This window comes from Carlito syrichta, unplaced genomic scaffold, assembly GCF_000164805.1.
Source record: "Carlito syrichta isolate Samal-C Ts95f unplaced genomic scaffold, Tarsius_syrichta-2.0.1 Scaffold78750, whole genome shotgun sequence".
Lineage (NCBI taxonomy): Eukaryota > Metazoa > Chordata > Mammalia > Primates > Tarsiidae > Carlito > Carlito syrichta.
This window is the reverse complement of record NW_007022846.1, coordinates 269,424-373,583: the sequence shown is the minus strand read 5'-3', so window position 1 is coordinate 373,583 and position 104,160 is coordinate 269,424. Positions and strand designations below refer to the sequence as shown.

At 43.3% G+C, this 104,160-nt stretch overlaps 1 protein-coding gene and 2 pseudogenes across 2 annotated transcripts; all 3 read left to right on the top strand.

Moving 5' to 3' along the window:
* Positions 1-25,266: 25,266 nt before the first annotated feature.
* Positions 25,267-89,725, top strand: IL23R (interleukin 23 receptor). Its single transcript, XM_008054442.1, has 10 exons — positions 25,267-25,336; positions 29,394-29,690; positions 37,555-37,678; positions 47,357-47,517; positions 50,173-50,318; positions 59,408-59,564; positions 79,134-79,223; positions 82,586-82,688; positions 85,726-85,816; positions 89,078-89,725. Exons 1-10 carry the CDS (start codon positions 25,267-25,269, stop codon positions 89,723-89,725), a joined length of 1,887 nt encoding a protein of 628 aa, XP_008052633.1.
* LOC110595326 lies at positions 76,130-76,643 on the top strand (annotated as a pseudogene). The gene has a single exon (XR_002481752.1). The product of XR_002481752.1 is annotated as a ribonuclease P protein subunit p14 pseudogene (transcript).
* LOC103256604 lies at positions 76,747-77,567 on the top strand (annotated as a pseudogene).
* Positions 89,726-104,160: the final 14,435 nt, after the last annotated feature.

Here is a 104,160-nt window from a genome sequence, read left to right as displayed (position 1 = left end):
GCACTCCAGTCTGGGCAACAGAGTGAGACTCCAACTCAAAAAAAAAAAAAAAAAGTTTTTAAAAAGTACACAAAACTAAAGATTAAAAACATAATTTGATGAGTTTAAAAACAAAGGATAAACCAGGAGTTATGGCCCATGCCTATAATCTCAGCACTTTGGGAGGCTGATGCAGAAGGATTGCTTGAGGCCAGGAGTTCGAGACCAGCCTGAGAAACATGATGAGACCTCATCTCTACCAAAAATTTAAAAATTTGCTGGGTATGGTGGTATGCCCCTGAAGTTCCAGCTACTCAGAAGACTGAGACAGTAGGATCACCTGAGCCCAGCAGGTCGAGGCTGCAGTGGCTGTGAGCATGCCACTACACTCTAGCCTGGGCGACAGAGTGAGACTCCAAATCAAAAAAACCAAAACAAAACAAAAAAACTGAGGTGAACATGGAATTCCTGCTTAAATTCACTTAGTGTTGGGCATCATTCTTTTTAAAAAAACGTTTCTAGAATGGAGATAGAAACCAAGCTAAATGTGAGTCTCAAATATAGAGTATATTTGCTTTATTAAAAATATTTTGCAAGTAGTTCTGTTACTTTTAGGAAAAGTTTTAAGAAATCTGTCTTCTTACTTTATTCAAAAATTCTCTAAAATGAAAAGAAAAAATATTATTATTGTAGTCTGAGTAGACCAATGACAGACCAGGCAAAGCCGAGCATATCGGTAGAGGCAGGTATACCTATGCCCATTTCACAGATGAGCTAACTGATGCTCAAAGAGATTAAATGGCTTGACAACTTTCTTAGAAAGTGAGAAGTTAATTCTTTTTCATTTCAGAGCCCAGGCTCTTTTCGTGCACTCTCACAGCATGACAAAATCAAAGGCTGCCTGCGCCTCACAGGGAAAACTTAGGACTATGTCCTGTCTTTGACTCAGTTCAAGTTTTACTGGTGGCTAAAGGAAGAACAATCTTTGGATTGTTTGAAAATGAGTAGCATGGCTCTAAAGGGATAGGGCTGGGGAGCATTTTGCGTTAAAAGTAAAATTAGGGCTCGGTGGCTCAAACCTGTAATCCTAGCACTTGGGGGGCCGAGGCGAGAGGATCGGCTGAGCCCAGGGATTTGAGACCAGCCTGAGCAACTTGGCAAGACCTCTTCTCTACAATAAATAAAAAAGTTAGCCGGGCATGGCAGTGTGCGCCTGTAGTTCCAGCTACTTGGAAGGCTGAGACAGAAGGATTGCCTGAACCCAGCAGGTCAAGGCTGTGATGGCCGTGAGTATTCCACTGCACTCTAGTCTGAGCGATGGAGTGAGACTCTGACTCCAAAAAAAAAAAAAGTAAAATTACAGGTGAATTGACAGTAAAAGTGTAAAGAGCATGACAAAAGGTATCCCTGCCTTATTTGGGTTCTCCCAAAAGCAGACCAAGCAAACATTTTTGGTGTGAGTTTATTTGGGAGATGATCCCAGGAAATGTGACAGAGTGAAGCAAGAAGAGATAAAAAAAAAAGTCAAGGCATTCATGCACAGGTCACTGCTGTGGGAAACTAGGGCTCAGTTTCTCCCGGTATCATCTGAGAGTTGAGGGACTGGTGCAGGACTCAAGGCCGAATCGTTCCTTTGATGGGTGAGGAGACTGGGACATCGATCCACCAACTCCCAGCTCTTGTGAATCAACATTTATTTCCGGGACATTTTGTCTCTGGCACTTCCAGCCTGTTATACACTCACAACATCAAAAACGATCTCCAGGTGAAGAGACACAGGTGCTTGAGGAAAGATGCCACTGCACGTAAAAGAATGGTCTGTGAAGCTTCGGTGACCTTGAGAATGGACTGAGGAGACATTAGCAGGGCATCGGCAGAATCCCCGGGATCAATAGTAAATAATTGTACGTGTGTGTGTGAGTGTGTAACTTGAGTAGAATAAAAGGCAGCTTCAGAAGATAAGTAGTTCAAAAAGAGGAAAATGCAGAGAAAATCTGATATTCTTTTACTTTTACAGGCCCTTCTACCACTTGGTGGCAGTATACCAAAGTCTAGGTGGTTGAAACTAAGAAATAAATAAATAAAATAAAAACAATGACTTGAAGGATGTCCCATATCTCATAATAGCGGCACCAACATGCCCAAGCTGTGTTCCTTTCCATTGGTGGTGAAGCTGCTGTTACTATATTGTGGGTTTTCAGAATAGTTCTTTCTCCAACACGTGGCTTCTCCCCCAACCCCTGCCCATGGTGACGCCTATTATGGAGTCATGAAATTACTATCACAGAGAAGTGAATTAATAGTCAAACCACTTCCTTGCTTTTTACATCTCTTTACTTTTTGCCACTACGAGGGCCTGATTTGTCTTTTTTTTTTTTTGAATTGGGGTCTCACTGTCGCCCAGGTTGGAGCGCAGTGGCACGCTCACAGCCACCCCAGTGTCGACCTGCCGGGCTCTGGTGATCCTTCTGCCTCGGCCTCCCAAGTAGCCGGAACTACAGGTATGCACTACCACACCCAGCTAATTTTTGATTTTATTGTAGAGACGAGGTCTCGCCAAGTTGCCCAGGCTGGTCTCGAACCTGCGGGCTCAGGCAATCCACTCGCCTCGGCCTCCTGAAGTGCTGGGATGACAGGCCGAGCCACCGAGCCTGGCCTGATTTGTCTCTTTTATGTTGGCATTACCTATAGAAACAGAAAGTTGGGTTTTTTTGGTAAAAGAATTGTTTTCCTAACTGAAATGCTGGCAAAAAATAATTATAAATGCTGTATTCACTTCTTGTATTATACTCACATTTCTTCTTAAGCTACTTGGAATGATTTATTTTAAAACCTATGAACTAAATTTAAAGCTCACATCAAATACAATTATTATCTTCGAACTGAGTGCAAAATTAGATGTCGATAAGCTGTTACTAATTCTAGAATGACCGATACCCTGTAGAAGTCCCCTTCTAGTTCCTTTGCTTCCCCCGCGTGATTTGGTTGCAACCACGTGGGCTCTTCTTTTTCTTCTCACTTCTTAAATGTTTGGTGTTCTTCAGGGTTCTGTCTTCCAATCTCTATTCTCCCTCACCCTCTTCACTTTCCCTAGGCAGCCTCACCCACACCCACAGCTGACGTCTTTGCCTTCTGATGGATGATGCCCTGATCTATGTTCCCAGCCCCAACCTCCCTTTGATGCTCTGGCCACCCAGCAAGCCTCTCCGCCGGAGAACCCACAGACCCTGCAAATTCAGCGTGGCTACATGTTGATTTATATTCCTTCCCAAACTCGCTCCATCTCACTCACTCTACTTTTCACCTAGGTACTGAGAATGAAATGTAGAATCATTTTGATATGAATGATAAGTAAAATATTAATTGAATGCCTACCCTACCCGGCCACTAAACATTTTGTGTATATTAACTGATTTTAATTCTCAGGAGAAGTCCATGAGGTAAGGACTATTGTTACAGATAATACCGTTTTACAAATGAGGAAACAGAGACTTGCCTATAGCTACGTGGCTAACAAGTAGAACTAAGATTTAAATACAGGCAGTATGTTTTCAGGGTCCATAGTTAATCCATATTGCTAATGATAACAGCCCCAAATACCCAAATGTTTCAAACATTTTTTTTTCACTTTTCTTGCAGTTAGGTTGGAACCATCTACCTAGTTCTGGCAATAAAATGGGAATGGAAGTGAGGTATGTTTCTTAAAGCACTTAAGAAATCGTGTTCCTGGCTGGGCATGGTGACTCACACCTATAATCTCAACTTTGAGAGGCCCAGGTAGGAGGATCACTTGAGGCCAGGAGTTCTAGACCAGCCTGGGCAATATAGCAAGGCCCTGTCTTTACGAAGAAAATTAGCTGGGCATGGTGGCACACGTGCCTGTTGTCCTAGCCACTCTGCGGGCTGAGGTGGAAGGATCCCTTGAGTCCGGGAGGTTGAGGCTGCAGTGAGCTATGATTGCACAACTGCACTCCAGTCTGGGTGACAAAGTGAGACCCTGTCTCTTAACAAAATAAATAAATAAATAAGTAAATAAATAAATAAATAGTAATGGCATTCCTCTTAAACTCTTCCCCCCCTCAACTGTGGCCACCCTAGAGGCCACGAATTCCAGATGGCATAGCGATAAAATGGAGGAGACTGTATCAGTAAGGAAAAAACCTTTGTGTTGAGCTTAGGAGAGCCCAGGGTTTGTTGTTATCACAGCATAGCCTAACAGGGTTTGTTGTTATCACAGCATAGCCTAACCTATCCTGACCAGAAGAAGCACTGTGCCAAAAAAAGTCCACCCTCTCCTTCACTCTCTATAGCTAGTCAGTTACCAGCCCCTTCCCCTAATTCTTCTTCCTCTCTGTCCTTTCCACAGTACCTTAGTCTAGGCCTTTGTCATTTCTCTAACTGGGACCACTATCAAAACATTCTAAATAAGACCAGGTATGGTGGCTCACACCTGTCATCCCAGCACTTTGGGAGGCGGGGGCAAGAGAATGGCCTGAGCCCGGGGGTTCGAGACCAGGCTAGGCAACTTGGTGAGATCTCATCTCCACAATAAGTCAAAAAATTAGCCAGTGTGGTGATGCATGCCTGTAGTTCCAACCACTTGGAATATTGAGGTGGAAGCATTGCCTGAGCCCAGCAGGCTGAGGCAGTGTTGGCTGTGAGCATGCCACTGCACTCTAGCCTGGGAGTCAGAGCGAGACTCCAACTCAGAAAAACAACCTTCTTAGTAATTGAACTTAACCTACATCCTCAGCCACCTCCAGTCCATACAAGACAGTGAGCTAGAGCAATCCTTCTTTTTTTTTTTTTTTTTTTTCGAGTTGGAGTCTCACTCTGTCGCCCAGACTGGAGTACAGTGGTCGCTCCTGGCCACCGCAACCTCGACCTGCTGGGCTCCCGCGATCCTTCCGCCTCAGCCTTCCAAGTAGCTGGAACTACAGGCGCGTGCTACCATGCCTGGCGAATTTTTTGATTTATTGTAGAGATGAGGTCTCAAGTTGCCCAGGCAGGTCTCGAACCTGTGGGCTCAAGCAATCTACTCACTTCAGCCTCCCGAGGTGCGGAATTACAGGCTGAGCCACCGAGCTCGGCTAGAGCAATGCTTCTGAAACCATATTATATGAATGTCCTGTTCTTAATTAAAATTGCTCAATGGCTTCCCACTCCCCACCAGATAACATCTAAACTCTTCACATGGTTTGCAAGACCCTTCACAAGCGTGATAACCCCCACTTCCCTGGCGGCTTTCCCCAACCCTCTGTTCATCCCATTCGGGTCCCTACATGCACCTCATTCTGCATTCTACCATGCTGCTCTTCTACCAGTGCTTCTCCCTACCTGAGAAGTCTGGGAAGTGTGCTTACGCATCTTTTGAAATTCAACCTACCTGCTGCCTTTTAGGAGAAAACCTTCCCAACACCAATATCCATTCCTCTTCTCTGTGCTCCCGCACCTGCCCGCTTGTCTTCTGGCCCTCATACCACTGCATTGCAGTTGTTTGTTCCCATGTCTGTATTCATTTCACTGACCATGTCATATTCACTTCAACATTTTCACAACCACGCAGTATTTGGCACACAATTGATAACTAAATATTTATTGAATGAACTAAGGAATGCATGAATGAGTGAAACTATAATGTGTTTCCGAGATGGCTTTAAGATAGTCACAAAATCTTATTCTCTGGCTGTGGGAGCTAGTTCCAAAGATGGCCCCAACAAACTGCTCCCAGTATTCATGTCCTTGAATAAACCATTCCCACCTTGAATGGGCTGGCCCTGTGACTGATTTTAATCCATAGAATGTGACAGAGGTGACACTGTGTAATGTCTAGGTTAGGCTTGAGATATCTGCAGCTTCCAATTTCTCTGCTTGGGATACTCCCTTTTGGAAACCAGCCAACATGCTGTGAGCAGCCCAGGCCACAGAGAAGCCCCGGGGAGAAAACATGAGGCCCTTTGGTCAACAGACTTCCCAGACGCCAGTCAGCAGAAACTGCCGGTGTTCCCAGGCCATCCTGGATATTACAGTCACAGGTGACTGCAGCCCTCATCCATATCAAGCAGGACAAAGAGCTCCTGGGCTGAGCCCAGCTGACCCCCTCCCTCCTGCACTGGCTCCACATGATTGTGTCTCCTGTGCACGCACTAGGAAACACACCTGCTCATGTCTGTGTTTATGCTATTGGCACCTGATGGTGCAGGTGCAGGTGTCTCTGCTGGGACGTGGTCTTGGGTCACAACAGAAGCTGTTGTCATGAATGCGGCTGACCTCTTGCATGTCCTGTTCCATGGAGATCGCTGTGGACCAGTCTTTTCTATCTACTCACATTTCTTTTTCTTTCTTTTTGTTTTTTAGTGGAAGTCTCACTCCGTCGCCCAGGCTGGGGTGCAGTGGCACGCTCACGGCCACCGCAGCGTCAACCTGCTGGGCTCCGGCTATCCTTCTGCCTCAGCCTTCCAAGGAGCCGGAACAACAGGCGCGCGCTACCACACCTGTCTAATTTTTTAGTTATTGTAGAGATGAGGTCTCACCAAGTTGCCTGGGCTGGTCTCAAACCCACGGACTCGGGCAATCTACTCGCCTTGGCCTCCCAAAGTGCTGGGATGACAGGCTGAACCACCAAGCCCAGTCTACTCACATTTCTATTGCACCTCTTTCACTCTAGGGTTCAGGCATGAGCCCATGATACCAGGCCAACAAGTGATCTGAGTGATAAACAGAAATAGTGCTACGGCCACGGTCATCTCTCTTCTTTGATCCTGGCCCACTATCTTTTTTTTCTTTCTATAGTAATTTTATTATTATTATTTTGTATTATAAAGATGTGGGGTACAATTCAGGGTTAGGTATACAGACATTGATTATGCAGGTGCCCTTGTTGATGAGGTGTGCCCCTCCCTCCCCTGGCAGTTTCCCTCCACCGCCAATTCCACTCCCCTCCCCTGACAGTTTCCCATTACTGCCAAATGCTTTCTTATAGAATTAAAATTATTCAACTTTAACGCATCCTGTGCCACGGCATTCCCTTCCCTTGGGTTGAAGCTTTTGCAAGGAGACTCTGGGGTCCTTCACATACACAGATCTTAGGATACAAACCCCACTGCAACTTCAGACATGACCAGAAAAGAAACGAAGATGTTCAATGTGCCCAGACTCCAGTGCCTCTAAGACCAGAGACATTTGTCAGTGGAGAATACCTTCCCCTCCCATCTTCATCTGCTAACAGCAAGCCCTCTCCTTGGGGAAATTGTCTTGCTACCTTTGCAGGTGAATGTGGTTGGATTATTGATTATGGTCCATCTCTCCGCCCAGGTTCACAGGGACGGGAACACGATCTTGCTCCGGTCAACCAGAGTACCTCATCTCTCTAACAAAAGGGATTGTTCTCAAGTGCCCTGAGACAGGGCATTCTGAGTCCGTCTCTGAGACTGCTTTCAAGAAAGGGCTTCTTTCTTGAGGTGAAGGATGAGAAAGTTGTAATCCTGGGCCTACATGGGGAAAACACTCGGAGGAGACAAGAAGTGGGAAGCATCAAGCAGACAAGAGGTGGATGGTGAGAGAGAGAGAGTCCCGCTCGTGCCAAGTCTGAAGTTTGTCCCCAGAGATCCCGTCAATTCCATAACAGACCCTGTTTTTCTTCTATTAATTCTCATGTTTTACTTAGTGAGTTTGAAGTGGATTTCTGTCAGCTACAGTAAAAAACCTTCTGACTACTGCAAATACAAGCATACTAACATATCTTTTTCTTATTTTTAAGTTGTCTGCAAGTCACATATTCATAATGGGAAAATGACAAAATAAAAGATTTGAAATTATAGTGTATTAAAGTTATGGAATAAGAAATCGCTGTGCTATATATATAACTTATGGTTACTGTGGCCTAATGATGTTAACACATTGTTCAAAAAAAGGAAATTAGATTTTTAGAGTTTTAAAAAATGAGAAAATTTATTAAAAATATATGCTTTGTTGGGATAAGATGACAATTTTGAAAGTTGTCTCAGCCTTACTGTTTTCTCTTACAACTCCAAGTAGAAATTTTAGATTTTTTTCAAAATGAACACATCTATAATTTTGCCATCCACTAAAAAATTATGTTATACTATAAAGTAGTGAAATTCTCTGAGAATTCCTCACTACTAAATAATTACAGAATACTCTTGCACTCTGAATTTTAATGAAGCTTTCTATTGGTTTTTAGAGTGAAACACAAACAAAGATTTAGCTCTAACATATTGACTCAATTTTTTATTTGACAACTGATGAGTACTCACTCAAGAAGGAAATCTCTGCAAAATATCAAGATTCTTATAACCAAGGCTGCAGCAAGGACCGTGTAGGAAATGGGTAAACTAGAAGGATGTCTAAAAAGACAAATTAGTTAAATATATCATCTGAGATTTATTCTGTCAAATGAGAAAGTAGTCATTTGACATCCAAATTTGTACTATAAATCGTCATTTTACAACATGCTTACTCATGCAAACACTTTGATTTTCCAATGACATGAAGAAAATGAGGCACATGGAAAAGATATTCGGAAAGAGAAATTCAGTTAGCTATTGACTATAAAGTTAACATCTCTCCTGAGCTAAAATAATCGAATCACACCTGCACACCGTGGATGTGAAAGCTGTGTTAACTCTGCAGTGTCCCAGCTACTGGGCTCAGACAAAATTAACAATAAACCGTACGAGCTCCACTATCGATTGAAACATGAAATGGAAACTCTGGCAGCCAGATTACCAGAAGATTCTCCCAAGAACGGTTGACAACACAAAAAAACGGCTTTTTTTTTTTTAATAGACTTTTGGTCTGATCTCAAGTATAGTGCTAAAGACTTCATCCAATGTTTTACTTTTCTTTTTTCTATGTAAACTTGTGCTCCATTTTATTTGAGAATCTTTCCATTATTTAATGGTGTTAGATTTTTAGTGAGGAAAAGAGAGTAAAGTATTGAACTCAGTGTAGGAATTTTGCCATCCCTCATTTGTTATCCCCATAACCAAGAAACAAACACTTGTGTGACAAACTCTGTGATGTACATCTCATGTTATTCTCCCCAAAACTTTCTTTGGTGTCTATTATCACACACATTTTAAAGAGAAGAAAACTGATGGTAAAAAGAGGCTGATGAGTTGTCTAAGGTCATTCACCTAGTAAATGGCCAAGCTAGCATTTACCCTCAGTTTTCCTTGGCTGTAAAAAAGTCCTCTTTTCCACTGTTCCATGCTTGCTTCACAAATTAAAAAAAAAAATGGAACATGTAAGCTGTGACCTACTCTTAAAAGAAGCAATTATGGGAACAGTGGCTCACACCTGTAGTTCTCGCACTTTGGGAAGCAGAGAAGAAAGAGTCACTTGACGCCAGGAGTTCAAGACCAGCTGGGCAACATAGTGAGACCTGGTCTCTTAAAAAAAAAAAAAAAAAAGCAATTAGAAAAAATGATACTAATTGGAATCCTGAAGAACATATTTTTTTTTCAAGAGGTAGAACTCTACCTCTTGAACTAGCTCCGTCATCCGGGCTGGAGCATTCACTACAGCCTCAAATCCTGGGCTTAAGCCTCCCGATTGGCTGGGACTAGAGGCAGGAGCCACTGTAGCCCTCAAACACACTTTTTTTGAAACATAACCAAGAGAGTTAATGGGAAGAATGGTATCGTTTCAGGTTAATAATAGCTTTTATTGCTTCTTTAAGATGATAGCTATGAAATTCCTGTTTTGGTGCTGGTCACATTGTAAGGGCTAACTAGCTCTCATCCAGTCGCCCTCTAGTATGTTGGGATTGATGAAATCTACCAACTACTTCATTTTACTGTGTCTGTTCGGTGGACGCCAACTGTCTTGACTGCCCAACAACCCTTCTTCTGAGAAGCGTTTCTCACCATCACCCTCTGGGGTGGACAAAGTGAGCTGGCGCCAACCTCCCCTTTCCCTGCTTGCCACTCTGATGATGGCTTCGCTGTAAGCAGAAAGTATTTCTCTGTCTCTTAACATAGTGTCTGGCCTTGTGACTTGCTTTGACCCACGATGCGTGGCATGAGTGGCAGTGTTAGGACGGCTCTGCGCTAAACTTCAGAGGCTTCCCATGCTCCCTGGCATTTTGGACTCAGGAGGAGTGTGGCCAGGGTGTGCAATATAGCCACGCTAGTCACCACTGCCTGAGGACGGCAGCCCTGTCAACCGGCAGATCCGGGAACATCGGTGACAGTTGCGTTCAACCACTGTGAGCTTGGGGCACTTTGTTATAGATGTTGTAACGTAATCTCTAACTTACTGATATGCCTCCCACCCAAGGGCTCCCACTGGACTTTCAAGGTTCTTCTTTATCTTTTATTTATTTTTTGAGTTGGAATCTCTTTTTTTTTATTTTTTTATTTTTTTTATTTCTTGTTTAAGGTTAGATAGACCTTGAGTTGGAATCTCACTCCATCACCCAGGCTGGAGTGCCGGAACACACTCAGGGCCACCCCAACATCGACCTGCTGGGCTCTGGCGATCCCTCAGCCTCAGCCTTCCAAGTAGCCGGAACTACAGGTGTGTGCTATCATGTCCGGCTAATTTTTAACCTATTGTAGAGACGAGATCTCACTATGTTGCCCAGGTGGGTCTCAAACCCGTGGGCTCAGGTCATCCACTCGCCTCGGCCTCCCAAAGTGCTGGGATGACAGGCTGAGCCACTGAGCCCGACCAAGGTTCTTCTTACAGTCATCATTAGTCCAGTGGTAGACTGGACTACTGAGAGCTCTTCTTTTTTTTGAGTTGGAGTCTCATTGTCGCCCAGACTAGAGTGCAGCACGCTCCTGGCCACCGCAGCCTCCACCTGCTGGGCTCCGGCGATCCTTCCGCCTCAGCCTTCCAAGTAGCTGGAACTACAGGCGCGCACTACCACACCCGGTTAATTTTTTGATTTATTGTAGAAATGAGGTCTCGCCTGCCCAGACGGGTCTCGAACCTGCGGGCTCAGGCAATCCCCTCACCTCAGCCTCCCAAAGGCGCGGGATTACAGACTGAGCCACCGAACCCGGCTGAGAGCTCTTCTTAATATTTTGCTCCTGGAGGGAGAACAACAGACACTTTTTCTAGAGGCCAAAAAAAAAGTTTCAAGCATGACACCGACCTGTTGACCACCCAGTGGGGAAGCCCATCTGCCGCAGGAAAGTGCAAATCGGGAGCAGGAGGGCGACACCGGGGGACACTTCAGGGTCCCTGGCTGCGGCCCTCTGCCTGCTTGCTCTCTTGGATTCCTCGAACCAACACATTCTCCCTTTTTCGGCTAAGCAGTTTTGGTAGGGTTGGGATCCTTAGACCGAGCGAGTACTGACACACACATACACATCTTCTTTTCTTTTTCTTTTTTGATTTGCTGGCTCACTCTGTCACCGAGGCTGGAGTACAATGGCACGCTCACGACCACCCCAGCATCAACTGCTGGGATCTGGCAATCTTTCCATCTCAGCCTTCCAAGTAGCTGGAACTACAGGCGCGCACTACCATGTCCGGCTAATTTTTGATTTTTTATTGTAGAGACAAGGTCTCGCCAAGTTGCCCGGGCTGGTCTCGAAACTGCGGACTCAGGCCATCCACTCGCCTCGGCCTCCCAAAGTGCTGGGATGACAGGCTGAGCCACCAAGCCCAGCCCTTTTCTTTTTCTTACTGTAATAAAAACTGAATGTGACATGACCTTTGCCATTGTAACCATTTTTAAGCAAGCAGTATGCAATGTTAACCACATGCACACTTTGCCACAGACCTCTAGGACTGCAAACTGTTTCGTCCTGCAAAACTAAAGCATCACACCTAGGGGACAGCTTCTGTTGTCCTCTTCTCACCTGCCCCAGCAGGCAGGATCCTACTTCCTGTTTCTAAGATTCTATCGTAGATCTTCATATATGTGGAATCAGGCAGTATTTGTCTCCTTGTGACTGGCTTATTTCACAGTGGAATGTCTTCAAGGAGCACCCATGTGGTTGTCTATGATAGGACTCCCTTTGTATAAGGCTGATTCCATATCCACCACATTTTATTCATCTATTTATCTGTAGATGGACATTTAGGTTACTTTCACATTTAGGTTGCTACTGTGAATAATGCTGCAATAAACACGGGTATGCAGATATACACTTATTTTCTTAATGACTTCAAACGAACTATTCTTTATTATTATTATTATTTGAGTCGGGGTCTCACTCTGTTGGCCAGGCTGGAGTGCAGGGGCACAATCATGGCTTACTGCAGCTTTGACCTCCTGGGTTCAGGCAATCCCTCCATCTCAGTCTCCCATAGCTGGGACTATAGGTGGGCACCACCGTGCCTGGCTAATTTTTAAATTTTTTTGTAGAGATGAGGCCTCATTGTATTGCCCAGGCAGGTCTCGAACTCCTGGGATCAAGCAATCCTTCTGCCTTGGCCTCACAAAGTGCTGGGATTATAGGCATGAGCCACTGTGCCTGGCCCAAACTAACAATTATTTATGTAACCTTTGCTTCTCCATTTTGGGAGGAAACAATGAAAGAAGTATGAGTGACAATAACAGTGGTTTGGAGCATGGACACCCAACAGTGAAGTCACAAGAAGAGTCACTCGAGGCCAGGAGTTCGAGACCAGCCTGGGCAACATAGTGAGACCTGGTCTCTTAAAAAAAAAAAAAAAGCAACTATAAAAAGTGATACTAACTGGAATCCTGAAGAACACATTTTATTTTTTTTCAAGAGGTGGAGTTTAGCTCTGTCACCCGGACTGGAGCATTCACTACAGCCTCACATCCTGGGCTTAAGCCTCCCAATTGGCTGGGACTAGAGGCAGGAGCCACTGCAGCCCTCAAAGGCACTTTCTTTGAAACATAACCAAGAGAGTTAATGGGAAGAATGGTATTGTTTCGGATTAATAATAGCTTTTCCGCCTCTGCCCATACCTAATCTTCTACCTATCGAAGTTCCTTCCTACCCATACCACAATTCAAAGATGACCTTAAATGCCATGTCTCCAGTGGAGAATCACTTTATTTATTTATTTTTTTAAGACTAGAGATGGAATCTCGCTATGTTGTCCAGACTGGTCTTGAACTCCTGGCCTTAAGCAATCCTCTTGCATTGGCCTACCAAAGTGCTAGGATTACAGAAACTGTGCCCTGATGAGAATCACTTTCTTTGGCTTGAACCTCCATGACACATCTCTGCTTCTCTGTGGTTCTCATCATATTTTACTTGTCCTATTTCCCCTTTTTTCTGTTGTAATCTTTTTGAAGACTAGGACAGTGTCTTATTCACATTTATATGTCCCAAAGGACCCGATCAAATATCTTACATGTAATAGACACTGAACAAATTTTGCTTTTGGAACTGAACTGGTCCCCTGACAAACTTCTGAGTTAGAACTAGACCCCCTGTTTTGTCTGAGCAAGCCCATATTTACTCTAAGCTGCCGACTTTATGCTACAGGTCAATTTGTCAGCCATTGCCCTTCATTTGACTGAAATTAAGTCCCTAAATTGAAATTGAATGAATGACTCAGTAAACTGGTGTTTTAAAGGTCAAGATATCTGGTTGCCAAAGAACCAACAGGTTGAAGCTGGTCATCCTTTAGGTTAGGGTCTATTTTAGCCTTAAGCTACAGTTTTGCAAAATATACAGTTAACTACTTTCCCAATCATAATAAATTAGTTTTCAGGTGACTTTCTCAAGGATAGGTAACAGAACATTGTCCCTGGTTTATTCTTCCTGATGCCTTTACCTAAGAGTGTTCCGGACTCAGTCTTGGAATATTTTTCCTTTTCGATCTCTAGTCTATGGCTACTTTTGTGGGAATCTCATCCACGCTGTAAATGCCATCTATCTGCAGATGGCACTCACATTTCGATATCTGGCTTGTGTCTGCCCTCTGAATTCCAGATTCATATGGAATCTGTTCGACATCTCTACCTGGACAATAGGTATTTCAAACTTAGCATGTCCCAAATCCAGTTCCTCATTCCCTTCCCCACTGCCCTGCAAAATATGTTTTCTCTTAAAGTTTTACCCGCCTCACTTTCTAGTGACTTGGGCCAGAGTCTGCAGGCCGAAATCATTGCTGGCTTAAAAGCCTCTGACGCCTCCCATCTCAGTCATGAGGAGAGCCAGAGACCTGGGGATCCTGGCACCGTCGCCCTCCACCTCCAGGCAGGTCCTCTCTCACCCTCATTGCCTTCTGAGTCTGTCTCCTCCAGTTCTCCTCTCCGCTAAGCTGCTCCTCCCACACTGACTTCCCTACTGGTCCTCTAGTGCAGCCTGGAGCCACTTTTTCTCCCCTTCCCCCTCCCACAGTCTGCCTGAAACACTCTTGTCCAAATTAACTCTATGACCTAACTTCACTTAGACCTTGGCTCAAATGTTCTGTTCCAGAGTGAGCTCCTCTAAGCATACCAGGCTTGCTATATTTTGCTTCCTTATTTTACTTTTTTTTTTTTTTTGAGTTGGAGTCTCACTTTGTCACCCAGGCTGGAGTGCAGTGGCACGCTCCCGGCCACTGCAGCCTCGACCTGCTGGACTTACGCCATCCTTCTGCCTCAGCCTTCCAAGTAGCTGGAACTACAGGCGCATGCCATCTCGTCCAACTAATTTTTGTGATTTTTTTGTGGAGCCGAGGTCTCACCAGGTTGCCCAGGCTGGTGTCGAATCCCCGGGCTCAGGCAATCCTCTCATCTCGGCCTCCCAAAGTGCTAGGATGACAGGCTGAGCCACCACGCCTGACCCTTATTTTGCTTTGTGTCTGTCTCCTCAAACTAGCATGAAAGCTCCATGGGGACCAGACTTTTGTCTGTTTTGTTTACTCCTGTATCCCCAGTGCTAGAATAATTACTAGAACACAGTACACATGCAATAATAATTTAATGAATATTCAATATCTCTTGAACGAATGAATGTTCTAAAAATAAGTACATAAGGTCAGAACAAATATGTCCAGACCAAAATGATAAAGCATAATTCTCTTACTGGGTGTGGTGTTTTGTGCCTATAGTCCCAGCTACTTGGGAAGCCAAGGGGAGGATCTTTTGAAGCCAGGAGTTCAAGGCTGTGGCGGGTCATGACCGTCCCTGTATACAGCACTCCAGCCTGGGCAATATATTCTTTAAAAAGCATAATTGTCCTTTCACGCGATTCATACCTCTCAGGGCATGTTTTTTATAAAAAGGCAAAATTGATTCCATGGTATATTTTACATAGTTAATAAAGAACACTCTCAGTTATTTTGAAAGATGTCTATAGGTAGCATGGCAGAAAAAGTATGCCAAGGTAAAACCAAAAAAAAAAAAGGTGTTTTGTCTCTCCAAACATGTAGTTTGTGACAAGGGATAGTCTCAACCAGCTTTCTCAGGGCAGTGTGTGCACCTCTGGTGGTAAGTGAGTGATTTTAGATGGTGCAAATAACCCCTCTAATTGAATAATTACGTGTTGGGGAAGGTAAAACGAGCACATCACAGCTGTGATTTTCTGGATGTGATGCTTCAGCATGAGCTAAAGCAGGTCGCACTGTGGTGACCCGGACGCTGCGTGATTCAGGACAGGACACAGGCCTGCCCGCGGCTGTCGTAAACCTCTAGGGACTGAATCTTCTCCTGCAACTGTTCATGAGAGTGTTTACCTTGGACGATGCTGGTCCCTGGTGTGTTCTGACATGCTGAATTTTCAAGCTCATTCCTGCAGGCTTTCCCACATCCATTGAAATGTGGCTTTGAGAAGCTGGCAGTTGTTGAGTCCTGAAGTGTAGAAATGACTGTCCTGGAAGCATCATCTAGTCACAGGTGCATGCACCAGCCAGAGCACCTGGGCCCATGCTTGGAGGCTGAAGAGAAACGCTTAAAGGACGCCTTTCAATTTGTCGAGTGGATCAACCAAAGCCCTTTACATTTTCATTCAGGTTTTAACTCAGCCTTGCAAGATGAGCAGAGGCAGCAAAAACCACTTAAGATGGTTGGCTTGCTTGCGGATGGGTCCTTACTCTTCCCTCTGAGTAAATGGAATGAACGCTAGATCTTTCTGGAGGAAATCTTCAGTCTTCAGAACTGTGTGCATGCATAGATTCGCAGATTAGACTGTCTTACTGATGACATTAAAAATTTTTTTTTGAGTCAGAGTCTCACCCTGCCACTCAGACTGGAATGCAGTGGCACGCTCATGGCGACCACAGTCTTGACCTGCTGGACTGAGGCCATCCTTCCACCTCAGCTTCCCGAGTAGCTGGAACTACAGGTGTGCACCATCATGGCTGGCTAATTTTTAAACAAATTTTTAGAGACGAGGTCTCACCATGTTGCCTAGGCTGATCCTGAACTCCTGGGCTCAGAGACTCCTCTCGCCTTGGCCTCCCAAAGTTCTGGGATTACAGGCGTGAGCCACCATGCCAGGCTACCACTGTTAATTTGCACAACCTAAAATCACTCTTATGCTACAATGCAAGCTTACATCATGTATCAAGGCCAAGTGAATGAGAGGTCTGCAAAATAGACTGATGGGTGTGTGCCTTGATCATGCTGGTTTCCCTCCCTCCCTCCTTCCCTCTCTTCTTCCCTCTTTTCTTTTCTCTTCTCTTCTTTTCTTTCGGAGACAGGACCTGACTCTACTGCCCAGGTTGAAGTGCAGTGACTAGATCATAGTTCACTGCAGCCTTGCAGTTCTGGGCTCAAGTGATTCTCCCACCTCATTCTCCTAAGTGGCTGGAACTACAGACACCTGCCACCATTCCTGGTTAGTTGAGCTCTATCCTTTATCTGAACAATTCTCTAAAAATATTTTGTACACTGTGGGAGACTTCATAAGTATTTTTTGCCACAGATTGGCAGCAGTGAGTGGATAAATAAAACCTTCTGTCTAACAACAGGGCAAGACCGTGTCTCTATAAAAAATAAAAATATTAGCCACGCTTGGTGGTGTGTGCCTGTATTATCAGCTTCTCAGAAGGTTGAGGCTGCTGAATTGCTTGAGCCCAGGAGGTCGAGGCTGCGATGAGCTGTCTTTGTGCCACAGCACTCCATCGGGGCAACAGAGTGAGGCCCCGACTCAAAAAACGAAAAACCGTATTTACCTTGTTACCTTCTATTGTTTCTATCAATTTTACAAATTTTCCATGAAAGCCAAAAATGATAATAACAAATAACAATATGTCATTAATAATAGTAATGATCATTATTGTATTTCTGAAATGACCCTCGTTCCTTTGAGTAGCTGAAGTCTCTAGGTCGATTTTGAAGGGGTCAGAAGAGGGAAGGGGAGGTTAGCGGGATAAAAACTTTCTCTCCCCTTCTACTTATAGTTTAATGTCTATCCATAATTTCCTGCAACAGGCTCATATGCTAGAATTGACTAGGACGGGGTCTCCCATGCATATCTCTTAAAGTTTTCCTTGTCTTTAATGCGTTCAGTATTTTAAAAATATTTTTAAAGTATCACATATAATAACCTCATCCTAAAAATGGGAAGTTATGGAAAAGCAAAAGGAAGAAAAAATAATCGTAATTCCATACTCCAAGGAAACCACTATGGATATTTTGTTGCATCTTTTCTGCATGTAGCTTTGGTTTAACTTGCAGAGTTGAGCTCTAGAACAGTGGTCTTCCAAATGTTTTTCTTGAGTATTCTTTTAAGAAGTTTAAAAAATGACCTACTTCCTTGCATGTTTTAAATTAACATCTAAACTATTAAACAAAACTCTAAATAAATATACTTTCTTTTAAGTTCATACTTACAAATAATCGAGCATTTCAAAGATGAAAGAAGTGAGAATAGGTTGTAATAGAAACAGTTTTGCCATGATATGATTTGATAAAATTGCCTTTTACTACCTTATTCAACAAAGTACAGCACATCTGAAATACATCAAGTAAAATTTTACACATGCTCTTCATCCGGTGTGTCTAGAAAAAATAAGGCAGTCCATCAAAAATTCCATTTACATTTAAGAAGATAACCCTGGGTTTCTCATATTGCTTCTGAGATCCTAGATTCAGAATATTCCAAAATGGGTCCAAATATTCCTAAGAGTATCCCAATATGGGCCGAAATACAAGTATTTTAGAAAGTCACTTATATGTGTTTACACACACACACACACACACACACACACACACAGAGAGAGAGAGAGAGAGAGAGAGAGAGAGAGAGAGAGAGAGAGAGAGAGAGAGAGCAGGGAAAAACTTGAAGCCTTGTGTGTTTAAAGTACCTCTATTAAATATCCAAGAAGATCTTCTTAAAACAAGCGTTCCCATTTATCCATTTATTTGGTACTCTGGAGAGCTATTTATACCTAGGGAAATGTACTATATGAGGTTTGAGATGGAGGGCTTCTATTCTCTATGAATCTAGAGCAAGCCTCTGATGAACACAGGCTCAGGAAAATCAAATTTAGAAAAGGGCACATATGGCTGGGCATGGTGTTTCACACCTATAATCCCAGTACTTTGGGAGACCTAGTTGGGAGAATCGCTTGAGGCCAGGAGTTTGAGACCAGTCTGGGCAACACAGTGAGACCCTGTCTCTACAAAAAATATAAAAATTAGCTGGGCATGGTGGCACTTGCCTGTAGTCCCAGCTACCTGGGAGGCTGAGACGGAAAGGCCCCCTGAGCCAAGGGGTAGGCCATGACTGTGCCACGGCACTGCAGCCCCAGGGGACAGAGTGAGACCTCGACTCAAAAAAAGCAAAGAAAGGGGCCCATATGGAAACCGAGATTCTGGAAATGGACCTCTTGGAAGGCATGCATGTGGCCTCCAAGAGCAAGAGTTGTGTACTGAAGGTGTTGACTTCACCTCCGCCTCTAGCAAGCTCTTAGAAAGTAAGGCAGCGTTGACCTTCGATCCACACGTCACAGGAAGTGGTGATGATTCGATCTGGAGTGCTCTTTCCTCCAGCAAAGCTGAATGAGCCACACGGGGCTCGACACCCAGAAGAACAGGGCAGCTGCTGCAGGTACTGTCCTTTGGATGAGTCAAAAGATGAACAGCATTTCATTTCTTTGCAAAGACTCTGCATAACTCCTTATGAATAATAGGGTCATCAGTTCAGGAATTGAGATAATTAAGAAAGCAAGGTGATACCTCCTTTCTCTGGCATATTTGAAGAGTGAGTCAAAGTATCTTCAAGATAATTAAAACTCCTAACTTCAAGGCCATGAAGTTAGAAAAATAAGTTTATTTATTTTTTGAGTTGGGGTCTCTGTCTGTCAACCAGGCTGGAGTGTAGTGAGGTGCAGCCTCAAACTCCTGGGCTCAGGCAATCCATCTGCCTCAGCCTCCTGAGTAGCTGGGACGACAGGTGTGCCTCCCCTGTCCAGCTAAATTTATTTATTTATTTAAATTCATTTTTGCATTTTTATTTATTGGCGTTTTTATGGTACCCAGGCTGGTCACAAATTCCTGGCCTCAAGAACTCCTCCCGTCTTGGCCTCCCAAAGTGCTGGGATTACAGGTGTGAGCCACTGTGCCCAGCCAAGTTTCATATTCTTGATACAATGTTTTCTGATATGAATACCATTCTCTGTTATCTTCTTAAACAAAGACTACGGAATTTAAATTCTACTTTTCTTAATCCCTCAGAGTTGTGAGTGTTGAAACGTGGGCAGTCCCAGACAGTGAGCCGGACACCTCTGGTGAAGCCAAGTGGTGGGGCACACGCACCACTGGGGCGTGGTGGGGTGGAGGGAGAGGCCATGGAAAGAGGGATGCGGAGCCCATGACGTCTAGCTCAGAGCTCTGTCAGAGCTGTGTCAGAGCTGACCGAAGGAATAGAAGCCAGCCAGTGTCACTAACCCAGATTCGAGGAGCTCTGCCCCGGGGGGTTATCATTCAAGGATGAAGCTTGCCTTGCCGAGTGTGGGCTTGAGACTGCCGTGCATTCCTTGCTGCCCTTTTAACGGTGTCTGTGTCTTTCCACGAACACTTTCTTCTTTTGCATTGCAAGTTTTAAGTAGAATCGTCTTTGCCACCCCAGGGTCCTTGGGAGCCACTGACTAGCGCTCTAGTCACAGCTCCGAACGCAGTGTGTAGTGGCACCTGGGAGGCCTTCGGTGAATGTGCAGCCCCTTCATTCCGCCCAGAACAGTGCAAGGGCAGGAGGACGCCATCAGTCATCGATAGAAGCCTCTGGTAGACTGGAGAGAGCAAAAGCGTTCTTTGCTTCGGGATCAAGCCCTGAGTGCCATAGACACAGAAACTGCCTTCACAAGGCGGTAAAGAGGGGCTTGCTGCCCACATCCAGCCAGCACAGAAGGCTTCTTCTTTTACGCTCAGGGTTGGGTGGGGGGGTGGAATCCCACATGCTGTTGCCTTTCTCAATTCTTTAAAGAAGACATTGGGAAGAGGAAGTCACTTTCCTACTTAAACATCTATCAGACAATTAGACTTTTATTCCACCAAGAATTGGGGAACTGTTTCAAAGCATGGCTCTTATTATGTAATTTAGGAAAAACAATAACCAAAACAAGCCCTCAGCCTTCTCTTAGAATTGTCTTTCTAAGGACAATTCTGTCATTTTGGATGAGTTTATGGCTGCTCAAGAATGAGGGTGGGTGTGTATTTTGTCCTGGTGGGGCGGGGCGGAGGATGTCCAGTCACAGTTTACCCATTGTGGCACAGTAAGCCCTCTCAAATGGGGGGACACCTGTTTTCCCCCCACGTTAGAGAGACACTGGGCTGTACCATGGCATCCTACCTATCAAGAATCATGCAGATATGTGCAAGTGCCTCTACAGAGCATACCCACAGATTAAGAAACGTCCCTTTGACTCTGTAGTTAGTGGTTGCCATCATCTCTGCTTCAAAAACCAACTCACCCAACCACCTATCAGCCTCTTGACCCTCCCATAATATTGATTGCCCCATTCCATACAGAATTGCTAGATCCCTAAAACACAAAATTTCAAGTCTCCCAAATCAGGTCTTTCTAGTGTAATTTTCATCTTCAGTGGTACCTTTGAGGGGACGGCTTGGGAGCTTTACACACTATAATGTTCAGAGCCTCTCCCTGACTAAAGCCACTTCAAAGAAGCACAGTTCGCCAAGTAAAAGGAGTGTTCTAGCTATGCAAGCACAGATTCAGGAAAAGTTTCCTAGTCTCCATCTGCAACCATGCTACCAAGCCTAAACCAGGCCTACTAGAAGATGCTGGGGTTGTTGATCACTGTCCCATATAAAGGAGATAGGTTTCTCACCTCTATTCAGAGTTGGAGATTCACTGAGTTCCCGTCTCAGGGTCCAACAGTCTATTCCTGCATTCTACACCCACTTATGGCTCTGCCACCTGAAGCAAGATAAGTTCTGCCAGGTCTGCTCCCCTATGGATAGACCAGCATTGCTAGACAAGAGTTGACACCCGGGGTCTTGGTTTCCACTTGTTCCTTTAAAACTGGGAGATTCTGCCTAATCCACTATAAGGAGTCTTGTGTTGGCCTGGGTGTTTGTGCCTCTCCAAAATTCATGCGTTGAAATCTAATCCCCAATGTGCTGGTTTTAAGAGGTGGGGCCTCTGGGAAGTGACTGGGTCACGAGGACTGAGCTCTCCTGAATGGGATTAGTGCCCATAGGAAAGAGGGCTGAGAGAGCCTGCTGTTTCTTTCTGCCATGCGAGGACACGTAGAAGAGGAGAGTGAGCCCTCACCAGACAGCAAATCTACTAGTGCTTTGATCTTAGACTTCCCAACCCTCCAGAGCAGTGAGCAATACGTTTCACTTATGAGTAGATGACCCAGTCTAAGGTATTTTGTTATAGCAGCTCATATGGATGATGACAAGCCCCTTCCAGTAGCCATTTAGTTTATGACAATGTTTGTTGCCTCTGGACAGGTAGACAGGAGATACCTTTAATCCACAGTGGGCAGGTAAATTTATAGAACATCATGATGGCACAAGAACTACAACTGTAGTTGTTCTCTTCTGTTCTGTTTTAGTTCTTTAAAGTAGACTTTTTAAAGCTGGAAAAAACATCTAAAATATTGCACTATGATATACTTGTCCTGATGATGTGTTGTACAAATGGTAAAGCTCAAAATGCACCCATTAATTTCATATATGTTTTCAGGATCACACATTTTATATCAGCCGCCTTTTTTCAAATTGGAATAATTTTGAAAATAAAGTGGAGTGTCAGGTTAAAATTGAACTGGCCCAGGCAAACCCAGGTAGCAACCCTGCCTATGAGGAGAAGGTCTTAATGCTTTCTGATGAACAAGTGAAGTCATACCAGTCACATATGAAATTTTGTATAGTCAATCCTCATTATTCATGGATTTTGTTTTTGAAGATTTGCCTAGTAGCTAAAATTTATTTGTAAACCCCAAATTAATGTTCATGACACTTTGGTGTGGTGGTTATTCACAAACATATGTGGAAATTTTGAGTTGCCCAATGTGCAAATTCCCAGCTAAGATTCTCATACTATAAACAACAGCAATAAAAAATAAATAAAAATGGGCAAAGGATCTGAACAGATTTTTTAAAAATAATACATACAAATGGCCAATAGGTGTATGAAAAGGAGCTCACCAACACTAATCATCAGAGAAATACAAGTCAAAATTTCTCATATTTTAGGATGGTTATTAGCAAAAAGACAAGATACAAGAGTTGGTCAGGGTACAGAGAAAAGGCACCCTTGTACCCTGTTGGTGGTGGGAATGTAAGTTGATACAGTCATTACCAAAAACCATATGAAGTTTCCTTTAAAAATTTGAACTAGAACTACCATATGACCCAGCAATCCACCTTCTAGATATATGCCCTCTAAAAATTAAATTAGCACCATGCAGATGTGTTCATTGCAACATTAATCACAATAGTCAAACATAGAAATAAGCTAAGTGTCTGTCAATGGATGAAATGCTAAAGAAATTGAATGTGTGTGTATATATATATATACACATATATACATATATATACACTATATATATATGAATTGTATATATGTGTATATATATACTCTATAGATACATATATACATACACCACACACACACACACACACACACACACACACACACACACACACATACATACACACAATTCAGCCATACAAAAGAAGGAAATTCTGCATTTGTGACACCATGGATGAAAATTGAGGGCTTTGTGGTAAGTGAAATCACTCAGACAAAGAAAGACAAATTCTGCATGATCTTACTTATTCATGGAATCAAAAGTACTCAGAGAACTCAGAGAATAGAGTTACTGGGGAAGAGGGCAGAGGTGCTGGCCAAAGTGCACAAACCAGCAGTGGTGAGATGAGTAAGTTCAGGAGCTCTAATAAATGGCATGGTGACCAGAGTCAGCAATACCGAATTGTACAGTATACTTAAAATGTGCTTAAATATTCTCACCACAAAACAAAGCAAAGGGTAACTAAATGAGGTGAGAGATGCGTTAAGTAACTTGATTGCGATCATCAGTTCACAAATATATACATACCAAATGACCACATCGTATACCATCAAATCATATACTTCCATTCATTATTATAGCTTTGTTGTACCTCAATAAAGCTGGAAAATTTTAAAGGAAACAGGTTACAACTGAGATCAGTGTTGGTTGTAAATTAAAACTCAGCATCAGCCGGGCTCGGTGGCTCAGCCTGTAATCCCGCACTTTGGGAGGCTAAGGTGAGTGGGTTGCCTGAGCCCGCGGGTTCGAGACCCGCCTGGGCAGCAAGACCTCATCTCTACAATAAATCAAAAAATCAGCCGGGCGTGGTAGCGCATGCCTGTAATTCCGGCTGCTCGGAAGGCTGAGGCGGAAGGATCGCCGGAGCCCAGCAGGCGAGGCTGCGGTGGCCGGGAGCGGCCACTGCACTCCAGTCTGGGCGACAGAGTGAGACTCCAACTCAAAAAATAAAAAAAATTAAATAAAACTCAGCATCATATTTTTGGTGTCAAAGATTTTGAAAAACAAAAATGTATGTGTGCTTACTTCTTGGATGGGACCAATAAGTTTAAGCTGAGATAAAAAGTTCTGACAAAGCAGTTCACTTTCAGTAATCTGGGTTTTCCCAAATAGTGACACGAGAGTCAGTCATTTCGAAATGGAGAATTTGAGTTCCTCTTCAAGAATCAGATGTAGGTCAGGCTCGGTTGACATTTCCATCTGTCTCAGAGCTGAAAATCTGAAGTGATCATTGACAGGCAGGCTGCAGGCAGGGAAGACATGACACGGCCAGCAAGGTGGCAGCCTGGCTCTGAGGTGGAGTGATGTGCTTCTCACAGGCCAAAAGGTAAAGGGACACCGACCCTTCAAATACTTAAAGACAGCTGTATTTCCTCTCGGATATATGTGGACCAAGTTGTTTTCTCTTGCAAATTCTCATGAAATTGCACACACTGGTTACTGATGAAAGTTGAATATGTAATATTGTTTGGCATTATGTCACTTTAAAAATAATGACTGCATATTTATGACATGAGTGGTTAATTTCTAACTAGCAACCTTTTATGGCTTGTGTGGCCTCTTATTAAGAGAACAGCTGCTACTACTAACAGATCATGAAAGGGACCCTTATGTTCCTGGGCCCCGGGGACCCCAGTTTTTAAAAAATGTTATATTTTATGCTTCTTGATGAGCCATGAGTTGTGTTTTGTTGTTGTTTTGTATGAAAAGCTCAGTTTCATTAAACAGATTAACAAGATAAATAACTGAACATTATGGATTATTGAGTAACTGAATTGTGCAATAATATAAGTAATTATTTGAATAATGCAACTCTAGTTGTAAACTAGTGACATTATTGTTCGGAATTCCTATATTGTGTTTCTTTTGAGGTCTCTACAGACGGAAGGGTTTTCTAAACATTTAACTGGTGGCCTTTGTCTCACTTTATCTTTCTTCATTTGGGATACTTTTTCTCTGGGAGTTCAACAATTTTTGACTTTTTCCAAGTTTTGCTCATCAAAGACTAATACATCTATCTAGTGTGTGACAGGCACATAACAGCGGTCAGACAAATTCATTATCAGAAGTTAGCTCAGAGAGAGGAGCAGGACATTAACCAGGGTCAAACGTCCCACTAAGGTGATTCATAGCGGTTTTAGAAGTGGATATAATTCCATTCTTTTGCTTTACTCCTCAATACACCAGGAACATTTCCTGTTTATTTCCTTCCTTCCTTTTTTACTCCCCTTTCCCCTTCCTTTTCTTCATAATCAAAGGTTCCCACCAAAGACAATAACTGTTAGGAAGAAAGGTAATGTTTTTCATTATTTTAGTAAAATATTAAAATCTAAACAGTTTTCACATTCTTTTCCAGAGGGAAGCCAAGGACTTCTCTTTCCTCCGGGTATGAATCAGCTCACCATCCAGTGGGACACGGTAATAGCGTTTTATGTACTCTTCAGTTGGTGTCATGGAGGTATAGTATTTTGCAGATCTGTCTCTATCTTTTATTCAACAAACAGAATGTGGAGCGATTTTTATTGTCAAGGCATTATGCTAGAATCTCTGAAGAAAGCAAAAAATTATTAGATTGAGGAAAATGTGTGCATAAAAATTATACAGAATGAAATTAAAATGATCCAGTCTCCCTCCAGATACAGGATTCCTGTTGCAAATATCCCTGATGGACAGTCCTCTAACTCATATATTAATATGTTCTCAAAGGTGCTTATTACTTTGAGTTAGCATGTTGTATCTTTAAACTATTATTACTGTTATGTGATAACCCATCACACGTTTGGATTTAATTAAATTTCATAAGCCATTCATGGAGGGTTACTCCATGCCAGGTTTTGTGCTGGCCTTTTATTCCTCAGAACAACCTTGTGTCGTGCTATTATGTGTTATTATGAATCCAATCTTTTTTTTTTTTTTTTTTTTTTTGAGTTGAAGTCTCACTCTGTTGCTTAGGCTGGAGGGTAATGGCATGCTCCTAGCCACCGCAGCCTTCACCTGCTGGGCTCAGGCAATCCTTCCGCCTCAGCCTTCCAAGTAGCTGGAACTACAGGCATGCGCCACCACGCCCAGCTAATTTTTTGATTTATTGTAGAGATGAGGTCTCACCAAGTTGCTCAGGCTGGTCTCAAACACGTGAGTTCAGGCAATCCTCTCACCTCGGACTCCCAAAGTGCTGGGATTATAGGCGTGAGCCATCGCACCTGGCCAATCCGGTTTTATAACTCAAACATTTGGCCCTGTGCAGCAAAATAGAGTCTTGGAAGAGAGGTATACGCGGCTTTGAAAGATCCAGGAAGAGGATCATCAACAAATTCAGGCAGAGTAGCAGCTGGCATTTGGGAGTCTCTGTTGGGGACGGCAGCATCCTTAGCAAGTGACAGGAATTCAACTACTGGAAAGAAAAACAATGCCTAGGCAGGGCTCCAGAATGGAGTTTCACAGACCAGGTTACTCAGGTTAGTGACGAAAGAAAAGCCAGCGTCTGGAGGTGGGAGCACAGGTACCTTGGAGAAACAGACATAGGCACGTTCTCAGAACCAGAACCTCTCGCCAGGATGGCTCGGGACACTTTCAGAGTCAGATCAACAGCTATCCAAGGAAGTCTTGGGGAAGTAAGACCCCAGCTAATGTCTTCAGCTTCTTGAAATATCAAATGATAATGGGACTTCTGTTTGTACATTTGAGTGACTAACATAAAGCGTATAGAAATAAGGCAAGCCCTGTGACAGACTATTACAGACCTTGTAGCTGTCCATTCAAGATTATTTTAGATAGTGTTGTTCAATCAGCTATGAGTATTTTTAATATTATTCAGGCTACATTTTTTTTTAACTAGACTGTTATATTACTCATTTTCAATAGCTTTGCAGAAACTAAAAATATACTATGTTTGGCATTCTTCAGTCCAATCTAATAACCCTATTAAAAAGGGAAATCAACATTTTATATGATTTATTCTTTTATAATCCATGTTGACTTTTATTGATCACCAATTATTTTTCTGTACATTGAAAAACCATTGACCTACGAATTTACTCCTGTGTGTTGTGAAGTTCAAAGTTCTCCTATTTTTGGACACCAGAACAACATTGTCCAAAACTGAAGTCTTCTGACATTGCTGACATTTTCTATATATTCTCAAAATCTAATCACAATGGTTTCATAATATTGTATGATTCACTTGTTTCATTAATGTGTTTAATGTTTAACATTAAGCACATTTATCTAGACTCGAATTGTTGAACTTACTGAAAGTAGCCAGATACTTTCTCAAAACCTCCTTTTCATGGCTTTGGCTTCAACTCCCTGTTGATGATGAAACTCTTTTTATCTACTTCGACATTTAGATATTTATAATTTATATGTAAATTTTCATTACATAAATGGAAATATCCAATTACATTTAAATTATGCAACAAGTTAATTCTTTAAGCTTTATGTTCCAAAGATAAGGGCCTATAAAAATGAAATTCTAACTTTTAGTTATCACCATCTTGGTAAGGTTTAAATATATTTTAATTCAGTTATTTCCAGAAAAAACCTATAATAAATTTGACAGAAACTTTAGAATGTTTTCCTTGATGTAAATTTCATTTCATTTCATTAACATTACATTGCATTGTCATTTGAGTTTATAAAAAAGATTTTAAATTAGCTTTTTGGTTACAAAAGTAACATATTCATTATATAATTTTTTAAACATGTAAATATACCTTTTAAAAGTGAGAAAAATTGTTTGGGCATGGTTGCTCATGCCTGCAATCCCAGCACTCTGGGAGGCTGAGGTGAGAAGATGGCTTGAGTCCAGCAGTTTGAGACCAGCCTGAGCAATATAGTGAGACCTTGTTGCTACAAAAAATAAAAATAATAATTTAAAAAATTAGCCAGGCATGGTGGCAGGTGCCTGTAGTCCTAGCTACTTAGGAAGTTGAAGTAGAAGGATTATCTGAGCCTAGGAGGTTGAGTCTGTGGTGAGTTATGATCGTGCCACTGCACTCCAGCCTGGACAACAGAATGAGATCCTGGCTCAAAAAAAAAAGAAAAGAAAAAAGAAAAAGAAAGGAAGGAAGGAAGGAAGAAAAAGAAAAAGAAAGATCAGTGAAAGAATTACTCTAACACAGAGCTTATGTTGCCAGGTCCAGTGGCTCACGCCTGTAATCCCAGCACTTTGGTAGGTGGAGGCGAGAGGATTGTCTGAGCCCCGAGGCCTAAGACCAATCCGGACAACTTGGCAAGACCTGTGTCTACAATAAATCAAAAAATTAGCCAGGTGTGGTGGAGCGAACCTGTAGTTCCAGGTACTCGGAAGGCTGAGGTGGAAGAATCACCTGAGCCCAGCAGGTGGAAGCTGCGGTGACCATGAGTGTGCCACTACACTCCAGCCTGGGCAACAGAGTGAGACTCCAACTCAAAAAAGAAAAGAAAGAAAGAAAAAAAATGTTGTTTTGCGACTTGCTTTTTTCTTTTTTTTTAAAGATGTAGGGTACAGTTCAGAATTAGGTATACAAGTGGTCATCGTGCAGTTAAAATGTGGGCCTCCCTTTGGTCCCCACTTTGTCTGGTTGGAGATCAGGTATGCTTATTGACGTTATGTAGCATCCTGCTACTGGCAATCCCTTTCTTAGAGTATGATGGTAAATGTTCATGGTGCTTTTTTCCTTAACGGTATGTTCTAAACATTTTTCCATATTATTACATTTATTATGGATGTTATGTAGTTATCAAGCACTAGATTTTTGTCATTGGCAAGAGTATAGTTTTATCCATTATAGTCATAATTTGCTGATAAGGTAGCCTTTATCTAAAAAAGAACAAAAGATTGATTGCGTAGCAAGAGAATAGGGTTCAGATTATGCAGTGCCCAGTGTTATTTCTAATCTCACCTTTGAGAAATGGTGTGGCCTCATAATGCCTCTGTTCACTTTAAAGTGGGAGAGCTCATTAAACTTACTCTTTTGACAATTAGAGAAGCTCACGGCTGACCCTGGCATTGTGTCATGCTACTGAAAATCAACAGAAGCATGGGTAGAAACACACTATATTAAAGCTAATTAGTGAAAAGACATACTTAGTCCTAAAGTTTGTTTTTGTTTTTGTCTTTGAGTTGGAGTCTTACTCTGTTGCCCAGGCCGGAACACAGTGGCACGCTCACAGCCACCCCAGCATTGACCTGCTGGGCTCAAGTGAACCTTCCACCTCAGGCTTCCAAGTAGCCGGAACTACAGGTGTGCACTACCATGTCTGGCTAATTTTTTTTTAAAATTTATTGTAGAGATGAGGTCTCACCATGTTGCCCAGGCTGGTTTCGAACCCACGGGCTCAGGTAATCCACTCGCCTTGGCCTCCCAAAGTACTGGGATGACTGGCTGAGCCACTGAGCCTGGCCTCCTGAATTTTTTTCAGTGGAAATCATTTAACTAGTAGAAAATAATACATTTACAATGCAATAGCATCGTCTTCTGAATCTGGCTTTACTGTTTTGCCTAGAACTTATTGTTTTATCTATTTATTTCCAGGAATTACAAATATAAACTGCTCTGGCCACATCTGGGTAGAACCAGCTGTAATTTTTAAGATGGGTATGAATATCTCCATATATTGCCAAGCAGCAATTAAGAACTGCCAACCAAGGACATTTTATTTTTATAAAAATGGCATCAAAGAGAGATTTCAGATCACAAGAGTTAATAAAACAACAGCTCGGCTTTGGTATAAAAGCTTTCTGGAACCGCACGCCTCTGTGTACTGCACTGCTGAATGTCCCAGGCGTTTTCAAGAGACACTGATATGTGGACAAGACATTTCTTCTGGATGTAAGTGTTGGGGCACATTCAAAATGCAAACAAAAGCTAATCTAATAATTAACAAGTGATTACCAGTCTTGTCTAAAAATAGAGGCTAATTGATCCAGTTCACTTCTTAGATTGCTTTAATACAGGAATTGGAAACTCATCTCCAGGGCCAGGTTCGTGAGCCATGTAAAGTACGCAGGCTGGTGGGATTTGTGCAGGGAAGAAACGTCGGTGGTCTGGTGGGGGCAGCCACTGCTCAAATCCAGCCTTCACAGAGACCCAGGATGCCTAGATCTTTTGAGAAGACAGAAATACAAATTTTCATATGAACTCCCCAAATTTCAAAATGTTGCCATTGCATTCAAAAACCAATTTTTTATCCCTGGCCTGGCCAGACCCTGCGTGTGTGAGGGCTTATGCCCTCTGACTTAAAATTCTGCCCTTGCCATCTTCCTTTTGCTTATACTTTTGTTCATTTGTTTTTCAGACTAATATCATCAACCTTGAAGCAGATCCCATTGAGAAATTTTGAGGCCAAGATTTAGGGAGCGTTCAAAACTAGCTTTGTGCTCCCACTGTACTCCCAGTTTTTGTGACCTTGGGCGAGGTGCTTGACCCATCTAAGCCTCAGTTTCTTGCCCTTAAAGTGAGGCTAATTATACAGGCTGCATTAAGCACTGAACTTCAGTAATTAATTTGAAAGCATAGGATAAAGTTTAAAGTGCAACATCAAAGCCTAAATGCTTAAAGATGCATCCTTTTGATAAAACACGGAAAGATTCTGATATAATCCCTTGCTCCTAACCCCGCTACTCCAGTTGTGAGTTCCTGTGTCTGTGACAGTAATTATTAATTAAGAAAAAACTTAGTCAAGTTAATCTTAAAGATATATGCTAAATTCAATTTGTGGTCTTGGTATTCTGAAGGTGTTTAAGTTACTAAGCGATATGGACTGACTTGTGTAATTACATACTGAATTCTTGGTTCTACTATTATGAAGGGTAGGTCGATAAGTTTAGCATTTTTTGAACCCCCAGATTCATTCTCTGGCACCTGGGCCCATTCTCACTGAAAAATAAAGGAAGTTGGATCTTTGCCATGTTCCCTTCCTCCATACTCTTGAGAATCAAATCCAAGCTCTTGCTTCTTCCTCACCTGTAGAACACAGCCAGAACCAGACCAATGGCAGCACCAACCCCAGGCCCTATAGTGGCCTCCTGGAAAGCAGGAGCCTTCCTTGCTCAAGAATGAGGCCACTGTCCTACTTAACTCTGGGCAGCTGACCCTGCATGTTTTTCAAAAGAGGGAACTACAGGAAGTGGTAGAGGTGAGCTAAGGAGGGAAAGTAGTGAGTTTTGGAGCCAAAGAATAAAGTTGCCCTAAACTAACATGCTAAACTTGCCCTATATTGTGGAAAGTCAACCACAGGAAGACATCTTACTTGATATATGAAATCTTGACTGTCCACATCCTCAGGAAACACAACCAAACCTCGATGCTTAAATACTTTACTATTTATCTGTACACACACACACACACACACAAACACACACACACAATTTATATTCTTAGAAAAGGAGAAAAGACTTTATTTCTTGTAAGCGTCACCTCTGGCCAAGACCAGAGACAAGCACTTAGAAGGAGGAGAATGATGGTAAACGGGCTGGCTAAACATGCATATTCAACAGGTTATAGGAGGAGCTGCGGATAGCCATAAAGGTAGTACTGGCACATGCATGTTGAACAAACATACATGTAACCTACAACTCCTGTTGACTTTGGGTGGAGACTTAACGTGTGCATGCATTACAGTGAAGTCCTACATGTCAAAAGGTCTCTTCAGGACTTGAAGGTGCAGAATCTCTGTAAACCCCTCACTCAGAACCAGTCTGTGGTTGGTGGTCTTCCTGTCTGGAGAAAGTTACTGAAATCAGTTTCGTGCCCAGTGAAAGCTGTAATGACGACTGGTAGAACCGGGTTCAGTTAGTGTCTGTGAGCAAGATGAGTTGCAATTGCTTTATTTTATTTTATTTTATTTTGCAATTGCTTTAATGCTGCTTATCCCGAGGCCAGTGCTTGTTCAGCTGCTAGAGAAGAAGAAAACCCTCATGGCAGTTAGAACACAGTGTTTTAAGTGTAGGGGTGTATGGCTCAACCCTTGCCTTCTGTGGGTTTAATTTTGTGTCGTATTGCCACAAAGAGTGTTTTGTCATAAGATCTCTGTTTCACAATCATTCTGGTCAGTTGTTATGTCTAAACTATGAAAAGAAGGGGGTACAATGAGGTACATCTGACTTCCTGTCTGTCATGGTTGGGAGGTACATTTTTAAGTGTTTTTGGGGGGGATGGCCCTTGGCCACAGGGGTTTCATTCAGCTGGTGGAGGCTCAGCATTTGATTTGTGGATGACATAGCCTTTGGGGATGGAAGTGAGGGTGGAGAGACTATACTATTTCTTTGGAGAGCAAATAAGCAACTTCCACGTTTATGGGAAAAGGACAGGTATTACTTTAAGCCTGAGAAGAAAGGAAGCAAAATAAATATTGCCTCTGGCCCTGGTACAGTGGTTCACTATAATCCCAGCACTTTGGGAGGCCAAGGGGAGAGAATTGCTTGAGCCCAGGAGTTCAAGACCAACCTGGGTGACATAGTGAGGTCAAAAAAAAAAAAAAAAACCTCTGTTAAAAAACAAAAATTTCAACCAATTTAGTTTTTAGATACAATTGGCTTTTATGTGTAATTCATGAATTGAGTGGGTTCTCTTTCTATAAAATAGATAAGTGCCTCACTGGACATGACAGAGCAGTTGGTTCCAATAAGGTGGGAACAAGGTAACAAAATTTTTTTTTTGAAAAGCCAGATTGGTTAACATCAGGTTATTTTCCTTGTAAAGGTGAAAGCAGGCTGGGCATGGTGGCTCAAACCTGTAATCCCAGTACTCGGAGAGTCCGAGGTGAGAGGATTGCTTGAACCCGCAGGTTCGAGACTAGCCTGGGCAGCATGGTGAGACCTTGTCCCTGCAATAAATCAAAAAATCAACCGGGTGTGGTAGCATGTGCCTGTAGTTCTGGCTACCTGGAAGGCTGAGATGGAGGGATCGCCGGAGCCCAGCAGGTTGACACTGTGGTGGCTGTGAGTGTGCCACTGCACTCCAGCCTGGGTGACGGAGTGAGAAACCAAAAAAAAAAAAAAAAAAAAAAAGGCAGAGGGGATTTCCTCCTAGTGCCGGCTCACCTCACTTTGAGTAGGCCCTTTCCACCTAGTTGCTGTGAATCTCCTATTTTCAGGAAAGCCTGACCTGCCTGGGTTTGTACCTGCTTCCTTAAAGTTTCACTTTGCCACTCAGCAGGAGTGACCTCGTTTCGGTTTGGTCTGTTGAGGCCTAGTGCATGAGCTCAGTCCCAGAAAGTGGCTTCCTACACATTATATCTGACGCCTTCCCTTGCTGCAATTTGTGTAACGGCTTACCCACAGGGCCTCTGCCCCCAAGCCGACACCAGGTGATGTGAAAGGAAAGAGAGTGGACTTTGCTCCCCTTCCAGGATAGCCTAGAAGAAAGAACATCATTCTTTCCGTTTCCTTAGCTTGTGAGTTGTAACTCCTTACGTAGACCTCTGGTTATGAGTACAAAAACGTAACTGCCAGGAAAGAATTTACTCAAACCCATGGATTCAAGCTGAGTGTCTTCTTGGACTCTGCATTCTTAGCAAACAAAACTTCCTTTCTAAGTAGGTCAATAAAAGGTTTTGAGGGTTTTGTGGCATTCTAGAAATCACATTGCTTTCACTGATCACAGGGTATTTGTCCTGTGAGTTTTACTATGTCAACGTGTCATAACTCTTTTGAGTAAAATGATTTTATACATCTGTATATTAGACCGGAGACAAAGCATAAAAGGCAGAAGATAAACAAGTCATTATTCTCCTTGAAAAGATAGCCAAATTCATTTAAAAGTTTCTGTGCTTTAATGTGTAATTTGTGAAATATGAACTCTATTATCAAAATTTCCATTTTTAGCCACAATCCTAAACATGTCTTAGCTTCTTATCTGCTATCAAATGTATACACATCTAGGGAAATTTATTCTGAGAGGACCACACTAATCATGGGATAAAACACTACAAAATCTCTCTATTTATTTAAAAATCCCAAACTTACTGGGCTTTCATTTTAATTCTTCTCATTATTATTTTATTAATCAAGCCAATCAGTTAATAGAACACATTTCACTGAATGGTTACTATGCACCGAAAACATATTAGATGCTAGAAATGCAGAGGAGAGGAGGGAATCACAGCCCTCTGCTTCCAAGAAGCTCTCAGTAGAAAAGGATCCTTGGCCAGACTCGGGATTAACATAAAAGCTGACCTGTGGTGGCTGGTGAGTGTCCCAGTAACAGGAGAGGGGTGGGATCAGTAGGAAGGAACAAACACATAAGCTTCTCCTTGTGTGATCAGGGTATTCTCTAGGTATCTAGTGGTATAGTGGGATATTTTCTTGGTTACTGAATAACCTGTCAATGAGATCTAACCACAATCAGACGTTACGCTCATAACCACACTCACAGGCCCATCTGTACATGGCTTCACATGAACAAACACTTCTTTGCTCGTGTGTGTATCGAGTTGTCTTTTTTATCTTTCTCCATGTTAATTAACCAGCAGACGTTTGTAATCCAGGGCATTCACTCCACATAGAATCCTGTGGGGTGACACAGACCAAAAGATTGACAGTTATCTTTTCTGATGTCCAAATCAACCATGTTCTCTATCTGAAACCAGGGAAAAATAACTTCAGCATAAGTCATTGTAATCAGTGAGGAACCACAACTCAATCAATCTCCAATCTCCAAAGTGATTGAACTTTGTTTCCACACCCACCTTCTTTAAGACTCGGTTAAAGCAAAGATTCCTTTCACCTTACTTGGAACCCAGTTTATCTCCATTGCAACTCAATACTACAAGTCACCAAAATGTTTTAAAGTACTTCAGTGTGCTCTTACTTTTTGAAAATAGTTTTTTTTTTTAGGGTATTAGAACTTTGATACGTTAAAAAAATTAATTGTAAAATCAAATTGCATTCAATATAGAAAGTTTGAAAAAGTATAGATCAGCAAAAAAGAAATCCCCACCATTCCCATAATCTCATCATTTTACCAGTAAAATCTCATCATTTTACCAGTAACATGGCCCCTCTTTAGTCATTTGGAATATGTTTTTCAAGTTTCAGTCTCTCTTTCTCAATCTCTCACTTTCTCTCTCTCAAATAAAATCACTACACTAAACAATTTTGCAACTTGCTTTTTTTACTTTATTATATGATCAATACTTAATCCATTAAATATACTTATAGTGCCTTCCAAAGGCCAGTACTTAAATTGTGTTCTACTACATGGCTTTTGGATGTATTTTAGGACTGTATTGTAGTTTATTTTACCTTATTTTGGGATGTTGAGGCTGTTTAAAATTTTTTATTATTGTGAACAATACTTTAAGAGCACATCCTTTTAGCCAATTTAAAAAAAAAAAAAAATATATATATATATATATATATATATATATATACACGTGACCATTTTATTAAGGATGCATTCTTAGATGTAAAATTGCTAGGTTTCAAGGTACCACTCCCACTTTTAAAGATTGTGATGAATACGATACTCTCCATAAAGGTTGTACCTAGTTGTACTTTCTCCAGAAGTGGGCTAGAGGATTTCCATGAATCCATTCCAACACCGTGTATGACCGTTTTTCAAAATCCTTGAGAATTTGATAGGTTTTTAAAAAATGCTTATTTTTTTGTTTTTTATTTTTTATTTTTATTTTTTAGATTAGAAAATATAATTTATTTAGAAAGTAAATTAGAAAGATCAAAAGAAAGAGGAGAGTCACCTCTCCCAGGTAGGGGCGGTGGCCATAGCTCAAAGAGCACATGGACACACCAGTGTCTAGTAAGGCAATGGCCTGTTTGTTTTTTTTGACACAGGGCTTCATTCTGTCACTCAGGCTGAAGTGGTAATTTGATAGGTTTAGGTGACAACTATAACCCCTTTAGTTTTCAATGAGGATGACATTTTTAATATATCTGTTTATTATTTTACGAGTAATATCCTTGGTGGACAATTTGCAGGTGAAGTGAAAGAGCATATGTGCATTGAAGATGCATCTTTGGATGCAACTTAAGGTGTGTCAATGCCGGTGTTTTTAGTATTTATGAGCCCTTGTTCCTCCATGTCTCCTGTCAGTATCTGGGTTGTCAATGACCCAGGCAGTGTTTCACATGTAGGGACAAGCTGAGAGAGCCACCCCTGGAAAGTAGATTTGATAAGCACTCGATGTTTCCATACTTATTTTTTCAAACTCGATCTTGGTTATTCATTATTAGATGACATAAACAAAAATCCCAGGCGCCATTCTATAGTTGTTGGGGTTGCATGAGCTTTAGAGGCCCCAAGGACTCAAAAATATGATCAGAACTCTCTCATCTTTTCCTGTCTCTTGGGTTTTGTTTTCCCCTGTGTTGGCTTCACTCTTTAACAGACTAAAGACTGTGGAAAAGACTGTTTTCACTATGACAGTAAGATGGCTACCAGCACCTCAGCTCACATTCTACTCAGAGATAGTAGTTTCGGGGGGGAAAGAACTTGCCTATCTACAATGACTGCAGAAAAAGTCCCTTGGAGAGTTCTGATCAGTCCATCCTGAGTCATGTGCACTTTCCCTAGAGAGGCCCCTGCCATTTTGCTTTCTGTCTCTAGGAGTCTGACGATTCTAGATACCTCGTGTAAGCAGAAACCATGCAGCATTTGGCCTTCTGTGTCTGGCTTTCTTCTCTTAGTATAGCCTCTTCGAGTTTCATCAATGTCGTAGCATGTGTCAAAATGTCCTTCCTTTTTTGAGGCTGAATAATATTCCATTGCATGTATGAACAATGAACTTTTAAAGTGAGAAGTGGTATACATGCCAGAGAAGAGAGTTTGCCAAAGTAGTAGAAGAAAACTGTTGACAGATCCTTCCACAAGCACCAGAACACAGAGAGCTTTCAAGGAGGGAGGGAGTGGAATGTTGGGTGCCACAGAGGTCAAGCTCAGTGACCACAGAGATTATAGAGTGTATTGAACAGAAAGTCATGGATGACCTTAGCAACAGGGGTTTTGGTGGAATTATGGGAGCCAGACCCTGATTGCTTTGAGTTCAAGAGTCAATGGAAGATGAAAAGTAATAGACTCCTTAATTATGTTTATATGTGCTGGGTGTGACTCATGCCTGTAATCCCAGCACTTTGGGAGGCTGAGGCGGGAGGATCGTTTGAGACCAAGAGTTTGAGACCAACCTGGACAACATAGCAAGACTTTGTCTCCAAAAACTAAGAAAAAAGAAAAGAAAATTTAGCTGGGTGTGGTGGTGTGTGTCTGTAGTCCCAGCTACTTGGGAGGCTGAGGCAGAAGGGTCATCTGAACCCAGGAGGTTGAGGCTGTGGTGAGCCATGATAGTGTCATTGCCCATCAGTCTGGGAGACAGTAAGCCTCTGACTCAAAAAAGTTTAATAAATAAATAAATGTTTACCTGTTAAGAAAAGGAGAAAGACACAACAGTAACTGAAGGGAGACAGAATTTAGGATGAGGCTTTTCTGTTTTTTTGAATGGGAGGAACTTGACCAAGTTCATATACACAAAGTAGCAGAGAATACAGTCAAGTCAATGAAGGAGAGGAGTGGTGCTTGATGGCAAAGTGGGCAAGGTAAGGTAATAGGGGGTGAGGGACTGGAAGGCAGTGAATGCTGATGTCCTGGCTTCCCAAATTCAGTGGACAGCTCACCAGCTCACGCCTTCTTAAAGGACTCCATGTTTCTGATGGCAACTCCTAAGGGGTGTGTTTTATTGCAGATCCGCCAGATGTTCCCGATGAGGTCACCTGTGTCATTTATGAATATTCAGGCAACATGACTTGCACTTGGAATACTGGGAAACCCACCTACATAGAGACAAAGTATGTGGTGCACGTGAAGAGGTAGGTTCCTTCCTCAGGGGTTTCACATCAGCAATTCTACTCCTGTTTGCCGGAGTTCTGCCTTCAGCAGATCACCGAGAAATCAGTCTGAAACGTGAACGTGTAAGCTGATTATTCCCAGCTTCCTACTTAGATCCGCGAACCCACCAGTGCCCTTTAAGGGCCATGAATATTTTCCCTCTGTGGGGCAATGTGTGCTACGATATTTCTGTACTTTTTATTCATTGGTAAGTACATGGCAGTGGGACCTCATGGGAGTAAGCACAGCACAATTTTAAATCTCAGCTCTGTTTTCCTTCTAGAGTTTAGACAACTTACTAATCTCTTCAAGGTGCTGTTTCTTTATCTTTAAAGTGGGTCTGAAAATAGAAACTTGTGCACAAGTTTGCTCTAATTCATGAAGAGGAATTTGGCTTTTAGAGTGTACGTCACCCTCCAGGTCTAGAGTTAGCACTGCATTCACAGAAGCCGTTGTCAATAATGACCCTCAGATCTTAAATGTAGTGCCCATATAGGCTGATCAGTTTTCCTGGCTTTTCTGATACTTAAGGGGTACCCAGGACACAGGACTTTCAGTTTTAAAACCCAGAAAGCTATGGGCACACTGGGGTAGTGGTGCCTTATTCAAGTTTCTTGTTTTATTTACTTGAGTTTTTCAAAGTCTTCTTTAGTGTATTTGAAGTACACCTTTTCCTGTTAGTAATTCTCAAAAATTTTACAGACTAGTTATTAAAAACAAAAAGCATTTACTGGACCCCTACTGTTTGCCAAGCACTGGGCCAAGAGTTTTATAACTACTACTTTATTTAATCTCCCATATAACCTTGTCAGGTGATCCTTCTGCCTCAGCCTCCCGAGTAGCTGGGACTATAGGCATGTGTCACCATGCTAATTTTTTGATTATTTTTGTAGAGACATTATACTAAATACTAATTAATGTTAAATGCACTCATTCATTCAAGCTAGAATATAAACTCAATGTGGGCAAGAGTTTTTTTGATTTGTTCACTGCTGTATCAATTGAGCCCAAAATGGGGACTGACACACAGTAAGAGGTCAATAAACATTTACTGAGTGATTATTCTAGTTGATAATCAGAAATAGACATTTCCTGCATCTCTCCTTCACAGTCTTATTAAATAATAACAATAATGCCAGGCTCGGTGGCTCAGACTGTAATCCCGCGCCTTTGGGAGGCTGAGGTGAGTGGATTGCTTGAGCCCGCGGGTTCGAGACCTGCCTTGGCAGCTAGCACTCATCTCTACAATAAATCAAAAAATCAGCCGGGAGTGGTAGCGCATGCCTGTAATTCTGGCTACTTGGAAGGCTGAGGCGGAAGGATTGCCGGAGCCCAGTAGGTCGAGGCTGCGCTGCACTCCAGTCTGGGTGACAGAGTGAGACTCCAACTCCAAAAAAAAAAAAAAAAAAAATAACAATAATAATATGAGGTCATATATATCTTTAAAAATTATTTTTCTATTGTCTTTCCTAAAATCCAGTAGTACACTATAGCCAAACTCTGACAAACGTAAGCAAGTTTTAAATTGATAGAGGCCAGATTAACGGGATTTTATCATATTTTAAAGAGGACACAAAGGATGTAAGAGATTAGCACCAAAATGAAAGTGCTCTTGCTTCAGCTCTCTCTGGAGGTGGGGGGAAAGAATGTTCTCTTCCAGCAATTCAAAGACACTTCCTATAAGCAAAGACAACTTGGAAAAAGAAACAAACATCTATTTGTCTTACACTTAATTAAACACAAACTGAGGAGTTGAAAAAAATTACAGAAGAGAAAGTGAATTTCGCTAATTGCAAAGAAAGTCTTTCCTTCCAGGAAAGAGTTGACATAATAATGAATGTTGTGGCTGGGGTGGTGTCAGGTTTAAAGCAGCCCTCCTAAATCCTGGAGTGTTGGAGTATTTTCCACCTTGGTGACGAGGTAGAGATCAGCACGTTCAAATTTTGGCTTCCAGCTCACCAGGTTCTGTTTTCCAGTAAGTTCGTGTCTACAGAGGAGTCTTTTACCTCAGCCCATGCACTTGTTTCCCCAGTGGCAGAAAAGCGAGTTCCCTTCCCAGCAGCTAGGGCCATCGGGCGACGTTGGGTTGAAGTCAGTAGAGGAGACCTGTCTGTGTTCCCTCAAGAGCGTCCTGCCTTCCCAGCTCCTTTGTGGCAGCCCCTGAGACAGAGCTGCATGGCTGTTTGCATGCCCTCTTCTGTCTTCTGTATAGCTATGTGTCAGTGGGCGGTGGCTGAAAAAAAAAATTCAGGCCTCTACTAGTAAGCATCTACCTACCACTGTCCCACTATTCTCAGCGGCTTCACAAAAGTCTGTTTTTCCTTATCTTGGAAACACTGGTAACGTCTGGCACGGTGCCTTCGACTCCATAAACCTGAATAAAACACAAGAATGGTGGTCCTGCATTCTGCTCCACGCAAGTCAACTTAGTGAACATTCGTTTAGCATTTCATGGCTTCCTGGCACTGTGTTGACACTCTAGAGATTTTTAAAAAAATAGACACCATCTCTGTGTATCACAAGCTCATCAACTTTTTAGAATAACACCAGTGTTGGGGCTTCCAGGCACCGTGGAAGTCCAAGAGAGTAAATGGATTAAAAACCATCACAGGCCCCGTAAAATCAGCTGCCTAGCCTGCCAGTTCACAAAGCTGCTCATTTTTGCCACATCTTCTCCTCCACATGCATATTTCTAATAGCCAGGGAGAGTTTTTAGATATGATCCCAAATGCTATTTTTAAGGCTGTGATATTTTTCTTTTCGGACTCACTGGCAGTATGCATTATAGAATTCATCTTCTCACCGGTGATCATGAGCTCACCCAGAGAGCTCACTGTGGCTGGGGACAAACACAGCCTTGTTGACGGAGATTACTTTATATTCATCACCACTAACCTCCTTGGGCCCAGAGAGCCATCTGGTAGTCTTAACACACGTCACTAGCCAAGTCACTCCCCCGCACCAAGCCAGGTAATTGTTTCATTTCTTTTTCTCTCATCTCGGGTTTCCAATATCTTCCTCTCCCCGCTTCCTATCGATGAACTGCTTCCTACTTTACTGAGAAAACAGAAGCAATGAGAAATACCACAGCCGCCCTCACTCAGTAATGTGCTGATGTATGCACTCGTATATCTGAGTTGTCTGCACTGTCTGTCTCGACTTTCCCTCTTCTCTCGCTCTCTCTCTCTAAAGTCTTGCTCCGTCACTCCGGCTAACGCACAGTGGTGCGAGCATGGCTCACTATAACCTTGAACTCCTGGCCTCAAGCAATTCTCCCACCTTGGCTTCCCCAAGTGTTGGGATTACAAATTTGAGACACCATGCTGGGCCTCTCTCCTCCCTTTAATCTAGCTCGGTCACCTTTTTACCCTCCCTACTTCCCAGAAACAGCTATCATCAAAGTCGGTGGTGTCACCTCTGTTGCCAGATTGAACGGTTGATTCTGTCCTTGTCTTTCTTCTCAGAAACCTTTTCTAGCGGGGCATTTGACATAGCTCTCTCCTTCCTTCTTTCGATTTCCAGGATATCCACCCCCACCCCCTTGTGTCTCCCCCTACCTTCCTGGATTATTTTTTTCCCCCAATCTCTAAAAAAAAGACACTAGAGAAAATTATCTCTAAATATGTTGGGTTTGCTTGGAGCTATAAGTAGGGGTTATAATACAGAACTCACAAAATGGCAAGCCACCAGTGCATTCGGCAAGGGAAGGATAAGGGGAGCTCTTATCAGCAAAAGGAGATTTGCATGAACTGCTTAGACTCTGGTGTGGCCATGTGCTCTTTGAGCTTTGGCTGTTGCCATGCTTCCTGGCTTTGGTCCCCTCCCCCACCTTGGGGAGGTGAATTTTCTCTCTCCCCTCTCTTTCTCTCTCTAATTTACTTTTAAATAAATTTTTCCTTTTTTTAATCTAAAAAAAAAGAAACAGGGGTCACTGTCTCCAGAGGCTCAAAGCCAGAGTTGTCAGGCTACGGCCGGCATGTTCCTACTGGGCAGAGTGTTCTCCTGAGAACTTATCTGATTTACTGAAGTCTTGAATTGTGTCTAGTGATAAACCTTATCAAGCAGGAAATGTGGGAACGGTTTTGAAGTCCTGGGAGACCTTCTCATCTCAGACCATAGCGCCTCTCCTCAGGCTCTTCCCTGCCCCGTTTGGTCTGGGTCTGACAAAAGTGCTTCCATCCTGATGTCTCCAACGTTCGCACCGGGGCCTCTTACCGCCTCGACGTGCACTCATCACCTGAGGATGTTATCCAGTTTGTGGGACAGAACTCTCCAGTGTGCACCTCCGGTCTGAGCATCTCGCCTGACCAGCAGCTGCCACATTTCCAACGTCTCATTCAGAGTTTCCTCACAGACATCCAAAATGTAACTCAGAGTGAACGTTTCCAGAACAGTCCCCAGTTTCCTCTCCGAGCCTTGCGTGGCCCAAGTGGCATGGGCAGCTCTGTCCTCTGCACCATTCAGGTCGAAATCAGTGACACCCCCTGAATTCTCTCCCTGGTGCCCTTCCTCCAGGTCACCAGCAGCACCTTTTCGACTTACCTTTATAAATCTGACCTTGGCCCCTACGTTGCAGTCCTGTCCCAAGTCACATCATCTCTCAACCTGGGTTAGTATAAGAACTTTCTACCTAGTCCCCTGGCCACCTCCTTTGGCCCTTAGGGTCTCTTATTCACAAGTAGGCAGAGAATCCTTTCCACAGCACTTAGACCATGTCACCCCTCTGCTCAGAACCTTTCATTTCCACTCAGAGATCAAAGCCAGAGTTCTTCAGCGACTCCGTGGCCTCACAAGTCTTCTAAATCTCCCCCTCCTCCAAAACTCTGGGATTTCATCCCGAATCCCTTTCCATCTCCCTCCCCTGGAAACTTACTGGCACGATCTTGCCTCAGGATCTTTGTATGTGACCTGGAATGCACTTCCTCCAGAGAGCCACAGAGTTTGTTCCTCCCTTTGCTGCTCTGATGTCACCTTCTCAGATAGGCCTTCCTCCACCTTACAAAAAAGTCCCCACCGCTACTCCCAGAACTTCCTGACCTTTCTACTCTTTCTTTTTCTTCGGAACGTTTATCACCCCAGGACATATTATATATTTATTTGTTTCCACCAGAATGTGTGCTCCATGAGGGTTGGGACTGTTCTGTTTTGTTCACTGTAGCCCTGATGTCTAAAGATATGCTTGGGACATAGTCAGTGTTAAATAAATGTTTGTTGAATGAGTGATTAAATACAAGAAAGTCACTATCTTCCACTATCATCATAAGTCAGCAGTGTTTATTGAAAATCTGTGGGTTCTCAGAGAACATGAGAAAAATATAAATTAGACTGACTCTCTTCAGAAATAACCTGTGACGTATTAGCCCATGAAAAAGAGAAATAGAAATAAGACATTTAAAAGCCCTGTAATGCAGTTTTGTAAGAGATATAGACAAAAGCTAAAGTGTTTTTCCTGCTTCTGCTCTTAACATAACTTCTGACACGTGGTGGTTTCCCACACACCGGCCCGTTCTCCGGCAGACACCGCTGGGTGGCCTCTAGTTTAATTCTGTTCTGACGCTGTCCTCCTGGAGACGGCATCAGATCCCACGTTTTAAGGTGAGTGGATTGCCTGAGCCTGCGGGTTCGAGACCCACCTGGGCAACTTGGCGAGACCTCATCTCTACAATAAATCAAAAAAATGAGCCGGGCATGGTAGTGCGTGCCTGTAGTTCCAGCTACTTGGAAGGCTGAGGCGGAAGGATCGCCGGAGCCCAGCAGGTCAAGGCTGCGGTGGCCAGGAGCAGCCACTGCACTCCAGTCTGGGCAACAGAGTGAGACTCCAACTCAAAAAAATAAAAATAAAAATAAAAATAAATAAAGGCTCAGTCCAACGAGACTGCCCCCACTTCAAATGTCAACTGCAAGGTTCAGACCACAACCTGTGCTTCTGCCCGACAGGCTAAAAATCACGGCTTCCATGACCCAATTCTCAGTTTGATTAATTTGCTCGAGTGGCTCACAGAACTCAGGGAAACATTTTGATTCTGTTTACCCACTTATTACAATTAATAATATAATATTACAAAAGATACTGATGGGTTAGGCACGGTAATCCTAGTGCTTTGGAAGGCCGAGACGGGAGGATTCCTTGCAGTCAGGAGTCTGAGACTAGCCTGGGAAGCACAGCAAGACCCTGTCTCTAAACGAAAAAGGAAAAAAAAAAAAAAAAAAAGATACAGGCGAACAGCCAGATGGAAGGGATGCAGAGGGCAAAGCTTGCAGTATACACCTACAAGTATCTCCATGTGCTCAGATATCATTGGCCACTGGTGACCTGTTCGACCTTCAGCCCCTGTCCCTTCCTGGGAGATGGAGGAGATGGCAGGGTGGGGGCTTGGGAAGGGACTGAGAACTCAGCCCTGTCCTCTCATGGTGGAATCCTTGGTGACCTGTGCCCCTTCTGAGGCTGTCCAGGAGTGCCAGCCGTCAGCCATCTCATGAGCACTTTTGAGATGCCAAGGGTTTTAGGAGCTGTGTGTCAGGACCTTAGCAGACCAAATAGTACTTATTCTATCACAAAAGCACAAGTTCTATGTAGAAAAAGCCCCAAGGTGTAGTCAGTCATTCTTAGTGGACTCTTCAACTAAGGCAGTGCTTTGTGGTCTAGGTGCTAATATGGGGAGACTTTAAAAGCAGAATTAAATTACCTAGTAACTATGGTTATGTCAGTTTGAGAATATGTTTCCATTTTAACTTGTGGTCTCAATATGTGTGGTAAAAGAATCAGCCACAAACCAATAAGAACATGTAATGTGGTTTTCTCTAACTGGAAAATATTCAAAGATGTCCTACTTACCACGTACACGTAGTAGCCATTTTCTTGTTTTCATATTTGAATTCTAATTTTGCGTGAGGTTGACATACCTCGTAACAAGTTATCTGTTAATGTATTTATTTCCCATCTTATTTCAGAACGAATGTAAGGCACCTATGTAAGCATCTCAATTTGATGGTGCAGTTTAACTTCAGATACAAGCAATATATAAAAGATATTTTGCTGGTTGAAATACAGCAATTTTAAAAGTTTCTCTTTTTTTTGAGCTGGAGTCTCACTCTGTCACCCAGGCTGGAGTGCAGTGGCACGGTCACAGCTCACCACAGCCTCGACCTGTTGGACTCACGTGATCCTTCTGCCTCAGTCTCCTGAGTTGTTGGAACTACAGGCATGCACTACTACACCTGGGCGATGTTTTGTAGAGACGAGGTCTCACCAAGTTGCCCAGACTGGTCTTGAACCCCTGGACTCAGGCAATCCTCTGACCTCTGCTCCCAAGTGCTGGGATGACAGACATGAACTACCATACTGGCACAGATACCCTTTAAATCATAGTCATTGTTTGTTTGATGAGTCCTTTATTATGTGTGGAACCATCTGTTCCTTGCTTTCTTATCTCATTTACTCATAACACCATGCTATCATTTCCAGTCTGCAGATGAATACACTCACGTATAGAGAGGCTAAGTAACTTGCCAAGTCCTACGACATATCAAGGGGCAGAGCTGGGATTTGAACCTAGGTCTGTCTCTAAAACCCAACCCCTGTGATGTCTATCACCATGACATATCCTTCTTGTCCCCTCATGGTGTTCATATTGCTCTCACGGCTAGTGTGAGGAACAAGGCAACACAGAAAAATGCACTGGAACTTAAAAACCTGAGCTGAACAAGAGGCCCCCAACACACATGCGCTCGGTGACTGTCAACCTTGGAGGGATTCCTTGACCACTTGCTGAGACTGTCCTCCTCTGCTAGTAGCAATAAGTTTTTAGATATATGTATATGTATCATTTCTGTAGTATTTTGATTCATAAATATGTCCATGGCTTGGTGGCATGAGGCTGGTTCCTCTGTTCTCATCCCGGCAAGCGTGTTTCTTGGATTCCACAAGCTGTGAGTGGCCGGCAAAGTACAATCCTGGTGGGACACTGTGAGGCTGGGGAAACTCGGGAGGTGCTGAATAGACACAGTGACAGGACCAGGTGGGCCCCTAGGGATAAAATGATAGTAATTTTTAAGCTCTATCTTCTCCACAAATCCTATAAGGCGTCACCTGGGACAGAGGGCTGTTGATGGGATTAGATGAAGAAATTAGGTCGGAGTTTGCCTCCGCAGCACAAACACCATAATTGGGGCAGCAGAAACAAGATGGACGTGACCCCTGATCCAGGACGAAATGCAAACGTGGGAAGTATTTTTATTTGTTAAAAATAAGAATAGGCTGGACTCGGTGGCTCAGCTTGTCATCCCAGCACTTTGCCTGAGCCAGCGGGTTCGATACCAGCCTGGGCAACATGACAAGACCTCATCTCTACAATAAATAAAAAAAATTAGCCGGGTGTGGGAGCACCCTGTAGTTCCCCAATCTTCTCCATCATTTTCAGCAGTAAATGACTCCCTTTCCTTTCATCAAGTTAGGCTTCAAGTCCAGCCAGTTCCGGTCTGGTCTCGAACCCACAGTCTCAGGCAATCCACTCACCTCGGCCTCCCAAAGTGCTGGGATTACAGCCTGAACCACCGAGCCCAGCCCAATGCTGGATTATTTTATAGCTTTTCACTCTTCTCCTACCACCACCCTCATTCCATCAATCTACCCTCCATCAAGGTGCCACACAGCCCCAGGGACCCTTAACACAGGGAGAAAAGAGAGTGCACTGCCTCTTACCTGGAAAATCCCACTCCATCAGTGGCTCTTGGGTGGGTTTTCAACCTGGCCTGCTCCACTTCTTAGTGACCTCACGCATTTTCATACTCCAGAGTACTACACTTGTTGAACGTTCTCAGAAATGTCATGCCATCTCATTCCTGTGTTTTAGAACATGCTAGCTGTTTCTGCCCAGGAGGCTGGCCTTTCCTACTCCTTCCCCTACACCCAGAGGGAACTGTCGGCTTCAGAATCTTTGCACTGACCCCAAATGCAGCGTTCCTTTCCAGACTGCTCATTTATTTCAAGCTGTGTCCATGTCAGACAGGCACAGGAGGCATGGTGGCTAGGGCCCACAATACTTTTAGGAGTCCATGAAAATGTTTAATTTTATTTAAAATCAGGAGATAAAAACAGACTGTTAGGTTTAAAGAACATGTTTTAATATAGATTAATATATTTGTTTTATATGAACACAGTTGCAAAACAATATATATGAACATGGATAGGCATATATATGTAGACATATGTGTATGTGTGTATTTTATCTATACTGCATATATGCATTATATATATATGTATCATATACAGGAAGTTTAAAGACAGTCTCTTTACAGAAACCAGCAGAGAGAAGACACATCCTTCAGTGCTCCCCTCCCACCTGCCTCCAACCATGTCCCACTAACAATATTGTATGGTTATTTAGGGGTAGGGTTTATAAATAGGCTGTTTTTTTCATGGAGGAAGGGGTTCAGGAAGGCCAAGATGCTCAGGGCCCCCCAGAGTCCTGCTGTGGCCTCAGTGAGTGGAATTTGTTTTTTAAAATCCTGAAAATCTAATCAAATTTGATTCATGTCTCAGTTAAAAGTTGCATGTCTGAAAGCAGGCTAAAAAAGGTAGAACTTTTAAAATTCTGGGATAATTAACTCAAACTAAATATAATTTGAGATTCTTCTTCTTCTTCTTTTTTTTTTTTAAGTTTAGAGACAGAAGAAGAACAACAGTACCTTACCTCAAGCTATATCAACATCTCCACGGACTCATTACGAGGCGGCAAGAAGTATTTGGTCTGGGTGCAAGCCACAAATGCATTAGGCATGGAAGAGTCAGAACAGATGCAAATCCACCTGGATGACATAGGTAAAGAACGAGGAAGCCCAGAAGGTCTGTCATGGTGAGCAGCTGATTGGTGCTGACCTAGTCCAATGGAGTCTAGATTTGAAAGGAGTCCCCTCAAGTGCCTGCACACCATAATTCAGAAAACAGAAATGACCTACAATTCTACTGGCCCAGAACAACTCAGGGAGGAGCATTGCTGCCACCATTTTGCTGTATAACTCGCTCGTCTTATTTCTACGTGGTGTCCTTGTTTTTACAAACATGCATTGGGAACTTTTTATGTCCCAAGCATTGTTCTAAGGGATGAGACTCCTGCCTTAAAATGACTTACAATCCACCAGGGAAGGCAGGGAGAAACAAGGGTTAAGCAAAGTGTGTTGGGTCTTATGCTGTGAGAAGCACAGCATACTAGAGAATTAGACTTCTACATACTCTTTGGGGACTTATGTAAGGTTTTTTTTTAAATTTTGAAAAGTTTTATAAAATACATAGAAAATTGCAGAGAATTAGCTAGACATCCCCACGTTCACCAGCCAGATTTAACACATTAACAACTTTTGCTTTAGCTATTTATAAACCCTGCCTTTTTAGACTTACAGCATATAATACATACTTTTGTTAATGTAATCTGTAACTTTGTTTATCAATATATTTATTTTTTTAGAGACAGGGTCTCACTGTATTGCCCAGGCTGGTCTCAAACTCCTCGTCTGAGTGATCCTTCTACCTTGGCCTCCCAAAGTGCTAGGATTACAGGCATGAGCCACTGTACCTGGCCTCCCAATTCTGATTCTTACTAAAAGAAGTTTGCAGTAGCAGAAGGAAATTATGTATGGTATTCAGATGATAAAAGTTAAGTACACTAAGCTCCTTAATTTAATTAATTATGTCGCTATTACTTTTATTCTATGCTAGTTGTAGCCTAAGAGTTTTATTATGACTATACTACTAGAGAGAAAAACTGTAATTTTTATATTTTTCTGTAAATCACCTACCAGTGCACATAATTTTAATTAATAGTCATTGGTAGCAAATGAATAATCTTCTCAAAGGATGCTTTATAAACTCAATACATGAAGAGGCCAAGTGCAGAGTCTTAGGCCTGTTATCTCAGCACTTTGGGAGACTGAAGCCAGAAGATCATTTGAACTCAGAAGTTCAAGGCCAGCCTAGGCAACTTAGTGAAACCTCGTCTCTACAGAAAGAAAAAAAAACTGGATGTGGTGGTGCACACTTGTAGTCCCAGCTCCTCAGGATGCTGAGAGGGAAGGATTATTTGAGCCCAGGAGTTCAAGGAAGCAGTGAGCCATGATCGTGCCACTGCATTCCAGGCTGGTGACAGAGTGAGATCTCAGTTCAAAAAAAAAAAGAATAAATGAAAAGAAACCAGAATATTAACAATGGTCTCTAAAAACATTCATAGGCCGGGCTCGGTGGATCAGCCTGTAATCCCAGCATTATGGGAGACCGAGGCGAGTGGATTGCCTATGCCCACAGGTTTGAGACCAGCCCAGACAACTTGGTGAGACCTCGTCTCTACAATAAATCAAAAATTAGCCTGGCATAGTAGTGCACGCCTGTCGTTCCAGCTACTTGGAAGACTGAGGCAGAAGGATCGCCGGAGCCCAGCAGGTCGAGGCTGGGGTGGCCGTGAGTGTGCCACTGCTCTCCAACCTGGGCGATAGAGTGAGACACCAGTTCAAAAAAAAAAAAAGAAAGAAAGAAAGAAAGAAAGAAAAAAATTCATAAAGGCCCTTGGGTTATTTGTCAAGTAATACATCTAGCAAAATTATAGGTTTTCGTTTTTCCATCATGCATAGGGGAATGATAGTTCCAATAATTCTATTCTGTTCAGACAGAACAAACTTAGTAAGTATTTACACGGTTTAGAAATATAGAGATTTCAGTTACAGCATTTCTCCTATTACAACAAGATAATCAGATAACCAGTCAGAATTTTAGTTCCCTTTGGAAGGTTATTATCACAGAACATGGCAACAATTGATAAAGTCTTGGAGTCTTATGAGACCTACTTTGCTCAAATCACACTTTCAAGAACAGAAGTTCCTATTACACAAGGGAAGAAGAATATTTTTGTGAATTTAACATCTTTTTTTTCTCTCCTTAGAGACAGGGTCTCTGTTATGTAGGCTTCTGAGCAGTGTCACAATTATAGCTTACTGCAGCCTTGAACTTCTGAGCTCAAGTGATCCTCCTGCCTCAGCCTCCCGGCTCAATTTAACACCTCATCAAATCAGATTCTCTGAATTAAATTTGGATGCAAACATCCTCTCTCTCTGAACAGATGCAGGGAAGGGGAAATATCTTCTTTATCTCTTTTTTATACTCTTATGTTAACAAGGCCAGACTCTGGAATTTTATTAGTTAGGATTGTAAGTGAGTGGGAGGTAGGGAAAAGACAGAACTATTTGAGTTCAGTTTTCAAAAAATGGAGACTGGACTGAATAGAATTTTCCTCAATAACAGTAGTTCTTGCCTATATAATAGATTAGAAACAAGAAGAAGTCATTAATTACTAATTAGATCATGAAATTGGTTTGGGTTTTTTTTGTTTGTTTGCACTTTGAGTTGTAACATGGCTATATGTCGATGAAAAGATACCAATTTCTCCCTAGGCAAGTTTTAAACTGGTAGGGTTTTTGTTTTTTTTCCTAGTGATACCTTCTGCATCCATCATTTCCAGGGCTGAGAACGTAAATGCTACAGTGCCCAAGACTGTAATTTATTGGAACAGTCAAACAACAATTGAAAGAGTTTCCTGTGAAATGAGATACAAGGCTGCAACAAACCGAACTTGGAATGTAAGCTTAACTTTCATTACTCTTTAGCTTGTGAGTGAATACTTTAAAAGATGTCAACTGTCAGTACTAAGAATACGATACTTATCTGGTATCAATAGGAGGGTGTAATAAACTATAGGAATGTTTGGAACTTACAGTGATACATTTTACATGTTTTTTATCTGATTATTTATGTGATGTTAACATCATTTCAGTTTTACTGATGATTACTGTATGCTTCCAAACAGAGCTGTGTCCTGAAAAGATCTTGTTGCCTTTTGTATATTGCTATGATGACAAATCTTTGGCTATGTGGAATCTATTTAGCTCTTTGTGTTTCAGTGTCTCTTAGGGTGAAATGTATATCAATGATCGTGGATGTAACATTTAAGTCGTATCTCTATCTATCTATCTATCTATCTATCTATCTATCTATCTATCTATCTATCTATCTATCTATCTGCTTTCCGACAGTCTCACTCTGTTGCCCAGGCTGGAGTGCAGTGGCATGATCATAGAATCCTGGCTCAAGAGATGATCCTCCTGCCTCAGCCTCCTGAGTCACTGGGACCACAGGCACATGCCATCATGCTTGACTAATTAAAAAAAAAAAAAAGTTTTTTGTAGCGAGAGTCTCACTATTACCCAGGTTAGTTTCAAACTCCTGTCTGGGCTTAAGTGATCCTCCTGCCTTAGCTTCCTAAAGTGCTGGGGTTACAGGCACACCCAGCCTAAAATTTAAGAATTCTATGTTTGACAGGCATCCAGATTTAATAAAAATTGTTCAGAAAAGGAGAACTTAGATTTATGGGCATCTCTTTCTAAGTCAAAAATGTACAATTCCAAGTGTAAGATTTATTACAGCTATAGGCCTGAGTCTTAGATGAGCTTGAAGATGACAATCTGAGCAAAAGTAAGCATTAAAAAGTGAATGTCTAGACCAACAAACTAACCGCCTTAAACACCTAGGGTAAATCATCAGATGTCTTAGGAGAGGCCTAGCTACCAGGTTCATGAAAATCACATCACATAATAATAGCACCTGGGAACAATGAAATAAAAACTTACTAATTTCAGCTATGGAGGGACACAATCTGACTTAGAAAACAGTTCCAATTGTGGTGTGTTTGAAAAGAAATGTCATTTGATTATTTTTAAGTACAATAAACTGCCATTAAGTCCAAATAATGAAGAAATCGTTTCTGGCTTTGCTTAATTAAGAGTTATAGATCAGCTATGGATGACCAGTTAATAGGGAGTTCAATAAAATGATATATATTTAACACTAAAACATATATGAGACATAATTTAGATTTCTCTCATGACTAGCATGACTCCAAAGTCTTCTACGATTTCAGACTTATCATTCTGAATATCAATTTTGCCATAAGGTAATATGTTTTTGAAGAGTCAAGAAGATGGGGTAAGACTACTCTGATTTCAAGACATACCCTAAAGGTTGCTTGTAAAAATTAAGTTCCTGTTGTCAACTTGTCTGTTTACCCTTGTTTGCTCAAATGTGAACTTTATGGGTGTTGGGGTCTCCGCTGGATGGGATCCACATTCTACATCATTAATCAATAGCCAAGTGAAGATCCTGCCCAATTCCTTTTGCGTGTATGGAATTTAGGGAGATTTCAAAACAACCCAAAGGAAATTGTCAGGTCTTGCTTTTGAGTTAACGGGATTTCCTCTAATGGGACACCGAGAGCCCTTTGTAAGCATCACAGTCATAGAACAATCCCTAGAGTACTAAACCCCCTTAATTGGAGGATGTAATCCACTATAGGAATGTTTGGAAAAGAGAAAGGAATTATATCATCGATGTCTCTGAATACGTTTTCAGAAACTGTTTTCTGGTTGAGAGCCTAGTTCTCTGCTCCCCCCTGCTGGTGCTACCTACACCACTATGAGACTCGGTAACTTGGAAGTAACTTGGAAGTAACTCGGAGGTAACTCGAGCTCACTTCCAAAACTCTTTCTCAGAAGCAGTGGATGAAGGAGCTGAGAGGGTACTTGTTGTCTTGTGTAATCTTCACACCAGTCCTTCGTGGGAGGCAGTATTAGCTCCAGCACACAAGTGAGGAAGTTGAATTCGAAAGGGGCCAAGCCTGACGTTCCTGAACTTTCAAAGCCAGTAACCACGTGTGCCTTGCAGACTCTACACCTGCATTTATTTGGCACCCAGTGAATATTCAGACAATGGAAACAGCAGGTGTCAATCCAATACCATGTTCCATGTCTTCCACCTGGCTGCTCTGAAATCAGCCACCCACAGAGGAAAGGTGAATTACCACGTCAACCCAGATGACCCCGGTCAAGCCAGCAGCATCCCGCATAACGTTCACTGGGTCATGCATGAAGTGTCCGTTGTCTTTGTCTCCTTGTAGGGAGCCAGGAAAGTCAGGATGGAGAAGCATAGGCGGCTACCAAGCATCACAACTCTTCCTGGGCTCTGTGGTGGGGCTGCCACCATCAGATACACTGCAGGGTGGGTCTTGACTTCAAGGTGGCAGGACGCCTTGCAAGCAAGAGCACCGGCTGGAGTTTGAAGCCTGCCTCGCTGCTTTCTGGTTCTGCGGTCTTGAGCACGCTTACCTTCCCTGTTCTTCGTTCTCACCAGTAACATGGGAATAAGCCAGCCCAGAACCCAGAATAGGGACAACGTTCAGTAAATGCAGGCTAGGATTGTTCCTCTCTGGCCTCCAAGGAAGGCATGTGGCAAGGGTGGTAGTGGTAAGGAACCTGCCTGAAAATCAGGGTACTGAGAGTACTTCTCAGCCCCTTAAGCTAAGGTGCACACAGACTGTGAGGTATCCAAGGGGACCGGCCAGTCCTTCCTGCGTCCCTGCCAGGCCAACATTGCAGATCACAGTCATGCACCTCCCGAGATGTCCCGGAGTGGCAATCAGCCTATACCACGGTTGTTCCATAAGGTTATAATCCTGTATCTGCCCTGTACCTTTCCTATGTTTAGACACACAAATACTTAGCATTGTGTTGCGGTTGTCCACAGTACTCAGGACAGCCATACACCACACGGTTTCGTAGCCTGGGAGCAACAAGCTACTCCATCTAGCCTAGGTGTGTCGGAGACTAGACCATCTAGGCTTGTGTGAGAATACCCTATGATGTTTGCACAAAGACAAAATTGCCTAGTGGCGCATTTCTCCACACGTACCCCTGTCGTTAAGTGATGTGTGACCGTATCTATCTACGGCCAGATGGTTCCAAGTCCCTGGAGATGAGCCTGCATTGTGGAGAACATTGCAAACATTTTGCCCTCGCCTCATTTACCTCAGCCCCTTTGTGAATTCCCCGGTACTGTAGCTGAGACCAGTTTGGAACTTGTAAAGATTTTAGTCAATGGTCAGAGATAGCAAGATGAAAGTCAACATTTCAGCCAGGCAGGGTGGCATGCACCTATAGTCCAGCTACCTGAGAAGCTGAGGCAGGAGGACTGCCCAAACCCAGGAGTTCGAGGCTGTAGTGCGCTATGATTGTGTCTGGGAATAGACACTACACTCCAGCCTGGGCAACTTAGCAAGACCCCATCTATATTAGAAAGAAAGGGGGTGGAGGAGAGAGAGATGAGAGGAAGAAGATACGTATCTCAGAGAAAAGCCAGCTACTATGTAATCTGGATTACAAAATATAACTAGCTTCCCGATGGTGGGAGGCTCTCCAGTCTGGTTTAAGCTTGTCTTCCATGTGATAGACATCATCTTAGCAATCACAGAAAGGCATGCCTTCTGTATATCTGCTCTCCTAGACTCTGGGATCAAGACAGCAGCTTCCCTAGAGAGACAGGGCTCTTCTCCATTTAAATCCTGTCTTCCTAGCACTAACTGAGTCTCAGAACAATTATTTCACATGGATGATGAGACCGAGCATGTCTACCCTCCTAAGGTGCCAACATAAGCAGCAGAGAGAGGTTTCCTAAAAGGACGTGATGTGTGTTCGGGAACAGGGCATTGTGATGGGAATCTGTGTGCTGTCGGGAACCGTGTGTGTCTTCAGGGAAGCAAAGGAAGACAAAGGTTTTGCAGGAAAAATGAGGAGGATGACGTATTTGTTCTGAGATGATTATCCTTAGCTACAAAGGTCAATAACAAGGGTGACATCAGTCTGGGCAGACGTCCTCGCAGAAGCATGTTTTGTGTAATGTCGGGATGGCCTTTGTGAAGGTAGTAGCTCTTGCAGGCTTTTGTGATGTCTTGCTGTCAGGCACGCATGAGAACCCTCTCCTCAGCCTTCCCAGCTGTGTTCATCAGAGGTCTCTTTCTGTTGCTGGCGTTGTTGTTTTTGTTTGTTTGTTTTTAATGCGATTGACTCCATTTTGATCCTGAAAACTTCATTAAAGGAATATATATATATATATATATATATATATATATATATATATCTTTTCTTTTTGAACATGGGGGAGAGAGGAAAGAAAGAGGTAGGGAGGGATCTCAGAGGGAAATGGTACAAGGGTGCATACCTGTGCACACACATACATAAGGTGGGCTCTGCCTTGGGACCTCAAAGGAGCATCATACCAGAAAACAACACAGCAAACCTCCCTCATGAGGAATACGTGTATAGTAGCAGAGAGGTCACCTTACTGCATCCCCAAAGAGTATTTTAGATATCATATAGGTAAACAAAGCCACTCCCCAGCTGTCCATGGGGTCTGGCTGGTCTAGGCTGAACTTAGCCGGGAGTGGGCATACATTTGCAGGCCAGCTGGCTCACTCTTCCGCCTGAGCCCAGGTTCTCCCCTACATGCATCTGAGTCCTCCATCTGGGAACAGCGGGCTAGCCTGGCGTGTCCTTCTTACGGCACTGGCAGAGGACAGGAGCGCCTGAGCCCAGTCTCTCTGGGACCCTTCAATCTCCTTCTAGCTTCCCAGGCACCGACGGCCTGTTGTCCCAAAGCAGCCACGTGGGCAAACCCAGATCAGAACGGGAAGATGCGCAAAGCTACGTGGTAAATGACCCAGATGAAGGACAAGGGGGTGGCCTGGGATGTCACTGCATCTGCCGAAATCAGCTCCTGCGAGGCCACCACCATCTTTCCGAAAGACGAAGTCCGCAAGCCTCGGCAGTCTCCATCCTGTCCTGGCATTTGACACTGCCGACCGCCTCCTCCTTGGAAGCGTCTCTCCTCTTGGCTTTCCCTTTTCAGGAATGTCTTTAGCTCTCTAGCGGTATCTCTGACTGCCTTCCTTCGTAAGTCCTCCCTTCCACCAACTGCCTAAATATTGGTCTTTCCTCACTCCACTGCAGCTCTAACCTACTCCCAGGTCTCAGCTCCACCTGTGGCCTAGAACCTGGAGCAACCCCAGTTCCTGAGAGGGTCAGGCCTACACCTGTAGCTACGTGTTGGTGTCTTCATGGACTATGTCTCCAGCACCCCAAGTCCGAAGTTAGGCCAACAGCCACCCAGGCCTGCTTCTGCAGGCCGTTTCAGGGGTGTTTGCCACCTGAAATGGAGGTGTACTTACCTGTTTACACCTCCATTTCTCCATCCTTTAACAATGAGCTCCAGGAGAGCAGGGCTCTGCTATAATCATTTTTTGAGACCGGGCTCGTTGGCTCAACCTGCCATCCCAGCACTTTGGGAGGCCGAGCCAAGTGGATTGCCTGAGCCTGCGAGTTCAAGACCAGCCTGGGCAACTTGGCAAGACCTTGTCTCTACAAAAAAATCAAAAATTAGCCGGGTGTGGCAGGGCACACCTGTAGTTCCGGCTCCTTGGAAGGCTGAGGTGGAAGGATCGCCGGGGCCCAGCAGGTTGAGGCTGCGGTGGCCGTGAGTGTGCTCCTGCACTCCAGCCTGGGTGACGGGGTTAGACTCCAACTCAAAATAATAATAATAGCAATAATAATAATAATAATATTTTTTAAATCTCCACTGATTTTTATAATATCTAGTCTACACAAACAATATTTGAAACATTAGCTATTGTTATTATTTGTCCATAATGGTGTCCAACCTCAGTGACAGTATAAGAGAAAGTCTCAGCGGCAAGTTCAAGTAAATGGATTGATGGTGATTCATTTCTCTAATTAAGCTAGACCAGGGTCTAGGCAAACGTTTCATTCCAGGGCCAAATGGTAAACATTTTAGGCTTTGCAGAACGTAGGGTTTCAGTCTCAACTACTCAACTCTGTGTCTGCAGCATGATAACAGCCATAGACCATATGCAAATGAATGGGCGTAGCTGTGTTCCAATATGATTTTATTTTTGGACGCTGAAATTTGAATTTCACGTAATTTCTGGGCACCATGAAATATTCTTTTTAAAAGCTTTCTTTCAACCATTTAAAAATGTAAAAACCTTTCTTAGCTTAGGCTACACAAAACCAAGTTGTTTTTTTCCCAGAAGGGCTGATTGAACAGTATGCAGATATCAAAGAACCAGATCTTTGGCTTTTGCATTTCAGAAGCATGGAGGTTAATACAAGACAGGAAACTTGGAAGACCGTGTGATTAGTCACAAATAAGTTTCCAATCAACATCTCGCTTCTCTCCTCACCAAACACCAGATAAAAATAACTTGGACAGAGAGACGGGGGAAGATTGAAGGGTAGGAGTGAAGGGAGAAACCAAAAGAATTTAGACACCGGTGGGTTACCGTGGGGGACCCTCTCAACCTAGGCCACGTCCCAACCTGATTGTCGGGGGAGGTGGGGATTGCAGAACTCTCTGGATAGTTTGGAGCTTCTTATTCCCTCCACCCAAGGATGCCCTCAGGAACTTCTTGTTTTGTTTTTGTTTTCAGTTGTGGTCTCACTTTGTCGCCCAGGCTGGAGTGCAGTGGCACAATCGGCTCACCACAGCCTCGACCTCCTTGGCTCAGGCAACAGGAACTTAGATTTACTAAGAAAAGCAATCTCTCTGGCTGATGGAAATTCTGTTTTAATGCCCTCCCCCCAACCTTCAGAATTGAAACTCTAAGTAGAAATTAACTGTTATTTTTTTAAAAGGCAAGGTTATATTTCCAGCACACTTGAAATGATATTCTTTACATAGGCACTCAGTTAATTCTAGCTCTCTCGGTATTCACTTCAGCCACTGATGGTATCATCTGGAAGTGTCAGCTTATACTTGCACGGCCCTAAGCAGTCACCTGTTTTGCCTCATGGTATAAACACCTGTTAGCAGTTCACAATATTCTTCTTTCTGTTTTAGAATTCTAGCTGTTCTTTAGGGTATTTCTTGCCTTCGAGGGAACTTATCTATAAACTCAAGGGTAAGAGATATTTTGGAGCATCATAACTTCCCTACAAGAGAAACTAATATGAAGCAGAGTGCATTTGAAAGTCAAATCTTTGGCACAATAAGTAAAATCTCTCCCTGATCCCAGGAGACACTGGTTGCCACAGTCATAGTCACATAGCAGAACATTCCGAAAGTCATGAGTAGAGACAAGGCTTGTGGAAACTGGATGACATCTTTCAGGGAGCGTGACATCCCCCAAATATTTTCATGAATTTTACATTTTCAATGCATTGCAAGCTTCAAGATTTATGTTAAGATTGGGTTTTAACAGAAAATCCCTGGATGAGGTGGATAGCTTGTTCTTTTTTTTTTTTTAATCTTGATCATTCTAACTTTCTCTTTCATGAGCACCTGGTGACTGCTTTCACCCAGTTGTTGCCTAAATTTGTTTTATGTCTGCCTTTCAATCATACTTTGCTTTCTTCAATAAATCACTTGCTAGAACATATGGAAGATGTACAAGTGTCTTGGTTTCTTTCTGCCAACTGAGCCAGCTTGTTTGGGGCTCATTTTTCGCTATGTTTGATGGCAGGTTGCAGCGCCCTGGAAAAACACTTGTCTGTTTATTCCTCACCTATTTTCTTTCTTATCTTCTGTTGGATTTTCTGGTTCAGCATTCTTTCATATTTATTTATTTTTTCTCACATATGAAGGGGGACCCCCTCAAAATTGGAATGATCATTTGGAGGGCAGGCTCCTTGTCGCACAGGCTTCCCCGCTAGGTATGTGTTCTAGGAACCCCTTGGCATCAGTGGACCACCCCGTGTTGTTGTGAGAGGCTGAGTTCAGCTTCAATGAATGTTTTTCTTTGAGATTCTTTCAATGTGTTTGCCCATTTCATGATGGGTAATTTATGAGTGCACCTGCCACATCCACTGAGTGTTCAGCAATTTTTGACCAAAAATGACATGACCCCCGTGCCTTACCTTCCCCAGTCTCCTGATCTTGACCTTAGTGAGTTTTTTGTTTCCCTCAATGAAAAAAGTCCTCAAAGGGAAACAGTTTTGCCAATTGGAAAAGGCATCAAAATGGACATGTTCATAAACTGTGTTGAGTGGTGGAAAAAGCATCTGAATAGGTGTATTGCATCAAATTAAGAACACTTGGAAGGTGACCAAAGTTTAAACATGTAAGAATAAATACAGCATTTTTAATTAACAAGTGCCTTTTTTCGGGAGGGTCCTCTGTCATAAACACACATATATACTATTCGGTCTTGTAGAATATTCAAAAACTTGCAATAAGGACAATTTAAGAGCTTAGCTTATGTGAATAATTCTTCCTCTAAAAGTCATCATTAGCAAGTGAATTATTCCATTATTTGGGAAGAATCATTGCTCTAAATATGCAACCATGGACCGGCACAATGCCTCATGCCTGGAATCCTAGCACTTTGGGATTATCCCTAACAGAGGCAGAAGGATCGCCTGAGCCCAGGAGGTCAAGCCTGCAGTGGGCCGTGATCCTGGGACAGAGTGAGACCCCACTAAAAATGGAATAAATAGATAAATAAATAAGCAACTGCAGAGTAGGGAGGATTTCAAACAATTGCAATCAGGTCCCCTGTTTCCTCAACCCATTAAAATAATATTTTCTAAAATTAAGAATACATTACATTTTGGACTTTTGTCAAACATAAAGCAGTATTATCACTTTTAGTGTTCAAGGCAGTGTTTGATTCTGTGTGGGAATGTTTCCCGCAAAGTTCTTCATTCCTCTTTGTTTACCCAAGGTTTAGAAGAATACCTGGAACACCATAGGTGTGCCATACATTTCTGCTAATGGAATTGTTATTTGTTTTAAAAGCACACCACATTTTATTGTGATTCTCCCATTCTAGGTTAAAGAATTCCACACCAACTTTACCTATGTGCAGCAATCAGAATTTCACTTAGAGCCCAACATGAAGTATATATTTCAAGTGAGGTGTCAAGAAACAGGTAAAAGGTACTGGCAGTCCTGGAGCTCACCCTTTTATCATAAAACAGCAGAAACAGGTGAGTGTATTTATGTATTTTATTCTTTTAGGCTTTTCTCCTTATTGCAGTCTCTTTCCTCCGTATATATGTTATTTCTCCTTGACGTCTACCAAAACTGATAAAACCATTCTAGGGCAGGTGGTCACATTTACAATGTTATTTTGCTTTGGTTTTGTTAAGGTTGACTACAATTTGTGTAACGGTTGTCAGACATTTCTGGGATTTCAAACATAAAAACCTCCTAGGGACGTTTGTTCAAGACGCATGCTCAGGCTCCCAGAGGGCCTGAGTCCATGGACAGTGAAGATGGAAGGCTCCTGGGTCAGCATTTCTTACAAACACCCTGGGTGACTGTGAGGCATATAACAGTCTTGAAAAATATTATAAAGAGTTACATTAAATTCTTCAGACCACTCTGATAAAATATATTCTAAAAGAGACACAAATCAAATAGTATCAATAAATATTACCTACTATATGCAAAGCAAACAGAAGGAGTTAAAACTCTTTCACACAGGATTAATTAATTCTCTATTTGGCAATGACTTAGCCGATCTATCATTTATCTTTAGATGTTTTCCTACTTCTAATGTTATTAGTTCAATTTTATATCGATTTACTCATGCCATTCTTAGCCAAATAGACTTCTAAGCCAAACAGGCTTCAATTGTAAGCAAATGATAAATGGATCTATTGTAATTATCATAATACTCCATAATGGCCCCCATTAATCTGAAGATGTCTCTCTACCATAGGTAGCTTATACACTAGATTGAAGGTTTTTTTCCCCCCAAAACTGAAGGGCTTGTTCAGGCATGGTGGTTCGTGCCTGTAATCTCAGCAATTTCGGAGGTCAAGGCAGGAAGATTGCTCGAGTTTGAGACCAGCCTGGGCAACATAGTGAAACCCCATCTCTAAAAAAAGTAGCATTTTATAAAAAATAAACAGAAGGACTTAATTATAATCACAGTATCGTTAACATCACTATTATAGTATCTTGGACTTGTGTTCTGTGTTCCCAAGCACTGTGACGTGCATTGTTGATATTGACGGCTGCCAGGTAAGCAGAGGGCACAGAGAGCCAACTAGCGGAAAAACTCTTTCGCACTCCACAACGCCCATGTCTTAGAAATGCTTCATTAGGGAATCATTTTCAATACTCAGCCCCAGTTCTATTTCTTAAGTTAGTTTTTAATTTAAGGTATTCTGTGTTAAGTTGCTACTGTTAACAATTCTTAGGACTTCAGTTGCCATTTTATAATAGTAATAATTTAGTTGATAACCCAATTATTTTTTGATGAAACCCAGATTTGCCTAGAAAGATTATTCAAACTGTTAACTAACATTTACTTACCATTTACCAGGTACTGCTATTCATAAGCTTGTTTGGTTTTGACATCAACCACAGTTGATTGTAACTACACCATTTTACAAATGTGGAAACTGAAGCACACCTTGCTAAACAGTACATTGCCAGTGGGTAACAACACTCAACTAGGTTGTAAGTTTTCTTTTTTTTCAAAATTGCGTACTTGAATCTGATCACTGAGATCATACATTTTCTTGCTCAAAATACTGTGCATTTTCCCCACAGCCCCTCGCCAATCTCCTCAATGTCATTTGCTAACCTACTACATCCAAGCAGAAGAGCAGCTTGCTTAAGTATTCTCCAGGTTGAATAAAAGACCACAAATGTTCTTCTTTAAAGATCTTAAACCTCAGGTAGAATGGAAAAGGAACACCACAGCTACCCCTACTCTGTAATCGTTTAACTTTATTAATTGTTAAATTTTTTAGATTAGAAGATATAGTTTACTTTAAATAAATTAGAGAAAGAGAGAGAGAGAAGATTTACCTCTCCTAGGTGGAAGAGAGGGCCAAAGCCATAGCTCAAAGAGCACTTGCCTACACCAGAGTCTAGCAAGGCAATGGCCCTAATTGTTTAACTTTAAAATTCGTTTCCTAATGTGAAGAATCACTTAAGGGACAAAAATACTAGTTAAAATGAGATATCCCTGAATATTTGCATTTATCCAAGTTTAACATGTTAGCTGAGAGGGCTCATAGACCATTCTCTTGGTGCAAATTTCTCCTAAGACACATTCAATTAAAAACAGTTGGTCTGGCTTGGTGGCCCAGCCTGTAATCCCAGAACTTTGGGAAACCGAGGTGAGTGGATTGCCTGAGCAAGCAGGTTCGAGGCCAGCCTGGGCAACTTGGTGAGATCTCATCTCTACAATAAAAAAATAAAATAAATTTAGATGGGCATGGTAATGCGGGCCTGTAGTTCCAGCTACTTGAAAGGCCAAGGCAGAAGGAACTCCGGAGCCCAGCAGATCGATACTGGGGAGGCCATGAGCATGCCACTGCACTTCAGCCTGGGTGGTGGAGTGAGACCTCAACTCAAAAAAAAAAAGAAAAAGTACAGGTGCATTAGAGAAGTACTAACATTAAATCTTTGTGAAAATGTATCTTTTTTTTCTGTCTGTAAAAGCAATGTAAGTTTATTATAGTACACAACTTAGAAGTACCTGCTATTTACATTTTAATAAAGTTAATATTAGTTTTTGTCCTATGCACTTTTTTTTTGGATAGGAATCTCACTCTGTCACCCAGGCTGGGTGCAGTGGCACACTCACGACTACTGCAGTTTCGACCTGCTGGGCTCAGGCAATCTTTCAGCTTCAGCCTTCCAAGTAGCTGGAACTACAGGTGCAAGCCACTGTGCCTGGTTAATTTTTCTTGATTTATTGTAGAAATGAGGTCTCACCAAGTTGCCCAGGCTGGTCTTGAACCCGTGGGCTCAGGCAATCCTCTCACCTCTGCCTCCCAAAGTGCTGGGATTATAGGCATGAGCCACTACGCCCAGCCGCACATTTTATAAAATAATTGGTGCTGTGGTATATATTTTGTTACATCCTTATTTTATTACTTAATCTACTTTGTTGAATTTTTTTTTTTTTTAATTGGAGTCTCACTCTTGTCGCCCAGGCTGGAGGACAGTGGCACCCTCTCGGCCACCACAGCCTCGACTTTCTGGGCTGAGGTGATCCTTCTGCCTCAGCCTGCCAAGTAACTGGAACTACAGGCATGTGCCACCACGCCCAGCTAGTTTTTGTAGAGACGAGGTTTCACCAAGTTGCCCAGGCTGGTCTTGAACCTCCATACTCAGGCCATCCTCTTGCCTTGGCCTCCCAAAGTGCTAGGATGACAGGCTGAGTTACTGCCCCCAGCCCTTGTTGAATTTTGTAAAACTTATTTAATGACTGCACAGTATTCTAGTCTATAAATGTATTATAATTTATTTAATCATTTTCCTATTTAAGCAATATCTAGATTATTTCTATTTTATACATTATCAATAAACTTCTTTGCATGGCTGTGTGTTTAAGTGCTTCATATTTCTTTAGATCTAAGAAATGATTGCATCAAAAGTTAAACAAATTTTAAGCTTGTTGCCAAACTGCTTTTCAGCAAATCTTTAATATTGATTGCTTTTTAAAAAGTACTGGCTGGGCACAATGGCTCATGCCTGTAAATCCCAGTACTTTGGGAGGCCAAGACAGGAGGATCTCTTGAAACCAGGGGTTCGAAACCATTCTGGGCAACATAGTGAGACCCCCATCTCTACCAAAAAAAAACAAAAACAAAATAAAGTAATTAGCTGAGCAAGATGGTGTGTGCCTGTGGTCATAGCTACTCTAGAGGCTGAGGTAGGAGAACTGCTTGAGCCCAGGAGTTTGGGGCAGCAGTGAGCTATGATTACTCTTGTAAATAACCAACACACTCCAGGCTGGGCGACAGAGTGAGATCGTATCTCTTGAGAAAAAAAAATTCTGGTTGGGTGCAATGGCTCACACCTGTAACCCCAGCATTTTGGGAGGCTGAAGCATGAGAATTGCTTGAGGCCAGGAGTTTGAGACCAACTTGGGCAACACAGTGAAACCCTCATCTCTACAAAAAAGAACAAATAGTTAGCTAGGCGTGGTGGTGCATGCCTGTAGTCCCAGTTACGCGGGAGGCTGAAGCGGAATGATTGCTTGAGCTCAGAAGGTTGAGGCTGCAGGGAGCCTTGATCATGCCACTGCACTCCAGCCTGGGTGACAGAGTGAGGCCCCAACTCAAAATAAAGTAAAATAAAAATTAATGAGGATGTAAGTTGGCACAGCCATTGGGAGCACAGTATTGAGATTCCCCAAAGTATTAAAAGTAGAAATGTTATGGCCCAGCAATCCCACTTCTGGTTGAATAGGCAAAGAAAATGAAATCAGTGCCTCAAGAAAGATACCTGCACTCAATGTCTATAGCAGCCTTATTTACAATACACAGATAGGGTAACAATCTAACTGCCTGTCAATAAATGAATGGATAAGAAGAATTAAGAAAAAAAAATTTAAGATATTAACTTTCCTTCCATAGAGTATTTAGAATTTAGTGGAAAAAACAAGGCCTTTTACTAAAAAAGAAAATTAGTCCCCCAGAATATAATATAATATAAAGCCTGTGTGAGGCTTTAGCCAGCACACAGGGGCAGTTTCTCCGGGCTAGAGACAAGTTTTATTCATACTATCCTGGTATGATTCAAGAGGCCAGTTGAGCGACTGAATCCTAGGGTGCCTTCGGGATAATAGACACTAATAGCTAACATTTGCTGGATGCTTGCTAGGTGCTGGGCACTGTCTCGGCATTTTACATATGAATTGTCCTCCATCACTGCAGCTCTATAAAAGGAGTATAATTATTAGTCCCCGTTGCACAGATGGAGGTGTTGAGGCCCAAGTAGGCTTGCCAAATATGACAAGGCTGATCAACGGTGAGCCAAGGCCTCACTCAGCCTGTGGGATTCCAGTATGGATGTGTTTTCAGCTCTGCTGGTCGCCTTCCCGAGACATGTGCGAGTCAGACCCTCCTAACCACATCTTCCACACACTAGCTAATAATAGAACGATGCCAACAGAGCTTCTTTTTCTTTCTTTTTTGTTTTTTTTGTTGAGACAGGGTATCACTCTCTTGCCCAGGCTCAAATGCAGTGGCACAATCATAGCTCACTGCAGCTTTGAATTCCTGTGCTCAAGCAAACCTCCTGCCTCAGCCCCCCGAGGAGCTGGGACTACAGGGTACCACCATGCCCAGATAATTTTAGAGAGCTTCTTTTTTTTTTTTTTTTTTTGAGTTGGAGTCTCACTCTGTCACCCAGTCTGGCGTGCAGCGGCATGCTCCCAGCCACTGCAGCCTCTACCTGCTGGCTCAGGTGAACCTTCCGCCTCAGCCTTCCAAGTAGCCGGAACTACAGGCTCGCACTACCACCCACCCAGCTAATTTTTTAATTTATTGTAGAGATGAGGTCTCACCAAGTTGCCCAGTCTGGTCTTGAACCCACGGGCTCAGGCAATCAATCCTCTTGTCTCATCCTTCCAGAGTGCTGGGATTATAGGCTTGAGCCACCACGTCCAGCCGAGAACTTCATTTTTAATGTAGTGTTTCTTATGAAAATGCAAACACATGAGAAAATGAAAAACCTGCTATCAACTATTTCTGCTTTGGCATGAATGCAAGATGTGGAAGTAGGTTTGGGTTAAGGCGATGAGAACGAATATGGAACTCCAAGGGCCCAAGATGGGCTAGGGAAGGAAGGAGTTGTCGCAGATGGGGACAAAGTCTCGGTGGAAAAGCTGGCCCTGACCAAGCAGGACTGGCACAGGAATTCTTAATGTGCTTTTCTGGCTGGTCCTCCTCTATCGAGAAAGCACTGTTTCTCAGAGTCAGGTCTGTGGACCATCCACATAGAAAAGCTTAGGCATGTCCTTAAAATGCCAGCTCCTGCACCTCTTGCCGAGCGGTGCCTCTACAGTGAAGTGTGAGAACCACTCACTCTCTGGTCAGACACACCCTTGAAGTGGGGAGAGGGGAAGTGTAGAGACAGTCGGGGAGACCTGACAGTCAAACCAGCACCTTAGCCACCATAGTTTGGGGGCAGAAGAGGGTGGGCATGTGAGAACCTCAGACCGTTATCTCCAGGACTATCTGGTCACCTCCCTGCTTCCTCTTTCTCGTGAGTCACTACTTCATACAGAAACACAGGATGCGGACTGTTGCCCCAGTCAACCATCACATCACACACGGCTCTCCTGCGCCTAGACCTTGTCCCGCTTCTGGATGCTTCATCTGAGACCCTGAGAACCGCTGAGGGATCCAGCTGAGGCTGGAGCCTCTAACCTGCCAACCTTGACAGCCACTGCAGTCCTGGGCTCTTTCCACAGTGCAGAAAGAGCCCCAAAGAGGGGAAGATTAATTTGCCAGTGTAGAAAACCAACACTGAGGCCAGGTGTGGTGGCTCATGAGTGTAAACCCAGCACTTTGGGAGGCCAAGGCAGAAGGATTACTTGAGCCCGGGAGTTTAAGACCAACCTGGACAACAAAGTGAGTCCTCGTTTCTACAAAAAATCAAAGAGTTAGCCAGGTGTGGTGGCATGTGCCTGTAGTCTCAACTATTCAGGAGGCTGAGGAGTGAAGCTCACCTGAGCCCAGGAGGTCGAGGCTACAGTGAGCTGTGATCACACCACCATACTGCACCCTGGGCCACAGAGTGAGACCTCAATTCAAAAAACCAAAAACCAAAATCAAACAATAAAATCTGCACTGAAATGTGCAAGCCAGTTCTCTAAATGTTCTACCAGCGACGTAAAAAAGGTGAAACAGAGAGGGTGAAACAGAAAAGTCAGGAGTCTTTTTCAATTTTGCACCATAATATGGATCCCTTTTTAATGAAGAAAATCCCTTTAATGACAAGTTAGAGGCCTGAGGGAAGGGCAGTCACCTTCCATGATGACTAACTAACTTGTCTGAATAGCTACTTGCCGTAGAAAAGTTTACCAGAGAAACCGTATTATTCTTTTTTGGACAATGTTCCAGAGGAAGGCAAGTATGAGCAAGACATTAAACAGCGTGTTACTTTGTTCTCACAAGACGGTACTGGTTGTTGCATGACCAGTGCCTCCTTGAAGACTCTCAAGAATTTTTCAGGACTTTCACTGACTAAAAGGGAAAAAACAAATATTATGTCGATGGAACTAAATATAAGTAATATTAAATGTAAAGCAAATTGGATGGTGACATGCAGAAAGTATTTTTCAAAAATGCTGTTACTTGTAATTAGAGAGTTATGATTCATCCATCTAGAGATGGATTATAAATTTATTGACTCTTGGTTACTAACCTGTGTTAAACAGACACACACAGTGTGCCTTGCTATACTAGTCACTTTAGACTTTTCTTTCAGGTTTATTTAATCTTCTTCAGCTCCTGCCCCCAGTAAACCACTAAGTTTTTAAAGAATAGACAACAACTCAGAAGAATTCCACAATCCATTAATAGAGAGTAAAAATTATGACTTTTTCATGAAAAAGTAATAAACTCCTGTATTAGTTTCCTATTGCTGCTATAACAAATTATCACAAACTTGATAACTTAAAACAACAAAGATTTATTACCTTACAGTTCTGGAGGTGAGAAGTCAAAAATCAGTATTGCTGCACTGAAATCAAGGGTTCCATGGGGTCATGTCTTTCTGGAGTCTACGGGCCCCTTTCTGATTCTGGAGGCTGCATGCATTTCTTGGCTCATGGCTCCATCCTCCATCGGCAAAGCTTAGCATCTTTGGTCTCTTCCTCTGACTTCCATCCTCCTGCCTTCTTCTTCTAAGAACCCTTGTGATCTGACTGACTTCACCCATGTAATCTGGGATCACAACTCCCTCTCAGGTCCCTTTTGTCTTCTAAGGTAACTGAGTAGAACGAACAAACTCAGTTTAGTACTTTCAAAACACATATCACTTCAGTGGGGTCTGGGAATTTTTCCCCAGCAGCAACTGGTTCTCTGGTGGATTCTGGTGGAACATCAGCTGGAGGTAGGGTCGGATCCCATCCCACAGGGTGAGAGCTTGGCCCCTCAAGACTGCCCCCTACTTAAGATGCTAATCTCAAGTTGTCACCTATATTTCTGTGCAATCAGCTATAAATTGGGGTTTCCAAGACCCCTTGTTTGGGTTCAATCAATTTGTTAGGACAGGTCACAGAACCCAGGAAAACACTTAGCTTACGTTTGTTGGTAAGTGGTGGTTGTTGTCAAAGGATAAGACATAAGGGTGTTGTTGCAAAGGGTGCAGATGAACACCCAGATGGACGAGAGGCATAGGGCCAGGGGTGTGTGAAAGCGCACAAGTTTACGTGCCTTCCTGGGCGTGCCACCCTCCAGGAACTGCCATGTGTTCAGCTATCGGGCAGCTCCCAGAACCCAGTCCTTTGGGATTCTTATGGAGGCTTCATTACATAGGCAAGATTGATTAAACCACTGGCATTGGTGATCAGTTTAACCTCCAATGCCCTGTCTCCTCTTCCACGGGTGCTGCTCTCCCTAGACTCTGGTGACAGCGACTGTACCCACATGGGTTCTACGTGGCTTCCTGCAGCTACATGTCACCCTGTCCACATTCAAAGTCTGAGAGTCAGAGGACAGGGCATCTGATGGGAGGACAGGGCATCTGATCCCCTAGCTTGTGGCCCACCCTGCCTCTTACCTTCCTAAGGTGCCATGGAGAAGTGTGTCCTCATTCCGGACAACACAAACACGGCAGATGCCCACGTACTCAGACTCAGGGACATGCTGGGCCTGCGAGCAAGGTCACGCTTTGGGAAAGTCTTTGGCCACAGGGCAACTGGGGAGCTTCCCAGTCCTGCATGTAGAGCTTTGCGGCACTTTGAGGTCAGACCTTCGTCTCTGGGTGGTTTGTGTCACGTGGGAAGACTTCCCGAGTGACTGCTGCTTCTGCCTTTTCCTCCCCTTATTCTTTCTCTTGAGCGACCTAGTTGCCATATGTAAGTTTCTTACCTTCTTCTCCCTAGCACCGACCGCTTGCAGTCTAGGAATGTAGGAAAGAAGTCATCCCTTGAATGTGTCTGTGTGCACCTTGCTGTCCTTATTATACCCTGATGACACAAATCCGTCAACTAATTCATAAATGATTCATTGCTTGACTTGTTTTTCAAGGTATTCTGACACATAGTTTTTCTCTGCCCTGGGCTTCTGAGGTTTATTTTATATATGTGGCCATTGTCCTTATCTTGCTAATTGACATGGGCCATGGTCAGATCTTTGCCCTTGGTCCCATAATATTGAATTCCAACCACAGAGCTAGATTGGCCTTGCCTGGGGAGATAGTGCTTAAATGCTGTGAAACAGCTGAATTATTAGAAGAAGGTTAGAAGGAGAGAAACCAAAGGGAGATATTTGTGTTTTAGAAAAAATAAAAGAGAGGAAAAAAATTGTAATAATAAAAAAAGTAGGCAGGGCGCAGTGGCTCAAACCTATAATCCCAGCACTTTGGGGGGCCGAGGCGAGAGGATTGCCTGAGCCCACGTGTTTGAGATCAGCCTGGGCAACTTGTCTAGACCTCGTCTCTATAACAAACAAACAAAAATTAGCCAGGCATGGCAGCGCGTGCCTGTAGTTCTGACTACTTGGAAGGCTGAGGTGGAAGAATCGCCTGAGTCCAGCAGATCAACACTGGGTGGCCATGAGCATGCTACTGCACTCCAGTCTTGGGCAATGTAGTGAGACTCTAACTAAAAAAAAATGATAATAATAAATAATATATACATAGTGAATCTTGAATATTCTAGCTCTTTCTTGACTATCTAGAACCTTCTGAAAGAAAGGACTAGTCCCAGCCTGGGCGACATAGTGAGACCTCATCTCTACAAAAACTTGAAAAACTTAACAGGGGAGGATGGCATGTGCCTGCAATCCCAGCTACTCAAGAGACCAATGTGGGAGGATTGCGTGAGGCCAGGAGGTTGAGGCTGCAGTGAGCCGTGATTGTGCCACTGCACTCCAGCCTGGGTGTCAGAGTGAGACTCTGACTCAGAAAAAGAAAGAAGGAAACCAAGAAGAAAGAAAGAACCAGAAAGTTCCACGTATCAGCTCTGATCAAAGCCTCATGATGTAGGCCTTGTCTAGTGTGACCTTGACACCAAGATTGGCAAAAGCAAAAGTAAATAAGGAAACCGTAGAGATGTCTATACCCTTTGACCGAATAATACCACTTGCTTGTAGAAATCTAGTCTTAAGAGTTAATCAGAGATGCGGAAAGGACGTTTACATACGATATTTATCCAAAAGCACATCATAAAATAGTAAGAATAATTAATGCCTATTAAGGTTTTTTTGTGTAAAACATAACACTAAGTGCTTGATATGGACCCTCTCATCAAGTTTCATGAGCAAAGCACTACCATTATCTAATTTTACAAATGAAGTGGAGTCGGAAAGAGGTGAAGCGATTTGCCTAGGGCCATGTCACTCCAGAGGTGGAGCCAGCACTTGGGCTGGGTTTTGTTTGAGTCCACTGTTGTTGGTGTTTGCCACCACCAAGTTGTACAGTTTCTCAACAGGGATATGATTGAATAAATATGGTAAAACAGGATGAAATATTAAGTAGCCATAGTATGGTTATGCTTTTTTATTAAATTTTTTTTGGAGTCAGAGTCTCACTCTGTCGCCCAGGCTGGAGTGCAATGGCATGCTCCCAGTCACCGCAGCCTCAGCCTGCTGGGCTCAGGCAATCCTTCCACCTCAACCTTCCAAGTAGCTGGAACTACAGGCGTGAGCCACCCCACCCGGCCAATTTTTTTGATTTGTTGTAGAGATGAGGTCTCACCAAGTTGCCCAGGCTGGTCTCGAACCTCTGGTCTCAGGCAATCCTCTCGCCTTGATCTCCCAAAGTGCTGGGATGACAAGCTTGAGCCACCGCACCTGGCCATGGTTGTGTTTTGAACGATGGTAATGAAATTGGGAAGTGTTCATTATGTAATATCGAATGAAAAAGACAACACATTTATTAAAGAGTGTGATTTCTACCAGGGTACAGATACACAAAAGTCTGTTCACATGTACTGAAAAATGAGTTTTTAGTTTATAAACAAATAATTGTTTTTGTTTTTTTTTTTTTGGCTGGACATGGTGGCTCACACCTGTAATCCCAACACTTCAGGAAACCAAGGTGGGAGGATCACTTGGACCCAGGAGTTAGAGACTAGTCTGGGCAATATAGTGAGACCTCATCTTTACAAAAAAAAAAGAAAAAGAAAAAACCAGCCAGATGTGGTGGTGCATGCCTGTAGTCTCAGTTACTCAGAAGACTGAGGCAGGAAGATCGCTTTTAGCCTGGGATGTTGAGGCTGCAGGGAGTCTTGATGGTGCCACTGCACTCCAGCCTGGGCGACAGTGAGGTCCTGACTTTAAAAAATCGTATTTTCTTCTCTATACTCTTCTAGACTTTTTAAGCACGCCATAATTAGCAGGTATTGCATGTATAATCAAGGAAAATAGTTGTTTGTTTTTGTTTTTAGAGATGGGGTTTTGCTCTGTCACCCAGGCTGGAGTGCCATGGCATGATCATAGCTCACCGCAGCCTTGAACTCCTAGGTTCAAGGGATCCTCCCAAGTAGCTGAGACTGCAAGCATGTGCCACTATACCCAACCGTTTTTTTTCTTTTCCTAGAAATGGGGTCTCACTACTTTGCTCAGGCTGGTCTTGAACTCTTGGCCTCAAGTAATCAAAGGTATAGCTGTCTATACACTTTGGCCGAATAATACCGCTCAACCTCCCAAACAGCTGGGATTCTAGGCAGGAGCAATCACACCTAGCTCAAAAATAGTTGGTTTTAAGAATAAAATAACTCTAGGTTGGAAGATTCCAAGAATCTGTGCTAATGGGTCAGCCCTATCACAGTCCCCTATGGTGGGCTCTGGAGTCCTGTGAGAGCAGCCCCCAGAGAAGCAATGCCAGGTGTCATCATGGGAAAGGCCTCTCGTAGGCCTGCCTGCACTGCCCCACGCTGAGCCGTCAGCTGTGGAAGTAAAGTGACTGACTGATGGGGCCCGTGACCAGCACAGACTGCGGGCCGGGACTGGGTGGGAGTTTCCACCCTTCAGCCTCCATCTAGGTGACTTTGAGCAAGTTACTCAACCTTTCTACGTTTTGTTTCCTCATCCACATAATGAGGACAAGAGCGTTTTCCACATGCCTGGCTTGTGGCGAGGATTACATGATGGAAAGCATGTAGAGTCGAGTATGTTACCTTCAGCATAATGAATACTCATGAAATGATCGCTTAAACAGAGTAACAAGCATACTTTGTCCCATGGTAACTGCAGAGAGAAGGGCTGAGGAGATGACTTGGCGGCCTTAAGAAACAGATGGAATACATTATTACCAAAACCAGGTCTTTTTGAGAAGAGTGGATTAATTTAGCCTGGTATTTCGGTGGGCTAGAGAATGTGCTTTTATTATGCTTTAAGTTTTGGCCAAGAATAAGAAACTACATTTCTTGTTCGAAACCACCCTAAGTTCCCTATAGACATATTGTTTTCTGTAAGACTAATTCTAAAGTTCAATGTCAGTGTGTCTGAATCACGTAAAAATTCTTCCCAAATTAAAGATGATTTGGGTTTTTTGAGTATATTCAAGTATGTCCCGTGAGAGTAATCAGCATCATTGAATAGTCTGTTGCAGGGACAACCCATTGTATCCCTAACACTGCAGACACTGAAAAAATAATGAAAATATCGTGAGGTTTTCTGAGTACATTAAGCAAGACATGGATAATTCGAGCTGATATAAACCATGGTTTTCAGGCATAAAGACTCTGTATGTGAGCATCATTCTGTGTTTGTGAATGCTTTTGTATGTTAAAATATTTGAAAAACTAGAAAACACCAATAGCAGGTGGATTAAAGGGATGGGGCTAAGAATGGTTCTATTTTTCTCTTTCTTATTTTTCCTGCTAAACATTTTTCTCTATACTAATTCTTGGTTTTATAATGAAAAAAGTTAAGTATGATTTTAAAAGAAATGACCTCGCCACTAGGTGGCAGTATAAATATAAGCTAAAAGGCTTCCTTGCTGTCCTGTGCTTAAAAATTTTGTCCCCAGGGGTTCGAGACCAATCTGATCAACTTGGTGAGACTTCATCTCTACAATAAATCAAGAAAAATTAGCCAGGCATGGTGGCACATGCCTGTAGTTCCAGCTACTTGGAAGGCTGAGGCAGAAGGATCACCTGAGCCCAGCAGGTCGAGGCTGCGGTGTCCGTGAGCGTGCCACTGCTCTCCAGCTGGGTAGCAGAGTGAGACTCCACCTCAGAAAAAAAGTTGCCATTGACTAGATTTCTTCTGACTGTCTTGCTTATAAATGATCTTACTTCAGAGAGCTGATTGTTTGTGAAATTTCTCTGATAATTTTAAGCTTAATTCTCTGATAATTAAGCTTAAAAGCAACTTTAATCTAATTTAAATGAATGTACCTGCTTGATTTAAAACTATGATAACAAATAGACTCTAAAGAAAGATTGTATTTATTCTCTATTAGGGCTACAAATCTCTAGTCAGATATAAAAATTATTTCTATGTGATGCAAATTAATAACTGAACAAAGTTTCTTTGTCAATAACTGCCTGTAGTTTATACAGCAGAATCACATTAACCTGTAGTAAAAGCCAGCAGCATCATGTGTTACTTTTAAATTTTAAAAAACTAATTTAAAAATAATGAAAGTGAAAACAAAAATACTATAGCAACCTATGCCGTAAGCTTATGATTTTGCCATACTGAAATTGTGTTGCTTTTCTTTGAGTGGATAGTCTCATTCTGTCACCCTACTGGAGTGCAGTGGCACAATCATGGCTCACTGCAGCCTTGACCTCCTGGGCTTGGGCAATCCTTCCACCTCGGCCTCCCGAGAACCTGGGACTACAGGCACTCCGAGAGTGAACATCAGCCTATGCAAATACCATTTTAGCTGGGTACACCTGACGGTTGGCCATTAGGGCACAACCTTCTTCCCTTGGAGTCTGCTGGAACCACACACTCAGGGAGCAAAGGAGACTTAGTGAAACACCGAGAAGCCAAAAAGAATTACCAGTTGTCACAATGCCCGGTGAAACATTTTCCTCTTGCTGGAGAGAAGTCAGAATAAAAACACAGGAAATAACTTTTGGCTTTTCCAGTGTTTCCATCTTCCAAATTCCCCTAGCCATTGTTCTTAGAAACCACCCTTCGCCGGGCACAGTGGCTCCAGCCTGCAATCCCAGCACTTTGGGAGGCCGAGGAAAGAGGATTGCCTGAGCCCAGGGGTTCGAGACCAGCCTGGGCAATTTGGTGAGACCTTGTCTCTACAATAAATAAATAAATAAAATTAGCCATGTGTGGTGGCTCACGCCTGTAGTTCCGGCTACTTGAAAGGCTGAGGCAGAAGGATCACCTGAGCCCAGCAGCTCGAGGCTGCAGTGGCCTTGAGCGTTCCATTGCCCTCCAGCCTGGGCGATGGAGTGAGACTCCAACACACACAAAAAAAGGAAGAAACTACCCTTCAATCAAGCCCATGCCCCCACCTAGCTCAGCCTTTTCCAGAAATGTCTAGAGAGCCACAGAACCCTTTCCTTGGAAATGTGTGCTCCTTTTCTCAAAGAAACTTGCATGGGCCACATTGCGCATTACACAAGCCTGTGATATCTTGGTGGCAACTAGGGATGCCTCAAGTTGTGATTTATTTCTGCCTTCAAAAGTAACTTTTATTTTATGATGTTTTTTGAGTAGGAGTCTCACTGTCTCCCAGGCTGGAATGCAGTGGCACACTCACAGCGACTGCAGCCTTGACCTGCTGAGCTCAGATGCTCTTTCTACCTCATTCTTCCGAGTAGCTGGAAGCACAGGCCCATGCCACCATGCCCGGCTAATTTTTAAAAATGTATGGTAGAGATGAGGGCTTGCCAAGTTGCTCTGGCTAATCTGAAACCCCTGGGCTCAGGTAGCTCTCTCACCTCCACCTCCTAGAGTGTTAGGATTACAGGTGTGAGCCATCACGCCTGATCTTATTTCATTTTTTTTTTTTCTTTTAGAGTTGGAGTCTCACTCTGTTGCCCAAGTTGGAGTACTGTGGCATGATCATGTCTCACAACACACACAAGTGTGACCTCCTGGGCAATCATTCTGCCTCAGCCTCCTAAGCAGCTGGGACTACAGGCGTGTGCCACCACACCCAGCTAAATTTTTTTATTTGGATATTTTTTTTTTTTTGTAGGGTGGCCATGAGCATACCATTGCACTCCAGCCTGGGCAACGGAGTGAGACTCCAACTTGAAAAAAGAAAAAAAAGTAAACAGGATTTTCTGACAATCTTTTTCTTTAATAATTTTTTCTTTTTTTCTCTTTTAATTTTTTATTTTAAGGATATGGGGTACAATTCAGGGTTAGGATTACAAATGTTCATTAGGAAGGTACTCTTGTTGATGAGGTGTGCTCCCCTCCCCCAGCAGATTCCCACTACAACCAATCCCACCTCCCTCCTTCACCACCCCTCCCTCACCACCGCCCCCTGCAGTTTCCTGCTACTGCCAGTCCTTTTCTTATAGTATTATGATAATTGTTCAAGTCTGCTTATGAGTGAGAACATGTGATACTCAGTTCTTTGTTTCTGTGATAAATCACTCAGTATTATAGACTTTTAGTCCATCCAAGTTGCATGGAGTTCATAATTTTGTCCTTCTTTATGGCTGTGTAATAGTCCATTGAGTCTGTATATCCCATTTTGTAAACCCAGTCCTCTTTTGATAGGCAGCACGGTTGGTTCCATGTTCTTACTACTGTGAACAATGCTGCAATAAACATACATGTGCAGGTATCTTTTTTATAGAGTGATTTGAGTTCTTCTGGGTAAATCCCCAGTAGGTGGATTGTGGGGTCATATGGAAGGTCGATTTTTCGATCTTTTCGGAATCGCCACACTGTTTTCCACAGAGGTTGTATTAGTTTACACTCCCACCAACAGTGCAGAAACGTTCCCTCCCCATCTCCCCCATCCTTTCCAGCATCTGTTGTTTTTTTAGTTATTGATGATGGCCATCCTGATTGGAGTTAGGTGGTATCACAGTGTAGTTTTAATTTGCATTTCTTCGATGATTAGTGAGGCTGAGCACTTTTTCATGTATCTGTTGGCTGCTCGTATGTCTTCTTTTGAGAAGTGTCTATTCATGTCTTTTGCCCAATTTGTCATGGGGCTGTTTGTTTTTTAGTTTTCAGCACGTTTAAGTCCCTTGTAGATCCTAGATGCTAGGCCTTTGTCAGACATACAGTTGGCAAACATTTTTTGCCCATTCTACGGGCTGTCTCCCTGCTCTCTTGATGGTTTCTTTGGCTTTGCTGAAGCTTGTCAGTTTGATGAGGTCCCACCTGTCTATCTTATCCCTTATGGCATGGGCACTTGGGGTTTTGATCAGGAATTGATTGCCAGTTCCAATTTCCATAAGGGTGTCTCCTGTATTTTTCTAAAGTTCTTATAGTTTGAGTTGACTTTTGTGTATGGTGACAGGTAGGAGTCTTGTTTTAATCTTCTGCATGTGGTCAGCCAGTTTTCCCAGCACCATTTACTGAATAGGTCCTCCTTTCCCCAGTGGTTGGTGGCAGAGGTTTTGTCGAAGATGAGTTAGTTTAGAAATTGAGGTTTTGGGGGCAGTGACCACACACCTCCATACCGTGTGGCGTGTGATCTCGGTCGCAGCAGGTGACTGCAAGGACTGAACAGGACCACGGGACCATGCATTGAGCGTGCTGCATGCGCCAGACTCGAGGTGTGATCAGCATTGAAAATAATGCCTGCCCCAGCTGCCACATATGAAAGAGTAGTTTACAAAAACCCTTCTGAGCACCACTACATGAAAGTCTGCCTAGAATTTCAAGATCGTGGAGTTGGACTGAATGCTGCACAGTTTAAACAGCTGCTTATTTCAGCCCTAAAAGACCTGTTTGGGGAGGTTGATGCTGCCTTACCTTTGGATGTCCTAACTTATGAAGAGAAGAACTTGTCAGCCATCTTGAGAATATGTAGCAGTGGTCTTGTCAAATTGTGGAGCTCTTTGACCCTATTAGGATCCTATAAAGGCAAAAAATGTGCTTTCAGAGTGATTCAGGTTTCTCCATTTCTCCTTGCATTATCTGGTAATAGTAGGGAACTAGCATTGGATTGAATGAGTCGTCTTCAATTTCAGAAACACCACGAAGGCACCAAAAATACTCCTCAGAGTGGAGGAATGTTTGAAACCTGAAGCAAGCCAGAAGCTCCTATTGTTGAACTTTGAAAGTGGTGAAGATGTTCCCAATAGTTTCCAGCCATCGCCTTTGGTTGGGTGGGCTTCAGAGGAGAGTCTGCCTGAACCAGCCAGTGCTGATCTGGCAGCACTTTGAGCATATGCACATCAGAGTTGGAGACCAGCTGAACTTAGTAGGGTCTTCACGCAGAGGGATGTGGCTACCTTCTCAGAATTTACAGGGGATGTCAATCCTTTGCATTTATTATTTTATTTTATTTTATTTTATTTTGAGTTGGAGTCTCACTCTGTCGCCCAGACTGGAGTGCAGTGGCCGTTCCCGGCCACCGCAGCCTCGACCTGCTGGGCTCTGGCGATCCTTCCGCCTCAGCCTTTCAAGTAGCTGGAATTACAGGCATGTGCTACCACGCCCGGTTGATTTTTTGATTTATTGTAGAGATGAGGTCTCGCTGCCCAGGCGGGTCTCGAACCCACGGGATCAGGCAATCCACTCACCTCAGCCTCCCAAAGGCGCGAGATTACAGGTTGAGCCACCAAGCCGGCTAATCCTTTGCATTTAAATGAAGACTTTGCAAAACACACCAAGTTTGGAAAGACAATTGTATATGGAGTTTTGATCAATGGATTTATCTCAGCTCTCCTGGGTACTAAAATGCCTGGGCCAGGCTGCATATTGCTTTCCCAGGAAATTAAGTTTCCAGCCCCTTTATATATTGGAGAAGTTGCTTTAGCTTCTGCAGAAGTGAAAAAACTGAAGCAATTTATTGCTATTATTTCAGTGTCATGTTCTGTGATAGAAAGTAAAAAGACTGTTATGGAAGGCTGAGTTAAAGTTATGGTTCCAGAAGCTCCCAAATCCTGAAATTTCAGGATTGTGAATTCAGATACCTGTGCTGTTGTTATTGAAAAGTGTCTAGGGAAACAGGAATTGCTGCTTTTCACCAGAAATGCTGATAGACTGAGAAGCCTGCATTTGGGGAGGGGAGGAGATAAAGTGATGTTCAGATGTCCACTTTCCAGTTTGGCCTTACGTTTCACATAGACTTGACTATATGCAGGATTTCATCATCCAGGTTTTTTTTTTAATTAAAAAAGTACTAGAAGATTATTTATCTAAAGACTTTACTTTAGGATTTCAAATCTAAATAAATTTGCATTTGGATAACAACAAAAAAAAAAAGAAATTGAGGTTTTGCTTCTGGAACCGCTATCCTGTTCCAGTAGTCTATATGCCTGTTCTTGTACCAATACCATGCTGTTTTGATTATTGTAGCTTTATAATAAAGTTAAAGTCTGGGACTGTGATATCTCCTGCTTTTTTTTTTTTGCTGAGGATTGTTTTGGCTATTTGTAATCATTTATGTTTCCATATGAATTCCCATATTATCGTTTCCAGGTCTGAGAAGAATGCTGCTGGTAATTTAATGGGTATACTTTTTTATTTTTTGAAATGTTTTCTGCAGAGAAGGGGGTCTCACTATGTTGCCTAGGCTGGTCTCGAACTCCCGGCCCCAAGCAATCCTCTCGTCTTGGCCTCCCAAGGCACTGGGATTACAGGCATGAGCCACCACACATGTCCATACGTAAATTTTTAAAAAGAAGAACTTGAGCACTGCAATAAGAATGACTGAATAAATACAGCTTGAGGCACTCTTAGGGAACAAGAGTTTAAAACCATCCTCAGAAATGTCTCTGTTAGCTGGGAGAATTTTGTCCTTAGAGTCACCTCTGGCAGTTTTTAATTACCAGGAGGGAGGAGATGGGCAAGGCTGCACCGGGATTCTTTTGAGTTCAAGCTGAAAGCAAGGTAGGTGTCAAGCTGCTCACCTCACCCCAGGCAGAAGCTTTCATTAGCAGCGTCCTGACAACCCTTCTAACTAGGCAGGGCCGGCCAGAATCCTTGCCAGCAGAGAAAAGTCATTCATGACAGTCTAGCCTGGGTTACAACCCCAAAGTGTCTGCTAATCAAAATTAGGCCTCACATGGGGTGCCAAGAGAAGAGGAACAGCGTCCCAAAGCGTGTGCAAAGGCAGAGTGACACATCTTGGAAACTCTTAAAGGAAACCTGGATGCAATCTGTTGGAAGGAACCAGGCAGAGGCCTGTGATCATGCATTTTTCTGGCTCAGTGAAATAAAGCTCCTTGGTATTTGCTGCCTAGAAGCTTCATGAAGTTAGTGGACACACATTGAAGTGTGACAAACCCTAGTTTTTAATTGTCCTTGCAGGTTTCTTCCTTTGTGATTTACCCAGAAAATTAAGAAGAAGAAAAGATACTCAAAGGCCTTTGTTTTTATTCCATCTTTCAAACCTAATAAAGTTTCCAGTTTGCTTTAGTCAACTCTAAACAAGGGAAGAGACGGTTTTAGGAAATTGGACATCCTGAGTGCAAAAAGTAAGAAATTGACACTCTTTTCTGTTTGCTTAAGTTCCCCAGGTCACACCGAACTCATTCCAACATGATACTCAGAATTCTGGGTTTCTAGTTGCTTCCATTGTTAAAGGACACCTTACTTCTGGTAAGAAAATGCTGCTTGGGCTTTCTGAGTAGTCTTTAGCAATCTATCATCCTTCATACTGGAATGAAATTCAGTCCTTTATACTGAAAAATTATATGTCAGGCATACGTTTCTGGATAATAAGATATGCTCCATGTGTTTCATACAAAAATAACTGACAAGGTACAAAGATCTGCTTTAAATTGTATTTAAGAAGTGGTTTAGGTGAATTTTGCCAGCTTTTGCCTTGGGTTGCTTTCTTTTTTTATTTTTTCTTTTTTTGAGTTGGAGTCTCACTCTGTCACCCAGGATGGAGGGCAGTGGCATGTTCACGGCCACTGCAGCCTCTACCTGCTGGCTCAGGTGATCCTTCCACTTCAGCCTTACGAGTAGCTAGAACTACAGGTGTGCGCCATCAGGCCCAGCTAATTTTTCTTGATCTATTGTAGAGGTGAAATCTCATCAAGTTGTCCAGGCTGGTCTTGAACCCCTGGGATCAGGCGATCCTCTCACCTCAGCCTCCCAAAGTGCTGGGATTATAGGCGTGAGCCACCCAGCCCAGCCTGGGTTGATTTCATTCGTTTCGATTGTTGCTGAGACTCAAGACCCAAAAACCCCTTTCTAAAAAAAAATATTAGTGACCGGGCGTGATGACTCACACCTATAAATCCCAGCACTTTGGGAGGTGGAGGCAGGAGGATTGCTTGAGCCCAGGAGATCAAGACCAGCCAGGGCAACATAGTGAGACCTCATCTCTACAAAAAATAAAAGAATTAGCCCGGTGTGATGGCATGTGCCTGTAGTCCCAGCTACTTTAGAAGTGGATGTGGGAAAATCACCTGAGCTCAGGAGGTTGAGGTTGTGGTGAGCTATGATTGTGTCACTGCACTCCAGCCTGGGTGACAGAGTGAGATCCTAAGTCAAAAAAAAAAAAAGAACCAGTAAGAAAAGTCAGGTGATAGTGAAGTGTTATAAAGAAACAAGAAGCCGGGCTCTGTGGCTCAGCCTGGAATCCCGCACCTTTGGGAGGCTGAGGTGAGTGGATTGCCTGAGCCCGCGGGTTTGAGACCCGCCTGGGCAGCGAGACCTCATGTCTACAATAAATCAAAAAATCAGCCGGGCGTGGTAGCGCATGCCTGTAATTCCGGCTACTCGGAAGGCTGAAGCGGAAGGATCACCGGAGCCCAGCAGGTCGAGACTGCGGTGGCCGGGAGCGGCCACTGCACTCCAGTCTGGGCGACAGAGTGAGACTCCAACTCAATTTATGCCCCAAGGTCACAGAGCTGATAAGAGATGGGTTCAATTCGAACCGGGGTATCTCAGGCCAGGCTCTTGGTCACTCTGTGCTATTCCTTAGACCCCTTTGTCCAGCATCATGTTAATCTGGGGACTGTCCTCCTCTGGGCATAACGAACGACCGAGAGGGTGTGGCAGCCAGCACTCCCTGTCAGTTGCTTGAAATACCGAGCAGTAGCGCCTCAGGAAAGCATTAATTGCATGTCCCATTGGGATTATGGAGTGAGTTAAAGCTGCTCCAGGCCCCTGCCCGCTGACTGTTTTGGGAGAGGGGCAGGTGGCCTGGAGACCCCCAAGGGTATGGGGAATAGCCAGCGTGGGGCAAAGGCAGTGTCTGCCACATGGTGAGTATCCAACAGACACACATGGAAGGGAGGGAGGGAGGGAGGAGGATGGAAGGAAGGGCAACCCTCAGCACGAGACTCTAGAAAAAATTCCAGCGTGATGTCGTGTCTCGATGATCTTCTATATTAAAAATGAAGTCTCTCAGGCTGGTGCAGTGGCTCACACCTGTAATCCCAGCATTTTGGGAGGCCAAGGCCAGAGGACTGCCTGAGCTCAGGAGTTTGAGACCAGCCTGGGAAACTTGGCGCAACCTCATCTCTACAATAAATAAATAAAATTAGCCAGGCATGGTGGCATGCGCCTGTAGCCCCAGCTATTCGGAAGACTGAGTTGGAAGGATCACCTGAGCCCAGCAGGTCAAGGCTGCAGTGAGCCATGACTGTGTCACTGCACACTTCAGCCTGGGCAACAGAGTGAGATACCAACTCAAAAAACGAAAGAAATGTTGGCGGGGGGAGCGGAGAAAAAGAAAGAAAGGAAGGAAGGAAGGAAGGAAGAAAGAAAGAAAGAAAAGAAGATTTTTCATGTACCAGGGAGAAAATGTAATGAGCCTGGTGGCTAATACATACCGAATAAATTATGTTAATGATTGAAAGATTTCAACTTCAAAATGCAAGAAAAGCATTGTTTCTAAAATAAGTGCGAGTGCAAGATACACGACAATTTTTATTTTTTTCTTTTAACATACGAGGGGGACCTAAAAAACCTGGAATTTATTTATAAAAAATTGTGTATTTATTCTTCCACATTTAAACTTGTCACCTTTCAAAGGGCTCTCTGATGCAATACGTCTATCGAGACAATTTGTCTACAGCTCAAAACGGTTTTTGAACTCGTCGATTTTGATGCCTTTTGGTGCTCCTGCCGTTTTTTGTTTCACTTCTTCCACATCGGCAAAGTGTTTTCCTTTGAGGACTTTTTTTTAAATCCAGGGCAATGACAACAACAAAAAAATGTGGTTTGGAGCGAGATTGGGTGAATAGGGAGGATGGGGTCTGGAGACCGTGCCTTTTTTGGTCAAAACTGCTGAGCACAGCATGGTGTGGGCAGCTGCGCTAGCAAATCCCTCATCATGAAATGGGCGAATGTGTTGAACGAGTCTCCAGCAAAAGTTCCCTGAAGCCGAACGCAGCCCCTCACAATGCTCGCTGGTCCCCTGATGCCGATGGGTGCCTAGAATACTTACCTAGTGGGGGAAGCCTGGACTACAAGGGGCCTGCCTCCCAAAGGTAATCCGGGTTTTTTCAGGTCCCTCTTGTACCGTGTTCTGTGTAGAGTGGTGGTCCGTTCTAGGCATGAAAAATTCATGAGTTGCACATGTTCCGTCTCACGCAAAGGCTAAGAAACTAAAAACCTCCATTGTGATTGTGGCCAACTTTAGACCCTGTTACATGTGGTTGAGGATTCTCACCTGTGTCAGACAAGCCAAATGTGACTCATCGCTCAGAGTATCTACATAAAATTTGCATGCATAAGCTGACCACATTTTTTGCTGGAGATACATTTCTAGAAACCCATTGACATCAGACATGTAGCCCAATTTTCTCAAACAGAAGGTTGGTTCCTGGGACAGTCGTGCTGTTTGGAGGGGCCATCACTCCACAGCCTCACGCAAAGGTTAGTTTTGCTTCCCCAGCCCCTTCTCTGAGGCCTTTGCTTTGAGCAGAAGAGAGAGATAGGTCATTCTGGCATCACACAAACACTCATGATTGGTTAAAATAATTTTTCTTTCCTTTCATTAGACAACAGGGAAGACATTGGACTCTTATTGGGAATGGTCATCTTTGCTGTCATGTTGTCAATTCTTTCTTTGATTGGGATATTCAACAGATCGCTCCGAGCTGGGTAGGTTTTTGTAGAGTTTCTGTTTTCTAATTTAGATCGTATATGAAGGGAGTCCCTCCAAAAAATGGAATTTATTGGTAAGAAATTGCATATTTATTCTTACATGTGTAAACTTCAGTCGCCTTCCAAGTACTCTCTGTTTGATGCAATACACCTATTGAGATACTTTTTCCACGGCTCAAAACCATTTCTGAACTCTTCGATTTTGATGCCTTTCAGTACTTCTGTTGTTTTTTGTTTCACCTCTTCCACATCCGCAAAACATTTCCCTTTGAGGACTTTCTTCCTCCAGGGAAACAAAAAAAGTGACTCAGAGTGAGACTGGGTAAAAAGGGAAGGCAGAGCACAGGGGTCATGCCGTTTCGGTCAAAAACTCAGCGTGAGGTGGGCAGGTGAACTCGTAAATCACCCCTCATGAAATGGACAAATGTGTTGAAAGAATCTCCAAAAAAAAAAAAAAAAATTTCATTGAAGCTGAAGACAGCCTCTCACAACAACACTAGCTGGTTCACTGAGTCAGTGAATCTCTAGATCACATACCTAGCAGGGGAAACCTGTGCTGCAAAGGGCCTGCCCTCCAAAAGATAATTCCGGTTTTTTTTGGGTCCCCCTCATATATGTTTATATGTACATATATGCATCTATATATATCTATGTATCAGGAAAATGTAGTGACTTCAATTATTTACTAGAAAAATCTGTTAACATGCTTATTCAGAAAAGGAAAATAAAAGGAATGATGTTTAATGAGTATCCCCCTGTGCCAAGCTCTTTGTAGATGTCATTCATTTGATCCTCAAAAGGACCCTGCCTAAAAAGCTTCCTGGCCTATTTTACTGATGACTTGAGTAAGGTTTAGAGAGGCTGAGTTCTCAGCTGAAGGTCCCTGAGCACTAAGCCGCGAGTCCAGACCCAGCTGATGTTCAAAACCCATGCTCTCTCCTTTACTACACAGCCTCTTCCATTGTGCCTCAGACTTACCTGCAGTGCCTGGATTTTTCAGGGTGGTTCAGTCATAACCTGCCTTGGATACCAACCAAACACATGTGCTCGAATCCATGTGAGGTGTGGCAGTGTTTGAGTGTTGTCCCTTTGGTACCAGTCGTGCTTCAGCATCCAGTCCCAAAGCCCCATCTTCTTGGCCTCCTTCGATCAGTTTCCCCCAATAATGGTATTAGTAATGCGCCTAGGTATTGAACATGAGACTTTGAGAGGAGCAAGGCCTTTGATTTTCTAAGTTTGCGGGGTGCCCTGGGTATTTCTAATTTGTGGATAGGCTGGGGTTGTTTGCTCGGGCAGTCCCCCAGTATGTGTAATTATGCTCACATTTTGACACACAGGAATGTTCTTTGCCAAATTGGCCCTGAGTTTCTGTTACTTGCTGTCACTTACTCCATGAGATCATCTTTCCTTTCAATTTATAATCAAAACGCTGTAGAAAGATTTTAAATGTGCTGTTCTAAGTGCACTAAAGATTTCTTATCTTCATAGGCTTCTTCCCCAGAACTTAAAAGTTACACATTAATAAACATACCCTAATACTCTCCTGAGGTCAGCAAACTAACATGGGATTTTATTTTAGGTTGTTTTAAAATATACTTGATTATAAAGTCCCTTCAGATATCATAAGTTCAAATTAACAGCCCATAAAAATATTAATATTTGTGTTATTATCCAAAGATGTCCTAGTTAGTGTGAAATTTTAAGTTTGTAACTAAGAATAACCTAAAAAAAAACCTTTCAGTTGGTACCAATGAATAAGAAAAAGGGCAATTCTTTGCTAATTTATTTTTAAAAAAAGGTAAAACAAGAGATAATTCCAGTATATATTTTAGATATGAGCAGATACTGCTATTTAATATAACTATCCATTACTTATAAGACCTTACTCAGACACAGAACTGAACAACAGAGGGCAAACATCTTAAATATACTGAAACCAAGAGCAAATAAATATCTATGAATATGCTTGCCCTGTATCAGCATGCTGTAGCAAAACTTTACTCCAACAGCATGAATTTGCTACTTTTAAACATAGAGTGTGAATTAGTAAACAAAGACTGAATTATAAAATACTGTATAAATATGTGTAAAGGAATTATTTTTACCCTGAAGTCCAAGATTAAAATGGGCCACCAAAGTTTACTCAGCCATTTTGATTGTTCCTCAGTAAAAGTCCTTAGAGAACCCGTTTAAACAAATAAACCCTGCTCTGTTGTTAACAGGCCTGTCGTTACCATGTAAAAATATGCCTGAGCTGAGTGTAACTCCTCTACTTTCTTGGTACATCCTATCCGCCCAGAACAATTTGTACTGTCAATGCAGAAAGTATTTTCCAACACAACGGCAGTGCTAACAGGTAGTTTGGGGCAGAAAGTGGGTGTTCTTGGCTCTTCCTTCCACGGCCTCACTCCAGTGGTCCTCAATAAGCCCACAGCCTGAGTGACGCCAGTTTTCACTGTGCCACACAACCGCACGGCAAGGTCTCCAGCCTCTTTCTCTATCCACACAGAGAAAGTCTGGAACCGCCACTGTCATTGTGACCCTACTGGGAATAATTACAAAATCCAGAATTAGAGGAGCTTAAATTGTGGGGTTTCACTATGTAACATTCTTTTATTTAATATTCTGTAGTTACGGTCATCTTGGAAAGTTTTATAAAATACCCCTTAAGTTGTTCAGACTTTCCCACACTGACATCTTCTGCTTATAATGGCTGGCTTTTTTAAAAAACATGTTCCCAGTTTCACTGCCAGGGTGGTTCTCCTACTTATCTTGAATCTAGTGTGAGTGTTTTGAAATATTCCTGCTCATTAGAAAGAAGAAAAGCAGTAGAGAAAAGAAGGAAATCTGAACAGATATTGAATCGATTTTCCATTTTACTTTCTGTAAGTAGGAGATGAAACCTCAGCTCCTACATCGGGAAGCTTTATTTTGTTTCTGCATTCTATTCTACTTGACTTCCTAATCTCCTACATGATTGCCTGCACCCATCCTAAAGTAATGTGCTTCTTCTAACATGTCATTTTGTTTTCAGAATTAAAAGAAGAATCTTACTGCTAATACCAAAGTGGCTTTATGAAGACATTCCTAATATGGGAAACAGTCATGTTGTGAAGATGCTACAGGTAACCAAAGACAGTTAAACAAAAACTGAGTGTCAGCTGAGACCAGGGGTGCAGACTAACATTAGAATAGAATTTCCATTCAAATAAATGTGTATACATATTAACACTGTTGTATATGCACATGTAAAAACAATATTGTCCTTCTTTCAAACCCTGCTTAAAAGAGGTAAGAGAATGGAGTTGGGGAAGAAGACAGAGAAGAAGGAAACAGTGCTATTAAAAAGAGAAAAACAGAGGGGAAGACTTGTGGGCCAGGTGCAAGAGCCACCTGATGACCAAGCAATGGGTAGTCATCTTTAGGGACAAAGAGGGGAGGAGAGAAAAGAACAATGGGACAAGCCTCCAGGACACCGAGGGGCTCTGGTTTCTATGAGCTGGAGACGCATGTGGAGGCCCAGGAGGGCACCACTTCCCTCTGTAGACACAACAGCATGAGAGACAGCTTGAGAAGTCTGTGAAAGATGGTGTCCCCAGGGCGGGTCAGGCTTCCATCTGGCAAAGACAAGGGAACGTACCGTGAAGACTCAAGGACATAGGAGACTTTGCTGGCTATGAAGAAGGGGAAAGTCAGCCCTGTGCATTCCTGCTACTTTCTGGCCCTCGGGCTTGGCTGACAGGGGCTCAAAACCCAGTCGGAGGGACGGACGTTTCATCTAAACACTGCGGTGCAGAGACATCAGTGCAATGACAGCAATGAACCCAAGCACGTGATGGGGTAGCGAGGAAACAGGCTGAAGTGTGGAGTTGCTCAGGAGACAGAGCATTCAAAGTCGAGGGGACAGCAGGAGCAAAGGCACGGTGTGAGAACAGCATGCTGGGTAGGAAACAAACAGAAGTGGTGCTGTTGGAGGCTCTGGCAAGCCCGCTAATCAACTCTCCCCAATTTCATATTATTTGAACAAAGGGCTAGGCTAAAAAAAATCAGGTTTGAAAATCACTGGTCAGCAGAACCGTGAGTTCCCTAACACAAGACTGTCTGTGATCTGATCCCTCTCACCATTCCGGTGTCACTCCACCCGCTCCTCATGTCAAGCTCTTTCATGAAGTGACACCCAACATGCTGGTCTTGCCCAAACCTGGCAAGTTCCCCGGGGAGGCTGGGCCTGGAGAGAGTTGGAATGACAATTCACGCTGCTTAATTCAAGATCCTCCTCTCTGTCAAACTCCCTTCCTATTCCGGGCTCCCAGAATTGGAGGGGAATCTTAGGGCTTCCTTCAGATAAGGTTTTGTCGTCTGCCCAAGACACTAAGGAATGGCATCTTAGGCTGCTTGAGCTGCTGTGCCAGGATACCAAAGGCAGAGTGGGCTAAACAACAAACATTTTTTTCTCACAGTTCTGGGGGCTGGGAAGTCCAAAACCAAGGAGCCAGCCAACTCAGTTCCTGATGAGGCTTCTCTTGCGGACAGCTGCCTTCTCATGTGGCAGAGAGAGGAATCAGCTCTCTCCTGTCTCTTCTTCACTGGTCTCATTCAGGAGGGCTCCTCCCTCAAGACCCAGTTACCTCCCACAAGCCCTACCTCTAAATAGCATGGCACTGGCTGCAACATCCAAATGGTGGGTGGGAGAACAAACATTCAGTCCATAACAGGTGGTTATGATTTTACAATAATTATGTTGGGTGAGAGTTATTTGCCCTGGGATGTCAGTCATCAGCTGGAAGTCTCAAGTCCATTTCTTGTCTGGAAAAGCCATCAAACTAAAACCTTCATCTGCCTTCCTGATCATTGCAAACATGTCTGCATGGTGAGTAGGTGTATACCCAGCACTTAGCACAACCTCATTCTCGTTATGTAGGTAAAATAGGATTCTTCTCCACTCTTTTTTTTAAATTTAAGCAAAAAAGTATTTTCTAGTGATAAGGCTCCATAATATTAAGAAATATTCCAACATCTTCCAAAAACCAACTTTTATTTTATTTTATTTTTTTGAATTAGAGTCTCACTCTGTTGCCCAGGCTGGAGTGCGCTGTCATGGTCCCGGCCAATGCAGCCTCAACCTGCCAGGCTCAGGCAAATCCTTCTGCCTCAGCCTTCCAAGTAACCAGAACTACTAGCACATGCTACCACACCCAGCTAATTTTTTTGATTTATTGTAGAGACAAAGTCTCACCATGTTGCCCAGGCTGGTCTCAAACCCTTGGACCCAGGAAATTCTCTCACCTCAGTCTCCCAAAGTCCTGGGATTATAGGCTTAAGTCACCAAGCCTGATCCCAAAGACCAACTTTTAAAAGACAAATATGCAAGTTAATATGCAAGACTCATCTTTTCTCTTTACAACTTTTAAACCAAGAAATGTGCTTAAGACGTGAATTATTGCTAGGTGTGGTGGCTCACACCTGTGATCCCAGGACTTTGAGAGGCTGAGGTGAGAGGATTTCTTGAGCCCAGAAGTTCAAGACCAGCCTAAGAAATGTAGTGAAAATAATATTCACAAAAAATATCAATTAGCTGGGTATGGTGGTGTGCACCTGTAGTTCTAGCTACTCAGGAAGTTGAGATGGGAGGACCACCTGAGTCTAGGAGGTCAAAGCTGTGGTGAGCTGTGATCATGTCACTGCACTCTAGCCTGACTGACAGAATGAGATCCTAACTCAATTAAAAACAAACAAACAAAATCCCAAATTATTTGTATTATTCCTTTACTTCAGTCTCCTCATGAGAGAATTTAATAAAGATTAGAAAGTGAGCTGATAACAAAAGAAGGAGACCATATGGAAAGATAAAGAATGTGAGAAGGCCAGGCGTGGTGGCTCAAACCTGTAATCCTAGCACATTGGGAGGCCTAGGGAGCGAATTGCCTGAACCTGTGATTTGAAAATAACCTGGGCAACTTGGCGAAACCTCATCTCTACAATAAAAAAAAAAAAAAACAGCTGGGCATAGTGGCCTGCACCTGTAGCTCCAGCTACTTGGAAGGCTGAGGCAGAAGGATCACTGGAGCCCAACAGGTCGAGGCTGCGGTGGCTGTGAGCGTGCCACTGCCCTCCAGACTGGGCGACAGAGTGAGACTCCAACTCCAAAAAAAAAAAAAAAAAGTGGGAAAGGAAAAGTTGAGAGAAAGCAAAATTCTAGTGCCTATTCAATTATCTGGAATGGCTGAGGCACAAGGATTTGCCTGAGCCTGGCAGGTTGAGGCTACATTGGCCAGGACCATGACAACGCACTCCAGCCTGGGCAACAGAGTGAGACTACAATTCAAATTCTATTGGCCCCTTTGAATGCCTTTTGTAAAATAAAGCAATCTTTTTTTTTTTTCTAGGAAAAAAGTGAACTTGTGAATAATAATTCCAGTGAACGGGTCCTCTATGTTGATCCGATGATTACAGAGATAACAGAAATTCTCCTCCCAGAACCGAAGCCCACTGACCACAAGGAGAATCCAGGATCCCTGCAGACAAGTGACTCTGTGCAGAAGTCACTCTGCGTCGACACTACAGTCGTGTATATTCCTGATCTCAACACTGGGTATAAGCCCCAGGGGTCACGTTTCCTCCCTGAGGGAGACCATCTCAGCAATGATGATGACATAGTTTCCTCGACCCTTAAGCCACTAGCGGATTCCTTTGACCTGGGAAAGAATCTCAGGTTGAAAAAGTATACTAATTTTGCTTTCTCTGTCTCCGGTATGAATCCACCAAGCAACACACTATTTCTTGAAGAGTTCAGCCTCATTTTAAATCAAGAAGAAGATAGTCCTCCTGGCATTCAAAACTCAGTGGAGGCAGAAGCCACCATGCTTGTGGAAAACAACTCCCAGAATGAAACTATTCCGGAACAGACCCTGCTGCCTGATGAATTCGTGTCCTGTTTGGGAAGCATGGATGAGGAACTGCCATCTATTAATTCTTACTTTCCCCAAAATTTTTTGGAAAGCCACTTCAATAGCATTTCACTCTTGGAAAAGTAGAGCTATGTGGTCAAAACCAATACAGGAACGCTGCCTTGCCATGGGAAGCTGGGTCTTGCCCTCAACAAAAATGGAATTCTGCCTCATTTTAAAAAAATCCATGTATACATCTTCATGTGGACACATATTTTTACTTCTCTTGGGTAAATACCTAGGAGTGGAATTGCTAGGCCTTAAGATAAGCATAGGCCGGGTCTGGTGGCTCAGCCTGTCATCCCAGCACTTTGGGAGGCTGAGGCATGTGGATAGCCTGAGACCGTGGGTTCGAGACCAGCCCGGGCAACTTGGGAGACCTTGTTTCTACAATACATCAAAAATGAGCAGGCCGGGCTCGGTGGCTCAGCCTGTAATCCCGCGCCTTTGGGAGGCTGAGGTGAGTGGATTATCTGAGCCCGCGGGTTCGAGACCTGCCTGGGCAGCGAGACCTCATCTCTACAATAAATCAAAAAATTATCCGGGCGTGGTAGCACGCGCCTGTAGTTCCGGCTACTCGGAAGGCTGAGGTGGAAGGATCGCCGGAGCCCAGCAGGTTGAGGCTGCAGTGGCTGGGAGCGGCCTCTGTACTCCAGTCTGGATGACAGAGTGAGACTCCAACTCAAAAAAAAAAAAAAAAAAAAAGAGCAGGGTGTGGTAGCCGGCTCCTGTAGTTCCAGCTACTTGGAAGGCTGAGGCGGAAGGATTGTCCGAGCCCAGCAGGTTGACGCTGGGGTGGCTGTGAGTGTGCCACTACACTCCAGAAAGAAAAAAAGATAAGCATATATTTAAGTTCTACCAGTTTTTTTCCCCAACTATTTGCACTCCTACCAGCAACATATGAGAATCCCAGGAGCCCCACACTTAGAGAATTAAGATCCAAAGATGATTCATGGTCACACACACACAGCATTATTAGGGATCCTGCCTGTATTTTTAATAAGGTATCAACTACTTCCTTTTTTCTCCCTCGTTGAAAGATGCAGAATAGCTGTCTTTGTTGTATAATGAAAGGAATAAATAGTATAAAATATGTGGTAGTAAAATAAATGTTTTATTAAAGAAAACAATTCTTTAAGATTGAAACATGAATATCTGCTTGCAAAGAAGGGGCGAGTCTGGTTTTTATTTTATCACATAGAATGATCCTGAGTAGATAAAAATATAGCCCCAAACAACAAAATGAGTGAAGAATAGAAACAAAGGAGCAGTTAATTTGCCCGTTTGCTATATTATTTTTTTCCACTAGTTTCCACTCATGTAGCAGGGATTTTATCTCTCCTCCGTGTGATCTTGGACTAGGAGAGCTGCAAAACAGCAATGTGCGGAAAACCCGAGGCCGTTGTCTTCAAAATCAGAGCGGTGGCCTCTCATTGAGCTCTGTGGTGGCCTCAAAATCCCCTCAACCAGGACTTCTGATGGCCGTAGTCGGTAAGGACAGGGACAGACGATGCAATCTATCTGCCAGTCAGATCAATATTGGAAAGTGAAGTTGATCTTAAAATGGGAAATGCGTATTTTAAGTGGAGAAATGGTACCCAGTATATTTCCCTGTTCAGACTGATTTTTGTGGCCAAGGGCACATTATTTCTGATGATCAGAACAATTGAAAACAGGGAGATTGCCCACTGAGTTTCTCTTTCTCAACAATAATAATTTATGCTCAGGTTTATTTTATTTTTTATGCCTAAATACTTTAATTTTTTTATTTCAATCGCTTTAGAGGGTACAAATAGTTTTGGCTACATGGCTGCATTGTACAGTGGCAAAGAAGTCGGGGCTTTAGTGCACCCACCGCCCCACCTGCGCACACTGTGCCCGACAGGCGACTTCACCCCTCTCCTCCTTGCCCTCCTCCCCCTTCTGTGTCTCTAATGTCCATGACACTGTTCTCTGTGCCTTTGCAGACCCTTAGTTCCACTTACAAGTGAGAACGTGAGACACTGGTTTTCTGTTTCTGTGTTGGTTCACTTAGGATGACGGTCTCCAGTTCCATCCAAGTTGCTGCAAAAGACACCGCTACATTCTATTTTATGGCTGATACACTCAGATTTAGCCATTTAGCTTTATTATAACAAATCAAGCAGTTAGCCAAAAAAGAACCCGTTACCTACAATTTGCTTAGCGCATGAACAAGATATTTTGTTTAACCTTTTTTAGTTAAAAGAATCTAAAAGTAGCTCCATTGCCATTATGTATCCCTATAATGACGGTGACCACATAGTGCAGTTTGCCCTGGTTTTTGTGTATTGTTCCAATGTTAACTATAACCAGTGAGTGTCTCATTCACTCTCAGAAGTATCCCATTTGGACCATAAATCTTATGGTCATTCAGTCTATGAAGACTATCTGATGTCCAGCATATAAGTAATTCATCAGAATTTATATTTTTTGCACTGACAACCCCCTTTGTCTTACATCTTATCATTTACTAAAATCATTTTGCTCAGAAAGGAGCATTACTATTCACAGTGTAAACATCCGCCTGGCTGTGAAAGTCTATTCTGTTTATCCTAAAATATGTGTATATTTGTTATACTTTGCATATTATGAAAGGAATGTGTTTTAAATCCCTCATGACACGCTGATCTTAAATATCTTGACTTGTCCATTATCATTTGCCTTCACTTTATGCTTCTCCAGAGGAAGAATCACAACAAAACACAGAAGGAGGTAGCATTTGAGCAGAAATCACAAAAGACTAAGATAGATCTTTGATACTTACTAACCTGATGAAGACATTTGGTAACATGCGAAGAATATTTTCACGGTACATCTCATAAATGTGATCGGTCCCGTATCAAACAAGCCTTGGTCAAGCTTGAAGGATGACAGCGTTACCTGAGCTCCTGCAGACGCACCTCCTGCCACGAGCACCTCCCTCGGAGCCTTGCCCCCTGCCCCTTCCTCATTCTGGGGTGTCTTCCCCCTATACACATCACTGTTCAGCACAGAGAAGGCCTCCATATTCCCTCTTCGCCACTAGCTCATGTTGGTCCCGATGGACTAGACCCTGCAGTGGGTGATGTACCAGCAGTTGCCCCAACCCATGGGAGAAATTTCCACTGCTTGATCACAGTGCAACCATGGTAACAAGGCAGGGGTTTTCTTTCCATAATGCTTTTATTCAACGAGGATTCACCGAACCATTGACTACCCCTACTACGTGCAAGGCACTTTGAGGACACGGCTGTTAACAAAACCAGCCAATATCTGCAGCTTTGGGGCTTATGTTCCAGGGGCAAGAGACAGACAGAAAATGACAAGTCACTGCCCTCGAGGAGCTTACATTTTAGCGGGGATAGGGGCAATGGTTGGGAATGGAGAGAGGCAGAAAAAATATAGAATAAAAGTGCCAGGTAATGGTAAGAGCTGTGTAGAGAGGTAAAATGAAAAAATGTGGTGGAAAGTGACTTGGTGGGCACACTGCACGGAGTGGTCAAAAGAGATTTCTCCTGGGAAGGGGCACTGGCGTTGCCATCTGAATCTCTGGTAGGAGCCCGCATGTGAGAATCAGCTTGCCACTGACAAGTCCCTTCTACAGAAAAATCACTGAGTGGCCAATGTCTTGATTCTTTCACTCCCGTACCATGCACCGTGTCCTCTCCCCCACCCCCCGCAGCCCATGCTGCCTCCCACCTTCCCCTTCTTAAGCCCAAATGTCCTGTGGATTCTGACAAGTGTGTATCTCTTTGTCTTTCCATCTAGCTCTTGGACCTGTCATTAGCTTTCTTTGTCTGAGTCTCTCGAGTTTTGTAAGCAGTTCATTCCTAAGTGGGTATGTCCTGCTTATTGGTGTGGATTAAGGGGAAGGAAGCAGAGAGAAAAAAAACACCTCTTGAGGTGCCATTCCGAGGGTGCGTAGGAGTGCTGAAGTAAAGTCGAGCGCCAGGGTTCTGGACAACACTAGATGGAGGAAGACCCAGCTTCTCCCGTCCTAGCATCTTTCTCGCCCTCTGCTCCCTTTCCTCACACAGAGACGACAGCAGCAGCCACAAGGGAAGGGCAGTTGCGGGTGTTTTCTCGGTTCATGTGGGTGTGCGTTTTGACTTCTTTTTTACACTTAGGATTTATTTTTAAGCCGATTTAGCACAGGCTTGTGCATTTTAGGATGTGGTTCTCAGGCACGTGGGCGGCTGCTTGGCCCTCCAGGTTCGTTCTCTGCTTCTTATATTTTTAGTCCTCCTTATATGGAGAGGGCACGAGACTCTGGAATAGAACAAAGGCTTTCAGAAACAAATTTAGCAGTTGATCCCCTTTCTCCAAAGGCAATCTGTTGCAGAATCGCAAAATATAAAATGGATGAGAGAAAATCTCCTATTGAAACAGACACTGGAGGCCCTATCTGTGCCCTCTGCCTCTCCCGGCCCCTGTCCCGGGGGGGGGGGGGGGGGGGGGCACCTGTCTCTGAAGCAGCATGAAAATCTTGGGGAGGGGGAAGGAGGGAGAGGGCCTCTCATCTGTATCAGGTGACCTGGGTGCTGGTCCGGCGTTGAAAAGTCTGCACCCTGAGACTGAACCTCACTCTCCACCTCAGCCACAAGGAACCAGAACTCCCCCAAGCCTTCCTACACCCTTAATGACTTTGTAGAAAGGGGCTTTCTCTCAGAGGCTGCTAGTAGAGGCAGTGCTAAATGCAATAATTAACTTGCTTCTCTTCGGTTGCTTTATCATAAATGTCTGGGCTTTGTTCAAGTTTATGTTTTTTTAAGATCACTGAGAATAAAATATTGTACTGTGAACATAATTAGATTTCATCAGCCCAGAGACTGGGACCCGTACTGTGGTTTACCTTTTCATGAAGTAATTATACCAATTATAGGAGGCAATATTTAAATGGGGAATGTGGCCCACTTGGAAGACACTATTGATTTAAAATTAAAAAGTGATTAAAGACAATTTATGGATCTCTCTTGAGTAAAAGAATGAAACTAATGTAAAATAATTGGATTCTGACTCATGGAATGAATTGTGCACAACTTTCTTGAATGCAATAGCTAATGCAAAATCACAAGAACCCTAACAAAGGTTTGACAGAATGTTATTATGTCTCTTTCCCGCTGCTAAGATTACATCATTAAATCTCAATTAATGTTTCATATTACAGTCTCTTAGCCATTTTGCTAATTTCGTTTTTAAATTTAATTTAGGATAACCAAACTGCATCTCTTACATCCAGAATTTCCATTAATTTCGTGAAGATGCATTCCTATTATGCTTACATTCAGAAATATAAGTTATTATCTGATTCTCACAATTAGCATGTAGCGACAAACTAAGAACTTATTCTTAAATGGCCCATTCTTGTTAGGGGTAGTAAAAGTATTCTGGGCTAGTTTTATGAGGGGGAAAAAAAACTAAGTATCAGTTTTGTAGATGCAGGGTTCTTTCCTGAAATTGTGGGCTCAAAAATTCAAGCAAAACAGAATGCTGCTTCTAACCATAAAGCATACCTAAAATTAGTGACTCTGTCAGAGCACAGGAAGGAAATCAAAAACAGTCAAGCACTGGAACCCAAGTGTGAGATACGGAAGTCAATAAACGTAACTGTTTTCTCTCTATTCACATCCTGCCTGAGGATTTTATTAGAAGAGAGTGAGAGAAAGAATACAACCATAAAATAAAGAGAAACCCTTTTTAGGTCTAAACAACATGGTGATTCATGAATGCACTTAGAATAAAAGGGGCGGAGGCAGAAAGGGGTGCCCTGCTTCCCTCTCCAGTCCCATCACCAAAGATCACCCTCAGCAAGTTAGTGGGTTTTTCCCCAGTATTCTTATTTAAATGGTTAAAACATGATATGGTGCTGTCACTTGCTATTTCTTACCTAACAATATACCTTGTAAGTCTTTAAATATCATCATATGCAGTTTTATCTTATTGTTTTAAGCAATTGCATAGTGTTTTATGCAATGTGTATCACAATGTATTGGCTTAATCTATTGATGAACACTTAGGTTGTGTCTATTTTTTCAGTATTATACCTATTCCTGTTATAAATCTTCCTCTTTTTTTTTTTGAGTTGGAGTCTCACTCTGTCACCCAGACTGGAGTGCAATGGCCGCTCCCAGCCACCACAGCCTCTACCTGCTGGGCTCAGACGATCCTTCCGCCTCAGCCTTCCAAGGAGCTGGAACTACAGGCTCGTACCACCACGCCTGGCTAATTTTTCTTGATTTATTGTAGAGATGTGGTCTCGCCAAGTTGCCCAGGCTGGTCTTGAATCCTCAGACTCAGGTAATCCTCTTGCCTCAGCCTCCCTAAGTGCTGGGATGACAGGCTGAGCCATTGCACCCAGCATAAATCCTCTTGAATGGAGGTTTACACACACATGGGAATTTTGTGTGTTGGGGGCGAGGCAGATGCCTAGATGTGGAAATGCCGAGTCAAGAGATAAAATCATCTACCTTTTGGTGAATATTATCAATCATTTTTCTAAAACGACTTCACTAATATCATCAGAATATAATCTGTTTGGCAATCAGAGGGATGTCTTGTTTGCCTTTTTTTTTTTTCCTGAAGAGTGATACATCCTAGATTTGTATTGTTCTTTTGTGTTTCTTATTTATTTACCTCCCCTTTGTCACATTCTCTGGGCATTTTTTTGCTGGGTTGTTGATTATGTTCCCAGTCCTTTGCAAGAGTGCTTTAATGTCATCTTTCCTGTTTATAGGTTCTGAATACTTTTTTCCAGTCTGTTTTTTTGTTTTTTGTTTTTTGAGTTGAAGTCTCACTCAGTTGCCCAGACTGGAGTGCAGTGGCTGCTCCCGGCCACCGCAGCCTCGACCTGCTGGGCTCCGGTGATCCTTCCGCCTCAGCCTTCCAAGTAGCTGGAACTACAGGCGCGCGCTACCACGCCCGACTAATTTTTTTTGATTTTATTGTAGAGATGAGGTCTCGCCAAGTTGCCCAGGCGGGTCTCGAACCCACGGGCTCAGGCAATCTACTCACCTCAGCCTCCCAAAGCGCGGGATTACAGGCTGAGCCACAGAGCCCAGCTTGTTTGTTGTTTTTTGATCTTTATGTTTTCTTTTGCCAAATGGAAGCTTTAAAGTTGTGTGTAGTCAATCTATTGGTATTTTTCTTTGTGAGTTCTGGACTGGGTATGTGTAGTGCCAAATGACAACATTATAACAGACTTAGTCTAAAGATCTTAATTGGCTTTCACTTGCAATTCTAGAACTGGACAACACCTCATTCTATGAAACAGAGTAAATGTTCCGATGAGCTCAGCCGAGGGGGTTGGTTTTACAGACAGAAGAGAGTGGAGGAAAGTAGAAACAGAAAACAGAAGGCACATGGGTTGTTCCAAAGTGACTTTTCTTGTAACGGTTTCAGCAGAGGGGACTTCCTTATCATGCCAGCTGAAACCAGTCTGTTCAGGGATTTGGTTATTCCTTCTCTCTCCTTGAAAGATGGTGGTGCGCAGCAAGACTCAACACCCTTTGAGGCCAAGAGATTTATTAAAGCAGCGGCTACAGAGAGAAGGAAGAGGGTCTGTAACCGCCTGGTAAGGGAGGGAGAGTGAGAGAGAGACCGCGAGAGAGGTCTGTATTTATCAGTTTGGGAGGGGGTGGCCAGTGCTGTGCCGGGGCCTGGCAAGGACTGGCCAGTGCCGTGTGAGGGTCTTATTGGAGGGGGCTATGAGGTAGTATTCCTATAGGGAGATAATATTTGCATATAGGTTTAAGTTTCGCGAGTGCGGGAAGAGCAGGAGCTTAGGGCCTTTGTTGTCTTTGTTTGGTTCCATGTAGTGTTTAGCACCATCTCGGGAGACGCCCTTCTGTCTGTTCCCTGAGCCTTTCACTCCTAGTTGTGGAAGGTCAGATAAAGGCCTCGGTTTCCTCTTGGTGGTGTGGAACCTCAGCACAGGCCACTCCTCTCCTGGCCTAGTTCAAACATGTCCTTCTACACATTTTATTTAACACAAGCGAAGTGCATCTTTTTTTTGTTTGTTTTGGGGGGGGTTGTGTTGGAGTCTCACTCCGTCACCTGAATGGAGTGCAGGGTCACGCTCACAGCCACCTCAGCCACGACCTGCTGGGCTCCGGCGATCCTTCTGCCTCAGCCTTCCTAGTAGCTGGAACTACAGGCACTATCATACCAGCTAATCTTTGATTTATTGTAGAGATGAGGTCTTGCCAAGTTGCCTGGGCTGGTCTCGAACCCATGGGCTCAGGCAATCCACTCACCTTGGCCTCCCAAAGTGCTGGGATTACAGGCTGAGCCACTGAGCCTGGCCAAAAGTGCATCTTAAGCTAAGAATACATAGTGGTGGGTATCAAGCAACGGGAAACAGTGGACATGGGTGACCCACAGGTCTGATGAGGATCGCACTTTCTGGTTCTATTTTATTTTTTTTTGAGTTGGAGTCTCACTCTGTCGCCCAGACTGGAGTGCAGTGGCCGCTCCCAGCCACCTCAGCCTCGACCCGCTGGGCTTTGGCGATCCTTCCGCCTCAGCCTTTCAAGTAGCTGGAACTACAGGCACGCGCTTACACGCCCAGCTAATTTTTTAAAATCTATTTATTGTAGAGATGAAGTCTCGCCAAGTTGCCCAGGCGGGTGTCGAACCCGTGGGCTCAGACAATCCACTCATCTCCCAAAACGCTGGATTACAGGCTGAGCCACAGAACCCGGCTGGATTGCACTTTCTAAGGTCCTGGCTGCATGGCTTTCTGCAAGCCCTTAGTCTCTTGAGGATTCAGTCTCTTCTTCCTTGAATAAGGTCACATCAGTATCTCCCTCGGACCATTTGTTGAGAGTGTTAACTGAGATAACACCGCCAAAGCCGGGCTCAGTGGCTCAGTCTGTCATCCCAGCACTTTGGGAGGCTGAGGTGAGTGCATTGCCTGAGCCCGCGCAGGTTGGAGATCAGCCTAGGCAAATTGGTGAGACCTCGTCTCTACAATTAAAAAAAAAAAATTAGCCAGGCGTGGTAGCGCACATCTGTGGTTCCAGCTATTTGGAAGGCTGAGGCAGAAGGATCACCGGAGCCCAGCAGGTCGAGGCGGGGGTGGCCATGAGCGTGCCCCTGCACTCCAGCCCGGGCAACAAGAGTGAGATTCCAACTCAAAAAAAAAAAATGTAAGAAAGCACCAGCAGAGTGCTTGGCACCCAGCAGGCCCTGGAGGAGTATTATACAGCAAGAACAACACAAGGTATCTGGGAGGAGAGGCAGACAGTACCCCGGAAGAATGGAGGGAAAGGCAGTGAGAAACCGGTCAGAAGCTCCAAGGGCACAGGTTTCAGGCACCAACCCTGCATTCCAACCACACCCCGTCCTTTTGTTTTAGCGTTTAGGACCTCATTGTAAATTTGCAAAATGTGATAGTCTTTGGATACTGGTTCTGCAACGCTGCTTCCAGATCTTTTCTTATCCAGACTCACACGAAGGTCAGCACTCCTCTTCCTTTGGGATTCAAAGTAGAAGACGTATCTTAGCTGCTCAAGTGGGAAATCACTGGTATTTCATTAAATAAAAAGATTAGGATTTTAAGAGCTGCCAGCTGCTGAGCATCAAAGGTTTGTTTTCCCTCTGAGTATTCCTCACATGGCCATTCCACTTGTCACTTGGAGATTCCATGCGACCGAACAGAGGCAGCCCGTGCAGACCTCGGGGAACAGGAAGGAACTGGCTGGAGCTGAGCAGTGCAGCAGAAGAGCCATTCTAAGGCAGCCACAAAACAGAAGTGCTTTGCAAGCACAACGAAGGATGGGCCACCCCACCCTTACCACTTCCATGAAGTGGCTGCCTAGCAGTCTTTCCAGCTCTTGCTATGTCTTTTCCATTTTCTTTCTTTTGGTTAACTAAGAGGTAGAAATCCTCAGTCAGAGGAAAGTAAATACAGAAAAACAGGCAGAACTACAAAAAAATAAAATAGACATTGCTGACAGGTGGGCTAAACTTTTTTTTTTTCCTTTTAGGACTTGCATGAAGGTCAAACAATCAGGCCTTCTGAATTTCAAGTTTCCCCCACACCAAGTGCGTGATATTGAGCAGTTCCCAAGTTTCGTGAATCGCCTTCGTCCTACTCTCTGCGACAGGGATTCAGGTCTCGGACACCTTGCTTGAGAAGATTCAGCTGAGTCAATGACCCCCTCCTGCCTGAATCGTTCTCTTCACTTCCCTCCAAGAACACCACAGGCCCATGACTCCTCTTTCTCATCACCCATTCTCAGTCTACTTCTCTGGTTTCTTTCTGTCCCCCTGGTCACTTAGACGTCGGCAGCCCCACAGTACAGGCCTTGGTTTTTCCCTTGGTGATCTGGTCCCTTCTTGTGGCTTTAAACACTACCTACATGTTATAAAAGCAGGTAACCCAACCTCCACCCTGAACTCCAGCCTCCCATATTCAGCTGTCCGCTAGACGTCTCCGTTGTACATCATCCAGGCGGTGAGTCCCAAGACTTACCTTCTCCCAGGTGTCCCCGGCTCAGTAAATAGTCTTGCCATTTTTTCAGTTGCTCCAAAATCTTGGTTCCATCCTTGACGTTTAGTTTTTGTCTCCCTCCTCACATCTACTCTGTCAAACAATCTTATCCATCCTAACTTCGAAACCTGGAATGGAATCACTTCTCACCACCTCTACTCAACCACCCAGGCTCAAACCACCTCAGCCCTGGCCTGGGTTAATGTCAAGACTCCCAGGCCTCCCCTGAGCTGACGACGGGACTCAGACAACGCCCGTCTATTCCAAACCCACCAGCGGCTTTCTGTCCCCCACACACTAGAAGTCCGTGTCTCTGCAGAGACCTGTGAGGCCCCACCTGGCCAGCCTCTTCCTGTCCCGGGACCCTCCCCTCGAAGCAGCTCCAGCCACACCAGCCCCTCGGGAGCACCCTGGGGCCTTGGCTCTTCTGTTCCCTCCTGGACTGTCTTCTCCCAGATCTTTCTCCCGGGCAGGCTATAGCAGAACTACTGTCTCCTCCTTCTCCAGGCTGTTCCCCGCCACTCTGTCTAAAACGGCCGCCTCCTCCACCCCACGCCTCCTCATCTCTGCTTCTCCTTTTCTTGCAGCGCCTGGCACCGTCTGAAATGGAACAGCTCTCATGCTTTGCTCGTTCATCTTGTTTATTGTCTGTCACCCACTTCGCCCTAGGATGGGGGGCAGGGATTGCGTCTGTTCTGCTCCTTGCACATCTTTAACGCTTAGAACAGTGCTGGGCGCATAATAGGTGCTCAATAAATATTGGTTGAAAGAACGAGCAAGGAATAGACAGCAGCCCAGTCTGTTTATTCCATCTGCTTCCCGTGAGAAGGAAGGCAAAGAGCTTTCAGACCTCGGTGTGTTTTCTGAGGCTTCTCCTGGCATTCCATTATTTTATCACCCTCACTGTCTTTCCCTGAACTGACACAGTCCACGTGATGAAAAAACATCACATAAAATGTGAAATTAGGCATTTTTATTCCATCTGCGCAGATTTCTTTTATTTTCTTGGATCGTTCCAACATGACATTCATTTCGACCATCTTTTTTGCTTTTGACTGAAACTCTTCAAATAGATTTGTACAGCAGAGTTGACAACCCCTCAGGGAGTGAACAATATCCTTATTTCCTTGGGAGGAAATCTTTCTAGCCACCAAACTAATTAGACAACTCTCGGGCTGATAATCAGGGGAAGACAAGTGGTGCAGCATGTCAAAGAAAATGAGCAAACAAATAGGTGAAATCACCTGACAGAACATTAATTAAATATTTTGCTAGAAAAGAACAGCTGCTGAATTCTGAGACTAGACACTCTCGCAGCTGACAAGAAGGTTGACATAAAGAAATGTATTACTTCTAGTATAGATTACAGGTGATTTTCCCTGAAATAGCCAAGTAAAGATAATCCATAGAAGGTTGTTTTATTTATTTTTGTTTTAAATGCCACCTAATTTTGTTTTGATCTAGCCTGTTAATTTTCTCTCTTCTTTTTTTCTTTTCTCTTTTCATTTATTTCAATAGCTTTAGGGGAACAAATGGTTTTTGGTTACATGGCTGCATTGTACAGCGGCCAAAAAGTCTGGGCTTTAAGTGTACCCACCACCCCCACTGGTATACATTGTACCCAATGGGTGATTTTGGGGGGGTCTTTCCACCCCTAGTCCCCCTTCAGACTCTTCAGGGGCCATTATATCATCCTCTGTGTTTGCAGATCCTTAGTTTAACTCCCACTTAAAGGGGAGAACATGTGGAGTTGGGTTTTCTGCTCCGGGGTTAGTTCACGTAGGATGACGTTCTCTGATTCCACCCAAGTTGCTGCAGAAGACATTATTTCATTCTTTTTGACAGCTGAGCATTGTTCCACAGTGTAAACATATCACATCTTCATTATTCACTGATCTTTTGATGGGCATTTAGGTTGATACCTCATCTGCAATTATGGATGGTGCTGTGATGATCATGTGTGTGCCAGTTTCTTTTTTGTATAACAACCTCTGTTCCTTTGGGTAGATTCTAGTAGTGGGATTCTGGATCAAATGGCAGACCTACTTTTAGTTCGCTGACAGATCTCCATACCAACTCCCATAATGGTTGTACTAGTTGCATTCCACCAACGTGTATGCGTGTTCCCTTTTCATAGCATCTATGTCAACACCTATGGTTTTCTGATTTTTTTAATAGTGGCCATTCTGACTGGTGTAAGGTGGTATCTCATTGTGGTCTTAATCTGCTTGTCCCTGAAAATTAGTGATGCTGAGCGTTTCATACGTCTGTTGGCCATGTGTATATCTTCTTTTGGGAGGTGTCTGTTCATGTCATTTGCCTACTTTTAATGGGGTTATTTGCTTTTTTCTTGCTCATTTGTTGAATTCTTTGTAGATTCTGGATATTAGTCCTTTGTCAAATGTCTAGTTTATGAATATCTTCTCCCATTCTGTAGGTTGCCAATTTGCTCTGTTGATTATTTATTTTGCTATGCAAAAACTTTTTAGTTTAATGAAGTCCCACTTATTTATTTTGGGGTTTTTTGCATTTGCTTTTGAGGTTTTAGCTATGAATTCTTTGCCTAGGCCAATGTCCAGAAGTTTTTACTAGGTTTTCTCCTAGGACTTGTATGATTCCAGGTCTGACATTTAAGTCTTTAGTCCATTTTGAGTTAATGTATATATACAGTGAGAGAGGAGGATCAAGCTGCATGTTTCTGCAGGTAGCTATTCAAACTTCCCAGCACCATTTGTTGAAGAGGTGGGTGTTTTTGTCTGTTTTGTCAAAGATCAGTTGGTGTAGGAATTTAGGTTTATCTCTGGATTCTCTATTGTGGTCCAGTAGCCCATGTGTCTGCTCTTGTATCAGTACCATGCAGTTTTGGTTATGATAGCCTTGTAGTATAATTTAAAGTCAGGTAACATAATGCTTCTAACTTTGTTCTTTTTGTTTAGGATTACTTTGGCTATTCTGGCTCTTTTTTGGTTTCGTATGAATTTTAGGATTGTTTTTTCTAATTCTGTGAGAAATGGTGTTGGTAGTTTGATAGGATTGTGTTGAATCTGTAGATTACTTTGGGCAATATGGTCATTCTAACAATACTGATTCTTCCAGGCTGTGAGTGTGGGATGTTTCTTTATTTGTTTGTGTCCTCTACAATTTCTTTCATCAATGTTTTGTAGTTCTCCTTGTAGAGATCTTTTACCTCCTTGGTTAAATATATTCCTGGGTAGTTTAGCTTTGTGGCTGCTATAGTAAATGGAATTGAGTTCTTGATTTTATTCTCAGGTTGGTCGCTATTGCTGTATGGCAGTGCTATTGATTCGTATGTGTTGGTATTGTATCCTGAAACTTTACTGAATTCATTTATCAAGTCCAGGAGTCTTTTGGGAGAGTCTTTCGGATTCTCTAGGTATCAGATCATATCGTCAGCATACAAAGAGAGTTTGATTTCTTCTTTTCCAGTTTGGATACCCTTTTTTCCTCTCTTTCCTGAGTGCTCTGTCTAGGACTTCCAGTATTCTGTTGAATAAGATAGTCTTAATTTTCTAAAGGAAACTGTAGTTGGCATTTACCACAATGTCTGGCTCATAGCAACTGTGGCAGAGACTGCAAATTGTCTGTTCAACATCCATTCTCACACACTTACTAACAGAACCTCCATGCTATTGATGACCGCAATTCATTCAGAGAAAAGATACATTTTCCAGTCTCCCTTGCCGCTAGTGTGGTCAATGAGATATACCTATAGGCTGTTAGAGGGATTTCCAGGAAGGCTGTGTGTGTGTGTGTGTGTGTGTGTGTGTGTGTGTGTGTGTGTGTGTGTGTTGGAATCTCACTCTGTCGCCCACACTGGAGTGCAGTGTGCAGTGACCGCTCCCGGCCACCGCAGCCTTGACCTACTGGGCTCTGGAGATCCTTCTGCCTCAGCCTTCCAAATAGCTGGAAATACGGGTGTGCGCTACCACGCCCGGCAAATTTTTTGATCTATTGTAGAGGTGAGGTCTTGCCAAGTTGCCCAGGTGGGTCTCGAACCCGCGGGCTCAGG

What these genes read in the sequence shown, in the direction of transcription:
- IL23R (XM_008054442.1), top strand. Translation starts at nt 25,267, where the DNA reads ATGAATCAGCTCACCATCCAGTGGGACACGGTAATAGCGTTTTATGTA. An exon ending in TATGTGGTGCACGTGAAGAG is followed by an intron (nt 37,679 to 47,356) that starts GTAGGTTCCTTC and finishes TTTTTTTTTAAG; the next exon opens with TTTAGAGACAGAAGAAGAAC. An exon ending in TCATAAAACAGCAGAAACAG is followed by an intron (nt 59,565 to 79,133) that starts GTGAGTGTATTT and finishes TGTTTGCTTAAG; the next exon opens with TTCCCCAGGTCACACCGAAC.